Source organism: Cydia strobilella, chromosome 2, assembly GCF_947568885.1.
Source record: "Cydia strobilella chromosome 2, ilCydStro3.1, whole genome shotgun sequence".
NCBI lineage: Eukaryota > Metazoa > Arthropoda > Insecta > Lepidoptera > Tortricidae > Cydia > Cydia strobilella.
This window is the reverse complement of record NC_086042.1, coordinates 12,629,571-12,767,325: the sequence shown is the minus strand read 5'-3', so window position 1 is coordinate 12,767,325 and position 137,755 is coordinate 12,629,571. Positions and strand designations below refer to the sequence as shown.

The 137,755-nt window shown below is 36.0% G+C and overlaps 1 protein-coding gene across 4 annotated transcripts; it reads right to left on the bottom strand.

Annotated features, from left to right (window-relative positions):
* Nucleotides 1-60,169: 60,169 nt before the first annotated feature.
* Nucleotides 60,170-136,283, bottom strand: LOC134752227 (cadherin-89D). 4 transcript variants are annotated; one of them, XM_063687853.1, is made up of 21 exons: nt 136,148-136,283; nt 110,357-110,456; nt 93,718-93,904; nt 79,916-80,024; nt 74,312-74,514; nt 72,402-72,530; nt 70,882-71,074; nt 70,415-70,573; nt 69,826-69,959; nt 69,139-69,742; nt 68,601-68,759; nt 68,340-68,520; nt 68,100-68,263; nt 65,873-68,025; nt 65,568-65,777; nt 63,290-63,459; nt 63,132-63,200; nt 62,806-63,006; nt 61,823-62,140; nt 61,398-61,517; nt 60,170-60,707 (listed from the first exon to the last, which is right to left on the bottom strand). In XM_063687853.1, exons 1-21 carry the CDS (start codon nt 136,203-136,205, stop codon nt 60,206-60,208), a joined length of 6,123 nt encoding a protein of 2,040 aa, XP_063543923.1. In that variant the 5' UTR covers nt 136,206-136,283; the 3' UTR covers nt 60,170-60,205. The 4 variants fall into 4 exon arrangements, with proteins under 4 accessions (XP_063543923.1, XP_063543932.1, XP_063543941.1 ...); XM_063687862.1 differs by having other exon boundaries at nt 61,398-61,478; XM_063687877.1 differs by having other exon boundaries at nt 60,549-60,707; nt 61,398-61,471.
* Between the last annotated feature and the right edge of the window lie 1,472 nt (nt 136,284-137,755).

The window sequence follows — 137,755 nt, the reverse complement described above, 5'->3', positions numbered from 1 at the left end:
AATGTGGCCAGACCTGTTTCATAAAACTAATCCATTGACACTTAACTCACAATCCGCACCGCGACTCACTCCACCTTAGTCGTGATTATTTTTATTAACCGACTTCAAGATTTCAAAGGAGGAGGTTCTCAATTCGGTTGTGTTTTTTTTTTTATTTTTTATTTTTTTTTATGTTTGTTACTCCATAACTCCGTAATTTCTGGACCGATTTTGAAAATTCTTTTTTTGATTGTAAGTATATAGGTATACATACAGATTGGTCCCGTTTTTGTCAAAAAGCAGTTCTGATGATGGGATCCATGAGGAATCGAGGGAACTCCTCAAATGTTAAAGGCATACATATAGTGATTTTAGTATTTTCATCAACAAATCAAGCACCTACATTTAAAAAAGTGACATTTGATGAAGTGGAACTGCTGATGATGATTAGAACGGAACTCTTCAATGACGAATAGTTCACGTTTGGCGATTTGTCCTCTTCGTTATGTTTGTTAAGCAAGTTAGGTTTTCAAGAAACATTTTTGTCAAGCTCGAGTTCTGATGATGGGATCCATGAGGAATCGAGGGAACTCCTCAAATATGAAAGGCATACATATAGTGATTTTTGTATTTTTATAAACAAATCCAGCACGTCCATTTTAAAAAGTGACATTTGATGAAGTGGAACTGCTGATGATGATCAGAACGGAACTCTTCAATGACGCATAGTTCACGTTTGGCGATTTGTCCTCTTCGTTATGTTTGTTAAGCAAGTTAGGTTTTCAAGAAACATTTTTGTCAAGCTCGAGTTCTGATGATGGGATCCATGAGGAATCGAGGGAACTCCTCAAATGTGAAAGGCATACATATAGCGATTTTTGTATTTTTATCAACAAATTCAGCATTTCCATTTCAAAAAGTGACATTTGATGAAGTGGAACTGCTGATGATGATCAGAATGGAACTCTTTAATGACGCATAGTTTACGTTTGGCGATTTGTCCACTTCTTTATGTTTATTAAGCAACATAAGTTTTTAAGACATATTTTTGTCAAGCTCGAGTTCTGATGATGAGACCCACGAGGAACCGAGGGAACTCTTCAAATGTGAAAGGCATACATATAGTGATTTTTGTATTTTCATCAACAAATCCAGCATTTACATTTAAAAAAGTGACATTTAAAGAAGTGGAACTGCTGATGATGATCAGAATGGAACTATTCAATGACACATAGTTCACGTTTGGCGATTTGTTCTCTTCCTTATGGACCCAAACCCAAACTTGGATCCGGACTCGGACCCGGACCCGGGTCTGAACATGGACCCCAACTCGGACCCGGACCCGGACCGAACTCTGACCCAAACCTGGACCCGGACAGCCGGACACGGACCCGGACTCGGATCCTGACCCAGACCCGGACCCGGAAATGCTACTAGAAAAGTGAAATGAAATGAAAATGCTGTCTTTTTCATTTCATTGTCTGGAATCTAAGAATGCTTTCAGCGGCATCCCCCATTGAAGTCGGTTTTTTTTTCTTAAAAATTATTTTACTGACAAGTTGACAACTATTTTTTGTTAGCAACCGCACACATAGAAGCTTCTTGGCGCACACATACGCAAATTATAAGAGGTCCTATCGTTCTAGTAAAGTTAACAAGCCTTGGATAAGATACTTATCGATAAGAGGACTCATTAATTACACGAACTTATACGTCTGCTCATGACAGGATTATAATATATCAAGGTTATGACAAAGTTCGGTATGTGATTTATAACTCAGGCTACTTACGTAAAATCTCTTATTTTGGTCATTGGTAGCCAGTACCTACTTACCTATCCAATGACTGACTTAATTAAACAAGAATGTTACTCACTGTGTGTACATAACACAAAATTCCTCTATGAAAAGAGAAAATACCTTAATAAGTTCTCGTAGCGAACTTATTGATCTCTTGATTCTTTACAAAATTATTAATAACATCATGATGCCCCTTCGTTAATACATATACTCGCCCTTTAGTGTACCCCGACGTCCCCGACGTTGTGGGCGAGCTTGTAGGAAAAAAACCCTCTTTTATATCCCACGTAGTCGTACTTCATACGAAAAAATGGTTTCATTAGAAGAGCGTGCCTGTATGACGAAAAATTTCAAAAACTACATTATTTTCCATAAGACATTATGCAGCTTCAAACGATCAACTATAAGGCTGAAAACTTGCATCTTTATTTAAAGATGCAAGTTTTATGGCACTCTATTTAACTATTTATTAATAAGTAGGTACTTACTAAAGATGCGCCTCGAAAATTTTAATGTTTTAATGTTTACATATTTTAATTAAGGAAAGTAATAAGTTTTACTAAGATAAATTGCTCATTTTCTATCTATTTAACTAGATTTAGTTATAAAATTCAACATGTGTCAACTACCCTATTAAAATATAATAATCAGTTTTTTTCTCTTATTTCAGCCTACCAAATAAAACAAAATATGGACTTGAACTTTTTTCAAGAATAAATAAATACAACGCGATCAAAGTTATATTAAGAATGGGGTGGGGTTTGTACTTTGAAACCACTACTTTTTTTAACTGACAATCTAAAGTAATGCTAAAAATCCAGTAAAAAAATAAAAATAAAAATCGGCTAAGTACTTATTTTACTACATTAGATATTGTCACTAACATAGGTTCAGAATTATAATAATAAGTTACTAAGGCAGCTTTTGGCGAGCTGTTGGGGAGTAACGACCCCACGGACCCGAGTGCTTTCAAATATTAAAACGATATTGCTTATCTTGTAATATGAATTAACGTTTCCAGGAGAAGCCAAAAATTAATTTGCAGATTAGTAAAAGTGCTGAAACTTTTTATATACAAATGTTATTGAAATCGTGTTTCAATAATTATTTTGAATTTGTGAGATCCTTAAGCTAAATGAAGTATTAAAGAGGCTACTGTTTTAGTTTAGAAATAGCATGGCGCTCACGTTTTTTTTTTTTTCAAATATTAGGAGGAGGAGGAGAGAGAGGAGGAGGATTTAATTTAAAGATCTCACAAATACAAAATAATTGCTATATAAAAAGTTACATCACATCACTTTTTTTTATTTGGAATTTTTTTTTTTTTTTTTTTATTACAAAAAGGCAAGCACTTGACCGCAATCTCACCTGATGGTAAGTGCCGATGCAGTCTAGGATGGATCATGCTTACCTAAAAGAAGTCTATTCACTCTTGATTTAAAAAGATTAGTTTTTGGCTTCTGAAAAATCGTCCTTTGGCGGTTACGTTAATGTTAATTCATATTACAAGAGACGATATATTTATTACTAGCTGTGCCCGCGGCTTCGCCTGCGTGGTATGTGGTGTATGTCAGTAAGCGGCTAATGCACCCCTAATTTATCTCCTTCTCCCCTGGAGGCGGAACGTGAAGTAAATTAGACAGATGGATACGCTAGAGGACTGTCATGTGGTCCGGATAAAATATTTTACAATTAGGTACCACTAAATAAAACTATACTCCAAAATCAATATTTTTTTTTGCTTTTATTCAAATTTTTGACGTGATTTAAACGACATAGAGAAGTAGGTGTATATTATCGAACGAAACAGTACCATTTTTGTAGTTTTACGTCCTCGACTGTACCTATCCAAATCATGTCCATGGCAAATATCATCCAAATCGGTCCTCCAGTCAAATCAGTCTAAGCACGACGCCGGCGGCGCGCAGCGTCTGCCCCTACGACTTGTTGATGGTCATGGCGAAGCAGACGCTCACGGGGACCTGTAGGCATTTGAAGCGGAACGGGAAGTTGCTCGGGATGAGGGGGATGCGCGGGATGAACACGGCTTCTCCGGCGCCACACTCCGTCAGGATCTGCGCCTACATATGTATTGCGTACGATGTCTTTGGGATCATGTATTTGGGATGTATTTGGGATTTCTAAAATAATCAAAGGTCTAAATGATAGAAAAAGCCCTGGGTATGACAAAATTCGAGTCATGGACATTAAAAAAAATTGAATTAAAATAACACCAATTCTTACTCACTTGATTAACACCTACCTTGCCACATCGGTATATCCCGACGAACTCAAAACGGGTATAATACGCCCTATTTACAAAAAAGGAGCGCATAGTGATTGTTATAACTATAGACCAATTACTATATTGCCGTCTATCGATAAGATAATTGAGAGATACCTCGGTAACGAAATCAGTAACTTTTTGACTCAAAACAATATAATTAACAGTAAACAATACGGGTTTCAAAAAAATCGAAGTACCTCTCAGCTACTTCGCGACTTCAACAATGAAATCAACGAGCACATGCATGAAAAAAGGCATGTGCTCGTTGTTTTCATTGATTTCAGCAAAGCTTTTGAAATGCTAGATTATGAAACGTTATATTACAAATTAGAGCAGAGCGGTATACAGGGCCCTCTAGTTAACTTGCTGAAAAGCTATCATAAAAATAGACATACACGAGAAAAAATAAACAATACATACAGTGACGAAATAAAAACCGAAAAAGGCACGGCGCAGAGATCCATAATTGGCCCAACGGAATACCTGCTATATGTTAATGATATGTGCAACATAATAACTGAGGGCTCTGTCTATCAGTTCGCGGACGACACATGCATTATCACAGCCGACCGTGACATAGCTGCCGCAGAACGCATAATGCAATCCAACTTTAACACCCTCTGCAAATGGGCGCACGATGTCGGTTTAGTAATTAACGCCCAAAAGACCAAGATAATGCATATTCGTTCAGCTCACAATAAAACTACTCATAATATTACTGTATTTGCACACCAACATAGCTGCCTGCACCAGCATAATATCACAACGTGTAACTGTGAAAAAATTAAAGTGGTCACAGAGCACATGTACCTTGGGTTAATAATCGACCACAGATTCAACTGGAGACCGCACATTAATTATGTGTGCGATAAGTTGAGAGCCATCCTAAGTAAAATGTCAACATTAAGATATAAGTTACCGTACAAAACCCTACGTATGTTGTACTTAGCCCTTGCTGACTGTGATCGGTTACGCTCTGAGTACTTATGGTAAAACCTATAAAACATATATAGAAAAAATATATAACTTACAAATAAGATTATTGAAGACACTTGTACCTAAGCATATCAAAAAGAAGTACGAAACAGACTATTCCCAACTTTTCAAATACTGTAATTTACTCCCAGTTCAAAATATGTGTAAACTAGCCATACTAACAGAAGAATATCACCATGTTACTAAACTAAAAGAACACAAAGTACAAAACTAAGAAGTCTCTCTCTCTCTCTCCTTAGCAATTATTATTCCCATCTGATTGTGGGGTCTGCTTTTCTTGTCTTTTCTCTCCACTTCGCACGATCGGACGTGTCGTCTACTGAAACGTCGCAGGCCCTCATGTCTTTTGCTATGGTATCTGCCCATCTCATCTTCGGTCTTCCTCTTCCTCTGGACCCAGCAATGTTCAGATCCATAGCAACATTCCCGATGTAATCAGGAGGTCTTCTTTTCACGTGTCCAAACCATCTCAGTCGACTCTCTTGTAGCTTATCGGCGATATCACGTACTCCGAGGCTACCGCGAACGTGCTCGTTGCGTATCTTATCAAGCCTCGTTACTCCGCACATCCACCGAAGCATCTTCATTTCGGCGACTTGGATGGACCGGGCATGGCTCTGCGTCATAGCCCATGTTTCACTCCCATAGGTTAGAACCGGTCGTATTATGCTCTTATATACTAGGCCCTTAAGCTTCACGGGCATCCTCCGATCACAGGTAACGCCAGTCACTTCCCGCCATTTCAGCCAGGCAGCGGCGATCCGGTGCTGCAAGTTCATTTCCAATTTTCCTGAGGTGTGCAACATGGTACCCAGATATTTGTATTCGTCACACCGAGTGACTTGCTGTCCATCGATAACGAGGGGGTCTTCAGGCTGGTTTGGTTCATTACACACCATGTATTGGGATTTTGCGATGCTCAGCATCAGGCCCCCCGCCTTCAACTGACGTTTCCAGTCACCGAGAGCTACTTCTAACTCTTCTCGGGATGTTGTGCAGATGGCTACATCGTCTGCGTAAATAAATGTCCTTGGTGCTTTGGTTTGGGCATGTTCAGTGAGTGCATCCATCACCAGGCAGAAGAGGTATGGACTTAGCACAGAACCTTGGTGTACCCCTTCGGTAACTGCTATTGGCTTGGTTTGCCCCACTGTGGTTCGGATGACCGATTTTACGTTTCTGTACATGTCAGCTATTACATCAATGTACCTCTCTGGGATATTTTTCCTCCGAAGACTCCACCAGATTGTCGGACGAGGAACACGATCAAATGCCTTTTCCATGTCTAGAAAAGCAATAAAAAGCGGTGTGTTTTTAGCCCTGAATTCTTGTGCAACCAGGTTTATGGCAAACATAGGGTCGATGGTGGATAGCCCCGGGACGAAGCCATATTGGTTTTTAGATAAGGAGCTCTCTGTTCTTAACCGGGCGTCGATCACTCGTTCATATAGCTTCATCGTGTGGCTCATCAACTTTATTCCACGATAATTGTTGCACTCATATCTACTACCCTTACCCTTGTAGAGGGGAACGATGGTGCTTATCCTCCATGCGTCCGGTATACATGAAGTTTCCCAAGCTTTTAGAAATAGATGGGTAAGGAGATATATTCCCTTCTCCTCTAGGCATTTCCAGGCTTCAATGGGGATTCCATCAGGGCCCGTGGACTTCTTGTTAGACATTTTTCGTAGCGCCGTTTTAACTTCCTGAGGTGATATCGGTGGGACGACCCCGAGATTTCTCTCGACCACTGGAAGGTCAACAATTCTTGTTGTTGTATTGAGAAGTTGGTTATAGTAAGTATACCACGCCGCCAGGATTTCGTCATCCTTGTACAAAAGCGTCCCGTCAGCGCCTTTGACAACCCTTGTCTTTATTGGGTCTTGTGATGCCTTGTTTCGGGTTTTGGCCAGCTTATATATCTCCTTTTGCCCTTCTCTACTTTCAAGAGTAGCGTACAACGATCCTGTTGCGTCTCTTTTTGCAATGGAAACCGTTTTCTTTGCCATCTTTTTTAGCACTTTATAAGTGTCTCTATTTTCCTGGGTTCCGGTGGACTGCCAGATTTTAAAGGCCGCCTTCTTTTCTTGCAGCGCTGTTTGCACTGTAGCACTCCACCACCAAGTCTCTTTAGGTGTTTTCTGTCCCGGTTTCGTGCGGCCCAGGGTTTTATTGGCCGCTTTCATTATTCCCGATGATATCTGTTTCCACATAAAATTCACATCATCTTCCATGTTAATAGTCAACTCTTCTAGTTCCTTCCTAAACTCCTCAGCTTTCTCCCCCTTAAGCAGCCACCATTTAGTAATATCTGGCGCCCTTTCTTGTTTTGGGTTAGACTTTTGGCGAAAGATCATGTCCATAACTACCACACGATGCTGTGAAACGACGCATTCCCCAGGAATCACTTTGCAATTTTTCACTCTCCCTATGTTTACTCTGTTCGTTAAGATGTAGTCTATCTGTGTACTGTGGCGGCCACTTTTATAAGTTATTTGATGTTCTGGCTTCTTTTTGAAGAAACTGTTCACGATAGCCAAGTCGTAGGCCATTGCCGTCGACAATATGGTCTTTCCAGTATCATTCAGATACCCATAGCCATACCCTCCGTGCACTCGTCCGAATGCATTGCATCTCGTTCCTATGTGACCATTTAAGTCTCCTCCAACGACGCATGCTTCACCATTCAGTACCTGCTGGAGTGTGCCTTCAAAAGTGGTCCAGAATGATTCCTTTTCGCTGTCACTACAGCCAACTTGAGGAGCATAAACGGATAGGATGTTGATGGGTTCGCTTTGTATCAGCACTTTTACATGCATTATGCGATCATTTATACGTTTTACTTCTAGTATATTATCGAGGTGTTCTTGACTAACTACTACGGCTACACCATTTCGTCCATCAGTTGAGCCAGTGTACATCATTTTGTAGCCTTCGCCGATGTTTCGCGCTTTAGAGCCACGCCATTTTGTCTCTTGTAGGCACGCAAAATCTATCTTTCTCCTGTGGAATAGCTCTGCTAGTTCCTTCGTTCTTCCAGTTAGTGAGCCAACATTTAACGTTGCGAAGCGAACCTTCAAGTTTTGGTCTGGGACTAACGTCTTTAGCCGAGTCCGTCCTGTACTCGGTAGCCCTCGCACATTTGTCGCAGATGTAGGGCGATGTGTCTGCGCGTCGTTTTGCGGCGACGCCCTATCCACTAAATGCGCTCTTGTAACTTGCCTTTTCATGATTCTTTCCGAAGAGGTGGCTGTAGGTTAGGTTTATTAGTCCGGTGCCGATTGCCATCTGACGCACCAAAACCAACCGATTACGGTTGGAAAACCCGTGGATGCGATGTTTAAATCCATGACGCAGGTGTTTTAAGTCCGCGTTACGTGTTGTCCAGTTATACCGCCAGATACTCGGTCGCCATTGCCTCGTCTGTTATCCAGCAGGGAGCACCGCGATGACTGCTGGAGTCACCGCCGCCGGCTATTCGTACGAACCACCGACGCGGGCAGGTGAGGTTGACATTTGGGTCGGATAAGATCTTGGTTCCGTTCTCCCCTTACTCCCCTACTAAGAACTAAGAAGTCTACAGAACCAAAACAAATATTGTATACCCAAATATAACAACATATATGGCACTAGGCTGTACACATATATATTACCTAAAATATTGAATTATCTGCCAGAAGTTGTTTGTGCTAAATATTTAAATGGTAAACATTTAAAAATAGTCGTTAAAATGCACTTATTAAAAACTAACGACACAAGCTATGTATACTAAGAATCATATTTATGATAAGATGTAGGATATAATATTGTTTTTCTTTATGTTATTCTCGAACTCCCCATCGGCACACAAACCTCTATAAGGTTTTGCCTACGATGGGTCTTGTAATGATCTAAAAAACTGTAATTTGCTTCCTTATTCAATAAATTAAAAAAAAAAAAAAAAAACACAATCGAGACTCGCGCTGGCATGCCGTTTCAGCCGAAAGCGAAGCGACCTGCCTGGTTAGAGCGCCACTGAGTCTCAGCGTGGTCTTTCTCAGACTCCTAAAACCGTGCTACTTGTAGCCTCAATGCGTTGCGAGACTTTCGCGAAAGATTCTATTTTTTCGGGAAGGCATGGTAACGGGTACACTACATAATTCCGATAATTTTTATTCCGAATTTTAGAATGTCGAATTTAAATGTTCGATCCATGAAAATTCCGACTGTCGTAATTACGAATGATGAAAATCACGAAGATTTATATTTCCGAAAACATAAAAAGCCGAATTTAGAAAATTCCGAACTACATAATTCCGAATTAATTATTAACAAGCAGAAACGTCTGCGATCGATGCTATTAAGCTTAGAATAAATTTAAAAGTGGAAAAATTAATGCCTTGGGTGAGACTTGAACTCACGGCCTCTGGATCGATACTCCAGCGCTCTGCCAACTGAGCCACCAAGACCTCATCCATAGTCACCAAATCTTCCCACTATATGGGTCACTTTTCCTGTATTATAATAATATGCCCATATACAAAGTTTCACGTAACGCACTCGAAAAAAAATTTGATCTCCATACAAACTTTCAACCTCTTTTTCACCTCCTTAGGGGATGAATTTTCAAAAACGCTGAAATTAGTTTTCTTGTATTTCAATAATATATATTTTTACGAAGTTTCAAATTGCTACCTTAAAATAAATCTTGAACCCCATACAAACTTTTATCCCCTTATTACCCCCTTAGGGGTGAAATTTCTCAAATTTTTATAGCCTACCTGGCCTGGCCGTGGATTTTTTTGACAGATTAGTAAAGTTTGCATCAAAATCCGTTCAGCCGTTTTCATTTGATGCGCGGTCAAATAAACAGACAAAAATTCTAAAAACTGTTGGAACGTGTTCTGTTATTGATTCTAAGTATCCCCAGCCAATTTTTTTTCGAATATCTTCCATGTACAGACTTTCGATCCTCTTCCGCTTTATTATATGTATAGATAAAATAAATACCCTGGTGGCCTCACGCGCGTATAGTAAAAAAAAACTAACGCAAAGCCTCAGGATTAAATATAGCCAATTTCCACCCAGTAAATTCATTCTATAGAATAGAAACGGGTAAAAGAATTTTTTAAATCGGATGAGCAGTTCCGGAGATCATCTTTTATTCTTTAACCTCTGCCTCTATTACAAACTTGCAAACGATACCTATTTATTATAATTATAAGCATTGAAAGTATCCATGAAAACATCGGAAGATGCCAAAAATTATTCGTGATGTTACTTTGATAACTTGATCAATTTCACCGCGTAGGTATAAAAGTGTTCAAAGACACCCCGACCCATCGATTCCCCGGCTACGTGCGCAGTGCGCATGTAAAGGTTATCATTTTCAGGTATTTTTAGGGTTCCGTACCCAAAGGGTAAAAACGGGACCCTATTACTAAGACTCCGCTGTCCGTCTGTTCGTCTGTCCGTCTGTCTGTCTGTCACCAGGCTGTATCTCATGAACCGTGATAGCTAGACAGTTGAAATTTTCACAGATGATGTATTTCTATTGCCGCTATAACAACAAATACTAAAAAGTACCCTCGGTGCGCGAGTCCGACTCGTACTTGGCCGGTTTTTTTTTACAAACTCATCAATAAACACTGAGGAATGTGTAACACGATTGAGTGTGTGAGTAACACCATAAAATTACATGTATAAATTATTGACACAAGTACAATCAAAGTTTTTCAGCCAATAAAACAATGAATTTTTTTTTTCTCGACGAAATAATAGTATTAGTTACACGCGCACCCGGTCACTATCGGTTAAGCAACTCTCTGTCCTGCCAATAAAGAAAAAACAACTGCTAAGTTGTTATCAAAAGGGACCCGCAAATCAAATTAACCCGGTTTACGGCATGATAGTTTTTTTATGATTATATTATACATTACACATCCCTAGAATGTATTAAATATTTTACTAAAAATCAGCAATTGCACACAATTTAGAGACACGAAAGGCCTTTTAAAAAAATTCCTCTTATGTACATAATAGGTATAACAAAGTACAAAATTTCATACGTTTTTGGAGAGCACACTTTGTTTAGAGCTATTTCGGTTTAGGTCCTAAGTACTTACATATTAATTATTCCGTCTTCAGCATTAACAAAGTTACACACACGTTCACTTTAAAGGTTTTCCTCCTTTTACGAGGTAGTTAGGTACTTTAAAATTTGATAAGGGTTCTGAAATCAATCCGTTTATTTCGTAGGCAGCATGATAGAGTTCGAGAAACGTGCAAATTCCGAGTTCATTGGCATTGTCTGGTAAACAAACGAGCCTACAAACTATACATCTCGATACACAAGTACTTACCTATCCAAGTGGATCTATATGGATCTAGGTACTCTGAAATAAACACTGATGGGATAATTCGTGAATGGCTCTGGACTGAGATTTCAATCGACAGATAAATAATATTATTAAATCGTTAATTATAGATAATATAAATATATATATATATTCATATATTTATTGATAAAGTAAATTACACGTCCAGAGTACATAAAATAAAATTACAAAAGTAAACATCGTTTAAACTTAAAAACAAATCATAGCATACATATATCTTAAAGTGAAAACGAAAATACAATAATATATCACGTCAAGTTATCATATTTAGTCGTATAAGTTATTTATGACGTGTCTAAATTTAAACCTTAACTTGCAAAAGTCCTTTGAACTTATAAGACACTAAAAAATTAAGGCGAGGTACTACTTAAGATTAATTTTAAAATACTGCATGTCAATTATCTAGATGAGTTTGACGTCATTATAATATAGAACAATATTGTAATAAGATGACTTGGTGAATTTCTATTACATGAAAATAATAATGTATGTAGATACCTCAGTATGTATCTAGTTAGAAATGCTGAGGTTTGATATAGGGCCCCCCTTACCCTAGTCGGTACTGTCTCTGTCTGCGAAGCTTGAGTATCTACCTAGGATCTAATCCAGGTAAGGGCATTTATTTCTATGATAGAACAGCAACTCTGGACTATTCCGGGTTATTCCCATTTATTTGTCTACACAAATAAGCAATAAGTACTACGTCCCCATACAGACATTTTTGAGTCGGAATAACAATATGGGAATAACTAATGTGTACTTCCTTTTTGTATTTCAAATCGTTTCCAGCAAAGCCAAAATAGCTTTATTTAAAATAGTTTTTTTTTTTTTTTTTTCTTTATTGACAAGGGTAAAGGCACCATCAGGCGCAAGGATATTATTTTTAATTTTCTGAGTGAGGCTAACATTGTCATTATTGTCAGAAACATATAAAATTTTGAAAGAAAAAGTTTAGAGGTTGCGCCACGAATCTATGCTATTGTTTTTCAAACAGTTGTTTATGGTAGTAGTTAGAGCTTCAGCCACCGCGGGCCTAGCACCACGCCACGCGGTATGCGCTATATTAAAGGCGTTGTCTGTTTGAGCTTGCCGAGAAGAGTATGGAGTGGAATTTCTAGCTGAGGTGGTGATGTTGATGAGCAGTGGGTATCTTAGGGGTTTCGGAGCGGGAGGAACTGGGCACACGCGAACGTGGTGGATCCAAAACTGATGTATATGTAGGCCTTTTGATGTTGTAAAACTCCTTTTACATACGCAGCAGCATTCTATTGTTAATGATTATGGTGGTGTTGGGCTGCTGTTAGGTTACAAGTAATAAAAAAATACTTAAAATACTTACTATAAAACAATAATTACGTTAGCTTAAGGTAAATTCTTAAATAGAAAATAATAATTCAATAATATAAATCATTTTAAAAGTCAAAAACATGACACAAAAGTATTAGACGTTGTCACAGTAGGTATAGTATGAATTATCCCAACAGATTTTATCGTCCAAACCCTACGCCGTTAAACAAAAGCGTTGCTGCGTTGTTAACACGTACAAAGATGATCGTATTAAGTACTTACTTTATGCGGGTATCTTTAATTTGGTTCCGATTGTGGAAACAAATGGATGATATAGGTACTTCTCTAGTTCGAACTATTCCAACGGGGAAACTTTCTTTATATATATATTACATGAAGCAGACATGAAGGCTTCAGCACAAATTGTCGCAAAAGGGCGATATTTTCCGTAATAAGGGATGTGTTTGTTAGGAACTCATAAGATAAAGATAAGATAAAGATAGTTTATTATTCAAGTAGACATATTACAATGCGCTTATGAACGTCAAATAAAGTTACGCCGGCATAGAATCACTTCATTTACCTATCCTCGCTTAGCGCAGCTCTAGTGTACAATTTTCTATTGGTTCTTAACAAACACATCCCTGACTACGCATCCTCGCACATCTCTGGTGGAAACGCAGTCATATTATAAAGAATAAAAATTATTTATAATAGTATTTTACTTTTGGAGATATTTCATTAAATATAATGAAAGGGTGTTTTCATCGATAATCAGCCACTGGTGTACTATAGTATAGCAGCGCTCTTCGCCCGACCACCAATATTGACGATTGTATTTGCCCGAGCCAACGACCGATGGTTAAACAATAAACAAGCTCGGGATGTTTTATTAAAAAAATATGAAGATGATTTTTAGGATTCCGTACCCAGGAGTAATAATTTTTCAAAAATTTCATTTTTGATACTAGCTTTTATCGCTGACTGTACTTTTCTTTCCAGAGGCAAAATATACTTATCGATACAATTCTAACAACCCCAAACACAATTAGTTTGCGTTATTTTATCACAGAGTTCCCATGACCACCACCTCTTTCTCTATCATGTCATTGCAATATTGCATTGTCATCCGATTTACATATGTATGCAAAATTTCAGTTCAATCGAAAATCGGGAAGTGGGTCAAATTTAGCTTCCAATATTTGACCCACTAACAAATTAATATACATACACTACTATACTATTATATTACTAATAGAATTAAACGACTGCCCAAAAAAGATGTTTTTATTTTTATTTTCATTTCATTCAGGGTTCATGTTTGTATGCGAGTTACTTTATTCCACCATAACTTCTGAACGCCTTGACCGATTTATATATATGACGTATGGTTAGAATCCTTACGTCAGCCCGAGTGACATGGGCTATGTGACATCATAATAAAAACAACATGGCGGAATTAATACACGATAATGCGCGACCTTTAAAAAAACGCAAACCTATCGAGTGGGGTATTAAAATAAAGAGCTTTGATATACAATTAAAAATATATATGTTTATAACTTTTTAGTTCACTTTCAACTGCAGTTGTGTTTTTAAATTTGTAATTGTTTTAGTTATAACCCTGAATCGTTACGAATCCACCTAATTGATTGAAGTACCTATACTATACCGCACTCTTTATTATCACCGTTTCAAGTAGTGACATCGATGGCTCGGAAGCCAGGAACTAGGGAAGTAGTGGTCCACGTGACTCCGCATTGGAAAAGAAGACTGTAAGGGTCATACCAAAGATAGATATAACTCCGTAATAGATGGATACAGTCTAAGGAAAAATCACGAAAATTTGATTCTCGATCAGATGTCACCACTAGTTTTGGCCTACTCTCGTATAGAGGGCGTTGACGGTTTCGATTGTTATTTATAATTTTAACGCATATCCGTTAAAGAACATGGGTCAAAATCATATAAAAATTAAAAATGCATATAAAAAAATCATTATTCCATATTTAAATACATTTCAACGTATTTTTATAAATCTTCATTTATAGTTTTAAAGTATGTCGATAGATGGCAGTGAATTTACAGTGGTTACAAAATTTACTATGACAGTACCGCTCTATCTTATTCACGAATTAATAAACTAGTGGATGTGAAATGACTCCTATTTAGTATGAAAACCAGTGTCGCTAAACTCACACATTCATAGCCACGTTAAAATACGTCACACACTTACAAAATTGCTCTGATTCGTAGCAACTTTCCATACCAAAAAGTTATTACCGGTGGACATTTCTCGAACGAATATCAACTGTAGGCTACATGAGTGACGGTTTAAATTATAATGTCAAAGCTATATGACATACGACTCTTTCATTATCTCATTCATCTCACAAAAGCTCGCTCAACGTTCACCTAATACAACTACTCAACACCAGATGGCGTTATTTTATATAATTTTAAAATCACTTACTTAACAGGCGAGAAAAGGGCTAAAAAACCAGTATAAGTAAGGTCTAATTACGCATGGTTTGTTACGGATCTCACGGTCACGTTACACTGGTGTTTTCGAGACCTCTACACGCCTGCGAGTAGCTAACCGTTGGAACTTCTTTCCATTCGACGATATAGGGAGGGGACAGTGTAATCGGAGTGTTTTATCGATATTTGTGTGTTCAGTTAGGTATTGATATTTCATTACCGTATGTTTTAACACATTTAGATGATACTTTATTTATGATTATAATATAGGTAGTGATAATCGTGATTGTATGAAAAATAATATGTAGTACAGTACAACAAATATCTAACTAGAAATTTGTTTCTTATTAATTGACCAACTAGGTTGTTAATGTGAACATTAAATATATCTTAAAGTCAAACAGATAAAATCATAGTTCTTTAAAGGTTTATTAACTCGGTATTGCTGTTATTTTGTGATCACAAATCTGCAATTACTTACATACAGGGACCGGCCCGCTATCCCTTATCGGGGTTTTATAAGGGTATTGCATAAGGCTTAACTCACCATACCCTTTGCCAGACGAAACCCTTTGTTTTGCTTTTAAAAACCCTTATATAAAACTACCACATTTGAGTAATCGGTAGCCCAATACCCTTACAAAACCCTTATCATCCGCTCACCAACACCTTGCATATTGCTTATAAGGGTTAGCCTTATAAAGGGCTTCCATTTTAGTAAATAAGCGTGCTAATTTAAGTCGTCTACCTTGTTCATAAAGCACACATTACTTCGAATCCGAGCGATCGTCGGCGGCGACGGCGGCGTTCTTTGACTAGGCACGTATTTTCTTTCCTTTTCATACACTACCGTAGATATATACTAATCCTGTCTCTTTCACGCAAAGGGAAACCTTTATAAAAAGCGCTTAAAGATAAGGGTAACCCTTATTAAGGGCTAGCCTTATTTTTGGTTAGCTTTTCGGTAAGGGTTAGTCAAAGGTAAGGGTATGAATGGGCTTGCAGTTCAAAAGGGACAGTCTTTCAATGTGTTAGCCGTGTTTAAGTGTCGCCCATTGAAAGGGTTTTATCGCGGAAAGGGTTGTCCGGTCCCTGCTTACATAGGTAAGTATTCGTCTTTAACAATATATTTACTTGTCGTCTAGACGGGACAACCTGATTAAATTGTCAAATTAATTGTATGGTGTGAAAGCATACATGAAACTGGCTCATCGATCCCACTTGATTTGATTGTAAGATTGTGACCTATCAAATCAGGAAGGGGGGCGGCAAAATTCCAATATTTCACGCTAGTTTGCGTGGTACGGAACACTTTTTATTAATTAAGTGAGCCCGAATGTCACTAATAATTACTAAATTAGTAACTAAGTTTTAGGCGTGTGGACGCTAGATGAGATGTATGGCAATTTTATCCCCAGAAATCTTTCTCTAAGAAATGCTCCTAGCAAATGGTGCTATATTTTTGCGGAAACTAATTTTCTTGCCCAGTAGCATTGACCCATTTATTTTTAATATCGGCATCTTGTGGTAACCTACAATAATTAATAATAAAGAAATAGAAAATATAAAACGTTTATTCATGGCACATTGCATGCATTGTACGCATAAGTGCATTAAGTACCTAGTCTAATTATATTAACGATGAAAATATGATGGGTGTAAAAAACAAAAACGTATGTAAAGGAATACGAAGGTTTGAAAGGTTGCCATGAAATGACCCCGACTTAACTTAGTGCTTGATGACCAGAGCTGCCATATTTACTAAGACATTGATTATCCCAAATAATAATTAGAAACGTGTCTAAAATAATAATTTATTACCGAACTACCAAACATCAAACTTGAAATATCGTAACTTTAACTTTATCGATATAAATATCGACATTGCGCAGCATCTGAGTAGCGAAGTTATTTGACATTTAGGATAGCGAATATTCCAGATAAACGTAAAGAATAGTGACAAAGGATTGTGAACTCTAAGTTCTAACTGATAAAATATAGATTTACTTAACGAACATTCGTAAATAATGCAATAGAAACAGATTTTTCGTATTTATCGGATTATATTTAAATAAATAACCACCGGTGATAGGAAATACCTCCACGTGAAAGATTTTTTAAACCGCTGTGATTTCTGCAGCTTAATACTGCACAATACGGCATTTTAAATTTAATTATCAATTTTTGTTAGACGAGCGTACGTACGACGTGAATGTCATTCGAGCATGAAGTTTACACAACAACTGAGCATAGTCTGTGCATAAAGTGAGTCGGTCGCTACTAACTGTCGGATAGACGGGAACGCCCACTTGCCATCTCCATCCTACTCCGTGATCTTATTATATCCTCTTTGGTCATACGTAAGAACCGCACTTTATCCGAACGTGATATCGCAAAAACTAACTGCAAAGTGAAAGAACGTGCATCTATATTACTATTTCTTATTATTATTCAGAGCCCCCTGTGTCCCACTACTGGGCAAAGGCCTCCCCCCTCTTTTTCCACTCGGGTCTGTTTAGTGCTATATCTGGCCAGCCTCTCAAAAAGGAGTCCAAGTTATCCCGCCATCGCCGACGAGGTCTGTCGGATCCCCGGTTAGACTTGTGGGGCTCCCACTCCGTGGTTAAATTAGCCCACAAGTCGTCCGGCATTCGGCAGACATGACCAGCTCAGTCCCATTTCAACTTAGCCGCTTTCTGAGCTACGTCTATTATTTGAGTCTTAGAGCGCAGCGTGGCGTTTCGGACTCGATCCCTTAATTTTACACCTAATATGCTGCACTCCATAGCTCTCTGGCAAACCCCGAGTTTGGACTTCTGAGCTTCCGTTAAAGATCAGGTCTGAGCACCGTAGGTAAGAACTGGAAGTACGCACATGTCCATGAGCCTACGCTTGAGTGACAGAGTTAGGTCTCCCTTCATCAGGTGTTTCATTGACCAATAGCTCTTCCAGGCGCTTTCGGTGCGTCTTTGGACTTCTTTGTCCTGTCGCGCCTGGAAAGAGACTATTAACGTGCATCTAAGCTTCCAAAAGTTTTGAGAACAACGAGCAATAATTAAAATCAAACCCCAAAAGCCCTGTGAGTTTTGTGGACAAACAACTTTCACATAAAATTCTTGACGAGGAAACCTATGTGAAAGCTGATTTTTCTACACTTCCCAGTGCCAGTGCTTTACAATAAGTGATGGTAATACACTTCTTGATTGCAAAATCACGATTGGTATTATGAATGTAGCTCATTGTTTAACTTTGAAGTGTGCAGAAAGTTATACGTTACTGCTCTAGGGAGTTTTACTTTCCAAGTAGGTTTTTTTTTAACTTTTTTTATGATCAACAATTAAAATTTGTATTTAAATGGATCTTTTTGGACAATTTCCTTCCTGATATTTAACCCCATTCCATAGATGAGTTCCTTGCCTAGGTTTTCCTCAGAGATAGCATTATGGGTTTCGTCAAAAAATGAGTGTACAGGTTTTTGAAGGGTCGGCACCGCGCATGACCGCTTGCCATGAGGCGGGCTGTATGTTTGTATGCAATGCAACAGACGTGGTATAAAAAAACTTGGTATTTTCTCAGTGTATTTTTATAATAGCAACAGCTATTACAATAAATAATATAAATAAAATACAATTCAAAACAAAATACAAAATGTCTTTTAGGTTTTATTAGATCCGTCGTTTGTCGTTGTTAAATTTGGTCCTAACTATCTATTACGTAGTTAGTACCTACCTACAAAGAATCGATTTAATAGCAATTAATGAAATAAAACTATGTAAACGAATTATATCGCGTGGTTATACATGCAAAATTGGGTCATACAGCTAGATATATACTATACATTACAACTAAATTAACAATTTAGGTAAAAGTATCGTTATTTATGGAATGGTTATGGGAAGTTATAATTAGGTATCTCTAAAAATAATTAAAATCAAAATTACAAACTATATTAAAAACTAAAATTAAAAACTAAAATTAAAAGTAATACATTACAACTGTTTTAAGTAACAATACTATGCTAAGATATCTACACCATTCAACACTGGTCTCACAGTCCTATGTCGTGCTAGTTCTAGTCCTTTATTAGATGGCCTACTGGATCCCAAGGTGGTGAGAAAAGCCATCTTCCCTATTAACGTTTCATTACTTATTCATTACTTACACACAAAATCATTCATTAATTTTTAATTCATTATATTCGATATAATATTAATCTGTTTACATATTTAGTTTTATTTCACGAGTATAACTGTATAACAAACTGTCGCGGTAACCGAAGACAATATTAATAAAAATAAATAAATTCAAGTGTAAGGGATTCTAAGAAAAAATAATCGCATCGCTATTTGTATACCTATATTTCCTAGTTTTCAACAGGCAAGTCTTTTTAGGCAAGTCAACGCCCTTAAAAAATAAGTTCTGTTTTGAATATAAGCAAAAAGTCAAACATTCGACACGTCTTCATACTGTGTGCATGATGATAACTTCCCACAGTCTCCGGGTCAACGCTCTGCAAGATGAATCCCGAAACTTCCTTAATTTGCTTAGTCAACGTTGGAAAAGTCCTTGTTCGTTAATAAAAAACTAGATTTATTTCCGTCTTGGTTCTTCCGAGTATTATGATAAAAAATTGTTGGGAGGCGTGAGAATGAGTTAATGTACAAATTTTCGTTATGATTGTTGTTGGCTGTTTCAAACACGACTTGTTTGAGTCTCACTTTATTAAGCCCACAAGTCGTTTTGTAACTTAAAGTTCAGGAATTTTGTTCTGAATAGAAGGCGCTATCGCTAGTTATTTATGTAAAATTTGTTAAATAAAAGTGGATACTTTAATTTGGTGTGCTAATGATATCGGTGATGCATCACAAGCTTAATGATCTGGTATACATAATTATATAGTCACGAGTAATTTTGATAGCTGTGGAAAAATAAATAGAATTAAAATATATATATATATATAATACAATTTATTACGTATTAGATATATACAGTGGTACTACGTAAACGAAATTAATAACTAGCTTAAATCTAAAATAGGCCCTTGAGGCATTGTACCAAGGATGCTATATATATATATATATTGTAGGTACAATCGTCAGATATATTAGAGCGGTCAAGGTGCTCACAAATATCTGAACACGCCTCCAAGGCGTTAGAGTGCGCGTTCAGATATTTTTGGGCACCTCGGCCGCTCCGATATATCTGATGGCGACTGTACCTACGAAAGTCGGTATAAAATAACAAAGAGAATGACAAGTAATTTTCATTGTTTTTAATTTGTCACAATGACAGGTGTGAAAGAAGAGATCTCAGAATAATGACTAAAGCATAGAAGTCGGGCAAAAATGCTTCGCAAATATGTATACCCGTACTTTACTTCCTTACGAATTAGATAATGTGCCGAAAAGAGATGCATATATGCTTGTTATTTCTCATTTACGTACGGTGTCATAAGTTTGATAATTTGCTAGGGATGTAACTGTGTCGACTTTTTATATCGATAAATTATGCATAAGTTTATGTGCCGTGTAAAAGAATAATCACGAAATTGGCAAATTGATAATAGTCTGGCTAATGAAAGTTGAACCTGAAAAAACGCGGCTATTTCAAGAAATCTGTAGCAGGCGGCTCGTTGAAATGAAATGAAATGCGTGGAATACAAGGATTGCATAACTTTTATACTTTTTATAATTTTCATATTCTAAAAATCATTAAAAAGTATAAAAATTATGCAATCCTTGGAATCAAAGAGCCGCCTGATATGAGGATTAATGCATGTACCTAATATAGCCTTTATCTCATTTGCAGTCTACCACTCAGAACCGTCTAACTATACCTCTCGTTTTTTATCATTAGAAAGAAGGCGAGCGATCTTAACGTGTCGTTTTATCGAAACACACTTTGAAAATAAGTCACAACAAATATAATATACGATCATTTACATACTTTTGCTTTCATAAGTAAAATATTGCTATATTTATAAAAAAACTTGTCAATAAAAAGACACGTGGAAATGCTTTACCGTTTTTTCTAATGCTAAAAGACTAAGTATAGTTTCTAGTCATGTACAGTCAGCTGCAGAGAAAAGGCACCCCCCCTGCATACAAAGTTCTGTAAATTAGTATGGACGTGGGGTACCTTTTCTCTGCAGCTGACTGTACCAAATAGGAAATGAAAAAAAAAAACGTTTTTTTATTTAATAATAGGGAATATTACGCGAAACTCGGCGTAGGTGGCGCCACTATCACAATCTGAGGGTCTATCGCGAAACAAGAAAATCGAACTTTCGTTATCTAACATCTCTGTCACTCTTGCGTATTCGAGCGATAAAGAGGCAGCTAGATAACGAAATTTCGGATTCGAGTTTTCCGGTAGGTCCCCTGAAAACTTGTCAAAAACCTGTTAAACTGCACTGAAAAAGCTAGTGCTGCACTCTGGTGGCAGAACATTGCAGTAATATCCCCTATTCCTCGTCCTTTGGAAATCTGAAATAAAAAGTTGAGTTTTGTGACCAACAATATTAATAAAAGGAACATTCATCAGTGATCATTAATGTCTTTTTTATTAGGGTTCCGTACCCAAAGGGTAAAAACGGGACCCTATTACTAATACTTCGCTGTCCGTCTGTCTGTCACCAGGCTGTATCTCATGAACCGTGATAGCTAGACAGTTGAAATTTTCACAGATGATGTATTTCTGTTGCCGCTGTAACAACAAATACTAAAAAGTACGGTCCCCTTGGTGCGCGCGTCCGACCCGCACTTGACCGGTTTTTAGTATTAAACTATAGTCTGGCAAACACAATCTGTCAGTAAGTAAGAACAAAGAAAACTATAGGTACAGTCGAAGGCAAAAATATCGATCCAGACAAATGGCTTAAAAATATGTGAACACGATTTTATTGTCTGAGCGTACACATATTTTTGAGACTTTGGGAATGTATATATATTTATGCCCTTGACTGTACTCATCAATTAAAATGAGACAGTCCTGGGCCAAACTATAAGAAAGCTGTAAATGTCGATAGGTTATTGATCTGAGGTCGATACATCACTATGCCAAAAATATAACCTTTCATACTTAGCAGAAAAGTTCGAAAATATATGCAAAGATCTATATAGACTTGAATGCAAGTAATAATTACATAAACAACATATCGATTTCTATGTTTAGGGTCAGGTCCTATAAATAAATTTCTTCAAAATTGAACAAAACTCACCGATTAAAGGTTATCGGTTCGTGCGTATTTTCTTTTCTTCCTGTATGCGATTTACAGCCCTCGATCACACAAGACATTATCACAAAGGGAACTTCAAACCATTACAAATAAAAACTCAGCACGTTTTCCAACAATCTTTCAGGAATAGCAAAAATATAATTAAAATAAACCGAGATGACCGCTGAAATTCCCGAAATATTTCAACTAAAATAATACGACTATGTCAAGTTGTTACAGTTGACACCTACCTGTGAAATAACGAACATATATTTTATTTGGCTGGATTATATTATAGAACCACATAGAACCATTTGACATTTCCCTCAGTTCATCTTATGACAATACTGAAAAAAACGAAAGAACTTGCGGATTGTTGTCTCACTCACTCATAGACAAAAAGTAATAGCGTGTTGTGAATACGATATCTTTTACCAAGCTTTTATTTTTGCCCGGCTTCTTTGCTTTAGTCATTATTCTGAGGAAGAGATCTAAAAACAGTAAAAACCAAAACATTGGATGGATAAAATGTACCTATGGAAATAAGATGATTAAGACAATTTGGCCGACATTCTAGTTAGTGTTATCAATAATAAGTATTTATTTCAAACAAGTTATTAAACTGATTTAGATTTAGATTCATTTATTTCATAATACAGATTACATTATAAATTGCAGGCATGTCAATTTACAAGATAAAATATAATATAAATATATGAAAAAGTATAATTATGAAAAATATTTATTGTTTTGTTGTATAAAGGTTCTTTCATAACTTGGTATAAATATTTTTTTCTAACAATTGAGGCTGAGTCAATTACACGCATAAAAATAATGAATGTAAAATATGTTTTCGGTTTGTTGGAAGCTATTTACCAAATAAATTCAGAAATAAAATTACACAAACAAAACGAATTTACAGGATTAGCTTAAAATAAAGGGAATATTTTATTTAGTCATCAAATCAAATTTGTAATTAATGGCGAGCTTTTAACCAGTTCCTTTGATGACTTTTTTATATAACGTGTTCAGCAGATAATAATTGTATTTTAATTTATTTACATTTATCCACTTTCAGTAGTTGAATATTTATAAACCGAAATATAATATAATCTTTGCACTTTATAATACATTTAATTGCTAATGTTCTTATTTGGTAAATTCTTCGGTTCAAGACCAAAAAATATATATTAAAAACCAGACAAGTGCGAGTCGGACTCGCCCACCGAGGCTTCCGCACTTTCTAGTATTTGTTGTATAAATACATAATTTGCGAAAAATTCAGCTGTCTAGCTATCACGGTCCATGAGATACAGCCTGGTGCCCGGTGGACGGACGGACAGTGGAGTCTTATTAAAAGGGTCCCGTTTTTACCCTTTGGATACGGAACCCTAAAAATTTATTATTTTAAAACAAGAAGTCTTATGGTTTGAACTCAAAGATAGATATAACTCCGTAATAGATGGATACAGTCTAAGGAAAAAACGTGCCTCGAAAATCACGAAAATTTGATTCTCGATCAGAGGGCGCCACTAGTTTTGGCCTACTCTCGTATAGAGGGCGTTGACGGTTTCGTTTGTTATTTATAATTTTAACGCATATCAGTGAAAGAATCAAGATCAAAAGAAAGGTCAAAATCATATAAAAATAATTAATGCAAATAAAAAAATCATTTATCCATATTTAAATACATTTTAACGTATTTTTATAAATCTTCATTTTTAGTTTTAAAGTTGTTCACAAGATGGAGAGGGCTGGTATAAGAGGTACTCCACTAGATTTGCTAAGTGACTATTTACAGGGGCGAACCCAGAGTTAAGATAGGTGACTTTATAAGCCAGGAGGCAGACATAAAATTCGGCGTCCCCCAGGGTTCTGTCCTTGGGCCTACATTATTTCTACTCTATATTAATGACCTGACAAACCTCGGAATACAATGTGGGCACATCTTGTCTTACGCCGATGACACTGCCATAGTATTTGAAGGTCCATTCTGGGAGTCTGTGTTTGAAAGGGCTGAGATAGGAATCAGTAAAGTGGCTTCTTGGCTAAAAACGAACCTTCTAACCCTTAATGTTAATAAAACAAATTACATATGTTTTACTAAATATATCAGCTCACAACCTAATAATAATCTTAACTTAAAAATTCATACTTGTAATAATTTTAATTTACCTTCATGTAACTGTATGGGAATTGATAAAGTAAACTCCACGAAATATCTAGGTGTAATGCTGGATTAGCGCATGTCGTGGTATACTCATACTGAATATGTAAATATGAGAATACGAACAGTTAGGTCTGCGTTGTCCAGAAAGTCTCCAGACTTCCCACATCCGTACACCTATAACAATATTTGTAGGGCTCTAGATATAAAATCATTGTCGGTTCACAATGTCAAAGTTAAAGTGACAAGATGGTTGAATACTTTATCTTATGCTGAGACGGAAAAAACTGACAAAAAAGGCTTAACCTACCCACATAATACAAACCTGCAAACATGCACACACTCCTTTTTGGCACACTCACCACCACCCACACAAACACACGCTCACACCCAAACTTGAATATCATGTTTAGATCTTTTAGTTTAGTTTCTGTATTCTTTAGCTTGTATTGTAGTAATTACTTTTAGTATTAAGATATGTATAATAACATTAATAACGTGGACATAATTGTCAATCGCTCTCGCAGACTTCCAAGATACAGGCTCAGCCTAGTTTGGAGTCTGACGGATATATCGATACACATGTAAACAACTTTTATGATAAAAACTATTTGTATTTGTAGGTATTTCTGCTTTTGTTAAACTAAATACAACTTGTTGCTACGGAGGAGCGGGGCTTCCTGATACAGGTATAATATTCTTAATAGGAAGTCCCAACCTACTACCTTGTAATGTAACATTTTATGAATGTAATAAAATATTTTCATTTTCATTTTCAAGTATGTCGATAGATGGCAGTGAATTTACAGTGGTTACAAAATTTACTATGACAGTACCGCTCTATCTTATTATATCCTCTTTGTTTGAACTCAATTAAAAAATCTGTTAGAATCCATCTAAGCTAATTTGAAGTCATAGAAATTTACAGCCCCAAGCTTTGTCATTGGAAAGCACTGGAAAAACTGTGCAGATTTAGCTTGATTGTACGTTTGACTAGGCTTCCATGCAGTGGGCATTAACACACACTTCCAACTTTTTTCGTTAACCAGCAAGGATTTAATGTTTTGTGTGATATGTGTAAAGCTTGAATAACTTATTAAACTTCCAACATCGCAGAGAGACAGTCTTGTATACAATTCGCCGAATCAGAGGTTAATCAGATGAGAGACTGATAGATATTTGTCAAAATAAATATGATGTAGATCCTGCGTACGTTACCGAACCATCTTTAAAGGTTCTTAGCCTCATGTGTCAAGAACGGGGATTCGATATTAGCTGAATTGATATTGGAAATATTGCAGAGCCTTTCGAATACAAAGTGCTGCCTAGAGGCACGAACGTGATGTTTGGGGCTTCTCGTGCTATATAAATGAGCAAAACTATCATTTTAATGTATTTAAAAATTGTTATACTCTGATAAAACTGAATATACTCGTATAGCCTGACAAAATTCTATTTGGCCTTCGCCATGTACTATTAGTTATTCTGTGGCCATGTTGCGAATTGTCAGTAACACTAATTTTCTCGTTTTTTACTGGCAAGGCGTTGAAAGTCGTCACATGTCATTAAATCAAGTATAGTTATCGATATTATTAACGATTTAAGAGGCCGTAGTCGATTTTGGAGCAAAAATTTTAAATTGATACACTTAGTCGTTGAAATTATACTTGTTTTGTTACGTAATATCTAAATAACAAGTATTGGTTTCTATTAGCACGTTTTCTCATCTTGCCTTTTAATAATGAGGTCGCGAGCGTGCGTCACCGGTAATATGTGAAGAGAAGGGGCAGTTTTGAAAAATTCATCAAAAAATTATGGTGGTAAATTATACAAATTGATGTATAAGAATAGTTTCAGCAAATGTTGTAGATTGTTCAAGTATCCAAATTACGTTGAAATTAAGTCGATTTTTCAGAGAAATTGTAACTTGTTTTGAAGTAATTTCTGGAGAAAATTGAATTCGTTTAACTTTCATTTCCTCGAACTCTAAGTCATATAACAAAAATGTAATCTGATAAAGGCCAAGTACAGAATATGTGTAATACAAATTTACCATTTTTAGCAGTCCAAACTTTACGAAATTTACAAATAAGAGCGACAAAATCAATGCTTTACGCGCGTTTACCTAAACGTCCTTCAGAAAAAAATCATTGCTAATTTAGTGAGTCTGTTTTCAAAAAATTGATCTGATAAAAGGCAAGAGAAGAAGACGTGCTAATAGAAACCAGTACTTGTTATTTCAATTTGGTAACAAAAGGTGTACAATTTCATCGAAGAAATCTATCAATTTTACATTTTTGCGACTAAAATCGACACCGGCCTCTTAACCACAAAAATGTAAAAAAAGTTTCCCAAAGTTGCAATAAAAAATATTTTGAATAACAATAAAATCCTCCGACCGTCGCCACAGGGCGGACACGCTATTATAGATACATCAAAAACTGGCCAAGTGCGAGTCGGACTCGTGCACGAAGGGTTCCGTGCCATTACGCAAAAAACGGCAAAAAAATCACGTTTCTTGTATGGGAGCCCCACTTAAATATTTATTTTATTCTATTTTTAGTACCTATTTATTTGTTGTTATAGCGGAAACAGAAATACATCATCTATGAAAATTTCAACTGTCTAGCTATCACGGTTCATGAGATACAGCCTGGTGACAGACGTACAGACGGACAGACGGACGGACGGACGGACAGACGGATGGACGGACAGCGACGTCTTAGTAACAGGGTCCCGTTTTTACCCTTTGAGTACGGAACCCTACAAAACAAACTCTAAAATGCTACATGCTACTATACCTAGTATAAAATAACACTATAGTGGCATTACTGTTTTCCTTTTGTCACCAAATTAGCGCACGAGTCACCATTACATCACTTTTATAGACCTTAAATGTCATGACGGACACTGCTATAGGTATATTATGTCACTAAATGGCTGAATACCTGCGCCAAATCGTCTTTATACAACCTTCTTCGGTCTTTTATAGCACCATTAGGTGGTATTTGAGATAGGTTTACTCGACTACTATAGAACCACAAATTGTTACTTGGCCTACGTGTCCTACGTGTCTAAATAGTAATTTGAAGTCTACTTATACAGGTGCTAATGCGTCTATCATAACAACTAATGAACAATAGGTATTTGCATTGCCTACCTCATTTGCGAACCGAAAATATTCGGAGAACTGTAATTATTTACTCGTAGGCTGGAATTGGGCTCACCAGAGTAACTCCGTAATAACAAAAAACAGACTATGGCAGACCGTTGTATTCTCGATCTTTTTATATGGGTATAAGATGATTTTCAAGGCCGAACTTAGATACCTATATAATAAAAATTCTAAAGAAATATTGAGACAAGGTTTGGCAATTTAATATCAAACGGGACCTGTCTAAATTTAACGTGGCATACCGTAAATGGAGCCGGCAGGTGGCAGATTTTCCAAATATTTCCTGTTTCCGGTTACTGGCCTCATTTTCGTGTTCTCCGCTAGACAAACAGTTTACTGGCCTTTTATTCGAAAATTTATCTATCATGCATGACTGAAAAATCTTGGTTCACAGAATTAAAGTTGCATACTATCTGCATAGACTAACATTTTTTTATCGCGGTGAATAGGCTGTGATGGCCACTGTCTAGTTTTGGATCCGTCTAAGCTAACTTTGCACCGACTTGAAGAGGTGGAGCAAAGTGAAGGAGTGTCAATTTAAATGTCATGTTTTCATAGAAATTTGACATCAATGATGACATCGCCACACTTTGTCATTGCCAATAGCATGCAGAGTTTGCTGGTGTCGGTTGTATTGAATACATGCTAAGTGCATAACGAGTGCATATTAAGCTAGATAAACACACGGCAATTCAATTTTTCAGGTAGTATGGCTCCATCGATACTGTCGATGATTTCGCCAACGTCAAAGTGGGATCCACGTGGGATCGAATTAATATTTCTTGATTAAATCATATCGGCCATCGGCCATAGCCAGTGTACGGTAAACAATAAAATTATGGGCCTCTAGGGCTCTAGCCAGACACGGTTAGAGGTAGAAATGCAGCTATTTGACAGCTCTCAACTGTCAGATGTTTAATGGGTCCCATAACTAATGTGTCCCACCGTCACATTCGGACCCATTACAGACCAAATAAAAAAAAGCATATCGTACTTATTACATCAGTACATCAGATTTCATTCTTGGTTTTGAATGTGAGAAATACCTGAGATGAAATACTTAACTACGCCGTAGGTGTTTCGTTTGGGAGATTGATGATCGATAAAGATATATTGTGTGCTTATAAATTCCTTTTAAGTATATTTGTCATAAAAAGCGAGTCGTAAGAGGAAGTGATATATACCTAATGTCGATCATAGAATAGTCATTTGTTTTATTACCGAGCTTTCAGGGTTATTTTTCGTGTGAAATGAGGTTAGAAGGTTTAATTGAAAGTAAGGACTTTCAATTAAACCTTATAACCTCATTTCACACGAAAAATAAGGACTTTCAATTAAACCTTATAACCTTATAACCTCATTTCACACGAAAAATAACCCTGAAAGCCCACTAAATGTTACATGTCTTCATTCGTTTTGCATTTGCCTCTTGTAAGATTGCGTTACCACAATTTATCATCTTACAGGTGGGTGACAGCAATATCTGGCTCGAGTCGGAAACGCTTGACAGACGCACGCGTCGACGTAAAGCAGCTGTGCGGGCGACGACCTCCTGTTCATATTATTCATATTGTAGCGCTTGTTCATATTGGGATGCAGAAAAATTATAGAAATTTGATTAGGACGCTTCCTATGGATCGATCAGGGCAGGATATAAGGTCAAATATACATCTTGTACATTTTATCAGCGACAGAGTTCAGAGATTAGCTACTCGTACATTAAAACAATAGATCAATTTTATTCAAAAACCGAAAGTCAGTTAAAAAGACCTGGAGCTAGTTCTGAACGTCGAGCCCAGTGAAGCCCTGTGGATTCAGGCTGCAGTCCCTGTTCGGTACGGACGGTGGTTTGGGGATTAGTCGCGTGGAGGATGTGGGACTAGTGGCGTAGTGGCGGCCTCACAACCCTACCGTACAGCGGGAATGGGACGACGTGTGGAGCAAACAAGTATACAGCTCATTGGTGTCTGGTGCCTCGGGAGCAGATCTGGCGCGATCGCGGAGCCAGAAACAGGGGCGTGGCATTGCATGGACCTCACCTCAACTGGGTACCATGCTAGACAATGGCTCGCTGAGAATAGCTATGACACTCAGATTGGGGGAAAAAGTGAGTGAGCCTTATCGCTGTGGCTGCGGAGCATGGGTGGCGGAGAATGGGCATCGTGGCCTGAGTTGCCGACGATGCGCTGGCGGTTTTCCGAAACACCACTATAAATGAGATTGTGCGGAGGGCCATGGTTTCGGCAAACGTTCCCTGTGTTTTGGAACCGCCGGGTCTCAGTTGAACGGATGGGAAGAGGCCGGACGGCCTTATTTTGTTACGGTTGTTAGTTAAAAAGTTCCCCGACTACATATTGCCTGCTGTTGCTTCAGTATTCCAGAAAATCATTGTTCATGATTTTCTATGATTTTCTCAAATACAGAAGCAACAGACGGTTGTCTGGACTATTTATTTATCATCTTCCTCACGTTGCCCCGGCATTTTTGCCACTGCTCATGGGAGCCTGGGGTCCGCTTGGCAACTAATCCCAAGAATTGGCGGAGGCACTAGTTTTTACGAAAGTGACTGCCATTTGACCTTTCAACCCAGAGGGTAAACTAGGCCTTATATAGGTTTCCTCATGATGGTTTCCTTGACCGAAAAGCGACTGGTGAATATCAAATAATATTTCGAACATAAGTTCCGAAAAACTCATTGGTACGAGCCGGGGTTTGAACCTGCGACCTCCAGATTGCAAGTCGCACGCTCTTACCGCTAGGCCACCAGCGCTCCCATCTGGACTATTTAAGAACGAGAGTTTTTTTTATTTTTGGAACCATTTTCTAATCCTGCTTTTTCACGTTTGTGAAAATTTCACATATTTAATATGCAAATGAAAATGGTAGAAAATAAGGAATTTCGGGTTCAGAGTTACCAGCACTAGTTATAACTAATTGTAGAGGTGATTCTAGGCACATGTTTAGTAATGAGTTATTTATTACTATTTCGTAAATAAAGAGCGTTTTAAGCGATTTTGAAGCAGTTGGTCCCTTATAGATATACTAGCTTTTGCCCACGACTTCGTCTGAGTGGCATTATAAATTATATCCAGCAGTTAGAGTGAGTGAGTGAGCGCCTGGATAAAATCGAATGGCATTAATTTTGAGCAATATTATGCTTACACCAATTAACAGGTCATTTATTTTCTCATTTCCACCCGCCTTTTTACCCTAATGACTTCCGACATAAAAACTATCCTAAGATGTCCTTCCCCGGGACTCAAACTATCTCTATGCCAAATTTAAACTAGATCCGAAGAGGAAAGGGGACGTCCGTTTCTCCATACAAAAGTAGTCCTCATTTTCCTCTCTGAATATTGACATTATGGAATATATTTTACATAATTTGATGAATATTAACCATAGCTAATTAGTAAAACTATAGCATTACCTAAGAAATTAAACACACTTAAATGCGAAGAGCATAGAACATTAAGTCTTATATCACAGGCCTCTAAAATACTTCTGAAAATAATACAAAGCAGAATAAGACCGATAGCTGAAAGCTATTTAGGACCCGACCAATACGGTTTCAGACAACATAAAGGAACTAGGGAAGCCATTCTCGCTCTTAGGTTAATTATTGATAGAAGATTGGATGTAGGGCTTAATACCCACATCGCATTTATAGATTTAGAGAAAGCATTTGACAAGATAGACTGGATAAAGATGATGAACATTATGAAAACAATAGGCATAGATTATAGAGACAGATGAATTATACATGCATTATATAAGGAACAGGAAACTATAGTAGAAATAGGACAGGAAAAAGGAAAGGCGAAAGTAAGACAGGGAGTGCGTCAGGGTTGTCCACTCTCGCCACTAATTTTTAATATACTCATTGAAACCGCCATCAAAAAAATTGTTGAACTAGAAAAGGGGGGTGTAAAACTTAACGGAGAAAGGTTTTATTTCGTTAGGTTTGCAGATGACATAGCAGCCATAGCAGAAAATTCTATAGAACTTGAACAGCTTGTAACGGAAATGGACCACATATTTACAGAATTTGGACTTAAAATCAACATCAATAAAACAAAAACATTAATAACATCCAAGCACAATAACAAAATAGATCCTATAAAAATCAGAAATACAGTCATTGAGCAAGTAAAAAGTTTTAAATACTTAGGAAGCATTATAACATGCAACTCCAGATGCACTTCGGATATCGTCACACGCATAGCCATGGCTAAGAAAGCTTTCAACACCAAAAAACACCTATTTAAAGCAAAGATATCTCGAAACATTAGAAAGCGATTCATCAAGACCTACGTCTGGAGTATAGCGTTATATGGTAGCGAGACGTGGACATTAACCCAGCGTGATAGAGACAGACTAAGCGCTTTTGAAATGTGGACATGGAGAAGAATGGAAGGTATAAGCTGGAAGGAGAGGAAAACGAATGCAGAAGTGTTGGACTTGGTAGGTGAGAAGCGATCTCTGCTGAGAATGATTGAAAACAGAAGGGGAAACATGTTGGGGCACCTGATACGTCACGATACTTACATAAAGTCTATAATAGAAGGAAGAATAGAAAAAAGCAGAGGCAGAGGAAGACCGAGACGTGCGTTTTTGGACCAAGCCAAAGAGAAAATCAACGTAGTGACGTATCAGGAGCTCAAAACAGCGGCAGAAGGAAGAACGGAGTGGCGGTTACTCCACCGACAAGAGCCAGGCTCTTAAGAGTTATGATGATGATGATAACCATAGCTATGCCACGTTTGACTTTTTTCGATTTTTTTGATAACTGTAAAAACTAGGCACAAAAACAGTTTTCATACTTAAATGCTCCAGACTTTCATAATAATTAAACATTCGAAAAAAATCAGACGTAGGGGCATAGCTGCTGTGGTTGATAATTATACAACAAATTGTGTCAAAATATTTCCAATAATGTTATTATCCACAGAGGAAGATGAGGACTACGTTTCTATGAAAAGGCGATTTCGTCTTAAGCGTGAAGAACAGACAGACAGAAAGACAGGTAGACAGACACACTTTCGCATTTATAATATAATGGATAGTAATAATATAGTAAAGTAAAATAGTATATATATAGTAAATATAGTAATACAGTATATATAGTATATACTATTATAATGAAGGCGGAAAATTGTGCAGAATGGAGAGCCTTGGTGCAGAAAATAACGACCTCATATATGGTCGCAACTCGCGACCCTCAGCCATGAGGAACCGATGAAGAAGAAGAAGTATATAGTACCTATCCATACTTATATGTATATATATATATATATATATATATATCATTCCGTGTTATCTTCTAATCTGAACAGACGAGTCTCACCGGGATTTAGTGGTAGTGATAAAATGGTATCTCCATGGTTAGGCAACAACCGAGTGGAGACGAAATATAGCCTCGCCCATTAAATCTGACTAAAGGATATCAGTTATATTGTTAGTTTTATTCCCTTCAGTAAATTTACATAGTTTGTCAACCGAATTTCATGTAAATAGGATGTCTTTATCTTGACTTGTACTCTTCTGTGTATATTATGGCCTATTAGGATAGATGCTATTTTCCATTTATAAATTACTAGCTGTTGGCCGCGACTTCGTACGCGTGGATTTGTATGTTGGTGGTTATATATTCTACATGAGCTTAATATAGAACATTATGCAGCAAAAGATATCAGTAGGGACGGTTAATCATTTATTTTGTTAATAATTATACAACGCATGAATTTGTCTTTCACAAACTACGAAGTTTCAAGACCCTAACTGAAAAAAATTGTTCCCGACATAATCCCTCTCGACCCTCTTAGAAGATTTACAAGTCCACTATTAAAAAAAAAATCGCTCCCGAAACTATTAATACAAACTTATCAAAAACGGTGTAAGTAATTAATTTTCGTCTATTTTAATATAATGCCCTTTTTACCAAGTTTCAAGTTCCTAGCTTAAAAGAAAATTTGTACTACATATAAACTTACATCCCCTTTAGGGGTTGAATTTTTAAGAACGTTGAAATATTTTTTTTGGAATCTTATACAATGCCTTTCTAAGAAGTTTCAAATAGATTCATTTTCCACCCCTTTTTAACCCTTTTAGGGGATAAATATTTTAAAACGCTTAAATTACTTTTCTTGTATTCTAATAATATGCCTTTATACAAAGATTCAAGTCCCGCACTCAAAAAAATATTTGATCTCCATACAAACTGTCAACCCCATTTTTACCACCTTGGGGGATGAATTTTCAATAATGCTGAAATGAGTTTTTTTTTCTCTTTTAATTATATATCTTTCAATGAAGTTTCAAGTACCTAGCTTAAAATAAAATTAGGACCACGACAAACTTTCAACCCCCTTTTAACCACTTTAGGGGATGAATTTTTAAAAACGTTGAAATCACTTTTCTTGTATTCTAATAACATGCCTTTATGCAAAGATTCAAGCCGCGCACTTAAAAAAATATTTGACTTCTATACAAACTTTCTACCCCTTTTTCACCACCTTAAGGGATGAATTTTCAAAAACTCTGAAATTACTTTTCTAGTATTTTAATAATATGCCTTTATACAAAGTTTCAAGTCAACCCCTTTTTCACCACCTTGGGGGATGAATTTTTAAAAACGCTGAAATAAGTTTTCTTGTTTTTTATCATAATTAATGAACATTTATATTATAAAATTTGAACCTCAAGACAAACTTTCATCCCCTTTTTAACCCCCTTAGGGGTTGAATTTCCAAAAACGTCAATATAACTTTTTTTTGTAATCGGATATTATGCCTTTCTAGGAAGTTTCAAAGTATTTGTAATGGATTCAAACTTTCAACCCTTTTTTAACCCATTTAGGGGATGATTTTTTTAAAACCGCTGAAATCACTTTTCTTGTATTTTAATAATATGCCTTCATACGAAATTTCAAGTCCCGCACTAAAAAAAAAAATATGATCTCCATACAAACTTTCAACCCCTTTTTCACCACCTTAGGGGATGAATTTTGAAAAACCCCTTCTTAGTGTATACTAACGTCATAAAAGCTACCTATTGTGAAAAATTCAGCTCTCTAGGTCCAACGGTTTGGGCTGGGTGTTGATTTAAGTGAGTCGGTCAGTCAGTCAGTCTGTCAGGACTTTTATGTTTATATATATAGACTAGCTGTTGCCCGCGACTTCGTACGCGTGGATTTGTATGTTGGTGGTTATATATTCTACATGAGCATAATATAGAACATTATGCAGCAAAAGATATCAGTAGGGACGGTTAATCATTTGTTAATAATTATACAACGCATGAAATTTGTCTTTCACAAACTACGAAGTTTCAAGACCCTAACTGAAAAAAATTGTTCCCGACATAATCCCTCTCGACCCTCTTAGAAGATTTACAAGTCCACTATTAAAAAAAAAATCGCTCCCGAAACTATTAATACAAACTTATCAAAAACGGTGTAAGTAATTAATTTTCGTCTATTCTAATATAATGCCCTTTTTACCAAGTTTCAAGTTCCTAGCTTAAAAGAAAATTTGTACCACATATAAACTTACATCACCTCTTTAACCCCTTTAGGGGTTGAATTTTTAAGAACGTTGAAATAACTTTTTTGGAATCTTATACAATGCCTTTCTAAGAAGTTTCAAAGCATTTGTAATAGATTCACTTTGAACCCCTTTTTAACCCTTTTAGGGGATGAATATTTAAAAACGCTTAAATTACTTTTCTTGTAATTTAATAATATATGCCTTTATACAAAGATTCAATTCCCGCACTCAAAAAACATACAAACTTTCAACCCCATTTTTACCACCTTGGGGGATGAATTTTCAATAATGCTGAAATAAGTTTTTTTCTCTTTTAATTATATATATTTCTATGAAGTTTCAAGTACCTAGCTTAAAATAAAATTAGGACCACGACAAAATTTCAACCCCTTTTTAACCACTTTAGGGGATGAATTTTTAAACACGCTGAAATCACTTTTCTTGCATTCTAATAACATGACTTTATGCAAAGATGTATGTCGCGCACTTAAAAAAATGTTTGACCTCCATACAAACTTTCTACCCCTTTTTCACCACCTTAAGGGATGAATTTTCAAAAACTCTGAAATTACTTTTCTAGTATTTTAATAATATGCCTTTATACAAAGTTTCAAGTCCCGCACTCAAAAAAATTTATAATCTCCATACAAACTTTCAACCCCTTTTTCAGCACCTTAGGGGATGAATTTTGAAAAACCCCTTCTTAGTGGATACTAACGTCATAAAAGCTATCTATTGTGAAAAATTTAGCTCTCTAGGTCCAACGGTTTGGGCTGGGCGTTGATTTAAGTGAGTCAGTCAGTCAGTCAGTCAGTCAGTTAGCCAGGACTTTTACGTTTATATACCTATATATATAGAAGAAGATGAGTGTTTTTTACCTGAAACAAAAATGTTCAATGTATTTGTCTGTGTCAGTATTTATTGTCAAGCTACATAATTAGGCATACATTAGTTCATCTACACACATTTCATAAACCATCTATGATTCATTAAAAATCCGTAAATAATGGCCAACTTTAAGATAAATTGTTTTGTTTCAACAAATTTTCTTTGAAAATGTTGTATGGCTTCATTATTATATCAAAATCGATTTGGTAATGACATACAAATTTCGAACATCTCTGAACAAAAAAATCAATTTGATTTGACTCGTTTTATTCGAAATGAAATGTCAATTGCATAGGTAGGTACAATTTTGACAAATCTCGCATGTTATTAGTTGGTATCAAAGATAGATATAACTCCGTAATAGATGGATACAGTGTAAGGAAAAAACGTGCCGCGAAAATCACGAAAATTTGATTCTCGATCAGATGACGACCTTTGGCCTACTCTCGTATAGAGGGCGTTGACGGTTTCGTTTGTTATTTAACAATTTTAACGCATATCAGTGACGCATATGGGTCAAAATCATACAAAAATAATTAATGCAAATAAAAAATCATTTATCCATATTTAAATACATTTTATCGTATTTTTAAAATTTTCTTTTTTAGTTTTAAAGTGTGTCGATAGATGGCAGTGAATTTGCTATGATAGTACCGCTCTATATTACCTATATATCCTCTTTGGTTGGTATCGAACGATACGGACGACGGATGCGTGACATGCGTGATAAAAGTTTTCATTTACCACCAATTGACTTACAGTTTAACTTTTAATTAGTTTTAGGCATAAAATTAATTTATTTTGTTGCTTTTAAATTAACATACAGCAAATGTTTCGTGTAAATTGAGCGATAAAGATATTTTGGAGACGCCACCTCATTATTCGCGAGTTTCGCCAGAGAGCAACATAACATAGAGAGCAAAAAATATATCATAGAAAGTTGTCGAAAAAACATTGTCGCTTGTCGATAAGGTTGATTTCTACAACATTCTTACTAATATAAGTTGTTAATGATTACAAAAATATATTTTGAAGGATGGTAAGGCGATATTTTGAAAATAGATTGACATTGCAGCACTCTTTCTTCTTATACGGCAGCGCAAACTTTGAGGTCATTAAAGTCGACCGAAAGAGGTTTGCAATATCCCCATTTCATATCAGAGGACGATGAACGATGATTATGATTACCCATTTTATCTCCTAGTAAGTATTATTTATTTAGTAGACGAACTGCCGGTAGGCCTCCAACAAGATGGAGCGACGACCTGGTGAAGGTCGCGGGAATTCGGTGGTTGCGAGCGGCACAAGATCGGTCGGAGTGGCGAGCCTTGGGGGAGGCCTATGTCCAGCAGTGGACGTCTATCGGCTGACATGATGATGATGATGATGAAGTATTATTTATTATTTAATTATTATATAGGCCAATTCGAACGTACACTGACATCAGAATGATATTAGAACTAATCATGTTATTTAGTTAATGCGCGTTTCGCCCGCGCTGGGTAGGAACATGGAACAAATTGTGACGTTTTCAACAAAAAGGTACCACATTGTCGCTTGTTGATAAGGTTGATTTCTAATTGAAGGTATATGGAAATAGCGCCTTGCTGACAAGCGACAATAAGTACCCTTTTGGTTGAAAATGGCACAAATAGTGTATGTAACATTACATAATTAGGCATTAAAACACTCGTGTGGTCCTTTTAAGAAACTCACTCCGCTCATTTCTTAAACCCACGCTCGTATTTTAATGCCTTTCATTATGTACGAGTAGCAGTTTCATAGAATAAACTACTATTTTGTAATTACTTCATTATAAAGGTTGATTTAATTGAATAGAGAAAAAGAGGTACTTACACATTGACTTTGGATAATGACCGACTCAATATTCTATATACATAGTTTATCATAGGTTACAAATCCAAGTCGTAACCGACAAAAAGAAATAAAACGAAAGCTCGAATAATATTTGTCTTTGTTGTAATAAAATGTGTTGTTGTCTTACGTCGGTTCTGTGCTTGCGTACCTACTAAATCTACCACTTTTTTGGCTTACAAACCCGTTGGCTGTAAATGTATAAAAGTTTTTTAAACATATTTTTTCTCTGAAAGTATGTTATGAATTTTCGTACCCACTTAACCTTTTTTAAACACTCTCTAAGAAAAAATTGGAGGGCAATTTAGTTTTTTTTTTTTTTTTTCAAATTACTTTCGCCAAATTTCACTTGGCAACCAACTTTTCGCCAAAGTTTCATTTGGCAAACCACTCGTTGGCATAACCATACTTCGCAACCATTTCATTTCCCAACCCCATACTTGCGAAATGAAAATGACGTACTAGCAGTCAAAGCGATTCAGTTGCGGACCAGAGACAAATATCGGTCTTTCATTCACTTGTAATAAGCGCTTGAGATTCGGCTCTGAACAGTTGTCATGGTAGCAAATTGAGACGATTAGTTTAGGTTCTAAACCGAACTGCTCTGCGTTTGGATCGTTTTCAAAAAGATTATGGTTAAGGCCCCTGGGGCCGCAGGACAGTTCAATTTCGAATCTGCAGGATACCCAACCTCTCACTAACTTACATGAAAATTGTCGTTAAGCTCATACCAATGCTCTCAATGGACACGATAAAAATCTCCGCTGAAATTACGAAGTAAATAAAAACTCTTTTCAGTAGTTCATTTCTCATTCAGATACAGAGTTCACTAACCCGGCCATTTAACTACTCTGATAAGCATCTTATCACATTACATAGAAAGTATTTTACCCCAAGAGTCATAAAATGTCATAAACCTGAAATTAAAATAGGACCAAACATGGCGGTTCCTTGTGGCCATTTGATTACGATTACAAAGAATGGCAGTTGGCTTTAATAACACTTTTTTGCAAATATGCATCAAAACAAATTTATCGTAACGTTTGTAGCAATAGACGTTGCTAATAGGCTGTGAAGCTGTTCATGTTGCTGGCGCTTGTGCTAATCCTTTGTATATTGTTGAGTAAAACTGCACGTGCTAGGTACTACATGCAATGGAACATTAATTATTTGAATAAATTCAGAGATAAACAATCTAGGAAAAAAAGCTCGATGTCCTATAAAAAGGACATCAGTCTAATGTCGGTGTTTATTCGGTTTCCTAACCTTCTTCTGATACCCTTTATGATGCCAAGAAAATCTCACACCTATAATACAATGCTATGACAATGTAATCATACGTCGAATTCTTGGGTCGGAACCATGGGAACCTAAAAAAAGGCCTCTGGGATTCTTCACATATTTGTTTAGGTATCCCATCTTTGACAAAAAAAATCTGGGCGACCAGCATCGGCAGGAGGATATATGTATTTGAAAAATAAGATAGGTACTAAAATGTGGCATAATGTTTCACGTGTCCTCCTGTAGTCAGTACGTATATATTAATGTTGTACACAAGCATGTTACGATCCCATTTCAAAGCATTAAGTGAAAGCTTATACGCGCCAGCTGATTTTTAGCCGAAACACCTGACAAAGCCCTTTTATAATAATCTAGACAATAGAGAGGGCTTATATCCTTAGCAAGAAGACTTTACAAAACAAAGCTATGTAAGTATTAATTTTTTTACTCGCACGGCGCTGGCGCGTTCAAAAGGAATTATTCATACTATTATATATACATATAATTCCACCATATACTTAGACTTACCCCCTTATTCATAAACGCACAGACCTAAAATTTATGCTTACGCATAAAGACAGCTGAAGTGTGGTAAACGGACGCCATCACGTATATGAACATCCCATGAGTGCGAAAGAGTCAGACTACAAATGAGAAAACGTAACCATTTTTGAGTGACAGGCGGCCCAACACGACCGGGAGCGCATTGCCGTATTTTTTAATCTTCAAAATAAAAAGAAATCAGGAAGAAAACGTGTAATTAAGTAATGTAGTGAAGATGGTGTCGTGTAGTGTGCCGGATTGTGGTATCACAGTGCGAAATAACCCAGGCAAACATTCATTTCACAGGTAATTATGATATTCCGAGCGAAGTTTTCTTAACGATATTTTGTCAAATTAACAGCATAAAAAGTGTAAAAAGCCGGTTTATACAATTAATTATAAGTTTTTCTTCAGTTGTGTGCTAATATTTTATCATATTAGTCAATAATTTGGAATATTTTGTGTAAAAACTTAAACTGTTACTATACGCTAGGGCTTGACAAAATGTTCATATGACTGTATCGATAACTTGTCGGTATAATAGGTACAATATATATTTAACTATTTCTTCACATCATTAAGATATTAGCCTTTATAACCGAGTTAAAATAATAACGATTGTTATAATACCTTTTTTGAAGGTGCACATATTTAGCGGTAAATTTAAACTTCACTTTCCAACACAGGTACTTACTTACAGTTTAGCCACTTTTCCACGACTTTGCCGCCAACACAAGGAAACGCAAGACAGCGTATACTTGCACACAGCGTATACATACCCAATTCAACTTGTCAGTAGAAAAAGGCGCGAAATCAGGGGTGCGAAACTCCTAGCTTCGGGAAAACTCGGTTCTGTTCGGCTCAGCATTGCTCCGAGCAATTATTAGGGTTGACACAACTTGACGTCCCTTTGCGTGCACGGTCGTGCACACAGTGGTCACAGATAAGATAGTGATCAGAATTTTGACAACCCTAAATAGCCGAAAGGGATAGTGCCATATATTAGAAAGGGGACATCGTGATTCGACCCTGAACCGCTGTCAAACTTCGGTTTTGTAGGAAGTTTCCTTTCTGTACGGTAGTACTATTATTTATTCTGTGGCGAAATTAATATTTTCTGCGGTAAGTCAACTCTTTGCGCCTACTGTTAGCATATGTTTGTGTTAACGACGTTGCACCACACACACGCATACGACGAGAAACCTGCTTTAAAGCTGTAACGGTGCGGTGCGGTAGTATATTACGGCTATTATCAACGCTTGCTTGCTTTTTTTTTCATTAGACTTTACTTATCTTATACGGAGTTACATAATATATATCTTTTCACATAACCAATTCGAAATAGTAGATTGTCACAAGGGAGCAAAATGACATATTTACGGCGAGGGCGTAAATTTAATCCTGAACGAAGCGAAGGATTCTATAATAGAATCCCAAGAGTAACGAGGGATTCTAAAGTAGAATCTTGAGCATAGAGAGGGATTCAAGTGTGTTACGTCCAAGATGGAAATAATTTTGCTACGATGTGACACATACTGCTTTTCACATCACCTATGAGGTAATTATGATTTTAAAAAATATTATTTAAGCTTAAAAAAATAATGTACAAAAAATTTAAAAATAGTGTCCTAGAACAGAAAAGTGTTACTTTGATCCCTGCTAGGAAGCAGGGAAGAAAAGTGCCAATTTGATCCCTCCTAGCAGGGAAGAAAAATCCCTTTTTCGAATTGATGATGTGAAAAAGGGGTTTTCATCAAAGTAACACTTTTCTGTTCTAGGACACTATTTGAAAAAAAAATTGCACATTATTATTTTAGCTTAAATAATATTTTTAAACGTCATAATTATCTCATAAGTGATGTGAAAAGCAGTATGTGTCACATGGTAGCAAAATTATTTCCATCTTGGGAGTAACACACTTGAATCCCTCACTACGCTCAGGATTCTACTTTAGAATCCCTCGTTACTCTCGGGATTATATAATATAATTCTTCGCTTCGTTTAGGATTCAATTCATTTATTTTATTTTAATATAAAATAAACATTGAAAGAGTAGTCGATAAAGCAGTCAAACACCGATAGATTATTAATATGTTGTAACGTGACATCACTAGTTTTGATCTCACATAGACAATTTACGCACACACTTGCATTTCATTTTTGGTCGCACTTTTAAAGCCTTACAGTTGTTCTTTGTCATCCTAGTTCTGTGCATAAACGTCTACTAAGGTTGACAAGCCGCTAATAATCGTTTGTCCCTTTCCATAATACCAATACGTCGAAAAGGGACCAACGATTATTAGCGGCTTGTCAACTTTAGTAGACGTTTATGAATTGATATTGGTATTGATATTTCTATGTTCACCGCCCATTCAACCCGTTTATGCGTTGGTGTCATCCGGAAATCGTTTAGGAGTTAATATTGATAAATTATATACTTATTTCATTGCAATGACATCATACTTACATGGATTTGGCCGGGAAATCTCATACAGAATACCTTTTTTATTTGTACTAATGGTATTCCGAAAAATACTAGAAAAATATGTGACTATGACTATATACTGTGTGCTGTATGTACAAATATAGTGTGTCAAGCAAATCTTGTCAGTAGAAAAATGCGGCAAATTTGAAAAATCGCGGGTTAGCAAAACAGTGTGTTCGAATAATTCCAAAATCGCGTGTCATCTGTGTCTTATCTGTGGAATGTGGATCGCCATCTTGTTTGTTTATATTCTGAATCGTCTCTATTTTATAAGAGAATTTCTGTTGTCACCATTACATACCAATATATTAAATAAGATTGTGCAAATGTGCATGAACTTAAGGTGCCTACAATGTATAATCGTGCTCATTGATGGTAAACATTTCTAAAATTTGAGGTTATGATAATTACTGGAAGAACTTGGGAAGAACTGAACTTTTAAGGTTATGTGCTGTTTTTTTTGTTTTAGGGTTAAAAGGCATAAATAAAATTAAAAAGTATGCCTAAATCTATCCAATAAGACCACAAATGGAGTTCTTAAAACCGTCCATATGTCTAATATTTTCAGCGACTGATTCGACTTTTTACAAAGGTAAACTTTTTAAGCAGTATTAAGAACCTTGAATATATCGCCGTTCATTCGCAACATCAATCTGATCCTTACATGTTTTGTTGCAGGATTAAAACTCGCCCAATATAAGGCGTTCGTAGTATTTTCTCTTTAGACAACTTACCTACGGTGGTTTATGTACGTGTACAACGCAACCAAGGCGAAAAATAAACTTATTATTTGAATTTTAACAAAAATATTGAGAGCAATGGATTAGATTGTTCTTGTAATATTGGTAACTTAATAATATTCTTTCAATGAATGACCTGAATTATAATGTAAGCTAAAGTTAGGTATATCTTGTTTAACTTTAAAATAAATAAACACCAAAATAACAATTGTTTGTTTTTATTTTTAATATGTATAATATACAACCATATAAAAAAATTACACAGGTATGTGACATTCTTCAGGAAAAGTACAATTATTTACATTAACAAGTGGCATATTTTTTATCTTCGAGCTCCTTCCGTTTCTGAACTGGCGTCCAAAACAGTCCCCTATCGCAGTGCTGATATTCTGTTTAATTGCTCCCTATATATGTTTTCTAAGTTTACTAAAACAAAATCATATCGAAATGTAAATAGTCCATATATTTGATATTTAATAAGTCCTGTAATCGTGAGAGGAATAGTTACAGTGATACCCTACCAGTGACTGCTCAGTGGTTTATACAAATACAAAATTCTTTATTTAATAAATTAGTTTTACAAAATGATCTAAGGGGATGGAACCGCCCAGTAAGCTGAAATATTAAAATCCAGTAGGATACGTACCTGCGGAAGCAATGATTTGTTTCACATTTTTTTCCCAACATAATCCGTTTCTAAATATTTTTTGATCTTGTCAAACTTGTTAATCACCTATTGATTAACAATATTAGCAGCGTTTTACCTGAAATAAAACGCATATTAAAATACTTACCTCACTGGAAGCTTTATAATTGAGAGAGCATATCTGTTTCCGTCGAATTATCACTAGTCTAGTGCATTATTTGACTCATGTTTCCGGCAACAGTGGCGACACCTGGCGGACCGCGCCATTTTTACACCAGGTAAAAGATGTCCGGTGAACTGTTTGTCATTGGCTCAATTTCACCAGGCAGAAATTAAATGAAAGCTTCCAGTGAGGTAAGTATTTTAATATGCGTTTTATTTCAGGTAAAACGCTGCTATTAAATTACTTGACCGTCACTGGAAGCTTTATAATTGAGACCTGTTTGTTATCGCCTGGTATCGCCCCTTATTAGATTAATTCTAATGTATTATAGCGCCAATGTGATTGATTAGTATCTGAATTTATGATGACTGAAATATATGATACTGAAATATCGATTTCAATTATTTTATTCTTCGAACAGATAATTTTACACTTAGTAGTTCAAATGTAATGATTTATAGTTATTCCTTATTATAATTTATTTATGTACTTATTTTAATTGTACAATCTTGCCTGAACGATCAGGTACAATGATTGCAACCAGGCACAGTGCCTAAGAAATCAAATTTACTTTACTATTACTATATTATATAAATCAATGAGCGTAATACCTATACAGGATTAAACAATTGTGTGACATTTGTAGAAGAAATACTTGTTCTTGCTACCTGTCTCCTGTAAAATCGCTGGAAATGTGTTAGCTGATTGCCAAATTCCACGAGCCATAATGTCATCAAGGGAATGATTTTCCCACCAACTTTTTGAAGCTGCAGCTGATCTAATACTACCTTGGGCAGCTGCTATGTTCGATCCGTATGAATGATCGTCCGTGAGGCTGGCTGCGGCCGATTCTTGACACTTGTCGTGAACAAATTAAATGATTTATTTAGCAGCATTACGTCTGTCATTTACAAGTGATATGGTTCTTTCTATCCAAAAAAGGGAGATTTAGCATACTATTACTCGTATTTGCTAATAGTTTCTAACCTGACTGCCTGTAATTACTAGTCTATTTTTGAGCCAAACTGTAGCCAAAAAATGATACATTTATCTGATCTTATACAGTTGTCATGGTCAATCGTAAGCAAGGTTAAATTATGTATGCGCCTACCAGAGCAAAGAAGTAGTAAAGTGGCAGTATGACGCATTATTTGAAAAGCATTGTTAAAGAATTATCAGTTAATCAACATCCCAAAATGGGGGTTTAGTCGTTTTAGGACACGTTAAGGAAATCGACTTAAGAATATGTTTTATCAGAACATGTGAACTCAAACAACTTGATGTTTCAGTGTTACACAATGTAGAAACGACTGACTTGTGTAATAGTATGGTATTATACTGATAATTTATTTATTTGATGTAAATCCGATAAAAATTGTGCTAATTTATATATATATATTTGTACATGCTAAAGAAATCCAACGTTGCTCAAGCTTTTTTGTAAGTTCTTAAAGTCATTTTTCTGCAAGAATTTTTAAGCAATGATAATTGATCTGTCCATCACTAGCGCCTCAGAGTATATTTATACAGAGTATACTTCCAAACCTCGAGAATCATTTCCTCGACTTAGGGAGGTGGTAACCCTGTCGACGTGTCGATGAAATTGAGATTCTTCCGCAGGTGTCTCAGAGTAAGCGGCCTTGCTAGCGCTCGGGCTTTGAGATCTGCCCACCAGAACATTTTTTCCCTAGCAAGGCATCATTACCAGAAATAACCCGGTCAATTGGTTCAAGTGAGCGAGGACTATGGGCATCAGAAAAGGTGGTGGGAATACCCACGCGAGTGGATAGTTCCACGGAATACTGAATGCGTGGTACATCGCTTGAGGGTCTTTCAGGTCTCGGGATACATAATATTGTGTACCATGTGGGCTGTTGCCGAGGCGAATAGATCCACCACCGGTATTTCCCACTTCGCAAAAACTGTATCCACGCAAGCCGGTAGTAAGTGCCAGTCCGGTGGTAGGTGACGATGCGATAATTGATCGGCTTGACAATTGTACTTCCCCGGTAGATAATATATTTTAAAGTGTATTTGATTTTGATCTAGAAGATCTAAAGTCCGATGGGTTATGTTTACCAGGGCTAATGATTTCGATCCCCCTTCTTTCATTAGACGGGTTACGGCCGTCCTGTTGTTGTGTTGTAGGTGAGCGTAACCTTGAAGAACATGAAGGATCGCTAACATTTCTTTCTGATTGCAATGAAGGTTCCGAAGCTCCCGAAAGAGCTAGGTCGTTCAACTGCGACCCGGACATCGGTTTTAGAAAATTGGTGGGGAGGGTGATGTAGAGTTGTTGACGCCTGGCAACTTTATACCCACCAATTTAATCGCTCGACACACTTTGCGGTATTAGGAACGATGTGTTCGATGGGTCTGGCAGGGTGAAATTTACTTACCATCGAGACTTATGAGGGTTCGAATAAAGATTTTGACATGATCTAGTAGTATGGCATTTTGATGGGCAATCAGAAAATCGTCTAGGTAAACTACAATTCTGACATTCCATTGTTGCCGCAAGGTCTGAGCTACCCAATTTGTCAGTATTGACAACGTTTTTGTCAAATTTGTCAGTATAGAAAATACACTTGGCGTACGTGCGTGAAACGTGAGACTTGTACGTGAAAGTATATTATGATTATTATGGCATATACCTGCACACCCCGTCATTTGGTTGAGGAAGTCGGGTATCCGATGCATGTTTATGTGGTGAAACGGTTCGACCAGTATGTCACATTTCCTGATTTCATTAAGAGTTCAGTCTCAGGCTGCCTGTCCACAGGAACGGAGCGAGGTGGCGGAGCGATGAGCGAGGAAAAATCTCCGCTCTGAAATTTTAATGAAATTCTATTGCGGGATTTTTTCCCCGTTTACCGCTCCGCTCCAGTGGACAGGCAACCTAACTTTTAGAACCATACTCTAGCGGCGTGTTGACGCTGCAACTGGTCTCTAGTTAACTATATATTGACGATCGGTCTGCAGTGGGTAGTGACCCTGTCTATGAAGCCGATGGTCCCGGGTTCGAATCCCGGCAAGGGTATTTATTTGTATGATGAACACAGATATTTGTTCCTGAGAATCCTGAATCATGGGTGTTTTCTATGTATATAAGTATGTATATTTCTATATATCGTCGCCTAGTACTTATAGTACAAGCTTTGCTTTGATTGGTGCTAGGTCAATCTGTGTAATATTGTCCCGAAATATTTATTTATTTATATAATTCACCACTAACCTCTGACAGGATTGACTCGTTATCAAGGAAAGCAATTTTTGAGGCAACGTTTGTTTCTAAAACAATTATTATCTTGGCAAAGAGAGTTGACATTGCCAGCTGCAATATGCTTGCGAAGCTCACCCATTTACTGATCACTATCCATTTCTTAAAATAGCAATGCAAATAAATAAATATTAATTCTAGTGCACAATTGAAGAAATTTTCTTTTGACACAGGAGTGTGATGAAAGGGGCCTGATTTTAAATTGGGATACACCAGAAGTGGTTTTGCAAGGAATGGTATGCGATACCCTCGTATTAACTTTAATGCAATAGCAAATGAGACAATGGGAGCATCAGAAATACTGGTGCTCCCATTTTCTTCCACTGTATGAGGAAGTGCGCTACCGGCCTACTTGAAACGGTTCCGAGTCATGGTTTCTGCCGTTTCTGGTTGCCTTTGTAACCTCTACTGGAATTTCCTCATCCTCTAGTACTTACCTCCACGACCGGGCCGCGAGCCTCGATTTTGAAACTACGCTCTTCCACTTGTGTGGTAAGCAAGGTGGTTTTTTGAAGGTTGACCCAAGGGTAATTTGGTTGTTGACAATTTTGGCAATGACATACACCCCGCGAGGGTGCGTCGGTACAGGTTTGCATATGCGTATTTTGCGAGGAAAAGTACCCTGAGCTCGCATTGCACTGAATTCCACGCGATGGAATTGTAGGTTTTTGTATGCCTTGCCCCCGCGAGGGGCGGCTGTTAGGCTGATTTGCCTTGGTAATATCACCCCGCGAGGGTGCGTCGGTACAGGTTTGCATATGCGTATTTTGCGAGAAAAAGTACCCTGAGCTCGCATTGCACTGAATTCCACGCGATGGAATTGTCGGTTTTTGTATGCCTTGCCCCCGCGAGGGGCGGCTGTTAGGCTGACTTGCCTTGGTAATATCATTATGTTTAAGAGGCCAAACATGTTTCAAACTCCTGCCTTTTCAAGAGGTGATGTAAAAGAATCAGCATCAAAAATGTTAGTTGTGGAAGGGGGGATTTTGTTTACTAATGCCTTGACAAGTGGCTCTTTAATTTGGCTTGTAATGGCCTCTCTGCGTATTTCAATAGCTTCGGCGCGGTAACCACAAACTAATTGCAGAAGATCAGAGGAAATCTTTTGTAAATCGAGCTCATCAACTAGTATTTATTCATAAGAAAAATTTCATACTTTTAGCCCACGATAAAAGACTACGAAATCTATCTTGAATCGCCTGTTTGTTTCCAGGTCTATTAAACCTGGAGTATGATTGTAAAATTTTTATATATCAGAGTATCTACCCTCAGACCATGCTGCGCTTCCCAAGCGTTGAACGTCAAGAAGCATTTTTAGATAAAATACTGGTCTTAGGGATCGAAGGTTCCTTTAATTTCGTTTCAATATCAAGGTGAACGGCAAACTTAAATTTGCGTCTTGACTCTCAGCGTTCGTCAAAAATGCAAGCGATTGTATAATTTCTCACAAAAAGTATAATCGGATAGAAAGATCTGCAAATAAAACACCATAGTAAACTGGTTAATTATTTGGCACAATAATTTAAAATGTAGGTAGTGGTCCGAACAGAAAAACTGTTAAAAATATATGACCACATATTCATTTTACTAATATTAGAAATCAAGGTACTTACGTGACGTGATCACTTTTTATACTTAAATTCACTTTAATTAATGTAACGTATTGATTTAAAGAATCACACGTAACAATTTCATTTCATTTTTTTAAATTTAAATTGTAATGGCCGCAGGGTCAGTGAGCCTGACTCGCTGCGGACTTGTTGCTTCGACGGGAAACTGAATGCCAATGACAAACAGTTCACCGGACATCTTTTACCTGGTGTAAAAATGGCGCGGTCCGCCAGGTGTCGCCACTGTTGCCGGAAACAAGAGTCAAATAAAGCACTAGACTGGTGATAATTCGACGGAAACAGATATGCTCTCTCAATTATAAAGCTTCCAGTGACGGTCAAGTAATTTAATATCATCGTTTCGTTACTCCATAATAATAACCATTTCAAAATGTTTCAATAAAGTATAAACCGCGTCCGCGATCGGCAATTTGAGTTGACGTACGAAGAGCGCACTCAGCGAGAAAAAATAGTTATTTGTTATACAAGGGTGCAAAGTTGTATTTTACCCGCGAGTGTGGAACTGAAACATGAGCGTAGCGAGTGTTTCAATACACGAGAAGTAAAATACATTTGCACCCGTGTGTAACACAAAACTTTTCCCCTCACTATAGCGAGGAAAGTGCAATATCCACAGGCGTTGGATCATCTTCATCACTGGAATCACTTTTTTTTTTACGATAATATGATATTATAACAGATAACTCTGAAAGTTGTGTATTTTTACGTGTCGGAATCGGTGAGAAATTTTTTGTTGACAATGTTGAAATTGCATCGACTCAACTTGTGCGTTCAAAATTACATTCAACATCATTAAAAAAACAAATGTTTCTTATGGAATTTAATGTTTATGACTTAAAATCATTAAATAAAGCTAAATTTGGTATTTTTTATTAAATTCTCAAACCATTTATTTAATGATAATTAATATGGAACGATCCATTATTATGAGCGTTTAACGTTTTGTTATCTGTCAAAAGCTACTTAAACACGCTCCATCCAAGGTCAAATTACTTTCCCCACTAGTGGATAAAATGCGTTTTTCCCCGCTTGTTTTAAAGGATAAAAGACGGCTTTCCGAGCTAGTGAGGGGAAAAAACCATTTTTTGGTTCGATGTACATTGCTGCTTTTCTTAGCGCAATACTGCATGAATACTGCTCTTTGAGTGTTGCACTACTTTAGTTTGCTTTACATTGCTACTGACAAGATTTGCTTGACCCACTATATATGCCCATGATGTTCTTATAAAATAATGTACACTTAATACAGCTCAATATTTAAATAAAATACATATCTTCTTTAGCAAACCCCAAGAGAAATATGTACAGATATACAAGTAAATTGTATTTTTAAGAAGTAAATTTATTGCAACTAAGCAATTTAAGTTAACAGGCAGGAAACTGGAACTGCCATGAAACTAATAACACAAAAAAGGGTAATTGACAATTTTTTTTTAATGGTATCAGTCGATCAGGTTTATTTTGAGGATCAAATGTCTGTATGGGACTCATTGTCTTAAAGTAATACAAAAGTCACAAATGATGGTCAAAGTCTGGCATCGCCACTTTATTGAGCAAACGCTCTAACACAAATGGCAACACATCGAGACGTCACAGTCTCACTGCTTAGATGCCTTTCCGATGTATAGAAAACAAGGAAATTGCGATTTTGTCGGTGAATTGTTGCGTTTATGGTTTATGTAATTATGTATATTGCTGCCATACAATATTTTTTTAAATAATATCATATAATATGTAAGAAATCGAATGGTACCGTAATTTTTTTCCTTATTGAAAGTTTAAAAAAAGTTTTTTTTTTAAACTTTGAGGTCTTTTCTTTTTTTATTATTTCCATATATTTTTTAAGTTTCCAATTTATTGTGATAAATTGCTCATTTTCGATCTACTTAACTAGATTTAGTTATAAAATTCAATATGTGTCAACAACTACCCTATTGTTACATGTTTTACTTGATTTCTTGAATGTAGGAAACATCTCTGTTTTCACGTGGAAAGATGAGATTTCAGTTTTAAGTTCTGTCATTATTATTATTTATATTTAGACTATTAGATCTCTCTAGCTAGCTATATGTGTCAGATCTTTTTACGATGTGTCTAAGATCTGGAGGTCACTCTTCTTTACATATTTATTTAGTTACGTGTGTGTATACTTATTATTTTAATCCACCTAAACTAAAGGATGGGAAATGACACTAACTGAATCCTATAAGGGAAAGGCAAAGCTAGCCAGTGGCTTATTATCCCTAGTGATACGATTTTAAAGCGTGCCTGTCCAGGCACGCTTAAAAACCGTATAATAATCTCTATTCAGACCCGGCTTCAGTCCCCGATGTCACCTCCGTCAAAAGTGTATTGACCTCGTGAATGGGGCACAGTGACCACGTTGCGAGCAGGACTAGTCCCGTAGACTGAACAAGCACCGGGATAAGCTGGGACACGATTAATGGCTCTTCTTAATGACTCAAATTTAAAATAAACACGCTAATTTTGTCTTAAAGTCTGCAGATACGTTTAGTTACAACCTAGATGTTAAATTCTATGGAAAGATTTAAAAATTCTCACTAAAAATAAATCCATTTACAGTAGTTTTTATATTGAATTGTTACACGTTTTAATCAAAAGTAAATGCCGTTACAAAATTAACACGGAAACTAGATTATACTTACAAGGGCAGAATCTGACTAGAACTTTACTGCATTAAAGTTGGCTCGATAGAGAAAAATCTCGAAAACATTTTTAATTTCCATTTATTTTCGGTTCACCTATATATATCGCTACCTTGCATACCATAGCAGAATATTCGACAACTCAATATCAATCCAACACCACTATAAAATAATTTTAGCTTCAAACAATTTAAATTATAATTAAGGTAAGGTGGAGTATGACTTTCACCGGGCTAAAACTATCACTTGTATGGAATCCTCGTACTCTTTGTCTTGCCCCGAGCAAAATAAACTATGTTCGTCTTACCCCACCTTATCTTACATTGAAACCTCGACAAAACCATTCATTATAATACCTATCTCAGTTAATTTTGTCAATAAATTACTTAAAGACAATTCTTCAAAGTTTCTTCTTATTAGAACAATTAAATAAGGATCATATTTAATAAGAGGAGCTTAATGAGACGACAGAAGTTCAGACTTGTGGATTTAGAGAAGCTTTTCGCTTCGTTTTTTATAGTTTAGCAGGTACTAAAATTATTTAATGATATATAAGGGCCGTACCTAGTCAACATTGATTACCATACCAATCATTGCCTGGCTTGAACAATAGTGATACTTTACCAAACAACTCCGAACCTCAAAAGAGTAAAAATGAACCCTTTATTAGAGTTTGTCTGTCCGTCCGTCTGAACTAGACAAAAAGGCAAACACATAGTCATTTAACCTGACAAAGCATATATATCTTTGTCTATTCATATATATCTTCTATATTGATCCCGGAATTCATTCTTTAAAGGGGTGAAACGGAGGTTGCAAGTTAGTATGGGCGAACGGAGGGGAAAAACGGTGGCTTTAACGGCTTTTATGCGAATTAAATTTCTAAAAAAGGAGGCTACTTTATTATATATATCCTACGGAGTTCCTTCACCGCAACTGCCTTATGTGTGTTTAAAGTTCTTCGTTAGGGGTTTGTTTACATAATTGTTAGTAGTGTGGTGTACCTACAATTTGGCGTTTCCGCAAAACGGTCGGCAAATATTGCCTGCCCCGCTTTTCGTTATATATTGCGACGATTCCTTACACTGCCACAATAACTTCGCTCATCGGTCCATTTACTAACCTTAGTTACAGCTTAGCTCGGAAAAAAACGTTTTGTTAGCAGAAGTAACCGATTTTTAAAGACCAATAGGTTAGGTTAGAATATAATATTGTCTTCGGTTGCCGCGATAGTTACTCATGAAATAAAACTATGAAAACTTTTCTTCAATCACCCGTTGACCATGAACGCTGTAAAGGGATCGAAACGTCGGGATGTATAATAAATTTAATATACGCGATATAATCAGTTTTCATACTTTTATTTCAGTTAATAATGGTGACCCAATCATAAAAATCATAATAAATTATTCGTTACTGATTTCTAACCTTTTGATAAATAGGATTTAAAATCGGAAAATTAATCGTGAAATTGTAATTGTTCCTAGGAACAATTATAATTCCAAAGTAACTGTTTTCGTAAAATTTCTGAAAAAACAGAAGTGAAATCGCCCTCATGCTGAGTAGGTACTTACCTAAGTTACCGGAGTCCGCAAACTGTCGACGAGTTGCAGCATTCGTTGCCTATAGCTCTACCTTTTATTAAAGATACTTGTATGTATGTATAAACTCTTTATTGTACAAAACACAGAACACAAATATGGCACAGAAATAGGTAGTACAAAGGCGAACTTATACCATTAAGGGATTTCTTCCTGTTAACCTTTGAGTAGATGAGAATTGATGAAGAACGGTAGACAAAGCACTGCGTACAATAGACTAGAGGAAAGTCAATAAATTTATAAAAGAGGTCGAAAATAAATAAAATAAGATAAAAATTAGAAGTAACAGTATAACAAATATATATATATATATAATACCTGCGTTATATATAATAAATATATATCTATAGTTACAAACAGTTAATTCTGGTCCGATAGCCATAGTTTCTTTAACTGCCCCTTAAGCGATGCAACGGACCGCGATTTCCTTAAGGAGGGAGACAACTCATTCCAAAGCTGAACCGCTCGTACCGCAAAAGATTTACCATACGCACTAGATTTGTGATGAGGTGTTTCCAGTGCAAGATTTGCACTCGATCGAAGGCGATGGCCACTACCATCTGCCATAAATTTGAATTTTTGTGAGAGATAGACAGGAGAAGAAGGAATAAAAAGAACATTAAAAAGAAGCGAAAAATTTATGCAGATCCCTGCGACGGCGGATGGGAAGCCATTTAAGTTGAGTACGAAATAGGGAAACATGATCGTATTTCCTTAGACCGAATACAAATCTTATGCACATATTCTACAGACGTTCAAGCTTGTCAAGCAGTTCCTGTCTTAGATCGAGAAACGCAATATCAGCGTAATCGAGAAGTGGAAGTAGAAGAGACTGAGCCAACATCATTTTCGTCGGAAGCGGGAGGAAATTCTGCAGGCGCCTCAGGGAATGGAGAAGCAAAAATCTTTCGGCTGATTTCAAAGACATGAGGATCCCATGAGAGCATCTGAGATACTTCTTTTAGTATCCGTTCATTTGCTGTTGAAGCAAATATTATGTTTGTTTCTTTTTGATAAATTTCTTCCTCTTGTTCCTAAAATTCCACTAAAACACAAAATCCAACATGTTTTTGCATTTTCAATTATTTTTAAATCGACAAAAACTTTTTAAAAGAAGATATTTATCAATACGAGCTTGTCTTATACTAACTTCATACAATTTGTCTAAGTAACGTTACGTAAAGAGTAAATATAGCAGTTCTGAACTTGCTGCCTGCATTTCTGTTGTCCACATTGTTATTGCCATATTGACTCGAATGAGCTATGTGATGTGCTTCTTTATTGTCTTCAGACGATAAAGTACTTTTACAGGACTTAACAAAAAAAAAATTTATATGTCGGCTTACTTCAAAAATATGTTCAATATTTTTTTCTGTATTCATTAATGATTTATGGTCTACATCATATGATGCTTAATGTTACCACAAAAATCCACCATAAATAAATTAGAATTTAATAAGATAAGATCATATTTATTCAATAAAACTTATGCTAGTTTGATTTTTACAATGGTTATTATGCAATATATACTTGAGTAATAGGACATTCATATATTTTTAAATTCACTTTAAATTAAGTACTTAACGAAAATTCAATTTGGGTTTTACTTTTGCACTAATGGCTACGACGTCTTGTTATGATATTTTATCAATCAGTATCTATAGGTACATTACTTATATTATAATAATAGATAATAGTATATTTTATTGTTTTTTCCCATTTAAAAACACAAACATGTTAGCTTAAGCTTAGCATTTTATAATAGTATATTTTATTGTTTTTAATTTTATTTATTATTTATTATTCTTTATATTATGAATTATATATAGCTTATGGATAAAGTTTTAAAAATTAAATTAAAAAAATATATCAAAAATAAATATAATACTAATAATTATAATTATTGTAAGTGTAGGAGTTTTCCTATATCCTTTTAGTGCTTCAGAATGTGTGATCAGAGAAACGCTGATTTGCAATTTCTTATCAGAGAATTCGAGCTGACGATTTGCGTAAATCATCGCAGACAACGCAGATCGCAGTACAGTACAGCGGGCGCCGACCCCGAGGCGTATTCAGATTTAAACAGCGCAATATCAATCTCGTTTAGGGCATGAATACCGGATTCCGGAATCCCGAAATTCCGGAATATTGGACCGATTTATACGATATTTTAATAACGAAATTGAAATGGACCAATTTCGGAATTCCAGTAGGTAGGTCTGGTAGGTATAGGAAATATTTAGTTTCGTTTTATAAATAAACTAATGAAATTACAACTAAAATAACGATGTTTGCGAATATTTACATAAAAAGAACTGTTCTATACGTCTTCTATATTCAGTCTGAACCGCATTATTTATCTTCCTTTATTAAAGCTGTTTTTACAGAAATAGTATAAATTATGTTAATACATATGTTATGTGTTACAAAACATTAAAATTGGACCATTTTCATTGAGTATGTAACTAATCTTATCTTAAAAAGAGCTTATTAAATGATCGTTTTCAATTCCGGAATTCCGGTATTCAAAAGCAATATCGTATTTCAATACCGGTATCGAGAATCATCCTATATTGGATGCCCTAAACTCGTTCGTTAATACGAATGAAATGCACTGAGATAAATGTCATGTTGTCATCATATTTCTTAAATCTGATTATGCCTGCCCGTTGACAAATACCAGCATATACATAATAATATCTGTCTATTATGATTACGCATAGGATTACGATAGGTTTGCGATGTTTTTACGGTTCCGTGCATTAGAATGGTAAAAATAACGCCTTTAGAAGGAATAATGAAATAAGTACTATAACGTAGAGAAAGGCGCCAATTATCAGTGCCAAATGAATTTTTATTTAGGGTTTCGATTATCTACAACAAATCTACAAATTGTACTTACTTAAACACATCTAAATGAACTACCCTTTAGCCTGTTGTAGTTTCGATTGCTTGCAGGGTCTCTCAGTAGGGATTCATAATATTGCTGCCTAAGCAATTACCTAATGATTTGATAATCATCAGATTTTAGTTTCCATTTTCTTAAAAAGCCAAATGGTATATACAAGCAGCACAATGCGATAATATAAGTGTATTATCAAAGTCACAGCTGCTTAATTAGCTGCGTGTTGTATGTTTGTCATAAACATTACAGTGAGTAGATCATTTTATTGCATTATGTTTTTTGAGAGTTAGATTTGGGTGGTTTCAAAATTTTTCTAAGTTCCTTTACTTCCCAACTTCCCATATCTTAAAAAATACCCCTACACACACGAAAGGAAATAATAAATCCTTTAGTTCTGTGTTTTTCACTTTCTTAGTACTTCACATTCTGAGTTTGTTACATTCTGAGAACGCCACTTTCGGAGGACGTCACTTTCTGAGTTCGTCACTTTCTGAGTACGACAGTTTTTTTGCATTGTAACATTTAAGCGTATACCTGCACCCTGCACGAGCCATTAAATACCAGTAATCATATGAGCTGTAGCTGTACTGCATACGGCCGCTTTTATATATGACATACAGGTTGTTTTTAACCGACTTCAAGATTTCAAAGGAGGAGGTTCTCAATTCGGTTGTATGTTTTTTTTTTGTTTTTTTTTTATGATTGTTACTCCATAACTCCGTCATTTCTGGACCGATTTTGAAAATTCTTTTTTTGATTGTAATTATACATATACAGATTAGTCCCGTTTTTGTCAAAAAGCAGTTCTGATGATGGGATCTATGAGGAATCGAAGGAACTCTTCAAACGTTAAAGGCATAAACATTTTTTTATGTGATATTTAGCAAACGAGCAGACGAGCCGCCATATAGTGATTTTAGTATTTTCATCAACAAATCAAGCACTTTCATTTTAAAAAGTGACATTTGATGAAGTGGAACTGCTGATGATGATCAGAACGGAACTCTTCAATGATGCATAGTTCACGTTTGGCGATTTGTCCTCTTCGTTATGTTTGTTAAGCAAGTTAGGTTTCAAGAAACATTTTTGTCAAGCTCGAGTTCTGATGATGGGATGAGGAATCGAGGGAACTCCTCAATTGTGAAAGGCATACATATAGTGATTTTTGTATTTTTATCAACAAATCCAGCATTTCCATTTTAAAAAGTGACATTTGATGAAATGGAACTGCTGATGATGATCAGAATGGAACTCTTCAATGACGCATAGTTTACGTTTGGCGATTTGTCCTCTTATTTATGTTTGTTAAGCAACTTAAGTTTTTAAGACATATTTTTGTCAAGCTCGAGTTCTGATGATGAGACCCACGAGGAACCAAGGGAACTCCTCAAATGTGAAAAACATACATATAGTGATTTTTGTATTTTCATCAACAAATCCACCATTTACATTAAAAAAGTGACATTTGATGAAGTGGAACTGCTGATGATGATCAGAATTGAACTCTTCAATGACACATAGTTCACGTTTGGCGATTTGTTCTCTTCCTTATGGACCCAGACCCAAACTTGGACCCGGACTCGGACCCGGACCCGGGTCTGGACATGGACCCCAACTCGGATCCGGACCCGGACCGAACTCTGACCCAAACTTGGACCCGGACAGCCGGACACGGACCCGGACTCGTATCCGGACCCAGACCCGGACCCGGAAATGCTACTAGAAAAGTGGGTTAGGCGGGTGGGTGGGTTTTGAACTGCACTTCTCACAGAACAGAACTGCTATCAGAATAGTAGGTTAGGTTAGAGCTGTGACCCTTACAGAAACGAAATGCTATCAGAAAAGTAGGTTAGGTTAGGTTAGAACTGCGACCTTTACAAAAACGAAATGCTACTAGAAAAGTGGGTGGTTTTACCTCCTTTTCTACATAATTAGGCAAACATGCTGTTTTTTTCATTTCATTGTCTGGAATCTAAGAGTGCACCATCAACAATAAGTGAACTTTCAGCGGCATCCCCCATTGAAGTCGGTTTTTTTTTCTTAAAAATTATTTTAGTGGCCATTGAAGGGTAATACGAATCTATAGACGAATTTTAATAAAATGAATAAAACAAGGATAATAATTTAAAAATATTTATACCTTAAAACTTATATAATATTTACAGTATTAAACATTTTTACATAGAAATAATATTAACAAAAATTTTACATTACAGGTGGTTCAGGATAGTAGGTATGGTTACAAGTCTTCATTCACACCAAATGGCACTTATTAAATAACAGAAATACATAAACTTTCAACAAAGGTTTTAAAATAATACCTAATAGCATCATTCAATGAACCCTTAAGTATTGTGTATTTGTATTTTGTGTAGCGCTTTTTTATTTATATAAAAATTGCCGTTACCTATTGAAATGTATACATACAATTCAAAATGCTGCGTTTCGATTATTTTCCAGTTAAATCAATTTGGTTAGGTAAATTGTAAACTAATGCTTTAGATACGTTTAAAGGAGTTCTGGGTTGTACTAAGGTTACATTCGGATTCAGACTGCACCAGAGTAACCTCCAAGCCGGATGTAACCTATACCGTTAACACTTTGTCGGACAGTTTCTTATTTTGCGCCTTCCATAGTTATTTAGGTCTGTGCTATGTATATACCTATAAACTCTTAGAAGTTATTCTCATGTATATGATCTATCGAATTGGCAAGAATTAAAATAATAGAAGATAAAAATCCTTGCAAAACAATAGATTTGACATTGCTTCAACAATGTAAATTATTGCGTATTCGTAGCAAGCAAAGCTCACGGTTACACATCTGTCTTCAAAGACACGAATAACCTGTAGTTATATAGTACTTTGGCAACAGTAAAAAGTTTCACATTATCGGGTGTTCCAGAAAGTATAAGCACAAGGTACAAATGATATAAAACAATATTTTTCTTAAGTTTTACAATGACTTATTTGTCAGTATTAAATTTCTACTTATTGTGCAACAAATTCAGGAACCATACTTTTAACATCGTCAACCGTAAGCCAGAGATCGCTCCTTGGATTGAACCCTCAACATACGCTTCAGCACAGATTTATTTCTGATGACTTTGGAGGCTTGCAACCAGTTTTTTTGAAGGTCTCGATAGAATCTGCAAGCTTATATTTTTTCGAGATATGCATTAGTAAGAGCCCAAAAAGTGTCGATTGGCATGGCTTTCAGGCAGTTCGGCGGATTCATTTACGCACATATTCAACTCCGCTGTTTCTATGCCAAGATAACGTGCTCGTGGAGTAGTGTATAATGATTTATTTGCCAAAGGCCAAAATAATACAGAACTATCATGCTCACGGACTATGGGCAACAAGCGGTGATTTGAGCACTCCGAGATGAAGGCCGTTCATTGTTTTTGTGGTGACAAATGGCTTGGACAACTTCCCGCACTCACAGGTGGCCTGCCAAATTCTTGTTTTATGCTTGACTTGACTTTTGGCATTAACGACATCCGTACAGTGTTAAATTGGTCACCTGGAAACTATGTAGGTTTTTCGGCCATAATAATGCACGAAGATTATCGGCACAATATGCTATTAGTTATAAAATTTTCTCGCTCATGGTTTCACGCATGCGGCCGATTTAGGACTCCATTTTGGGTTCTTCTGCTTTTTAAAGGTCTTTAAACGAATTCTTACCTTTGTACATTAGACATTGATAGCCGATTTTCGTAATTTTATGGCCGCATCTCTAACAGAAGAGTATTTTTTCAGCGGAACACTTCAGCAATCTTACGGTCCAATTTTAGATCCACAGACCTCCTTATCCGACCACTTCTTGGTGCATCGAAAAAGGTGAATATACTTTCAAATAGCCTTACGCTTACGTGCGGCTCCGATGTTAACTACTGCAGAATTCGCCAACTCTATGAGCGTGATGTTAGGAATCGTTCACCATTTGTGCACAATATATTTTTTGAAGTTTCTGAAGAAATGCCCCACAATTATATTTGGATTTTGCACACAAGCTTTCGACGAATGTAAATAATTATAGGTAAATAGTAATTGACGATTTCATATACCTTTTTTATCTAGTTAGTATTAGGAATCCAAAAAGCATGCAAAGTTGTGCTTATACTTTCTGGAACACCCGATATCATATCACAAGTTCAATTTCAGCATCAACAGTCTATAACTTCACTATAAAGGCCTAGCAAACATTAATCTTTCACTGCCCTGCCTTCTAATTAACTCCGCCGCAGCTGGCGTTGCCACAAAAACTGCAGCTTGACCCCCCAATTCCATAAACTTCCCCCTTTTACCCTTACTCGGTCTTCTGTCAATTCTCGTATCGAACAGATCATCATCACTTTGATCATAATCTATCATTGGTTCATTTAAAGCTTCCTTTCTTTTGAAACTTTTATTCATAAAATATGACTGAGGGAGATTAGATACGTTGGGCGATGATATTTGCCTCGTTATTCTGCTATTTGCAGACATTCTCTCAAACGGTGGATAGTGTCTTTGCATGTTTTCTGAAAACGACTGTCGTCCATAATTTGTTTTTCGTTGTTGGAAGGGCTGGTGGCCAAAAGATGCCCGGCGAGGAAACCTTTGATCAGATTCTGGCCGCAAGTCCCGATGGTAAGGTTTTCGCTCTTGGTTATGGTTGGATTTTAAGGAGTCTTCGTAACTGCACCTGAAAATCCATAATTGATTTACTTAATTAACTTTTTTTGATAGTTTTAAATATAAACGTTTGCACATACATAATATAATACAGTGCTGCCTGTACTTAATTAAAACATCTCCAAATAACTAAAAACGCCATCAAAATCAATGTACTAATAGGAATATCGATGAACCAAAATAACGTCCTTATCAAAATCTATGAATTTCTTGTATTCAAATGTTGATTTCGGCATTTATTAATTCCAGCACCATTATTTCTAGGTTGGAATGGTTTTGCATTATTTTTTATTTATTCTTTATTAATAGTTTTCAGGTAATAGGTACGTGTAAATTAGCCAGTTATTAATTAGCCAGGAATGTAATGAACCTTGTACGAAATGAACCGATTTTAGTAAAATTAAGAACTGAATTTATTAAATTTTACATGAAAGGATTTATATATTATTGGATAAATTCATTCTAAAACTTAATATCCTATTAGTATGAATTTTATTATTTTTGAATCTTCATATGCCTAACCCAAAAAAACAGACCAAAACCCCCAAATAAACCAGAAGAAATCCACAAGATTTATAAGCAGATAGACAGACACCCAGCCTAATATAAATTTGTACATCACCATAAAAAACTTAATGTGTGTTGCGTCTCTCTTTGCGATCGTTTCCTAAAGGAATGATAAGAAACGTTACATACATACCCACTGCTTTCCTCCGATGTGTGCACACTGGATTGGCCACATGGACATCGTACAGCTTCGGCGATTCCAGAGTCCTGTCCACTAGAATTCACTGACGTTATCGAGTTGTCATGACCTTTCCTAGGTGAATGATGTGTGTGTTAAATATGTTAATTATGGAATGGAATATGGTAAGTAATGATTATTATAGAGTACCTATAATGTATTGCCAATGTATAACGCTTAGACCAAACTAAACAAGAAATTGTAGGCATCTCAATAAACGTAAGTGCTAAGAAATCATTTTGTTTTCGTTTTAAGTTTGATCATGTTGGTTACGATTGCACAATGTTTATGTTAAGTATAATTGTGAATTTTGAAAAATAGGTTAATAAGTCCATTTTAAAACAATAAGCACATTATATTAGCAGATTCAATACTCTTACCTTTTTTGGAGCGGTCGTTGGTTGTACTTGATACAGAGTTTCTCGTGTTTTTGATTAAAATCCGAAGTATGTTCGCCAAATTGATTTTTTATACATTTTTGGTGGGCTTTTCCAAATTCTTGTACAGTGTTTCCGTGGGGGCATATCTTTTTAGTAACGTTTTGATTGATAACGTCTATATACGAGTCTGCCTCGCTGATTGATTGGTGAAGTTCCTGACACTGGTTTCCTCCAGATGGAAAGAGACCTCCGTATTTAGTTAAGTGCTCAGTGGAGTAAGCGTTAAGACGTTGCTGGGAATATGGTTTGTGACGATTTCTGTTAGGGCAAAAGATAGAAGAAGAGTCAGTCAAAAGAAGAATATGGTTATCAATAAAAGATTTAAAAAGTTACGTGCAATAAGGAATGAAAAACAAAAGACGTGCACGTACAGTAAATAGTACCTAACGAAGATTATGCAGTTCAAAATTAACAGACAGTTTTTTAATCGGTTGATTTATTCTTAAAACAGTAGGTTTTTAAAAGGTAAGTAAAATAAATTACAAGTACAATCAACAAATATTAAAAACTACTAAATTTATCACAATAATTATAATAATATATAACAACCATGCACTAGGAATAGTTAAGCTACAAACATATCTTATACAAAGTAATGTGTCACATGCTTTCGTTTGTGATGATGACGATGTCTGAAAAGGTAAGGTAAAAAATGAAAGTTCGCTTACCTCTTGGTGTAGATAGAATAAGTCAGGAAGGCTTGAGTAACGTTACAATGTTGTATGCAAAAGTCATAAAATAAATTTTCATCAGAATTGATTTTTCCAAACAAAGTGTATCGTTAAAGTACTAAGTAAGTATTTTCAAAATCAATTTAAGCTAAATGGCGTTATGGCAAGAATTTAATAGTCCATTTCTCGGACGACTAGTTTTGATCATAAAATTTAGCTAAGAATGGTAAAACACGATAATCGACATATTACCTTCTGCTTCTTAAACATTTTATAGCAATCGTTGTCGTAAGGGTTGCCGCAAAAACAATGCAACCTAGTGCTACTGCGCTTATTTCCATAGTTCCAAGGAGCCTGGCGCCTCTTGGCTGTGCCATGGAGGCATCTCCCACTTCGAGTATTTTAAAACCAGCAAGGTTATGCCGAAACTCTGGACCTCTTTTTAATAATGACCTGAAAAAAAATATTGTCATCACAAACATACAAAGAAAGACAGTTTAAAATGTTACGTTAGCAGTTATAAATTATGAATTATAAATAATATTAAATTAATTTAGTGTTGAAAAAAAAAAACTTACTTTTGGAGGATATCCATATCAATAATTGTATTTGACATTGGGTCAATAGCATAAATGAACATATCAGTGCTGGAAAAAAATCACAATATATTAGGTAAGTTTCTTAAGAACAGTTTCGATATCTTCATTAATAAAACAATTCTGCAAACATAACTCACGCATATCCATCCATAGCGACTCGATTATTAGTTTCCAGACGCCTGATTCTTACGTCATAACCAGTCATAGTTGTCAGAGTCCTAGTTATATTTTCTATTTCTTTTTCAACTTCCATTGGCTTAGCACCGAGCACAAGCAGCAGTTGTTTATTGTCATCAAGCACATACACCTGAAATCGATTTGATAGATGGGTTGTAAAATATGACCAGCAGTGTTGAGCTTAGTCTACCTTATCATTTGGTGTGCAAATTTTTCAGCTTTATTACCAAAAAACATAGTAAGTACATAATAACGAACTTTACGAACAAAATAAATAAATAAATACAAATACAAACGAATTTATTTCATTACTTTTTACAGCTGTTTATTGGTGTAAGTAATGAAAAAGGTGCGGGTACAGCTTGCTGGATTTAAACCCGCCCTTGGTCAGCTAATTGGAAAGGTATTATGATTATATTAGAAACTATGCAATTAACATAAACAAATGAACATTAGTAGGTAACAATTGTAACAATATTTTTCTACGGGGTACTTAATATAGGAACAGAATAGCATAATTATGTTTCGTGTAGTTAGTATTTACCTAAAAAGTTAACTTTATGAACGCATCCCTCATGGGGCTGGTCACGTGTATATTCTCGAACTCCTTTTTATAAAATAAACTAAACATTAAAATTAAAACTAAACTACCTATAACTAATCTAAAGTAAACCTAGATAAAAAATGCTCGCCAGGTTTTCGCCTTTTTGGATAGCCAGGCTTATCCTCTGGCCGAGCTAGCTACCAGCCCTCCGGTCACCATAGGTGTCAATAAGGCGAAATTTCCTTGAAAAAGGTTTTTGCGCTAGGCGCCCACGGTCCCAGAGCTTCTACGCCAAACGGCGCAAATATTTAGCCCTCGCCGAGGACAGCATATTTGCGCCGCTAGTTCTGTTCTGCGGTTGTAGCCGCAGCTCCCGCCTTGACGGAAGTCGCCTGTAGGTGGGACGGAGCGAGCGTGTCAACGCAGGTGGCGTCCCACACAAGCTTCCTCCCCTGCCTCCACGGAATGAGTATCATTTCGTCGGGCCGCTTGCCGTCGCCGGCACGCTAACGGAAGCAAGCGCCCTCCGGATAACATCATTCAGGGAGGCGTGGCGAGGCGAGAGATGCGGCCCGCGCTTCTCTGGCAGGACAATCCGTAGTGGCCCAGTTCGTCAACATTGGAGCCACAGCAGCAGCGGTGGGGCTCATTGGTTTTGACCCCCAGTCGCAGACTTGTAGCGAGTGCGAGGGTCATTCTCTCTAGGAGGGTGCCTGGTGCCTATATAGGTATGTTGGGGATGGCAATGCATGAAGCCAGAGCCCCGATTCTGGCTACGATACGGCTAGGAGACGAGCGCACTTTTAAAGTGGCTCTGCAGAAGGGCTCATCCCAAAGTGTTTGTGAATGAACGAAGGCTGGGATTGGATTTTCCGGGCAAGCTTGCGTCCAAGCATTTTTGGCCTCGTTCTGTAATTTGATGCAGATATTTGCGGCGGAAGGCCAAAAAAATTTACTGGCGAGATTTTGTGTGCTGTGGAACGAGGACAAAAAAGCTGGGAGGGCGACGCTGACAACTTGCCGGATGCCCAGGCCGCCATGACGAATTGGCAAAGGCAAAGAGGCCTGGGTCCAGGCGCGGTTCTCCAGGTTGATATTGAGGATTGGTGAAAGTGTGACTTTAAGGACGTAGTCTAGGGGTTCAATGAGATGAGGGTATTTCCAAACGGCGCTGCATCTAAATATGTATGTGAATTTGGGCACAAAAAGACAAAATTTAATGATTACTAATGCCATGTGTGCACTGATTTTTAGAAGGCAGCCCGAATAAGCTCTGCTAGTATTTAGATGTTCGCTAATGACAGGTTCTATGGATTCCGGGAATATTGGAGCACCAAGGAGTCTGAGGGAGGTTTTGTCTATAATTTTGATATTAGGAGCTAAAGTGTTGAAATTTAAAATAATGCTTTGCAGGTCGGTAGTGGGGAGAGGTTTCTTTATAAAAAAATCGAATTTTAATAACAAAACTTCCGTGAGACACAGATATATTAAATATATTAATAACGGGTCACTCACGTATTTCAACGCAAGCTCCTGCTCCTGCTCCTCGGTACGGAGTGAAACATGTCGAGTATTTTTCGACTTAAAATACGTGAGTGACCCGTTATAAAGTTTAACTCTAAGGCCTATTGTACTGAAGTCGGTTGGGCTATTCAAATCACGGCTTTTACAATTTAACGTTGTATTATACTTACAAAAACATTAGCGATGGCAGATTTTCCATCATCGGCACCTTTCTTATCAGTGGCTTTAACATCAAATCCAAAGACCCGCCCTGCATCTCGTGCAAATGCGGCCACCGCACGTACGCGACCTGTTTCTGGATCAATAGCAAACCGCTGCGATTGCTCATTAAGTATCTGGTAGCGAATGTCAGCATTAGCCCCAAGATCAGCATCTGTTGCCTAGATAAATTAAGTTAAAACAATAATTTAAATGTACCTTCATTTATAGAGTTTATAAATTATGCCACAACGGAAAATCACACAAATATTTTTACCTGTAACTGTATAACTTGATAACCAAATGCTGCTGTTGTAGGTATCGCAGTCACCATTGGTCGGCCTCCATTTATAAACTTCGGCGCATTGTCATTTACATCTTTAATTCTTAAAATTACTTTAACATCGAATTTACTCATCCCTTCCAATACGTCATCTGATACGGGATATATCATATGAGGGAGCTCCCTGCTTATCTTTTGTCTTTCAGCTCTGATTATAATCTCATAAACGTCTCTTACTTCACGATCCGGACTTTTGACTAAATATAAAGTGCCATTTCTTGGATCTATTACAAAAGTTCTTTTAACATCAGAATCATTCTCATTAAGAATAAAGTATTTCATTTTAAAATTCTCGTAATACTCTGTTAGATTGAGAGTAATCAGTTCTACTGGAGTTCTAGTATTTTCTTCTATTTCTAGTTCATAGTAACGTGAAATAAACACTGGTTTATCAGATACTTCTACATCATCGGGGACATCTGTTACAGTGAGCATTAAAATTGCGGTTGAGCTTAAACTAGGCGAGCCTAAATCAGATGCAGTTATTGTGATATTATGGACTGATTGACTTTCATAATCGAGCCTGCCAGTTGTAGTAATAATTCCTTCCTTTGAATCTATAGCAAAAAGACTCAATATATTTTTTCTTTGAGGTAGGCTGTATAAGATTAAACCGTTCCCATTTCCAATGAAATCTGAGTCGTTTGCGTATACTCTGGCAACTGTAGATCCTATCGGAGCGTTTTCTTCTAATGTCGCTTTGTATATAGGTATCATCATTACGGATTCAAAGTTATGATTTGTCAATTCCCCGGCTTCTGGGTGTTTCCACTCTAGCAAATCATTGTATGCAAAAAACTTTGGTGCATTATCATTTACATCTAATACTTGAACTTCAACACTTACAGTTGATGACAGTTTTTTTTCTGGGCCATTATCTCTTGCTACCACGGTTAATATATATTTATCTTCTCGTTCCCTGTCAAGTTCTCCATTAACACTAAAAACACCGCTAAGGGGAGCAATTTCAAAGGGCAAGTCTTTACTCGAAGGTTCTATATAATATGTTAAATTTGCATTTTGACCGAAGTCTGCATCTGTTGCATCAATTTTTCCTAATATTCTCCTTGTGTATTGCGCTTCTTCAACATTGAAATTGTACCATGATTTTTTAAACATTGGAAAATGATCATTAACATCTTTAATGAAAAACCGTATTGCAATATGATCGCTTAAACCCCCACCATCGATAGCCGATATGTTTAACCTGAATTCAGATTCTGGTGGTAGTGCTCTTGCAACTATAATATGGCCATGTCTTTCATTAATCACAAAGTATCGTTTTACGTTCATTGTATTAGACGATATGGCATAGGGAGGCATAAAAATTTCCGAAATAAACTCATATCTTAATTGTCCATTAACTCCACTATCCATATCTATGGCATTCACTTTCAGGATTGTGGAACCGATGGCAACGTTTTCTGGAATAGAGAACATGGGACCAACTGCATTAATAAATGCAAACTTATTCCTTGGTTTAGCCTCAACGTTAATAATTATGCCGCTGAGTTCATTCTTTTTTTCACGATATATTTTAATATTTGTTTTTTCATCGACTTCAAGCAGGTCAATGTTCTCCCCTATAGGTATTGTAATGTGATTGTATTTTGGTTCACAATCATTTTCATCTATAATTGTTATAGTTAATTTAGCTTCAGAGCTTAAACTTCCTTTATCCCTTGCTACTATTTTTAGAAAATACACACTTTTTTCTTCTCTATCTAGTTTGCTTCCAACAAACGACACAACGCTAGTATTTTCATTGACATCAAACAATTCATGCCCATCTCCAAACAGTGTATACATAAACTGAGCATTCAATCCGGCATCGGCGTCACTTGCTTTAATTTTGTCGGTCATTTTCACTTCTGTGCCCTTTTTAGCGTTTTCCGTTATAAATCCTTCATAAAGAAGAGAATCAAATATTGGCGGGTTGTCGTTTTCATCAGTTACGTGTATAGTGACTTGATAAATGCCAGCCCCAGATATCATACCTTTATTAAATTCTGCAATTACAGTCATTCTATATACCTCTCTTTTTTCTCTATCGAGAGGTTTTTGGGCATATATCGTCCCATCTTGACCTGAAAAAGAAACTCATATGTGAAATATTGCAGCCACAGGATATACCTGCAGTTTTTTCTGGAACATATCCTACCTATAGCGATATCATCTGTAATGTCTTGGTGGTTAGCTATAATGAAATGAATATTGCCTGTTACGTTGACAGGTAAATTGCTCATATTTACAGGAAATATTTGTCCAATTGTAGCTCCAGCAACATTTTCTTTGACATGAAACACAAGCGGAGAATTAGCGCCCCTGAAAAAAAAGAATTGTTTTTATTGTGTTTAAAAATGGCACATTTAAAATGAGCCTATAAGTGAATTCCTATTACTTTAGTAATACTCCTCTTTCGTCGTGCACATCAACAACGTGAACTGTTGCATTTGTGGTAATCGTTACGTTAGCACTTTCTTGTGTTGCTACGGCTTCGAAATCATACATTGGTCGATTAAACCTTGAGAGTTCTTCAATTACTGTTATTACTCCTGAACTTTCTTCTACTGCAAAAGGTACTGAAAACAAACGAAATAATTTGAAACTCAACGTCTTGTAAAGTATTAACTTTAATTATTTTCTTAGATAAAATACACACCTCCATCTTCATATCCATGAAGCAAGTCATAAGAAACATCACTCTTTTCCATCGCTTCATTTATGCGTATTTGTCCTACACTAGTGCCAATGCCAACATTAGAACCAACCCAAAATTCATATGGAGCTCCTATAAATCCTGGTTTGTCGTGTTTTGTTCCTGTAAACCACAATAACTATAAATAAGGCTGCGGGTAAGTGTAGCATGCGGATAAGTGTGGCTGAGCTTCATATTGAGGCCTGTTTACATTAGTGCGTAGTGAAACTTCATACAGTTTATACATTTGTTACTTGCGTTTAGTGGAAATTGGAAATTGGACACCCGCAAAAAAAACACTAATCAATGTGTAAACAGGCGCCAACACCACTTACCAGCACCACTTATCCGTATTGACCTTATCTATTAAAAAAACTGCATAATTTAATAAAATTAAGTGTACATCTATAAGCATAACGATATGAAAATAATATGTACAGTACTACTGTAACGGACTTCTAATATCAAGTAAATTTAATAATATTTGTGTCGGAAAACGTACCCTTACTTGACTTTATGACGTCGATTGTAACAACAGCTAATGAATATCTTCTTTCACTGGGGTTAGCTGGCTGATCCGAAGCTTCAATAAATAAAGCGTGCCTGCCTTCAGTGACCGGAGTTTCGGCTAAACTAATTACACCTGTTTTCGCATCTACTTGAAATGGTGATGTTATTGTTAAATTACTGGTTCTCTGGAGGTCAAAAAAAATCATTCCATTTCGTCCCAAATCCGGATCAACTGCTTTTACTTTTCCAATATATGTCCCAACTTTAGAATGAGACTTTATCACAAATTCGTATAAATTGCTAGGCACAAAAACAGGATTATTATCGTTCGCATCTAACAAAGTGACTTCGACCGTAACATATGACATTAACTGATGCAGGTCTTCAAAATATTCCACATTCTCATTTTTTGTACCAATTTTATCAGGGAATATATATGTTGTTTTATCTCTATAAACTGGTCGAGGTGTTGTTGGGGTTCGTCTATATTTTGATAATCTTTGTTTGTCTAAAAATGTTCCCACTACACTTGGGTTCTTTTCTTTAGCGTATACCTTCATTTGTAATGATGAATGTCTTTCTCTATCTAGAACAGTCTGAAAAACAAAACATTGTTACTTACGTGTTTTTTTAATAATTATAGACTTACCCTCTATTAGAAAAAATGTAGGAAGAGTACCTGATTTCGAACAGTCAGCCACCCAGTTCTGGGGTCGATAACAAACGCCCCTTCAGGATCGCTAAGTTGGTATGTAAATTCTCCGTTATCTCCCTGATCTCTATCTGTTGCCATTACTTGAAGTACACTGAACCCTGTCAATAATTAAAACTTGAGTCTAGTGAAAAGAATATTAAAAATAAGTTATTACACATTTACAAAGAGAATAAAGTAACTAAAACAACTTTGAACTATTAAATCGGTGGTTTTCTATAAGTCCGAGACATATAAACAAAAGTTTCTGATGGTGCGTTATACCGGCCATAACCAGTCATAACGTGGTTTTGGGCCATACCAAAGTTGTCAACATTAACAGAAAAGACAAATTAGAACCGAAGGGCTGACGTATAAGTACTTGCTGTTTAAAACCAACTATACTTGATTTCGGCAATTGACAGAATAACGCTAGGTTAGTCACGCCAGTGACAGACTAGGTACCACCGTTTTCTATTTACTACTGTTCCAAAGAAGACGTTATTTCGTGCGACTTGCGACTTGACATACTGGTATGCTACCCGCACATATACCTACGGAAAGAACACTTTTTTACCGTTAGGAAGATTTTCCACGATGCTTATATTATAGAAGTCGACTTCGAACTCCGGTAGGTTATCGTTCAAGTCAAGTACTTCTACTTCAACTCTCGCTTGGGCAGTTTTGAGTGGATTATCTACCTGGGCAGCTTGGATTTGCATCACGAACGTATTTCCTTAAACAAACACAGTAAATAATAATAATATAATATAGTTACTATTCTATCAACCGACTTCTAGCAACAATCCTCCTTAATAAAATGATTTTGGATACAACAACTCTAAACTTTGACTGATGCAGTATAAAATAGTGTAGGGTAGATTAGGGTCAGTTGTACTGCTCGCGGCGTAGCATTTTACAGAGTAAAATTACTGTGATCATGAGCTATTTGTGAAGCCTTCCCAATGCCGTATCTGTGTTGTTCTAATATCTGTGCTCAAAGCTTATTGTTTTTTTTTTCTTACACTAAGAGTATTTGAGCACCTGATAATCCAGTTTCAGCATCCAAATCAATTTCTTTGTCAAGGAATAGTGTTCCGTTGATGATGTTTAGTGAAAACAGCTTTCTTTCGTTCCCGGAGACTAAATCGTACCGAACCGGTGCCTTGACGCTGAGATCTTGATCAAACGCTCGAATCGGATCGTCGAAGATCAGTTCCCTGTGTATGCGTTTATCCTGAGAAATAAGAAAAATACATCTAAGGAACATAAAAATTAGACCCTAATGCATCGCCAAAATTCTGCAAATTACTTAATTATATCGACGAAGGAAAACACAAACTTATAAAAAATATGGATCAAATCTTACAAATGTAAATTAACTTCACAGTTTTGCTTAAAGTGCTTGCTTGGAATTGTGAATTGAATGTCCTATAATTTGAGGTCTCGAGCCGGGTTATAAAAGGGGATTAGATTAAGCTCCCCCAATATGTACCCTCCCAGTATGAATTAGATGTGAATTCTGAATACGAATTGGCTATTAGGAAAATTTCCCAGTCAAATTATGATAATTTTGGAGGACCTTTTTGTGATTTTTGTTAGTGTTGTGTAAAAACGGGACCCTATTACTAAGACTCCGCTGTCCGTCTGTCCGTCTGTCACCAGGCTGTATCTCATGAACCGTGATAGCTAGACAGTTGAAATTTTCACAGATGATGTATTTCTGTTGCCGCTATAACAACAAATACTGAAAAGTACGGAACCCTCGGTGCGCGAGTCCGACTCGCACTTGGCCGGTTTTTTATTGTCAATATTAAGTTATTCGCGTTAATGCTAGATTGAATCGAAGAATGTGATAAGTACTTGTCGATATACTTTTTTTTCAAGTTTAGATCGGTTTATCTTGATAAATATTAACCAGCCTATTATACCTACGAAGCACTAACATATGTTTCTCATTGATGCTTACTGTATTAGATAGTTTGGTCTACTGCCAGTCCAATAGCTGCTAATAAAATGTCTATACCTATCGTGTCGAATATTGATCCCTATAACAGTTCCTTTAAGTATCTTTTGAAAAAAAGAAAGTAAGAAAGAAAATAAATTTTGGTTGAGCTTAATTTAAAAAGTAATTGAAGAAATACGATTTTACCATAATATTTTTATCAGAGTTAGACCAAGCTAAGTTGACAGCAATTTCGATAGCCCAGCCCAGACTGTGCAAGTGTTATTTTAAACGTCAAACTTGTATGAAATTATGACGTTTAAATATTATTGCACAGTCTGGGCTATCAGAATCGCTGCCAGTGCCAGCATAGCTTGGTCTAACACTACTTAAATATGTTACATTAGAATTTCTAAATTAATTAATGTGCTAAACTTCCCAAAGATGTGCCAGTTACTAAATAAATAAAAAACTGTTGTAGGGATCATCATTCGATGCGAGAGGTATAAATTATGTATAATATTAATATTTAAATGTCCGTCTCCAAATAATCAAAAAAATTAAATTGAAAAAGTTTTATTTAAATTTTCAGTCCCATTATTCAATTAGTATAACTTACAAAGAAAGGATAAAACTCTGGTATTTGAGTTTTATAGACATCTTGAGTGAATTTAGGCGGCAAGTCATCGTTATCTTGGACGGTAACGTGAACTGTCGCATTTGTGCTTCGGGCTGGAGAACCGCGGTCCTGGAAAATTAATCCAATGTGTTATCTTATTTGCATTTGACGTAATGACTTCATTAACTCTACGACGCACAACCAGGTAAGTAAAAGCGTTGTAGAAAAATATGATGTAAGTAACAACATCTCAAAAAAGTGTGGTTCAATCCAAAAATGTAAAATATATTTCAGTTATTAGGTATATCCTTAAACTCGCGTAATGTCCGGTAAACTGTATGAAATGTATTAGTTATTTTATCTCAAAAACAATAAAAACTTTTTACAAAAAAAAAAAAAAAAATCGACTTCAAATAGGATAAAGTAAAATATTATCCTTTTTTAAGTAAGCGTTACCAAGCGAACGTTGAAGTCGGTGCCAAGCCAAATTTTGAAGCATCGTGGAAGCATCCCATGATTTTGGTGCGATTTGATAAGGATGCATTACGTTGGATTGACTTACAAGACGGCAATGAACATACTTTATGTGGATAGGTCATCACGGTCAAACCTTCTTAGCGCAGTCCGTACTATTTTTGTCGGTACATTACAAGTGTAGTGAGATGCGAGCGGCATAGGATCGGTCGGAGTGGCGAGCCTTGAGGGAGGCCTATGTCCAGCAGTGGACGTCTATCGGCTGACATGATGATGATGATGAGAACAATCCAATGCGTTTATTTGAATTATTTGCCGTCGTATTTTTTAAAGAGCTATTTTTAATAATTTTCGAACTGTGCATAGCACGCAAGTGTGGAATTGGGACTGAGCTATTTCCAATCCCTGATCCACAGAACTTCGTTTCAAAATATAAAATCACCATACATGTGCCTTTAAAAATTGAGGAGTTCCCTCAATTCCTCATGGATCCCATGATCAGAACAGCAAGAAATTAATGTGGGAACACTTTGGACGTAGTTCCTTTCTAACAAAAAAGAATTATTCAAATCGGACCACGGGTCTCGAAGTAATCGGTCAACATACATAAAAAAACAGCCACAACCGAATACAGAACCTCCTCCTATAAAATTAAAGTCGGTTAAAAAAAAACACATCAGTTCGCTAGTGACAAAGTTGTTTTTGGCTTATAACAAAATACAACCTATAATTATACGCAGGTCCGTATACAGGTTAATATTCCTAAAAATTTAAAGTGCAGCCACCTGCGTCAAATGTGGCAGGCATAGTTTTAAACGTTACGAGTTTTTGATTTTACAATTTAAAAGAAATAAATTAAAAAGTAAGTAAAGCTTAAATATAAAGTGCTCTTGAATTAGTGAGCGTTTGGCGAGACTCCAATGCAAATAGCTCCGAAGTCCAGCCTTGCGTTATTTAAGTTATTTTCAAACGGTTTTCAATGAACCTTTTTTTTATAATAAAATTATATTTTGAGTTGTCTCTTTCTTGGCTTTAAAATATAAATGAGAGTATACTAAAGGACAATACTAATGGGTCTGTTGGTAGGTATCGGTAAGTATTAAAGTGGGTGTGTTTGAGTATAAGTATTAAATAAATATGAAATATTCACATAATAATATAATAATATTAATTACAGAACAATTAGCACAGGAGGTCCGAATCCGAGGAGTTGTAGTACCTATCCCTATAAGCAGGTAATACAATTTTGTATCAGTTAAGAATAATGACACTTGTTTGTTGGATACCAATTAATATTTGATATCAGTCTCAATCCTAAATGTCTCACGATAGTTGACATTTAAATAATTAATGGCAGCCTTAGATTGGCAAGGTCGTTAGCAGAATATTTAGTAAGCAGCGATTTTATATTTAATGGTGTTAATGTGTTTACTAACCGATGCAGTGATTACTATGTAGAATTCCTTATCATCGGCATCATAATCCAGAGGCCTCCGTAACACGAGGGCCGGTTTATGGGAGCTCTCGAGGCCGAAGTGGCCGGCCTCGTCGCCGGCGCTGATCGTGTACTGCACGTCGGAGTTGGGAGTGTTCGGCTTGTCGCGGTCGAACGCGTGGATGCCTTTGAAGATTGTGAGGCCTGTGAAAGAATAAAAAAAAATACAGAAGAAACTGCCAAAAAAATATGCAATAAAGGATGGGACGTAAAATTAACCCGAATTATAGCGACCGTTGCGGTTTATAATGGAGAGCGCTGCTCTAGTAGAAGCAGATTCATTCAAGTTTTTCAACACCCAAATAATATCTCTTCGGATAAACTTGATTGAAATCGAATACTTATTACAATATAGTTCTTGTAGCAAACAATATTTAAGAGGCGGCTGAAGCTAAATTGTAGTTTTTATTTTGAACTGTTACACGTATTTACAAAAGCAAATGCAAAATCACGAAATCATGTCTAATTATCAATTAATTTCATTAGCTGGTCTGATAGTGCACGCCGTTGTATGGGAACCTTGCACTTGCGCAACTATGCGCTGAAACTTGGCACTGTTAATTCTTAGCTGGTTTTGAGTAGATTCAGACCGGGAGCCATCGAGAGCCACGGCACATTTAGTGGGGGGGGGGAGGGGGGAGGAGTTCGACGCTGCCGCGCTTCAATTGAAGCAACATTTCTCTAAAAGCAGTTGCATTTCTGCAAATTTTACCTCAGCTTGAGGAACTGTTAAGTATTTGTGCTGCCATGATATCGCCACCGCCTTAGGTAAAAATGGTATTTTTGGTGATAGTAAATAAATTAGTTAGTATAGATTAGTAAGTAAAAACGGGTGTTTTATACATTTTTTTTTAATTTTTTTACGGGGCCACAGAGAGCCAGAGTCTTTCACGCATTCACAGGATGTGGCACGGTATCTTAAATCATAAATCATAAATGTTTATTGCAAACCATGGTACATATGTTGTTACAGGTGATAAAGTTTCACATGGACCCTGACAGGGTATAGCACATATATTCTTAAAAATAGTTTTTAAAGCTAGTTCTTAAAACTAATACAATGGCGTAGAGAACAATTTTGCCTTTATACATGCTGGTCTTCCAGGAACTCTGCAACAGAGTAGTAGGCTTTCTGAATTAAAAGCGCTTTTAATTTTGTTGTAAAAATGTTGTTAGTTGTGGTATTTCTTATATTTATTGGTATTTGGTTGTATATTATTATTGAGCTGTAATATGGGCCCTTTTTGTAAATGTTTAGTATCGGTTCTGGCGGGATGAGTTTATCGTTCCGACGTACGCTATTATAGAATTTAAACAAATGAAGGTTGTTTCTGACAAAAGTGGCTATTTCCAAGATATATAAAGAGGGTAAAGTTAGAATTTTGAAGTTTATAAAGTATTGTTTGCAGCTTACAAGTTGCGGTATATTTGCAAGTATGCGGATACATTTTTTCTGTTTTAAAAAAATGTCATATGCCTCGGTGCTATTTCCCCATAGCATGACACCGTAGCGTAACCAAGCTTGAGCGTGTGCGTGATATGCAGAGAGAGCGCATTCCGTATGAGTGTTGGCCTTTAATATACTTAATGCAAAGAGGAAAGAGGATAGTTTAGCTTTGACTTTGGCTGCGTGTTTTTTCCAGTCGAGGTGTGAGTCGATTGTCAATCCGAGTAGGGTGGCGTCGGTCGTTTCTTTGATTTTGAGTTCCTCTAGAAGTGATTTTAAGTCGATAGAATTTTTTTGGTGTGGCCGAAATTGTATTATGTGTGTTTTATTTGTATTTAGTACTAGGTTATGGTCTTGTAGCCATTCAGAAAATCTACTAAATGTTTCTTTAATGATGGTGAAATTGCTTGAGTTATTGGGATGGCTAAACAGCAGCGAGATGTCATCAGCGAATAGTACACACTTTTGGCTGGTAATTTTAGGGAGGTCATTAATGTACACTAAAAATAGCACAAATCCCATGACGCTTCCCTGTGGTATGGAGCTGTTCACTGTCACCATTTTTGATTGCGACGTTTGCAGAAGTTGCCCGGAGTCTTCCTGAAGGTGTTTAATTTCTACACACTGTTTTCTATCTTTCAGGTAGGATTTAATCCAATTGTAAGCGTTTCCGCGAATACCAATTGCATACAGCTTCAAAATATTTATCAGTACGGTTTTTACTCACTATTATTTTTAGTCGCTTTTGGCGACATGTTTCGGATTCTTTGGGAATCCATCCTCAGGCACGAGTGTCCGCGGCGGTTGTTCGTCGTGCCTGAGGATGGATTCCCAAAGAATCCGAAACATGTCGCCAAAAGCGACTAAAAATAATAGTGAGTAAAAACCGTACTGATAAATATTTTGAAATATGTCTCACGATAGTTTAAGTGCGATTAATGCATACAGCTTATTTAATAAGATTGGATGCGAGACTCTGTCGTAAGCTTTTGACATGTCCAACATTAAGCCGATAGCGTAATTTCTATTTTTGAGACAGTCTAGTATATTTTGGATATAGTTGTAAACAGCTAAGGTGGTAGAGTGTTTCTTACGGAAGCCGAACTGATTCTTGTCTAGAAGTTGGAATTTCTCTAAGAAGGTGTAAATACGGCCGGCCATGCATTTTTCATATATTTTGGAGAAAGTGGGTAGGAGGGCTATTGGTCTGTAGTCAGAGAGGTTATTTTGTTTCCCCCCTTTTTTAAGAATTGGTTTGACAATTGCAATTTTCAGCTTGTCCGGGAAACAACATTTATCAAAAGACTGGTTTATAAGTATCGTAATAGGTGGTGCCAGTTCGTCACTGCAAGCTTTAATTAGGATGCTGGGGATTTCATCGATTCCGCTCGTGTATTTATTTGGAAAGTTCTTCATGATTTTCTTTACCTCAAGTTCTGTGACAGGTTGGAGATATATAGAGTTTATAGAAGGGGCGGGACTCGGGCGGCCCCGTGGCTCACGTTCGCCTGATGGCTGTCCGACTGAGGTAAAGTGATTGTTGAAAGTGTCTGCCACCATTTGCGGGCTCTTAACTGTGGTATCTTGATATTTTAGCTCTATGTTTTTGAATTGTTTATTTGTGTTTTTCCCCGTTATGTACTTGATGATTTGCCACATGGTTTTGGTTTTGTTAGTGGATTTTTTCATTTCCTTTATGTAATTAAGTCGCTTTGATTGTTTTATAGTTTTATGCAGTATTTTAGAATATTTCTTGTAGTGGTTTTTCAATATTTTGTCTTTTGTATGGTTTACTAATATTTTAACAGTCTTTTATGATGACACGATTTTTTTATACCAGTGGTAAGCCATGGTTTGTTATGAGTTTTTCTTACTATTGACCGCTTGAGCGGCATACATTTATTAAGTAATTTAGACAAGATATAATGGAAAATATTGTAGTTAGCGTTAACGTCGTTGTATTTCGTCAGCTCTTGATTCCAGTCAATCTCAAGTAAAGCTGTTTTAAAGCTAGTTATGGTATTATTGTTAAACGTCCTTCTCAGGGTGTAAATATTGTTTATCGTATTAATGTTTAGCTCAAAGTTATATATTAGGCATTTATGGTCAGAGAGTCCCTGGTCTTCGACAGTAACATCAAAATTCTTGTTATTAGAGAATATGAAATCAATACAATACAGGTTGCGGTGTTATGCGTTACCCTGGTCGGTACATCTATTATTTGATGGAGGTTGTGCTCAAGCATAGTATTAATAAGCCTTACGTAATTTGCCGTGTTTTGAAATTTATTAATATTAAAGTCGCCTGCAATAATAATATGCTTGTCACTCTTAGGTCTCAATTTATCTAACAATATTTCCAATGTGGCAAAAAATGTGTCTATATCTCTATCTGGTCTATATACGGTTATTAATATAATGTTAGGCTTAATTTCTATTCCACAACATTCTATAACACACTCTGTTGACAAACTTGTACAATCAGGCAGATCTTTGTATTGGAAACCTTCTTTTAATAGAATAGCAGTGCTTCGTTCATTGTTAAACGAAAGAGAAGTGCTTTGTAGCTTGGGAAGCCTTTTCTGACCTGTTATGTAGGTTTCGAGTCAGCAATCGAGGGGCACGTTAAGGAGGCAATGGCTTCCATTGAAAAATACGTCGTAACATTATGTGATAGCTTAGATTTTCTGTTTTTGAAACAATTATAATAGGATCTCAAAGCTTAAATCAGAATATTGTATGTCATAATTATTATTTCAGATCAGCATCGTGTACTTCAGTAAATGAGTGCCCTAAATATCTATTTACCAAGAAAGACCGGCAGATATTTAGAACACATCCCACCTACCAAAGTTGCTTTATATCAGCATTTTTAAGAGCCATATATCAAGGGGTGCATGTTTGGGGTCAGTTAGCACAAGCTCAAAATACCCTGTCCGTCTACTTGGGGTTGCCGGAAGGTCAACAACAACTGGGAGCCTACATGGACGGACTTGTCTGTTGCTGCAGAAGCATGTCTAGAAATTGTCAGGTGCAAATGCAAAAAACAGTGCCGCGGCTGGTGCAGTTGCTAAAACAGGCAGCTTAAATGTTCAGAACTCTGGCTGTGCAGTGGATCTTGTAACATATAAAATAAATGTACATTGCGTTGTTTTATTTAAAATGCTAAGAGGCCTAAAAGAATAAAATATATTTTACCTTTCGTGTGTTTAAAACAGTACCTACTTCACGGACGATCATGCATTGAGATCACACTGACCCACGCTTAATATTATTTTTTTATCTCCTATGTATCAACAGATTTACATAATAAACTATATAGTTTTTAAAACGAAATAAGTGTAGCGTTACGACTATATCTTTTGTTTTGAGATTTCTGACATACTTAAAAAAATTGTTACTTAATTATAAAATAAAATAAAAATACGTTTTTTAGTATTTTCTACTTTATCCATTTTTTTTGTTAGAAAGTTCATTGTTTTTGTTATAAAAATAGACTCCTAATCCTTAATTTATCCGAAAATGATATATAACATGCCCTATATGTATAGTTTTAGACAAATGTTGCTTCAATTGAAGCGCGGCAGCGTCGAACTTCCTACCCTCCCCCCACTAAACGTGCGGTGGCACCCGGTCTGAATCTACTCAAAACCAGCTAATCATAATCATTAATGTAGCTTCAGACAACAATGGTCCACAATGGTACAAATTAAACATTACAATTAAAATTGGTTATAAAAAAATTTAAATTACATAAATTAAAAATAATAATTACACACTAACTTATATATGTACAAGTAATCATTTACTTGCTGGAGCCCGTACATGAACACTTACACAGTGACTCATATACGGGCAATCCAGCCGGTCTACGATCATGGCCAGGACGCTGGCAGGAGCTAAGAATCAACTGCACCAAGTTTCAGCGCATAGTCACAAAATGCAAGGTGTCGTGCACTATCAAAAATAGCCAGCTATTGTAAAGTTTCGCGCGGTGCGCCATATATTTTGTTCCCTTCTAATTTCCTATCTTTACTTACGCCCCTTAATCGTATCATATGTTGTCATAAATTTTGGGATATTGGTCATAAAGTATTACCAATAGGTGTTAGTTCATCAACAGTAACATGGTATGGCGTGTCTAGGAACTTTGGTGAATTGTCGTTGATATCTTCGATGTACACCGTCACCGACAAGTATGCGGATATCTGCAAATGAAAATTAGTTAACTTTAGTACAAAAAAAGATATGATAAAGATACAACATATATTATACGTTACTTTCTGACACCGTGAATACTAAAATGAAAGACGAACCATATATTATCATGGCATGCTGTAAGCGCGGCCAAAATACGCCTAAAGGTCTTATGAAAACATCTATAACATCTCTATGTCTATAACATGGGAAACACTAGGAAGAAACAGATTAGATTAGCTACAAACAGAACTCCCAATTCCGCTTCCTACTCGAAACGTATTGAAACATGTCGAATTAATTTCGAATATATTGAGTTTAAAAAAACCGGCCAAGTGCGAGTCGGACTCGTGCACGAAGGGTTCCGTACCATTACGCAAAAAACGGCAAAAAAATACGTTTGATGTTTGGGAGCCCCACTTAAATATTAATTTTATTCTGTTTTTAGTATTTGTTATTATAGCGGCAACAGAAATACATCATCTGTGAAAATTTCAACTGTCTAGCTATCATGGTGACAGACGGACAGACAGATAGACAGACAGACTGACACACAGACAGACCGACAGATAGACGGACAGGCAGACAGACGGACATCGGAGCCTTAGTAATAGGGTCCCGTTTTTACCCTTTGGGTACGGAACACTAAAAATAACCTTATTTTATATCCTAGGTAGAAACCTAGGATATAAATTTTATATCACAGCGAATAGCTGAGACTTTTAATAGATTTTTCAACAGTCAACAATCCCATTCCATGTCCAGTGTTCAGGACTACAAATTAATGACTGATAAGGTATGTAATAGTATGTTTGTAGTGCCTGTTGATGCGCATGAAATAAGGAAAATAGTACGATCCTTAAAAAATAAAAAAAGTTCGGGATATGATGGTATACCCATGCAACTAATTAAATCTTGTATTGACTACATAGTATATCCTCTTGTGTATATTATTAATCTTATGCTAAGTACAGGTATATTTCCAAATTCCCTAAAAGTAGCACTTATAAAACCAATACATAAAAAAGGTGCTATGGATAACATAAATAATTATAGACCTATAGCCCTGTTGTCTAGCTTCTCTAAAATTTTTGAAAAAGTAATTTATACGAGACTAGATAATTATTTGAGTTCTAAAAAAATTTTGAATCCAAACCAATATGGTTTTCAAAAACAGAAATCTACTTCTCTGGCAATTTTTAAAATGTTTAAGGGCATATGGGATAGAGTCAATGATAAGCAACCTTGTATATCTTTGCTGTTAGACATGTCTAAAGCTTTTGACTGCGTAGTACATGATATACTTTTGAAGCAATTAGACAACATTGGAGTGCGAGGTCATGTACTTAAATTATTTGAATCCTATTTAAAAAACAGACAACAAGCTGCAATGGTCATCAATTATTGCAAAGAACTCAAAACTATAGTTAGTACTCTTTCGGCTTTTGAAACTACTAATTTAGGAGTACCTCAGGGTAGTGTGCTGGGGCCTCTTTTATTCTTAGTTTATGTTAACGAGTTTCCTAAAATTGTTGACGAGTTGTGCGTGTTGTTCGCGGATGATGCCACTATACTATTTTCAGGGGATATACACAACATACCTCATATGGAACAAAATATTAACTCAACCCTTAAAAAAGTAATAGATTGGCTTCACTCACTAAATCTTAAAGTCAACTTAGATAAAACTAAATATATCCAGTTTAGGAATTATAAAACAACTCCCATACTATTAAATATTACAGAAGGGGGAACGACAATAGAAGAAGTTAGTAATATACGTTTCCTGGGTGTTACTATTGATACTTTCCTTAACTGGAAAGAGCATATTGCACGAATTAATAATTTAATTTCTAGCCAATGTTATGCTTTGTCAATTTTATCGGGCACTTGCTCTGAAGTCATAGTTAGAAACTCTTACTATGGCAATGTTTTGCCCCTGCTGACCTACGGAATTATTTTTTGGGGAAATTCTGTAGATGTGCAAAGTACTTTTCTTTTACAAAAGAGATGCGTACGTACTATATACCGTATGAATACCGAGGAATCACTTCGGAATGTATTTAAAGACAAACGGATACTCACTCTTACAGGTATTTATGTACTTGAACTCTGTCTTTTCGTTAAGAATAATTTTGAATATTTCGCTAATAAGTCTTCATTAAGAGACAATCTAAGAGAAAAGTACAAGTATAACTTAATATGTCCAAAGGCAAATAACACGTTGTTCTGCAAAAGCGCCTTCTATACTTCCATACGTGTATTTAATGCCCTACCTAACTATATTAAAATTTTAAATGATAAGAAATTTAAGTATCAGTTAAAAAGGTTTCTTACAGACAATGTATATTATAGTTTAAAGGAATTTTTCGAAGCGATGGAAACGGCAAGTGATATGTATTAGATGCTAAGACCAGTTGTTACATGTATATAGTTGTTAATTATTTTTAAGGCTATAAATTGTACGCTCGAAACGAGCAACTGTTGATACCATTTGATATAATGAACATCTTTATGAACCTACACAGTTTACAATAAATGAATTACTTACTTACTTACTTACTTACTATCCTAGGTAGAAACCTAGGATATAAAATAAAGTTCAGCGCAAGCTACAAGTCTACCGGCTTCGTATAAACAGCTGTTCAGGAGCATAAAAATGATCCACAGCAAAATGGGTTAAGGTCGGGAGCAGTATCACAGAGGGATAAAGAAAATCAGTACGAAAAAAAAAACCTCAATTTGTCAATTTCGTAAAGTTTGGACGGCTAAAAATGCTAATTTTGTATTACACATATCCTGTACTCTACCTTTAACAGACTACATTTTAATTATTATGACTTTGAAGTAGTGTAAATGAAGACGAAATCAATTTTCTCTAGAAATCACTTTAAAACAAGTGACAGTTTCTCTGAAAATCGGCTTAATTTCAACGACATTTTGATACTTAAACAATCTATGTAACATTTGCTGAAATTGTTCTTATACATCAATTTGTATAATTGACCACCATAATTTTTTCATGAATTTTCAAAAGCTGCCCCTTCTCTTCATATATTACCGGTGACGCACGCTCGCGACCTCGTTATTAAAAGGCAAGATGAGAATTCGTGCCAATAGAAACCAATAGTTGTTATTTAGATATTACGTAACAAAACGTGTATAATTTCAACGACTAAATGCATCAATTTTACATTTTTGCTCCAAAATCGTTACCGGACTCTTAAAAAGTGAATACAAAATGTATAATTCTTCAATACCTATTAATTTGAATGTAATCTTGAACTTAAAGTAATGAAAGAATGGAGGGATATTAAATCAAATTTTTAAATCTGTAGGTTCTCAAAAATGACGTCCCGAACTTCTTGTGTTCATTATTATTATTACGTTGTTTTTCCTCTGTGAATCTATACTAAAAAATGTAGTAGACATAAAACTAAGGCGGCTCGTCTGCTCGTTTGCTGACTATCACATAAAAAAAAGACAGTTTCATAACTTAAAAAAAGCGTATATAAAATGTTGTTGCTTAAAAAGAAATTGATTTAAGAAAATAATTGGGCTTTAGTATTCTCCGTAGAAATTTCTACTACCTACTACGAGTAGAAATAGAAATCAAATAAACTTAACTTGATAAGTAATTACTTGTTAAGTTAGGTTTATTTAGCATTACTACGATACACCATTGATTGGTGGTGTACGGTGTTTATTTATCATCTAATCTAATTTGTGACGTATAATTTTCATATTCATAATTTCCTTTTTTCATAATTCACAACCATTTCAGACTACTATTCCTTTTGGTGTACTGTAGATTAACTTCACTGGTAGAAACTTTTTGCCGCGCCGTTTAACTCACAAAACGTTTTATTTATAATATTTTCCGGCACTTTCAGTTCTATTTCTACGTCTTTAGGGTTTACATTTATCTGCACCCTGAACGCCACTTTTAGCAAAAAAGCCCAACGGTTGGATTAACAGAACTTATCTTTTCATTACTAGTCGTTTTCATTATGACAGATATAGCCGTAGGTAAGAAAGCTGGTGTACTTTGTCCCAGTTTCTGAAGAAGATTTTAATTATCCTTTTGGCCTTCGTTGTTAATATGTAGCTCCATTTCCAACAAAAGTGATTGATAGAAAAGATCCATCCTTGATGCTGTTTACCTTTGTTACAAAGTATTTTGTTTTATTGCTTTAACTAAAAAGTTACTTATGGTATAGAACATCTAGGACGTATAGGTACATAATAGGTGTAAATATTTAAATACGAAATTTTAATAACTTGCATATTTGCAGTTTCTTTGTTCAAAACAAAATTAAATACTTAACAAAATTACTAAGTACCTAATAGTATTTATCGACATGTGAAAGAATGAAAATGAACGAATATTATTTAGGTTTTTTGTTCTTGGTGCTAATTACATTACCTTTGACCTTACCTGACATTTACCTGGAATTGACACAAGAATTTGGACAAGCCTTTAACTTTGTTATCCTATAGTTATATTCGTAAAAACAACTTTATTAACAAAATAAACAATTCTTTTATTAACTACAGTCTTGTGTTTACGCGTTGATGAAAAAAAGCTTGGCAAAAAAAGAAAAAATCTTATAAATGATCACGAGCACCTGTGTACGATTTTGTTCTAACATCACTATAAGTATTATGTTATGTTTATGTGTCATTCTTTAGAAAAAGTTCTTGGCGGTGGAAGCTTATATACGTACCTACGTCGACGCGTTGTGGTTACGTCGTCGCAAAGCATTTCATTTGTTTGGATACATCGTAAAAAATTACGTTAATGCCGACTAAGTGGAGCTCTGTTTTCATTGGTATCAGCAAAGAGAATTGATTCAGAGATGTACTTAGAAGTCTAAGATAAAAACGTATCCCTTAGTTTGACATCCAAAACAGATGGCGCTGTACTGCGCCATCTCGTTTACCTGTCAAATTTGAAGCACGAAATTGTCTTAGGTATGTGTCCTTGGTATTAGTTTATACACGTTGCTATAGTCTGTTTTTTATTCCGTAGACTAAAATGACATTTCATGTGTTGGTAGTTTGTTACGTCTTATAAATAGCGATGTGCTACAACCGGTACTAACCGAAAATAAACTATTGGGAGGTACTTATATTTGTTGATGATGAGAGAAAACGCACTGAATACATCCGAGGGCCTACCGCGAACCATGTTCGACGTGTTGCCTCTTTGTCGCACTTGTAAATTCATACGTAAGTGTGACAGGGTGGCAACACGTCGAAAGTGGTTCGCGGTAGATCCTCCGATCACTATACGAGTAAAGTATCGAATGTCGAATAAACCAAAAATACCAAAATGGCGTTGCGCCAGGTCGGTAATACGTCAATGTCATTTTTTTAATGTTTGAGTAGATTAGCAGTGAGTAGACTTTATTTATTGTTTATTTCCTATCATGTTGCGAAAAGATTTAATTAATTGGTTATTTTGAATCTAAAATTAATTTAATATTTATCGATTATTCACAAACTGAAACCAAAGATCAGCACTGTTTGTTTTAAGCTGGTCACATTATTTCTACGTTTGGCACATGGAGACTGTATAAAGGAGCCAAATCTCTATGTATGAAAAGTGTCCATCAAAAAACAGTAATTAGGCGGCGCCACCATACACCGAAATACTACCAAAAACAACCTACGTAATTTGGTCGGGTTATTTGTTGCCTTATATGGTTCATGTTATACTCATGTCCCAGAGCCTAACTAGCGCCACCGGAGAGATTAGGAACTATTATTTAAAGCTTAACGCGGTCACTTTTACAACAATTCTGCCATAAGAGATTGCCAAACTATGGATGGTATAGAAAGGATCTATACCATCCATAGTTTGGCATTTGTAGTTGTCATTTTAGTCTACGGAATGAAAAAAACAGGCTATACGTTACCAGTCATTTATTGTGACTTATGAAATGATCGTACGTAGACTCTAGAAAATACTACCGTTTCCTAGTCCATCATCCTCATAGTCACTATCGGGATCAATTCAAACAACAAACTAAAACATACTCCATGTCGGCTCAAACAGTATCATTTACATTAATATTGATTCCATTACAAGGCTAAAAGCATACAATATTTTCAAAGAGCGAGAAAAGCCATCTAAGTCAATTTAACTTAGCACGACGTAGGCGTAGCTAAGTCAGAAAACAGTGTTTTATACTTGAGAGCTGCTAGCTGTACATGTATTTATGTATGTACATTAATAAGGCTTTCCTAATGTCATAGGCGATCTAAGTCTACGCCAAAAGGTATTCTATTAATATATTATGGAGGCTTTCACAATACTTGACAGGACAATGTACTAGATAAGGATTTCGTATACAGTGTGTAAATTCAATACGGGCGAACATTTAAACGGTGGTTAGCATAGGACCTAAGAAGTATATTGAAATATTTTTTTTTAGAAATACAATGAAAATATTAACCATACAAAATATTCGGCCTGCAATGTAAAGCAACACACAAGTTACGAGATACGAGCTATTTTTATTTACATATATAAAACGTAATTAAATGTTGCATATAGCGTTATTGTAGCACGGGCATCAAACGGCATCGGGTATTTAACTTAACCAAACAATTAAAAACTGTGACATATCAATGTCATTTAAGAACATCGATCGTCCGAGATAGTATACTTAAGTTTAGTATAGATAAAATTTTCTCTACTGAGCTCGTTCTCTTACCTGTACTAACAATAGCAGTCTGTTAAACAAAAGCCATTATTTATTTTGTGCGAGCGCGTGGCCTTTGTGCCTGAGGCTCACACACAATGGCCACGCGCTCAGGCACAATGGTCACGCGCGCACTCAAAAGAAATAGTGGCTTTTGTTTAACAGAATGCCATTGTTAGTACAGGTAAGTGAACGAGCTCAGTAGAGAAAATTTTATCTATACTTAGTAGCAAATGTATGAACTCATATTAAACATTAATCAAATACTAAAGTAAACAGGCCCTAAGGCAAGTGTACACGCTGGTATAGGGCCTTATTTATTGATTATCTCCAAATGGATTTATTAGAATATCGGTGTCTTTGAGAAAGTGAACTTAACGGAAATTAAAAAAAAAACACGGTGTAGGTATAAAACATTTCGGACTTGAATCAAGACATACTTTACGGTTGGCAAATATCTTTTTCATATCTCATGCTCTGAAAGTGGGTCGTTGTTGTTCTTAAAAGTGCGCCGAAAATGAAACGTTTTCTGCTCTAGTGCAGAAAAGTGCTGTACTCGTCTGCGTCCCCATCCCACGAGCAACTGGGTGGAAACGAAATTGAAAAATAATGTCTATTTCCCCGCCTGGAACGGTAATTGTTCTAATTTTACTAATCCCGTATTGAATCTTTTTTTTTATTAAAAATTATGTACTTTGTTAAAATAAATTATTCTTGATTTCTTTGATGAATTGTATTTACTCGATTTCATACGGCGGGAACCAAAAGAAATACACAAAAAAAAATTTTTTGCAGGTTGTTAAAATATGTGTTTTCGTAAATATTGCAATCTAAATGTTTTTCGCTAAGGGTTATTTATCTTTACATATTTATTGCAAAATTGCCTTGACTTGTTTAATTTCCTCGCATTCGATATGAAAAGCAGAAGCTAGTCTTTAACTCGGGTGAAAGGTACCATTTTCTTCTCGGACTATTGGCGCTCAGAGGCTAGAGCGCCGAACTACCACGACAGGAATGGGTGCCTTTCAACCCTTGGTTACCAATCCACTATGTTTCTTTACTTTCATTTTTATTTTATCTTAGAATTTCGAAGTTGCCCAGAATGTGAACTCTAATGTAAATAACAATACATCAGAACGATCCAAGTGCAAATTATGCAAATAATGTCGGTAAAGGCGAGTTCACACAGTTCATCGCCTCCACTCAAGTTTTGGCGAGATCTTTACACTGCCACAGGTTTACGAGACTATATCGCTCACGACGTTTACGTTCTTCTATTTATACACATTTTTGGTTTCACAGGCCGGAAAAATATAACTACTACTATCAATGTACAGGGTTATATTTAGTTTCACCGTTACCAGTGTCTGGATAATCGACCCATTTTTCCGTTTATGGAACTGAAATTGTGCATATAAATGTAAGTATAAATAGTGACAGTATTTAATTATAATATACTCTTAGAGAATCCGATGTTGGAACTAAAATGTATTTGAAACTTTGTAATAATAAGCTACTGAAATTTGGGCTCGTTATAATATTTTAAAAGCAAATTAAAAAAAATATAAGAACTTAGTTCAATGTTACAAAAGTGGACGGTTAGGTTTCTGAAGACATTATATAAAACATTTTAACAACCTACGCACGACAAATATGATCTTAAAAGTAGGTATAGGATTCATGTAGATTTAGTAGGTATTTTATTACTACCAACCCCGTCTGCAGCAAATTCTCGTCAATCATCCCACATTAGAGCCCACATCACTTTACCACTCAGACCCGAACATTAAATTAAAATTAGGCTGATTTGGGAATAAACTCTAGGTAGTAAGTCTAAATTGTAATAGGAAATTTTGGAATACCGTTATTTTGCGATAGCTACAAACGAATTTAAATTGTGTACAAATTGGATTAGTCTTCATTACCCTTACGCGTTACGATATGTAAGAGCAGCCTAAGTAGCGCAAATTGTAAATTGAAAGCTTCCAAACATTCAGACATTGAAAAATAATATACCTAACTAATAAAATTTGAATATAACGTAGTATCCGATTGCAGGAACACGATAATCAGAATATTTATATAATTGAATGTCGAATCAAATCGAATCGAAAATATTTAAGTCTTGAGACATAACTACTAACATTAAGACGATTCTCGCTGATTTGGCCTTGAGCGTCTCAGCGTCTCTGTACCCGCACCCCGCTCACTGCGATCGTACGTGAATTTCGTCTCGGTGCGGCGACTGCGGCGGAACGAAGTTCAAAGAATAACCTACAGCCCAGAGGCACGCGGCATTTGGCGCTATATCTCGTATTTGTGTATCTTTTGCAGATATTTTGTTGTTTGAGTATGAGTAAATCATGCGTGTAGTGGAGGTCGTAAATTATAATAAAAATATATTCCCTTATGCATTATACTTTACAAGCCTCAATTAGTTAATTTGTGTTTTATCTGTTTCTTACAAATAAATACCTAAGTCAAATCGACGAATTAAGATTTATAGCTAAAGCTTGGTATGTACTAAATTGAGGCGTACAGTGCGTTTATTTTATACAGTATTTTTTATCCGTATTATAAATATAAATAATTCCATTAATAGTTAACTTATAAAATTAAAGTACCTACTAGCTTCCTAAACTACTACAAATGTGTTATTTTTCGAAGTTTTTTCTCAATCATTACGTGGGAATATCATCATTATTAGGGTTCCGTACATCAAAAGGAAAAAACGGAACTCTTATAGGATCACTCGTGCGTCTGTCTGTCTGTCCGTCTGTTACAGCCTATTTTCTCGGTAACGACTGAACCAATTAAGTTGAAATTTGGTGTATATATGTAAGTTTGTGACCCAAAGACGAACATGTAACGTAAACAAATTAATTTTAAACACGGGGGCCACTTTTGGGGGGTAAAATAGAAAATAAAAAAATAAAAAGTTTTTCAAACTATATCGTGTTACATATCAAATGAAAGAGCTCATTGTGAGAATTTCAAATGTATATTTTTTATAATTTTAAGATAAACAGTCAATTCAATTCAATTCAATTCAATATATTCTTTATTCAAATAGGCCTAGCAACAAGCACTTTTAAATTGTTTAGAAGTTATTCACGAAAATAGGCAAAAAATTAGCATTCCTCCCCTTTATCTCCGAAACTACTGGGTATAAAATTTTGAAAAAAAATACACAAAATAGATCTTTACCTATAGATCACAGTAAAACTTATTAGAAATGAGCAGTCAAGCGTGAGTCGGACTTAATTATTTAGTTTTTGATCCAACCCCTACGGGTTTATTAAAGACATTTCACGCACATTTCACATAAAAAATAAATTGTTTAATTTGAGTAATGTACGGAACCCTTGGAACGCGACTCCGACTCGCACTTGGCCGGTTTTTATTACAAGCGCGCCACACCCAAATCAGCGCTTTGCAGTCATTTATTTTTTTAGTGGTTAACGGCTATGTATGATGAACCCCTGTGGACGTCAGCTGCCGCTCCGTTGATGGGTTGAGGAATGGCAGCCACCGAAACACGCAAAAAAAATTGTTATCGCCTCCCGCTTGATACTGTGTCAGATGATAGTTTAGATGCTATTTTGAATTAAAAAAATGGTCAGCCGGTTGTATCTCGGCTGACCGTCAGCTGGTCACATGAACGTGTAAAAAAATATTTTCAGTCATCGCATCCCATTTCATACTTTGTCAGATGGTAGTTTAGATGATATTGTTAATAAAACAAATCGTCGGCCGGTTGTATCGCGGTGGAAAGACCGTCAGCTATTAAAACATTATTGTTAGTTTAAAAATAATTTTAATTGATTTAGCCGTTTAGTAAAAATAACCAAAGTTAGCCGCAAAATGGCCTGTTTTATTATTTTTATTACGGTAAAACTATAAATATCAGGAAATAAGTTTAATTTTATAATTGTTGAACAATAAATGAAGATTCATATATATTTTTTTCATAATTTTTTGTTTACCCATAGACATAATACACCAAGTTGACCCAATGAAATAATTACTGAAATCCAGAAGGAGATACAAATAATAATAAAATAATAAAACGTTTAATAACAGGCAAGGATCACCCATGAAAAATTTACAGACATAACTACAATTACACTATTAAACACTAATTACTTTTTAACTAAACCTACAATAAACTTAATAGTAAGTTTTTCCGTAAATAAAAATACGATAGGCCGTTTTGCTAGTTCTTAATTGATTAAAATTATTTTTAAACTACAAAAACAATGTTTTAACAGGTACTATTCATACATACAACGTAATAGGTAATAGGTAGCTTATGTTAAATCAATTATTTATTGTTTCGAGATGGACTGGAACATTATTCAAAACGTAAACTTGAATGACATTATAATATGTCGGTTAGAAAACATTTATTTATTTATTTCAAATGAAGTTTTCTCAAACATACGTATATTATAGTATAATATATACGGATATTATCATTACATTCATTGTAATAGACCGCAAAATACCGTGTTGCGCTCGCTAATGCGCGTCGCAATCAAATCAACGCTCTGCAGTTATTTATTCTTTGGCCACAATAACTCCGATATTATAGCACTTTGCTTGTGCATAAGCGAACATAGTGCAAGGAAGGCACGGAGCGACGAGCGACACAGCCTCCTCGTCTCAAAGCTGGCACACGACTGCCGGCCACGCTATTTTCAGGCTGCATACGCATGAAATGTGGAAAAACGTTCGATTTCTTAAGAAAATATTTTTTGATTAAGAAAAGCTATGTTGCATTTGTAGAACCTGTTAAAACATTTTTGTTAGTTTAAAAATAATTTTAATCGATTAAGCCGTTTAGAAGTTATAAGCAAAGTTAGCCGCAAAACGGCCTGTCGTGTTATTTTTTTTTCGGTGAAACTACAAATTTCAGGAAAAAAGTTAAATGTTGCGATTGTTGTCCATAGAGTGAAGATGCATATATATTTTTTTCATAATTTTTGGTTGACTCATTTAGAAGTTATAAGCTCTAAAAAGTAACAGTTTTTAGCCAAAAACTGCGCGAAGCGCCTTAAAATAATTATTACGGTTTAGACTCACGTGTTTTAGTCACTCGCGCGACATGTTTCGGAGAGCCCAGGTCTCCTTTTTCAAGCACTAACAGTGCGAGCTTAGTTCACGACGGCCGTGCTTCCTCTGATTAAGATAAATTTGAAACCTTACCTTATTAAGACCAGGCTTAGATCAAAATATTTTAGCATATCAGAGGTAGAGACACTATCAGTGCTAATTTTAGTGGCATTATAAGTAATCTTAAGTAGTGACACATCCAGCGAAAATTAGTTATGCCGTTAACAAATTCAAGGTGAACATTTAAATAGAAGATGAGATAAAATTTTATACTAACTGTTGCCTGCGATTTTGTTTAGGTACTTGATAATTTATATGTTGTTTTAAATTCTGCTGGAACATTGTTCTTACTTAAATGCCTTTTACAAATTAACAATAAGTTAAAACTACAATCCTATGACTAAACAAAACGCATTATATTCAAAATATTCGCCATTAGTTTTGACACACAAATAAAATGCAAACGTTTGTTAAAATCACCAACAATATGCCCAGAAAAAAAATTGTCGACGTATTTTTGGGCCAGTATATGTTTTTCCAAACTAATCTTGTCTTCTGTTACCGTGATAGTTACTCATAAAAAAAACTATGAAATCAGATTATATCGCGTATATTGAATTTATCGGACGAGCGAGCGAAGCGAAGTGAAGTTCTTACATTCAGCTTGGAACACACAGCTGGCTAAGTGGCACGTCCCGTCATTTCGATGTTTTTAAGCTGAACTATCAGAGGATAGTTTGATGGACAATAACTTAAGTAAATTTGTTCTAACTTAAATAAAATTGGGTAAACGTGTAGTGCAGGGCATTATATTTTAGTCATTAAATTATGAGCATACAGGCTCGATCAAGGGGTTATGGAGCTAGAAGAGCCTAGAAGGCAAAAAGCTATTTGTGACGGGTCTTGCTATTCTGGTCATCTTTTTTGCAAGAAAGTATGGTCGAGTTTAGTATCAAATGAAAATGCTCGGTGTACACATTTATAATATTTGTAACTTACGATTTTAAAATAATTAGAAAGATAAAAACAAAATAAAATAAACATAATATAGGTATTTGACACTTGACAAGAAAGATAACGGCTTACCACAGATACAGTTTATTTTAATCTCTATGGTGACTTAAATCTATCAATTAAGGGCTTCACAGACCTTGCAATAAATCGCACGCGGTTTTCGATTCATTGCCGACTATACGTAGGTGCATTCAATTGATCTATCTTTTTGGTGAACCGCGAATTCTCAGTTCGGGGCGAACTACTAGTAACATCCCAACGTTCGTGGTCAACGGGTGACTGAGGAATAACTACAATGTGCAAAACTACCTACATACAAAAATAATGAACCATAATAAACTATAAACTTTAAGGCTGGCTAAACATGCGAAATCGGTTCATAAGGCTAGTTATACAGTACGACTATTTATAAGTACCTAAAAATATACGCGATAAAGCTACGCCCGCTCTAACCCTACACCTCTGACCCGAGAAGATTTAATTCCCTCCTAAATTGTATGAGGGTATCCCAATAAGGAAAGAAATTCGGCGGGACACATCTTTTCAAAACATATTATACTCAGAATGTCCCTCAACATCATCCAACACAAAGGTCTCACAGTTTATTATGTCTCGCTTGTTCCTTTATCAGACCTTGAATTCCTATCCTTTGGAGCCAGTCTTTTGGGTTATAGACTAGTACTCGACTCGTCTCCCGCGTCGTAGTCGCAGCCGAGTGAGCCGAGCCGTAACATCGCCATTGGCCTTCGTTTGGTCCAAACTGTTAGGCCACCGTTAGACCGTATTATACTATCAGACCACCTTGTCTTCTGGAGGGATCTTTGGAGCCAGACTGTAGTTATAGAAACTAGATAAAAGTACTTACTAAGTCGTCTCCCGCGTCGTAGTCGCATCCCAGCCGGAACTTGACGACGTTCTGCGGCGAGTCGCTGTCGACCAACGCGTCGACCGGCTGCGCGAGCACGACCGCCACGTGCGTCTGGTTCACGTCACGGTAAGTGAAAAATGCGGCATCCTCCTCCCGGTCTACGGGCTGCAGGCTGAGGTTATTTCTGAAAGGATAAGACAGGTTGTTATCTGATGTGAACAAGACATTGTTATAAGTAGTCTGTTTGCCCCTGCAACTAATACCACTATACACATATGTAGAATTACCACATGCGCATGCATGCGCCCGAGGGACAGAACTTACCCAATGCGACGGAGTTAATAACGCTGACAACATATCAAAAACAACGTATCGTATTTAGTAGGATTCATTGTTGCCCACCAAGCTTTGGCGGGGCTTTCCGTTTTGACATGGCACTTAGGAGCTCAGTAGTAATGAAAAGTGAGACTATGACCAGGACAAATAATACCAGCGTTTTTTCCGCTATTCCTACTGAAAGTTCCATAAGACCATCTCGTTCGGTCCACTGCTCCCACTTCCCGAGCCCCGAGCCCCGAGCCCCGAGCCCCGAGCCTATTGTCGCATTTATTTGTTAATTATAATTCTTATTTAGTAGGATTCATTGTTGCCCACCAAGCTTTGGCGGGGCTTTCCGTTTTGACATGGCACTTAGGAGCTCAGTAGTAATGAAAAGTGAGACTATGACCAGGACAAATAATACCAGCGCTTTTTCCGCTATTCCTACTGAAAGTTCCATAAGACCATCTCGTTCGGTCCACTGCTCCCACTTCCCGAGCCCCGAGCCCCGAGCCCCGAGCCCAGAGACTATTGTCGCATTTATTTGTTAATTATAATTCTAAATGTCATATATATATATATATATATATATATATATATATATATATATATATATATATATATATATATATATATATATATGTATATATATATATATATATATATATATATATATATGTATATATATATAGTTAGTTCCTACTAGTTTATGTACTTGCATAATACTGCTGTAATTTAAGCTTATTGTACCTATTACTATTTTTTTACTGCGACAATAAATGACTTTATTTTTTTATTTTTTTTGTCATCTCCATAGTAAACATCCCTAAAATGAACGTGGCCATAAAGAAACGAAAACCTTAAATTATGTAAAATATGTAATTAAAATAACATCACTTTTTAAATATTGGCAACATTTTAACATAAATAAAAACCATGGGGCCGTCTGAAGTTTGACGTACACGTCGCCATACTGTCATAGAAAGAATGTCAATCTCTACATATGAAAAGTGTCCATCAAAAAACAGTAAATAGGCGGCGCCACCATACACTGAAGTACCTAGACCATACACCTAGTATTTTATATAGATGTGCACCCGTGCGACCATACGCAATGCGCAATTAAAACCACGTTTTAACATTCCTGACAACATACCAGAAACAACCTACGTAATTTGGTCGGGTTATTTGCTGCCCCTCCCCCACTTCATCTCTACATTATTATACCTCTATGGTTCATGTCATAGTCTCCTATATATTACAATACTCTTTGGTCTCAGAGCCTACGTAGCGCCACCGGAGAGATTAGGAACTATTATTTACAGCTGAAAGCTAGTCACTTTTGAAACAAATCTGACATCCTTTCTATACCATCCACAATACTGTCCATGACTGGAGAAAAATATACATATAAGTGTTGTTAATTATACTCTGGCAAATCAGCTTTGTCAGTAGAAAAGGGCGTCTAATATGAAAAAAGTAGACGGGAAGAATAATTATCAAGTTCTCACACAGATTTAGAATTTCTCGCCTTTTTCTACTGACAAAGTTGGGTAAAAATGTTCATTAAACCAATTGCAGTACAGTCGAGTTCATAGATATCTTTCTTCACCTTGATCTATGCATTACGATAGGTAAAAAAAAACTGGCCAAGTGCGAGGCGGACTCGCGCACGAAGAGTTCCGTACCATTACGCAAAAAAAACCGGCCAAGTGCGAGTCGGACTCGCGCACTAAGGGTTGCGTACCATTACGCAAAAAACGGCAAAAAAACACGTTTGTTGTATGGGAGCCCCACTTAAATATTTATTTTATTCTGTTTTTAGTACTTGTTGTTATAGCGGCAACAGAAATACATCATCTGTGAAAATTTCAACTGTCTAGCTATCACGGTTCAAGAGATACAGCCTGCTGACAGACGGAGAAACAGACAGAAAGACGGACGGACAGCGGTCTTAGTAATAGGGTCCCGTTTTTACCCTTTGTGTACGGAACCCTAAAAAACTAATAAATACTTATGAACCCCACTGTACCTTTCCAATAGGTATACGAAAAGGACATTCAAATTTTAACGCGAAAGCGGTTGAAAATTTACAGGTATGTATTAGTGAAATATCAAAAATACTCCAAATTTTCTTATACGTAGGCAGGTATAATTGTGACATTTTCAACCAAAAGGGTACTTATTGTCGCTTGTCAGTAAGGCGCTATTTCCATATAGCTTCAATTAGAAATCAACCTTATCAACAAGCGACAATTTAGTACCTTTTGGTTAAAAACGTCACAATTTGTTCCATGTTCCTGTTTGTGTGGGTAACTCCGTACTCACCTACCCAGCGCGGGCGAAACGCGCATTAACTAAATAACATGATTAGTTCTAATATCATTCTGTCAGTGTACATTCGAATTGGCCTATATAATAATTTAAGAATAAATAATACTTACTAGGAGATAAAATGGGTAATCATCGTTCATCGTCCTCTGATATGAAATTGGGATATTGCAAACCTCTTTCGGTCGACTTTAATGACCTCAAAGTTTGCGCTGCCGTATAAGAAGAAAGAGTGCTGCAATGTCAATCTATTTTCAAAATATCGCCTTACCATCCTTCAGAATATATTTTTGTAATCATTAACTACTTATATTAGTAAGATTCTCGTATTGCTGTGAAAAACTAGTAGTTAAGTGAAACACATTTGTGCATCTATTTGTGTTATCAGCAGTGCTCCCGAGTGCCTCCAGAAAATAAGTAAGTAGGTAGAGAGTTAAATGCTTTAGCGATAGACGTAGGCTAACTATATTAGGTATGTACGTATTTGTGAGTTATGCGATTCCTCGCGGAGAAAAGTAGAACTAGAAAACTCCATATCTCTGTGACTCTGTGATAGTTGGTAGCTAAAGCTAACTTCGCCTAAAATAAAAAAAAGTTCAAAATTTATGCTGTAGGTATCTACAGTGTACTATTTACAGTGTATTATTTACAAGCCAACGTTTTAAAAAAAATACCTATATTCTTATCAATAACATATAGGTAACTGTTGATTGTAATAAGGTTGATTTTGGATCTTGCTGTTTTTCGAAATAATACAAATGAGTGTTGCTTGTTCTACGATTTATTGAAGACTGAAGTGTGTTTAGGAAAGTACTTATTAAATACAATATGCATGTGTGCGTGGGCCGTGCACACATATAAGATTTTTAAACAGCTTTAGTTCTGGTTTTTCTCCTGAATCCAGTTCCCACATGTTTTTTACCAGAAGGTCTAAGTCGAGTTTGTGATGCATGACAATAATATTTTTTGAAGAATTGCCTTCAGCGTCTCCGAACACAATCCATCCAAGGCTTGTATTTTGTGTACATGGTGAGCCTGGAGGACCTTTGATTAAGCCGTTCAGTAAAATTTGTGCATAGACCTTAACGCCTAGAAGCATGTCTACTCGACCTGGTTGATGGTAGTTCGGGTCTGCCAGATCGAGTCCATTAAGGTGCTGCCAAGCGTGGTGAGTCTTGGTAAGTGTTTGTGATGGAAGTTCAGAGGTTACTCGAGTAGGTAAGACAAATGCATTGATGTTTAGGTTGAAATCAGTGTCAAATCTTGACTGAAGCTCACACTGTACCATACTGTTGATTGAAGTCTTCATTGATTGCAGTCCTGTGGCTGAACCCCGGACCGGGGTCTTGTGTAGTTTCATCAATTGCACGGCTCTCTCTGAAATGAAGTTCGCTTCTGAACCTTGATCAATCAAAGCCCGCAGTGTTAGCACTTGCCCCTTCTCACCCTTTCCTAGGACAAGCGCTGTAGCTAATAAAGCATCTGACTTTTTAGTAATGAAGTGCGTTGCTACAGTGATATCATCTTCTACTTCTTCTTTTGGTACGTCATAATCATTATTTTCTTCCATCTGACTAAGATGTGCCTTTATATTTTCGTTTTTTGTGTGGTGTAGTAGAGAATGATGACGTTTGTGACAAATTTGACAGGATGTTGGTAAACGACACTTGAACACGGAGTGGCCGCTGAGTAGGCAGTTATAACATAAATTGTTTGTTTTCACGTAGTCAGTTCTTTCAGTTACGTCCATACTTGCAAAGTCCTTACAGTGACTCAGCGTGTGATTATCATTACACTTGATGCATGTTCTACTTGAAGTCGCTGGTGGTGTTGTATTCAAGCTACTTTGTTCATTAGAAGGAGCTGGCGAAGTTAAATGAAATGTTTTCTGCGTAGCCGGTCGAGAAACTGAAGGAGCGGCCGAAGTAGTCTGGTGAATAAATTCCAAAGTCCGGAATTTGGTTTCAAGAAAAGTCCTCAATTCAGACCACTTCGGTAAGTCATCCGGTGTACTCTTAAAGGAATATTCTTCCCAGTCCTTGTGAGTCTCTGTATCAAGTTTCAACACAATCAAATGAACTATCATAGGATCCCAGGATTCAACGGATACCTTAAGGTTGCTTAGACTGTTCAAACACTCCGTAGTTGTGTCTAAAAGTGATTTGATTTGGTTAGAAGTTTGCGAGTATATCTTTTTCTGCGAAAATAATCTTTTCATAATAGCATTGACAATTATTCTTTTGTTTCCGTAACGATTCTTTAAAGTCTTCCAAGCTTCTTCGTAATTAGCGTCTGTTACTTGTATGTTCTTAAGTAAAGCTTGTGCTTCGCCACTGACACTGTTTTTCAAGAAATGCAACTTCACGACGTCGGTTAACGAGCTGTTGTTGTGTATAAGTGACTCAAATATGTCTTGAAACGTTGGCCAATCTTCATAGCTGCCACTGAAAACTGGTGGCTGTACGCGAGGTAACTTCACTTTATCTCCTGTTATAGAACTGTCACTGGCAGTACTATTGCATTTACCACTCGAAAACGATGATAACATGTCCTTTATATCGCCACTTAAGCAGAAGTACAAATCTTCATAAACGTAGTAATCTTCATTAACCAAATAAGGTATATCAATTCGTTTTTCCGTCGGCGTACACTTAAGAAGGTCTTGATGCGCACTTTGAAATATACTCCAGTAATGTTCTATGCTTTTTAATCGCGACTCAAGATACCCCTTTGTTAGTCGTGCTTTAGGACATTTCTTGATATTTGTTTGAGTTTTTTGTAATATAGTTGCTGTATCTTGTATCAAACTTATTAATTGATCCATATTTGACACTTTGTTTCACTAAATTTCACGTAAATATCCTTATATAAACGACGACAAAGTTCAATTTTAACGTTTATTAATTGCACTCAAATGTTACGTGTATATTCACTTTTATAATTTGCTATTTAATTGCAAAGTAACTGCAAAGATCATATAGTATTGCAAAGTAAATGCAAAGATCACAAAATGTTCACTATGAAAAAACAGTCCGCCGGCCGCCTTATCGCTCTGGAATGCAGTCCTTTTGTTCTCGGTCGCCGGCGAACTCCACAATTCTTCGTTGCTATCCGGTTCGGTATGGACCATATGTTGATTGTAATAAGGTTGATTTTGGATCTTGCTGTTTTTCGAAATAATACAAATGAGTGTTGCTTGTTCTACGATTTATTGAAGACTGAAGTGTGTTTAGGAAAGTACTTATTAAATACAATATGCATGTGTGCGTGGGCCGTGCACACATATAAGATTTTTAAACAGCTTTAACAGTAACATTAGCCACTATAATTCTCCTTACTCGGGTGAAAATAATCCTTTTGGAAAAAACAATAAAACGGTATCAACCGTTGTAAGGGTAACCAGGCCATAACATGCAAAAAAAACATTTATTGCTGTATACTACATTGTTCGTGGTTTGTTGAAAATTTTATCTACAGCGACATCTAACAGATTGCGTGTAGACTAATATTATTAGAAGAAAGCGAGCGCCAACCGCGGTCGCATACATTCTGTTCTGGTGGCTTAGCGCTTCAAGAAATCGCTACTAGATGGCGCTCAACATAACTTTTAATGCTTGTCATTTTATTAGATGTTGCTAATGAAATTTTATTCGAATTTAACACTGTTACAAAAAATATATATTAGTAACGTTTTAAGCGTAGGCGACGTTTAACGTTAATAATTACTTAAGTTTAGGTTCTAAGTCAAGTTTAGTATATATGTAGTACATAAGTATTATAGTTTATAAATATTACTAGTTTACGCCAATATTGGCGTTAGTATTAGAATCTATATTTAGAACATTTTTCTCGCATCGCACTGCACCCACCTTAACTAATTTCTGTTTGGACCAGTGGTTGACTGGTAGAGAATGCCTCAAGGCATTAAGTCCGCCTTTTGTACTTGTTCTTGTGCAATAAAGTTTAAAATAAATAAATAAATAAGTGAAGTTATTTTCAACTTAATCAAAGATCTAGACGTAGATTTCATCTAAATCGGTTCAGCGGTTATTAGAATAGAATAGAATAAAATAGTTTATTTGTGCAAAAAAGGGTATAAATTGTTGTTACATAATATTGTTTCCAGTCCTTGATTTACCATAATACATGGCGTACAAATATTCTTAAATTACTAACTAATATTAAACCTCCATTAAAATAAAATGTCACATTGAAAAATAATAAAAGTACAATTAATAATAATAAATAATAAAATCATAAATTGTCAATATAATTTAAGATTACAATTTGTCTAATATGAAATATTGATTCCTCATACAATTCTACACCATCCTTTTCACTTTTAACGGATTTTTTTTTTGGGATAAAAACTATTCTATGCTCTTCCCTGGGACGCAAACTATTTCTATACCAAATTTAAACTAAATTGGTTCAGCGGTTTAAGGGTGAAGAGGAATTTAAAAAGTTTTTTTTTCTTCATTCTTTTTAGTTTCTACTTAGGAATGGTGTCACTTTCATATCATAAATTAATTCGGCATCCCTGATTTATACGAAAACGATACCAAACTTGGCCTAGTAGATTAACTGATGTAGATATAAAAAAAGGTGAGAGACCAAATTTACATCAAAAATCTTGGTGGATCCACTTCTTAAATCCATTCTTGGGTACTAAGGACCAATCCTGCCAACGGAAATCTCTTGTTCACGCAACGCCGTATTTTAACGCCGTGTGAATCTAGTCTAAGAGACCACTCTGTAACCTACGCGACCAATGGCTTTTCCCATCAGCCGGAAGCTCTATGCGGATGTGTTACTTTACGTAATGACAGTAGAACATCTGATATTCTAGTTCACTAGATACCTACTTACTATTTAATTACTTAATACTTACGGGAAGGTAGTGCTCACACATCTGACAAACATTTTTTTGTATTAACACTGATGACAAACGGTTACCTAGCCGCAGGTCGCAACCATACAATACAAAATTTGTACTCTCTATGTTTTCTCTGTATTATATTTATGTTAGCGATAAAAACTAATACCAGACAGACATATATACCTATCATATGCTACTCAAATGTCCATACCAAGTTCCATGTTATTTCAGCATAGGTATCAATAATCAAAAAATGAGTGTAAGTTCGTTTGTATGGGAGCGGCTTTTAGGCGGTGGATTCTTGGATTTCGTTGTCTTTCATACATAATATATTATGAGATAATCAATCCACAATTCCCTAAAATGGTAGGTAAACAGCAACAATGATGTTTATAAAATTAAGAGTCCCCGGCAAGCTCGGACGAATTTCACCTTCCCATACAAACGGAGTTTCGTTCTTATTTTAAAACTACGTATTGGATTGTAATGAAACTTTACACATACAATGACATTAGGTATATCTTGGTCTCTAATTAGTTTACTCGTATATAGCTTCAATTTAGAAAACAAACGAAATAGAGCAAAAAAAGTTTTTTATGAAAAACTTAAATACGCTGTATTTTTTTAACTATGGTATCTGAAGCTACATAAACTAATTACAGACTTAGATATACCTTATCCTGTTGTAAGTACAAAGTTTCAGGGCAAACTAGCTAGTCGTTTTGAAATGAGAGCGGAACTACGTTTGTATAAAGAACCGAGCTTTCCGGACAACCCTTTCGTAGCAACTCTGTCTGTGGTAGTGGTAATAAATTCACAAAAAATATATATCTCATTAAAATATGTTCTATAATTTTTACAAATTTATTCTCAAAAACATCAACAATATTTACGGTTATTTTTAGTAAATATGTGGGTATTTTTGCACTTTGTAGTTTTTTTCTCAGTCACCCGTTGACCACGAACGCTGTATAACGCTGTATAACGGGTTCGAAACGTCGGGATGTATTATAAATTCAATATACGCGATATAATCTGTTTTCATAGTTTTATTTTATGAGTAACTATCGCGGTAACCGAGACAATATTATGGTTATTCTAAAATTAACTCCGGTAATAGGTACATAAAACAATACAGGTACTCTAATCATATTTAGTTCTTCTCTTAGCACTTACAATAAATGCTAAATGCTTGTGGTATTTATCAATTAAAATTCGAAAATGATGAAGTGAGAACTGATATCTAGGGTAATTCTGTGCATTAATATTAATTGATATTTTTATACGTAACAACTAGCCCGGAATTTTGGGTGCGGCTTCAACTCTTAGGGAGAGAACACCCCTGTTTATTGATGGTATCGATAAATCGAGATTTTTATATTTGTGTCTATTAAATAATACCTCAAACTTTCTGATGATACGTACTATTTTCAACGGTCAATGATGAAAAAAGTTCGAAATATCGGAATGTTTAATTCGTTTCATTTGCTTTATTTTTAAAAGAGTATAATTACGAAAACCTTTATATTTTATAACGAGTTGATAAGCTAAGTATGTATTTGCTCGCAAGTGTTATTTTATTTCGATAAATTTACCGCAACGTTAGAATAATAAAGTGATAATATCGATATATCCGTAAAAAGCGGTGCTCTCTCCCTTAAATATGTCATAGTCGTACGCAAAATTATGTTATAGAATATTACATGAATTACGCTTTGTTAAAACTGCCTACGAATATATACCTAATTTACGTTTACATCGGCCGTAATTATGCATGACACGGTAACATAAATATGTAACTGTAATATTATATGACTGCAACTTTTTTCGACATAAACTTTATTATGCATCGTTATGCATAATTAAATGATTTATGTGTCCATCACTACGTAATAATAGCTCTTTTAATAGTGTTACGTAATATTGGATTAGAGAGATAGGTATTTGATCTAGGTTATGCATACAGATAGATGAATTTGAGATTTTAAATAAAAATAGATTTCAGTTTTTTATATTGCGTCATGATTTGATGATACACAAACGCATGTAATAAATACCGTTGAAAGTAGTTTTTTAACCTCTCCTCCAGAATTTGTTCAGGTCTTTGTTATTTTCGACCTTTTTTCATCTTTAGAGATACTGGATGTAAATGGTAAACTTTTTCTGCTAAAGGAGGTCAATCGTCGCATTTCGTACAGTACAGACTAATTAAAATTTAACGAGAAACGTATTATATTGATGACAAAATGAACGATAATTATGGTCGGACGCATTTATTAGTTTTAGTTTGCCCGTGACTCCACTTGCATGAGATTCGGTCTTTGTCATTTCCCTCTGATCGCAACATCCGTCGTAGATCCAACTAGGGAACAAATCAAATTATTTTATTTTATGAAATATTTTCTGATTTTTTCGGTGGACTTGGTCACCTTTTCTTTAGTGTGTGTTATCTATTTCAGTTTATAATTCGTCGCGGATGTCAAAAATAAATTAGTCTATTTGATCACACTATGCTCAATTTTACGTCGATCGCGTGTGGCTAAAACGTGTTTAAGGTTCGGAGGACCTACCGCAAAAATCAAATATCATAATTTCGTTCTCTGCCTTTCTATCGCTCTTGCAATTGGAGTGAGAGGGGCAGATAACGAAAGTTCGATTTTCGCCTTAGGCCCTCAATACTTGGTTAAAAACGCACACATTGGGATACATAATTCACTTTTGTGGGAAGCTTTGCTGGCCAAGTAACTAGAAACACAGTCATGTGCAGTCAACAAAACTATTCATACAAACTTCTATGCAGGGGGGGGGGTTACCTCATCTCTGCAGCTGACTGTACTACTGAGTATCTAATATACCTAAGGTAAGTAATAAATGACGGGAGAAAGTGCTTAAAGTACCTATTATGAAGCTATTAGTGATATATTTCCTGGTAGTAATGAAACCATAGACTATCTCCCAACAGACACGACATTATTAAGCATTTACAGAGACTCGCAGACCTCGCAATAACCACATAATTATATTTAATAGACGTAAAATATTAAATAGTTATTAGCAATATTTGCATCTTGTATCCTACACCATTATTAAGTTCTCGGCGGTCGTAGACTACCTACTATCTACACTAATATTTGTATTAGATATGGCTGTAATAGCAATGGTTCTTATCATAATGAGGAGGTATAATTTCAAGTGTAGCTGCTTTTTCTGGTTCCTTACAGGGATTAGGGTGACAAACGTAAAATCCGTGCTCTCCGTCCCTGTCGCGCTGTCACTGTCAGCTACCTATCACAAATCATGATGTTATACGCTTAGCCCTATTTTTCATTGTCATTAGTCAATTGACATGTTCACAGGGTTAATTACCGCTATACCAATAACGAATAAACATACACAGGGCTGACATTTTTGACAGAATTTCTTGGGCAATAACAAGAAATAGACGGAAATACTACAACACTCGTTAAAAACATACATAGTTGTATAAAGTATCAGTTATGATATGCTGCAATCCAGGTTGTTGACAAATAACCCGACAACGTAACAAGTTGATATAAGGAAGCTACATGGAGTGGGAAATGCATAATATTAGATGTTTTATGATGGATTGTCGTTGTATGAAGCCTATAGAGGTATAGATGCACACCGCGTCGGTAGATAAGTGCGATGAGTTATCATTATTACCTATAGTTCGTTTTTAGCATCAGAAAGAAGGTAAGCGATCTTGACGTGTCTTTAGATAACTAATGCGAAAAAAACGAACTATAATAGTTTGTCAAAGGACTGTCTCATAATTTCAAACATAGACAGAGAGAATCGTACTCTCTTTGTATTACATTAGTACTAGCACCCAAAAGGATGAGTATAGCTTTTAGGGTTCCGTACCCAAAGGGTGAAAACGGGACCCTATTACTAAAACTACGTTGTCTGTCTGTCTGTCCGTCTATCACCAGGCTGTATCTCATGAACTGTGACAGCTAGACATCTGACAGTTGCAGTGATTATTTGCCGTTTTTTGCGTTATGATACGGAACCCGTCGTGCGCAAGTCGGACGCGAAGATTGCTCGACATAAATATATATGTTTAGCTCCATAATGAGGAGCTTCAAGGGGAGACTGACGCAGCCATCACGGACGTTTTGTTATTAAAAACGCAAATATCGAGAGCAAAATATTTCTTATTCTATTTATTTAGCTTCGTTTACTTTAAGGTGCATCGAACTCTATGTAGTCTTATTTAGGTTTGTTGATAATTTTAACAAAACAATGTCGAGTAGGCACTATAGGCACGCACTATTAACTAAAATGACGTCTCTATTAATTTAATGTAGACTAGTTAGTTAAGCAAGAAACTTACGCTTACGCTTGTTGAGTCTCTTTAACCGCAAATTACTAAACATCAGTCAGTACCAACTAGTGAAGCTCAATACGATTTAAAATGTAATACTGCCATTATGTTGAAAAGTTCTTACTAAATGTTGGGCTCGGCTCAGTAGATAGATTCATCATTTTACGACCAACGTTTAGTTTAAGTTAACTAAAGTAGTTTAGTGTAAGCTACCTACTTGTTAAACTAGTTAGTAAGAGTGCATATACTAGAGTGTAGTTACCTTTCTAATATGTATTTAAATTTGTTTACTATTTCAAGTTTTTTTTACATCCGAACACGCCCAGTCGGCTAATATCACGCAAGTCTACCCAGAACGTTAAATCTAGGGGAGAGCGGGGACAAACGTAACACTTTGTACTTTGACCTTAGTTTCTGGTTAACCGTTATTATTTTGATGAAATTAATGTAGTCATGTATATATGTAACTTTTTTTTTATACTACGTCGGTGGCAAACAAGCATACGGCCCGCCTGATGTTAAGCAGTCTCCGTAGCCTATGTATGCATGCAACTCCAGAGGAGTTACTTGCGCGTTGTCGACCCTAACACTCCTCTCCCTCGTTGAGCTCTCTGGCAACCTCACTCACCGGCACGGCAGGAACACAACACTATTAGTAGGGTCTAGTGTTATTTGGATGCGGTTTTCTGTAAGGTGGAGGTACTTCCCCAGTTGGGCTCTGCTCTAGATCTGGAATGACATCCGCTGTCCTGTGCCCTACCACACAAAGCGAGATGTCATTCGCAGTGCCCATACCTCTCTTTTGGACATAGTTTAAGGACATACCCGGGTCCGGACGTAGTTTATGGACATACCCGGGTCCGATGCGATATGTAACTTCAGTTCATGTTCTGTACAATTGTACATTAAAATCGTGATTAACCTTATAATTGTGTATTTTGTATAGGTATATTAGTGACTTTTAAAAAAAATCGTCTTTTGTTATTTATGACCAGGCATCGTAAACTGCGAGCGAAATCCATTGAAGTACTAGGGTTGTAACTGGTTGTCATACGTCATTTCAATGGATTTCGCTCGCAGTTTACGATGCCTGTTTATGACCCCGTTGGCGTAACACGTTGTGGCTCAAAAGTAACAAGACAAAGAGGTTTGTAATTAATGAATATAATGTGACTTATGAAATCAAAAAAAGTACTAATTATGTAAATAATTATTAATAACACAATATTTGCATTTTAACTACTTAAACTTTTGCATTTTAAGAAAAAATCAATATTAATTACTCGTTAGAAATTATCTTTTTTTCAAGTGACAAGATCAATTATTGTGTTATAAACATGTTTTCTAATCAGATAATTCAGGGTCAGACTTCGTTTTCCTCAAAATTTTTAGATCAGTACGGGTTCACTCACTATTATTTTTAGTCGCTTTTGGCGACATGTTTCGGATTCCTCACAAATATGGCATACATCATTTAAATCATCATTGACGCATTAAGCATGTGACGCCATCCATATTAGATTCAATACATTGTATGGGACGTAAATACCCATACGGCTTTGTTACTTTTGTACCCGACCGCATTTTTCTGTAAACATGAAGGATATCTTTTAAACTAAACGTGCTGGAGAAAAACCAATTAAAACATTTTGCAATCAATCTAATCAATATGCAAGTATTCAGATAAATGTATGTATTTGAATACAACGTAAACATTAAATAACTAAAAGTCACTTGTCCCCGCTCTCCCCTACCATAAAAACAGTGCTGCCAAACTAGGGGCCGCATCATAACGCACTTTTTCATGGCCCACTTGACGAGTATCAGTTGTTCACATTGCAGCCACTCAGCCACTAACCCCATTCAGACTTAACCCTAACGTAACATACTGGTTTAATACCGATATCGTACATGATATTACGAGAACACTTTCGCAGTATAGATTCTACTTACATGTATAAATTCTATGCTATGCTAGCTTAAAGTCAAGGTAAAATAATTGGCAGTTTGATTTCAGGGTTCCGTACCCAAAGGGTAAAAAACGGTAAAAAGCAGTCAGCAGACTGTATCTCATGAACCGTGATAGCTAGACAGTTGAAATTTTCACAGATGATTTATTTCTGTTGCCGCTATAACAACAAATACTAAAAAGTACGGAACCCTCGGTGGGCGAGTCCGACTCGCACTTGTCCATTTTTTAACTATATAGTTATTAATTAAAGATATATATACGGGCAGTCTACCTCTCGACGCTTCTGCGCTAAGCCTACTGTACTACAATAAGAAAAAAAAATGACAGCTCGTTAAAAAATGTCAATGCTAAAAAATTTAAATATAGTATTGGTTCATACATCTCTCCTGTTCTTGACTTGTCCGTTGAATCAAAATGTGTTCGTAACCGAAAAACTTTTCTATTATTCACGACTTGTAAAATAATTAAATTTCATACTTTAACAATGCCACAAAACACGAATTCCAATGTGGCCATTGTTCTCAAAGATGCAGCAAGCGACCAACTCCCATTGTAATTCAAAACACGTACCTACCAATACGAATCCAAATCCATGTCAATTAAGAAGAAAAATGGCTCATGTTGTCCCAATGCTAAATACAAAGGATGAGAACTCGTATTGCTAGAGTAATAAAGTAAAGATTAGACTAGTTACAGCCTGGTATGGAGATGGTAATCCGAATATCTCGATCCTTTCTCACGACAAAGGACTCGCGAAACAGATTCAAAGCAAACTAAACCTTAAATGAAGATGGTAAATTTTGTAATGCACTGGCATTTACATAGAATTAGGTCAGTTTTGCAAGCGGTCATGCAGATTTGTGACGGATTTGTTGTCCAGTCTAACTTAGTCCTAATGGGTTTTGGATTGCTATACATTGTTTTGGCTTGACCAATATCTATACATCTTAAAATAAAGTACTTGACCGAAATATTTCTTAATCGTAAGGTACTTCAGAAAATACCACCACCATAACACCATAACAGAGAGTTGCCTCGTTGCTCTGCAGAGTGCGGGCTAGCTCCAACCCTATCCTGAGTCCTGACTACTGTAGCGGGCTGATACGACTCACCGATAATGCGGCATTTTGAGTGGGTCATAACCGCTACTAGGTGATGATATAGTTATTGTTATTGCTGTCTGTTTTTGTTTGTCACTTTCTGTTTTTGTTCCACTAACACTTTACATAAATATTTTTTAATTTAATCGTATTAAATTGCATAATGCTTCGCTTAATGACATAATCCGTCGGTCTCTTGCCACCATCAATGTACCCGCTCTTCTTGAGCCGACTGGCATTATTTATTATTTATTTTAAACTTTATTGCACAAGAACAAGTACAAAAGGCGGACTTAATGCCTTGAGGCATTCTCTACCAGTCAACCACTGGGCCAAACAGAAATTGTTAAGGTGGCTGCAGTGTGATGCGAAAAAAAAAAATTCTAAATATAAATTCTAATACTAACGCCAATATACAAACTAGTAATATTTATATACTATAATACCTTTATAAACTACATAAATAAACAATATAAATACATATACAAATTTATCATATAATATACATAAATATATATTTGCATGTGCGGGGAAGGGGGGAGGGGGTCCCACTAGACAGTATCTAGCAGGTGCTTGTAGAGCATTCGTTTGAAAGTCAGCTTGTTTGGGGCTTGTCTAATCGTTAGAGGGAGCGAATTCCAAAGACGGATTGCTTGAACAGCAAAAGAAGACGTAAGAAAACCGGTATGGTGAGGGAGAACAGAGAGTTTAAGAGAACGGGCATTATCAGAGATGATGGCAAGAGGCCCGATGGGATGTCCTTGGTTCCTTGGAGTTTAGGACGGATGTTGGTGTGGGATGCTACCTGCGTAGACACACTGGCACCGTCCCACCTCCAACGGACTAATGTAAAAGCGGGCGGAGCGGCGGAAAGCGCCGAAATTTTAAAACGTAATAAATATAAGAGCCTCGGTAGAGAGTATCATTTCGTTCCATTTGGAGTTGAAACTCTAGGTCCATGGGGTCCCAGCGCGCATAAGTTGTTTGCAGAAATCGCGAAGCGTCTGGTTGACGTAATTGGTGACCGAAGAGCTGGCGGCTTTCTCGCACAACGTATCAGCATTGCGATACAGCGGGGAAATGCCGCCAGCATCCTTGGTACAATGCCTCAAGGGCCTATTTTAGATTTAAGCTAGTTATTAATTTCGTTTACGTAGTACCACTGTATATATCTTGTATGTAAATAAATGCTTCATTTATCGTATTAAAAGCATAAACACAACAAAATTAATTCTAAACATACGATAAAAAGTAACCTAAAATTAAAACTACCTACAAAACTAAAACTAATACCTAAAAAAGAAAAAAAACATAATATGGGTGACCTAGCCTAATATGTATATATTAGGCTAGATCACCCAGGTCCGAGCCCTGTGGAAGGGTTCCCATAAGGCTGACTGCGTTCCCCCTTTGGATGGCTATGCCGATCTGTTGGGCGAGGAATGAGCCAGCCGTACGGTCCCCGGTGACCTCGCAGATTTTTCTAGCCAGCTGTCGAACACTTAGTTTTTAATCTTAATTGTTACTAACCATTATGGGCCATTGTCGTCTTGTAAATAAATAAATAAAATTATAACAGTAAAGTCTAGATTATATACCCTAGTACATATACAATATCGTTAACTTATAACAATGGTGTAGGAGAGACATTCAGGAGAAGAGACCACATATAATTAGCCATAACTCACCTTGGATGAACTTCCACTTTTAGAACTTCATCTCCCACTTGTAGATTTTCCGGTATTCTGACAAATTTCAGATACTCGCCAACGGGGTAGAAATTGCAACCTGAAACAAAGTTATCTTATAATTGGATAAATATCTCAGTGTGACATTAAATGTGAATGAAGAAGTATAGAATAATCCTCTTTCTATTGTAAACACATTCTAATATATCAATAGAGATTCTCCCATACCTACAATAACCGAATGCCCTGATATGTCTAGCGACGTTAGAATAGGCCATTGAAAGCGTTGTGTGAAAATATTTCGCAAGTATTTGGACCCGTTCGAATTGTGTTAGGATGGGAATAGCCCCATTGTCTTGTTGATACTATTGTCACTTAGCCACTGATTTACTTATTTGGCCTTGTAGTTATTCCGATCTTCTTATACGGGCAATTCCTATTGGGAGTCACGATCAAATTTTGTACTACTACAAAGTACAAGATCATATTTAAGTTAAATTCGAACTCTATGTCAGGTGTAACGGGTGTACCTATGTATTTTATTACGTTACGTTTTTAACTTACACAAATAAAAGTATACAATTTTGATCGATATCTTCCAAACCGCAGTGAGTCCGAGGATTGGGTCATAATCCTATACTAATGATGTTCTCGAATTGCACATACGTATGAAATATTAATATCATTCGTGTTATTCGTTGAAGAAAAGCATCGTGAAGAAACCGGAATAATTCAAATAGTTTGCCCCTTGGGTAGGAAGGTCAAAATCCTAATTTGCTTTCATGAAAATTATTGCCTCAGACAATATTTGGGATAAGCCCTCCTGGATAAAGGATGCTTCCGGAGATGGTGCTAAGATGAGGGGAAGACGTTGAATATTTTAATGATTATTTGTTTTGTTATTTTAGATATGTGATTTAATGTTATAGTTTGTGATCAGTTACTCTTCAGTGTCCAAACTGAGCGATCTCTAAACAAATACCTATTGCACCAGTTCATGCAGTTCATTAAATTTACATAGGTTCGCAGACCCATATCCAACGGTGAGATTTTAGAACCTTTCAGAACTAGAGCTCAAGTTTGTGCAAGTTAACGGACCGTCAACAGAGAATCCGCGACAAATCTGGTGACGACACCGGTTATGGCGAATTTCCCATCGGCATCGGGTTTCCCAACCCATAAACCTAATGGCTTTATTACCAATTCAGCTTTGGAATGTGCAATCATTGTTTGCATTAGCAGTTTGTATTTTCGCTATTTGACAGCGAGCTATTGCAAGTGAAGTGACTCGTTTTCTTACGAAGATTTATTTTTCAATTTATTTATTTTTTCTTGAAAGTTAAAGGTATGGCAGTATTAAACTATCCTAATTAGCCCTAAGAAAATCACAGGCGTCCACCGTAAATACCTTTAAAGTCACCCTGGCTCCACTTCCTTCAATAAAAACATCTAGGCCAAGCAATATTATAAGAAGGTATAGAGGGAAATGCTAGGAACACGATTTTTAACTTCGTAGCTTTGTTTGGACTAGTTAGGAGATGAACATATCAAAAGTCCCCGACCCCGAGTTATTTGTTTAAAGTTTATATGTTTTTACTTCGGAATGGTGTCAATGTCGATACCATAAATGAATTCAGCACCCCCGATTTATACGAAAACGTTACCAAACCCGGCCTAGCAGCTTTACTGATGTAGATAATCAAGATAAAAATAAGCCCTAAATAAACCTTCATATCTCAAAAACTATACAATAAGATATCGAAAAACTTGACTGAATAAAACTTGTAACAAATTAAATCTCTTTTCATTTTGTATAAGTGGCTAAGTCGCTCAGACGCATAGTTTCCGAGATATAATCGAAAACCCAAAATATGGAACCTTCAAACCCCTCTCTCCCCCCCAGTACCAGGGTTACGACCGGGGACTTTTGATATGTTCACCTCCTAGCTAGTCCAAACAAAGCCACGAAGTCAAAAATTGTGTTCCAAGCATTTCCCTCTATACCTTTTTTTTGGCATTTATTTCCTGGCCTAATCTAGCAATATTCCAATTATGCTATATCTTGGTGTATGCCATGATGCTGTGACACAAATATATATTATGTGAAATGGAAATTAAAATAGAGCTACTTCCCGCCCTAGGCCTGCATTTTGTATGAAATTTCATTAAATACCTCTCGTTTGGCTACGCCCGAAACGTGATACTTCCCAGCCTAATTATGTAGAACATAATATCAATACATATTTCATTGCATGTTTGAGAAAATATGATTACAAACTTCAAACTTGTTTGAAAATTAAAAGTTTCTCTTCGTAGAATGTTTTTGATTTTTATTCTAGATAAATCCGGAAAATGACGCAACCCATGCCATAATCGATTTGACACCAATTTAACTAGCAGTTTTGTTGCAGGATTATTAACAATTTAGACAGCGGATTAGCTACTTTCATTTTCGATTTCTTTCAGTTGATAGAAAAGGCATGAAATGCGTACCCTAGAATAAATGTGGCAATTACTTTATACAACGTACATACGACTATCACATAGAAAGTACTTTTCATCGGTAGAATTTAAAACAGGTATACATTTTGTATTAATTACAGTTTCCGAAGAAAGAAAGTAAATGAACAAAGAAAAGCGAAACTTATTTTAATTATAATTAATGACTGCAGTTAATCTCACTGTTTATTTAAATGATATAATGATTACAGATGATATGGATTGTGGTAAGAATGACTTTGATAATTTCCCACGATCGTTTTAAATTGTACTGGTAGCGACAAATTACGTCACGTTAACTGGAAAGGCATCTAACGTCGAGCTTGGAGCAAAAGGTACACAATATCGCATTAGTTAACGTGCAAATCGATGTGCTATCGAGTTTAGTGGTTCCTTCAAGTTAACAGTTAAAAAAAGTAGTGGATTTAAACGATACATTCTCAGTAGTAGTACGCGTATTTTGGTTGTAATAACAGGTTTTGAATTATATGTGGATTTATTATGGATAACCAAAAACGTCACTTGCAACTGGCATAACATACATTATGTAAGTTACATATAACATATCCAGATCAAATTTATGACATGTTATTATAATTAGAATATTTAACATATGCATCTAGGTTATTACAACTTTTGCAATCTAACAAGAAAAAATCTTGAAAAACCAAATTTTCTCTTGAAAATTACTGCTCCTTTGAGCAGAGAGCTTCAAGAATTTCGGTCACGGTTGAAGTTTAGTCAGATGGTAATGTCCTATTGTCAATTTAATTACAAAATTGGAAAAGGAGACTTAAAGGGGTCGGTCACACTAACGCAGATTCGTGCGCCGCTCCGAAGTGCAAACGGGACATCGCTATACATGTGCATGAGCAATGAGTCGCTCACATACCGGAGCCGCAGTGTAAAAAGTATACAGTGGACTGACGACTGACGTGTACCGAGCTACTAACAATGGCGAATGTATGCAGCTCGGGTGCGCGCGGTACACCCCTCGCCCCTCGCGCAATGACTGTATTGTTTTATAGATTGTGCCGGAGTATTGCACGGACCCACGTCAATGTGACCGAACCGATAGTGTAATTTATTTCTTCCCTGCATCTGTATCTGTATGCAGGGAAGAAATAAATTGTAATCTATCGGCTTGTACGCTGCTGTCTGCATTCTAAGTTTCCCGTCAAAATATCTATGTTATTTAATAAGTTTTTGGCAAAAAATTCATTTTTGGTACAAGCTTTTATCGCTGACTTTTCTTTCCACAGGCAACTAATACTTATCGAGACAATTCTAAAAACCCCAAACAAAATTTAGGTTGCGTTGTTTTATTACAGAGTTCCTATTACTACCTCTTGTCTCCATCATCAGATCAGCTCGATGGTACCATAATATTGCATTGTCACCCGACTTACATATGTATGCAAATTTTCAGCTTCATCGGAAACCGGGAAGTGGATCAAATTTAACTTGCAAGATACAAACATAGTTACATATTACATACTCGTACATACTTACGTAGGTACATTGCAAGTTAATAAAAAGCTTGAAAAATATAGGTATCGTTATTGTGATAAACTTAACACAGAATAATAATTTATCCCGTAACTGTTAGTGACAAGTATTTCAAGCAAAGTTATATTTTTCTCTTTTCCGGTTTAAAAAATTACTGATCTCTCCTGACTCAATTAATGATTAATAAGTTGCTGTGTTTTAGATTGCTATAAGTTATACTTGAATGGAACCCTAACGCCAATCATGCTATCACACTGATCGCGATGGAGCAGACAGAGAGGTTCTCATAACTCCCATAATACCGGTGGCCTGTAGATGGATCAAAGATAAAATACCGCAACTTTTACTCAGAGTAACACAGCGAGTTCACTTGTCATTTCATTGAGAAAACATTTCAATTTGACAGCACCGCGACTTCACAAAAGGCTTTTTATGTGTGACACTTTTTTTTAAAGTAGGTAACGATAATGATGGAATATTCGTTGGATATTATAGTTTGTTTTGCATGCAAGCTACGAGTGTTTATGACTATGAATTAAAAACAAATACATTTTTGTAAAAGAAAACTAAACACAATGAAATAACTTGTTAGGTATTTTCATTATTTATCTTTTTTTACCAAGACAAATAAAATAAGTCATCATTTCTGTTTGTTCTGAGCCTTCGGTACGATATGTCGCTTATAGAGGTATTTGCAAGTTTTATAAAGGACAATGCTATTTTAAGCTGTGTGTGTACATCCGTGAATAATCACAATTACTCAAGCTCGAAAACATTATCAGGAATCTGATCTTCTGTTCGAAAATCTTCGTGTAAAGTCGACATAAAAAATATAATACAGGTAGGTAATAAAGAATTTATAAATAATGTACAAAGAAGAGCTCCGTAATATCTGAACAGATTTGACGGTCAAAGATATTAAATAGTAAAACCAAGTTACACGAGAGTCCTTTAATGATGCGCGTTACGACAGTAACTGTAAACCCATAAATAACTTAATAAATATAATCAATGATCGGTACTCATGGTAGAAATGGAAGCAAGTCATGATAAGAATCGCGGCACTCAACGATCCCGCACCTCGCAGCTCAATAGCGCTTATCAAAGTGTAGTCTACATTCTAAGCACGCTTTATTATAGTCTAGAAACAGGCCATAACGGTTTGAAGGGCTTTCTACAAATTAAATTGTAAGAGAGAAATAGCAAAAAACGCATATTATAAAATATGTTTGAGCACAATAATCAGCACGCATTTAGGTATAATTAAATATTCGTTATAGGCAGCATATAGGTAGGTAAGGTAGGTATGTCAGTATCGAAATTTCATCTTAGACAAGTATTCACCGGTTGATTGCCGTTTGATTTATATTTGGTAGTTTTGTCGACCTAATCAACAAAAATGGCGTTTCATTTAGTACTACACATTTGGTATATGTATGTTTAAAAATATCGCAGTGACAAAATATAATTTTAAATGTAGCATCCACTATACGTAAAGTAGTCGTTCGAGTACTATTAGTTACTATCCCAGTGCATATCATCTTTAAACTTACTTCAATGTCAATAGATATGAAATCAAGGTGTCATCAATTGGGTTCTTATCATGTTTAGTTATGAGAAGTTTACGTTATATATAATTATTACACCTCTATATAATATATGCAATAAAAAATTTAATGTCACAATTTTTGCTGACCTACCGAACTTGAATCAGTTATAATTTAGAAAATAGAAAGTGATTAGTGAATTTCATTCTTATAATTACACCATTGGTATATTGTGGGAAGTAAAAGTTAAATTGGCGTGACTATACATTCTCACGTTTTACATATTAGTAAAATTTAGAATGTTACCTTCGTATTGTATTGGAATTTAAATAAGATGAATGCAAGTGATAGCAGGGCTGAAATAAAAAGTAGGTTTTGATTGTAATATATTACAAGTGAAACTAGACACAAGTCTTATTTTATTTTAGTTGTAATAATGCAACACACAAAACAACATTATTACATTTGGTTGATGATTGGATAATAATCGACTCTCTGCATTGGAAATCAAACCACTGCTTTTGGCAGAATGAGATAATCTTTACTTAGTTTGTTTTTTTCTGCTAAACATTGTAAGTTAAATTCATTGCAATGAAAGTGTGGATGGAAAGCAACGTGCGCGACTAACTAAGTTTAAGTTTAGCTAGTGACGCCATCGACATAATCTTTATCATTAATTCACGATTGCTAATTCACTTCATTTTCTAATCTAGCGAGCGTTTGAATGTAAGAACGCTAAACTTTCAATACAGATAACGCTAAAGTATATTTTTCTGATTTTCGATACGTATACATATCTGATATTTTAAGAAATTGTTTATCAATATTATCAAGATATGAGCTTATTGATATTAGAACCAGTCGGAGCTTCCATTTAATAGTATTTTATAGTTCACGCGCTAGTTATTTTTAAATAGACAAAACCTCATTACGGTTCACCACCTACCTGTTGACAAATATAAAAACGGAGCTTTTGGAGCTATTCTCGTAACGTAGTAGGTGCATATTTACCTTTCGCTGGTTTTTATTAGTTGTCAGTTACGGTTTCACAAGTAGGTGTTATTTAAATTCATGATTAGATTCATAGTATCTACTTATTATATTAGTATAATTTGATGCTGCTCCTCCCTGTCCCCCCTAAAGACTAAAATTTGTAAGAAACTAAATGTATGCCCTTCTTCCTCCCCTTGGCCATCAGCCTTATCAACTGCCCCTACCTAGCCCATCAGCTGCCGACGCTCTTGATAAGGTTTAGGGGCGTTTTCTTTATTGATAGTCTAGGCTTATTGTCATCAGCCAAAGTATAGACAAGTATAGTGTTAAAGAATGTTAGGCCCGCCCGTGTATGCCTAGGCGAAACTAGCTGTGATAAACATACATCGCCCATCGACAATTGAACTCCAAGTAAGATCTACAGTCATCTCCCGCATTCCCTTAAACTTGCTTTCTATAATGTTTACATAATGTGATTTCTCCAAGGTCGACTGCGCGGACCGGTCGCAGGCGCATGACCTACGGCGGTTTCAATTTCTACGGCTCGAATAGAAAACTGATAGCTTTGATTGGGATCTTAAGAGTCCCCAGCAAGCTCGGTTCTCCATACAAACGTAGTTACGCTCTTATTTTAAAACGACTAGCCTTTATATCCATAGTCCTGTAAATTAGTTTGTATAGCTTCAGATACTATAGTTAAAAAAATACAGTCTTTGGTGTAGAAAAAAAACTTCGTCGTAAAACACTAATATTTATCTAGCTATTTTGGTAATATTAGTAGCACTATCGTAGAGCAAAAAATAACAATAATACACTTTTTAGGACACTTTTGTTATCACAGGCTGTTAAGGTCTTACTCCTAAGCCTGCTCAGATAATAATTGTTTTTTCAATGAGGTGCCCGGAGTTTTATTAGATCATCAACCCTCCAAGCCTGACCGCTTTCACCTGCTCGTCAGGTGGGCTGACCGGTAGTGACGTGACAATTATTTATTCATTTTAATTAAAGTTAAATTGGTAAGTTCAAACGCATTACTTTTTATAAAATGAGAACAAGTAAATAAAATGCGATGTTTTATTACTCTATTTTTGGAAAACCGCTAACATATATATCGTTGTCTAAGTCTCACATCACAAGTTTTATTAAGCTTACCGTGGGACTTCGTCAATTTGTGTAATAATGTTCTATAATATTTATTTATCATTTTTTTTAACGAAGCAATACAAAACAATGCGACATCAACATTTCCCTTTGAAATTACTGGTTCACACAATCAATCATTTTATTGCACGTAATTTATAATTACAAGCATATTGAACAAATTTATTTTACTTGATCTATACTAAGGGTCGTTCATTCCGCTAATGTTTGTGTAACTGAAGAATCCTAACAATGCAAGACCTCCAAACTTTAAAACGTAAGTGCTCTTAATGTAACGACGTGCTCTACTTCGTTCGCTTTTGGTCTTTGATGGTCTATTACGACGAAATTAAAGGACGACCGGTAATTGATAAGGTATATTAAATCTTCTATGCTGTGGCGTGTCTAAACGGATTCACAATGTTACATACCAGAGTTAACACGCCATAGTTTATTGTAACTGCCGATATAAAACCTTAAAAAAATGTTTCTTTAATTGCACGGCACATTACATTTAATGTCACGAATGCTTTAAAAGTAGGTGGGTTTTTATTTGTACATACTAAATAACAAAATCTTTAAGTATAGGTCAAAAGTTATTTGCGAATATATATCACAAATTCAATAAACGCGACGAATTCTTATGTTGTAAAGAAAAAGTGGTTTCAAGTTCAGTAACACTTGTTTTTACGAGTAAGTAAGGCACTGACTTCATTTCACTTTTATTACCTAATTGACAGCAAAATGTGTATTAATATGTAAATAATATAAAACTGTATATGTACCTTTGTAAATTTGACGTGTAAAATGTGTATTTTATCAATAAACCATTGAATTTAATTTAATTGAATTGATAATAAAAAGCAAAAGAAACGGATTGAAAAGAAACGTGAGTTACGAAATTCTAAGAACACGTTTAGTTGTAATTGGATAACATCTTAACATATTAAAATGTTACATTTCTATGAAAACCGAAAGTAGACAAACTAGTCGGTCGGAATAGATGTGTTTATTATAATTGTAGAGATTACGCGTATGTTTCTTGACCAGTATTGAACTTCTATCGACGGTTATTGCACTAACGGAAATTAAACATTAAGATGACGAGTACCGGTTTACCGATATATTATGAAAACTAATATAAATATTGTACAACGACTGTAGAAACCGTAAATATAAACCAGGAAGTTGGAATTGTGGGCTATGATTATATTTTGTGGGGCATAAAATAATCAGTTCCTGTTACTCTACCTATATAAAAATAAGGTCAAAAAGGTTCAGGAAAACGGGCGTTTATTCTTTGGACATTATGAAAGTTAACGAAGGGTGCTGCAAGAAAATAAGGCTTTAAAGTCCATTAATTTTATGATGTCCACGAGAAAAAAGTTTTTAACAGGAAGTACACAAAGTTTATAAATGATTCCTGTTCATAGTTGGTTTTTGCCAGCCGTGATGAATGGAACGCGGAACCCACAGAAGTTTACGGTTTTTGCCACGAGTCACAATAATTCCCACGACAGATGTGAAGACGCGCCAGTTTATTGCTATGGGTGAGGAAATAATCATGACAATAAGTGTTACAAAGTAGGTAAAAATAACAACACAACCTACTACATCACAAATTTTATTTTATTATTTTCTTAACACGATTAAGTTCCTCATTTTTTTGGATGAAAAGCTCTTTAAAACTAATTACCAAAGTTCATTTTGAAGAGAATCTTATAGTATTTGTGTGGGCAACTGAGCAAACAATACTAGGACTGATGATCTTGTTAAATTGTATGCGAAGTGTGTATGAGGAAATCGCGGAGAAAGGGTTGCAAAGCAAAAAAATGGAATTAGATACGTAAGTACGTTACGTGCATCCAATGACATTTCCTGAGTTTAATCGCTTACTGAATGTAATATTTATAACTTTCAGTCTATTAAATTTGCAAATATACAATGCTGCAGGAATTTGCCACTCGCGTAGGATGCTGTGAGGTGATTGATGCTAGGTCATCGAGTAATGTAATATGTATTTTTTATTAGTATGTGCACTGTAATGTAATTGATATTTTAAGATCTAACTATGTTGTTGTGTTTAGTGTTAGTTTCATGACATGACACATGGGGTTAAGACATATTTATAAATACGATAAAAAGTAAGCTAATTTTATACATGCATAATATTTAATAATAATACAAAAAATGCTAAAGACGTGCTTACTGACTGGTGACTATCATTATTATACGACATCATCCAAAGCATGACGACATGTAGTGAACGCACGCACATTAACTCGAGGCACGTGGTCAGTACTGTCAGTATCAAAGTAGCATAGCTGCAGTTCCGACTTGTTGAGGCCAATGGCCCGATCTAGCGGTATGGGGATACTGCAGGTCCGTGAATATCGATGGATAATTTGTTCATTTGATTTGAGTTTGTACTATTAATAGCTTCGTTTTCTTAAGATAAATAAATAGCTAGGTTAAAACGATTGAGGCGTTAACGACGCTTAAAATCGTGAAGACGTGAGTCATATTAAATTTAAATTTATTATACTTCGTATCTAAATCCAAGACAAAAAATATAATTTACAAAGCAGCAGTGCATGGAATCATGCCATCCGTGTCACACATTCGCATATCTCTCCAACCTCGTTATTAGAATCAGATGCGTCTTTGTAGTTGCACAAGCACAAACCAAAATTCGGTTAAATTAGGTACTAGTAGGTACGTAACTACGTACATATTGTATCAGTCTGGTTTGGTGATCAAGATGAACATAAGAATCCGGATGCGTTTTCCGCAAACGGAATCTTATTCATATATTACATGGATGTAAGTAAAGGGAGGTAGATATGGCACCAGGCGCTCCATCGTGAGCCATCAAATATAGGTTCCGGAACCTACATATTATATTGAGTAAGTCATACGGCTGACGCCAATGTGTCAAGATTGTGAAAATCATCTACTAAATATTGCCTGCATTTTAGTTTTGTCAACTATGAACGTCACGCGTCTATTATTAATAAAAGGTCATTGATATATTATCATTTTTAACTTTGTTTTCGAATATATCTATTTTTCACCAACTTATAATATAAGTAATCGAATTTAAACTATCGTGAGACATACTAACTTAGCTAACTTATAACTTATAGGTATATCTAAACTATCCTATCTAAACTTGTTTGTAGGTATATATTACCGGACGTATACTTTCTGAGCAGACAAGTTAAATACATTAAGTAACGCTCAGAGTTAAATGAAGTATTCTAAGTTCTTATATAAATCAGGGCCTTCAGATCAAATTTCCGGCCGATGTGCAACATTGCAATGCAAGACACTCATTACAAATTTAAAGAGTAATGTAAATTTTTCGTATTGAGACGACTTTAGAAATTGACTAGGTACTTATTTTTATTGATTAGTTAAGCAGTTGATGAAAATTGATATTGTTATGACAATAAAGTAACAAGTTAATTTTACTGAATTAGATAAACATATGATCATAATTCATATCTCATCAGCGCGGCCAATAGGGTAGGTGCTTTTGTATGTATTTTTTTCTAAGTGATAAAAAGTTGACCCACACTTACTTAAAGGTTCAAAATTCGGAAAAAAATGTTTTGTAAGTCTTTTGCCTACCTGCGCGACTGAAATTTCGAAAATTTCAGAATTTCACTAATATCTGAGATAACATTTTTATAAGAATTCTTCCACAAAAAAGTATGTATAAAATGCAACGTACATGTTATAAAAAGTGTATTTATTCAAAAACACATAGTATACATGTGTGTGAAATTACCATACAATACGGTCAAAAAGCGTCAAACGGTCAAACGGTCATATTGGCTCACAGTATTATTATTTAAGATTGCTATTTAAATTGTTATTATTTTAGATGTTAAGCGATTTTCAAAAAATTTAAACGCAATGCGCGGGTAGAAGATGTCGTCAAAAAAATAAAAAAGTGTGTGGGTGTAATCTTTACGCGCGATTGAAGTAAAACTTCTTTGACGATGACGTATATCACTATGTTGGCACTTTGAGGTGTGTCCTATTGTGCGTGTGTCTGAGCGTTACTTCCGTCAGAGTTACCCTCTAGTCGCGCCTTAAGAAGTTTTACTTCAAAAATTATTCTGGTGTTTGTTTTTATCAGGATCACCAATCCTGCACTATTAAAAATCGTTAATAAATATTTATATTTTTCGACCCACCCTAGCGGCCAAGGTGCTCAACAAAAACAGAACATGCGCGGTCAGATATTTGTGAACTACAGACAGATGACTACGGGCTTCACCAGTATATACCTACCTCACGGGTATTTATAGTCCCCTAACACCTCACACGTGCCCCGTGCGATTATCACAGCTGCTATTGGTATAGGTAAGTATTACCTATATATAATAATACTATCAAGCTTTGAGACGCTCCATTGCAAGGCGCCGCCGCCCCGTGTGTTCTGGGCCTCGAAAACGGAAATGCATGGTGCGCTTTATTGCACAGTCGCAGCGTTCGTTGCTGCTCGGACACAGAGATTATGTGGCTACCGACCTTTATGAGCTTTCCCTACTTCCTCTTTTTCCCTCAGAGTTACACTGATTACCGTTGGTGTTAGTTTGAGTGCTTAAACATCAACTTCGTGTTTTGATATGTATATCGATGAAATAATTAATGTTACTACCGGGTCTAACGCAATTACATTTCATTATTTTGACCTTTTACGCAATAGTAACATTAATTATGTGTACAAAACTCGAGTTTTTAAAGTGTTATATGTATATCAATGGTTGAATTTAATAGGTATTATTAATTTAATTTGGCTAACGAAAAATTTCTGCTTATTTTGTTTTTTTTTTTCCGCATAAAAAAAATGTGGTTGTCTGTAAAGTCGGTTTACGGACGATAATTTTGCGTGATAACGTCATAAGAAAAAATTGATGAAAAATTCTATACTTTTAGTTACCATGGAGATCTGTCCACAACGTTTCCATGGACATAACGTGACACTTTTAGGGTTCCGTACCCAAAGGGTAAAAACGGGACCCTATTACTAAGACTCCGCTGTCCGTCTGTCCGTCCGTCTGTCCGTCTGTCCGTCTGTCCGTCTGTCCGTCTGTCTGTCACCAGGCTGTATCTCATGAGCCGTGATAGCTAGACAGTTGAAATTTTCACAGATGATGTATTTCTGTTGCCGCTATAACAACAAATACTAAAAATAGAATAATATAAATATTTAAATGGGGCTCCCATACAACAAACGTGATTTTTTTGCTGTTTTTTCCGTAATGGTACGGAACCCGTCGTGCGCGAGTCCGACTCGCACTTGGCCGGTTTTTTCGTGCAAGGAACTGGTGTTCATCAATTTATAAGACGTTTTCACGTCAAAAATGCAAGAGACTTTTTAAATCTGTGAACATGAGAGACATTTTACGTGGAAGTTCTGCAACATCTTTTGCAAGGTGACAAAAAGTATGCAATTCGAGGCGAAGTAATAGTAGTCAACTAACTTTAAATATTTTCGGTAAAATGGCATAAATGAAGGCAAAGTTTTCTTCATACTTGTTTATTAAATGTTATTTAACTATCAGTTTTTTTACTGGCCGAGTTAGCTAATTTGCGCTAATAGGTGCAGGTTAGGCCCTTCACTGAAGCATTGCAAAAGCGGATAAAATTTAGATCACAATTTTAATACTGGTTTGTGAATGAAGAGAAAATTGCATGTTTATCGTGTATTTACTTACTTATTTTGATTAATCGTGTACAGGTTAATATAACATTGCCGCATATTAATACATGCTAATATGTGGCAATATTAATGTTATACGAATATTGTTCGATATTGGTTACTCGACGTTTATTTCTAACTAGCTTCTGCCCGCAACTTCGTCAGCGTGGGGTGATGATGATTGATAAAAAAAAACCCTATGTTCTTCCCGGGGTCTCAAACTATCTTCATATAGTTTGAGTTCAGTGGTTTCAGTGTGAAGAGTTAACATACAGACAGATAAAGTTACTATCGCATTCATAGACCGCGAACCAGGAATAGATTTCCATGACCAATCGCCTCCCGGGCGATAACTCGTATAGCGGTTAACGGCTATGTATGATGAACCCTCGTGGACGTCAGCTGCCGCTCCGTTGGTGGGTTGAAGAATGGTAGCCATCGAAACACGTAAAAAATTTAGTCATCGCCTCCCGTTTAATACTTTGTCTGATGATAGTTTAGATGCTATTGTGAATAAAAAGAATCGTCTGCCGGTTGTATCGCGGTGGAAAGACCGTCAGCTGGTCGCATAAACTACGTGCCGTACCTCATTATGATAGTGGTATCAAAAACATGAAACTTTGCATGTAACGTTCCATAACGCGTTTCAATAGACGCCTGCGTTTCCACGCATACTTTGCGGACATAAAATGGTAAGGTGCGTATTTTATACATCTTCATGCTACCAGCTGACGGTCTTTCCACCGCGATACAACCGGTTGACGGTTTTTTTTTGTTCATAATAGCTTCTAAACTATCACCTTACAAAGTATCAATCGTATAGATAATGAAATGATTGGACAAATCCTATTATCATCCATTGATACTTATAAGTAGTAGTAGTGGTACTTGGTATATTATTTTATGCAATAGTTCCTCATAGATATTCATTAATCTTCCTCGCGTTATCCCGGCATTTTGCCACGGCTCATGGGAGCCTGGGGTTCGCTTGGCAACTAAACTCCGGACATTATTTCTTTGATAACTATATAAAGTTATGATTTCGTCCTAGCGCTTTCTCTGATTTCGTTTGATATGTATTAAAATTAATCTCCAAAATTACGTCTCTTTGTAATTCATGGTTATTAATAACCCTTTATAAATGAACTGGCCTTGACTGCTTAGCTGAAGGCTCACGAGAACTCAAAACTCCCATGGATTTCTCTAAGCCAAGCAAATTAATTAGCCGAGAAAACTAAAGGCGATGTCATCGCCGACATTACGGCATACAAAACTAGGCTAAACGACATCATCACTAAACGCGATCTAACAAATATATACCTTATTGGCAAGAATTTAAACGCTATATCAACTGCAAAATATAATGCTTATTTGCAAAGTTATAAGAACATCAAGTCAATCGAATGTCAACTTTATGTTGAAGTGTTTAAGACAGTGATAAACGCGATTCGACGATACGAATTGGAGTTTAACGCGGTCGTGGGATGCCTTACTTGCGTTGAACAATACTCAAGAAATGCTTTTAAACGCTGTTTCCGATTTCTTTTACGTTTATTTGTTTGTCTTAATGTTTACAACTGAATTTCCTGATTTTCATAAAGCACTCGAATTGTTATTTACGCTGTGTTTGTGTTATACAGGATAGGTCACTATCTCTATTAACATTATCGTCAACTCATTTTGTATGATCATATTATAACAATGGTTCGATAAATGTATGTTTTAAGAAGGGGCGTAAAGCCAGGATGTTATAAAGGAATAAAAGCCAACGCGCCACACGAATCTTGCGGCAGTTGCGACGGAAGATTTGGCGATCGCGCGGGTTTTAAGGTTTTACCTTAATAACTCTGAAAGTATACTTACTCTGTTAAAAAATTTGCTTGTCATATTCCTCAGCAACAATACTAGCTATTTTACACTAAAATTATACTGTATGGTATGAAAGGTATAATGATGTAAAACTGAAAATACATGAATATTAGACATGTTTTTGTGATATTTTTCTTTTGAGCCAACTTTAACCTTTTATCTACACACATATCATAAACCCTCTATGATATATGCTTTCAAAAGTCGTAAATAATGGCCATCATTAAGATAAACTGCGTTGTTACAGCAATATTTTTATCTGTGAAAATGTTATTATTGCTAAATAATAACATCGATCTCGATAATATTATTTCATTCAAATTTCGGACATCTTTGAAAAACAAAGAAATTCTAATATCAGTCGAGATGACGTTTTATTCGAAATGAAATATCAATTGCATACAATTTTGACAAATCTCGCTTGTTAGTTGGCATCGAACGATATGGCAATCGACCCCCACTCTAGTTTGTCTCTGAATTTAAAAAAAAACTACGGATGCGTGACATGCGTGAAAATAGTTTTCTTTGCCGCTATTTGACGTTCAGTTTATCTTTTAATTCGTTTGTAAGTAAAAAATAATTTATTTTGTTGTTTTTAAAGTAACTAGCAAAAGTTTCGTGTAAAATGTGCGATAAAGATATTTCGGAGACACCACCTCATATCTGCGAATTCCGCCAGAGAGCAACTATGCCCCAATGTCGGCTGCAATATGAGGTTAGTGAATATATCATAGAAAGTTTATAAAATGAGTGTAGATAAAGCAGTGTATGTAACTGTACATAATTAGGCATTAAAACACTCGTGTGATTCTATTATGAAACTCACTTCGTTCGTTTCATAAACCCACACTCGAGTTTTAATGCCTTTCATTATGTAGCAGTCACATAAACTACTATTAAGGTTTTGGTTAGATTCTGCCCTTGCAAATATTGTGCGTGCGGATTTTTTCGTCATATGCCCTTGATTAAGACGTGTAATCAATATAAAAACTACAATTTCGCCTACGGCTCATAAAAAACATCTCGGGACTCGTAAATAATAACACACTTTCCACACTTGCATTGAAATGTACTATTAATAGTGTGAGTATTTTATGTTTCCTCTTATTTATTTTGTTTTCTACAACCAAACATCAAGTTGTCTAGATTTAATATCTTAATTATTATAGCCTTCGTTACAAATGCCTATCGATCGATTACGATGATTAAAAGTCAAAACACAACACACATTGTTCTCGTGTAAGGTAATCCAACGTACTTAGAGCCACATTCTTATCGAAACGCACCAAAATCATGGTATGCTTCAAAATTTGGCTTGGCACCGACTTCAAACATATCAGTTCATAACGAATACACTTTAAAAAGGATTAATTTTATCATTTTTGAAGTCGGTTTTCTTTTTGTTTTGTAAAAAGTTTTTATTTTTCCATTTTTAGTTTTAAGGCATTGTTAAAAGCTTATGAGTGACGCGTTACGCATGAATGAAAAACATAATCATGCTTAACACTAAATTCAAAATCATAATATTCCTGTCACAACACTAAATCCATCCACCGCCCCGACACTGACCCAATCCCTATACCCCCCGATCACTCAACCTCACAGCACATCAACCCCTGATCACTGAACCCCTCGACCCTGAACCCTGAACCACCAACCCTTCAACCACCATTCCCCGACCCCTCAACCCCAGGCCCCTTATCTCTTAATCCCCGATCCCCCAACTTTCAACCCTCTACCGCTAAACCAGGGACCGGACAACCCTTTCCGCGATAAAACCCTTTCAATGGGCGACACTTAAACACGGCTAACACATTGAAAGACTTTCCCTTTTGAACTGCAAGCCCATTCATACCCTTACCTTTGACTAACCCTTACCGAAAAGCTAACCAAAAATAAGGCTAGCTCTTAATAAGGGTTACCCTTATCTTTTAGCGCTTTTTATAAAGGTTTCCCTTTGCGTGAAAGAGACAGGATTAGTATATATCTACGGTAGTGTATGAAAAGGAAAGAAAATACGTGCCTAGTCAAAGAACGCCGCCGTCGCCGCCGACGATCGCTCGGATTCGAAGTAATGTGTGCTTTATGAACAAGGTAAAAAATATGCTTAAATTAGCACGCTTATATGCTAAAAGGGAAGCCCTTTATAAGGCTAACCCTTATAAGCAATATGCAAGGTGTTGGTGAGCGGATGATAAGGGTTTTGTAAGGGTATTTGGGCTACCGATTACTCAAATGTGGTAGCTTTATATAAGGGTTTTTAAAACCAAAACAAAGGGTTTCGTCTGGCAAAGGGTATGGTGAGTTAAGCCTTATGCAATACCCTTATAAAACCCCGATAAGGGATAGCGGGCCGGTCCCTGCGCTAAACTCCATCCTAACCCCTGATCCCTCAACTCCCAACCTCTCAGTCCTCGACCCATCAACTCACCGCCCCCTCAACCCCCTAACCTCTCAAACCCCAAACCTCAGATCCCCCAAACATCACCCTTTACCTTCACCTCTCACACCTACCCTTCACCTCTCAGTCTCTTTCTGTAGTCATTTCAAACACTACCTACATCAAAAATCATAATACGACCAAATTATAAGAGGGAAGTTAGGAAGTTTGACACTGACATATTTGATAGCGTGTGCGTAACTTACTTTCTATGCATCTCGCTCGTACTAGCATCCTATTAGTGCGAGCGAAATGTATAGAAAGTAAGTTACGAAGACGTTAGCGAATATGTAGTGTCAAACTCGTGGTAAGGCTACAGTTGCAAGAAAACACCGATATCACCATACTCGTGCCTTTAAAAATTGAGGATTTCCCTTAATTCCTTATGGATTCTATCATCAGATCAGAACCAATAATATTATAGGAACACCTTTGAGGTAACTTCATTCAATCAAAAAAAGTATTATTACTCAAATCGGACCACGGGTCTCGAAGTAATCGGTGAACATACATAAAAAAAACGGCTACAACCGAATACAGAACCTCCTCCTTCTATAAAATTGAAGTCGGTTAAAAAGTACTCGTACTACTTAAAAGACTGTGTAGAGCTTAAAGGCTTAAAAAACATATAAAGGAGAAAGTACACATACTAAATTGGGAGTGACCTTGTTGTGCATTACTTTCAATTTCGAGCTATCATTTCTGAGACAGTACGTTTCATTTCCTAAAATGTGAACGTAAGAGACAAATGTCGATAGTAAAAAAGTGTAGGTCATATTGGTAAAGTATATATTCATACTTATATGTAGGAGTACTTTTTTTCCAAACAAGGATGCTAAAATAAGCACGACAAGGTTTTACTTGCTACACATTAGTCAAGTTCTCCAATTGCAAACTTCGATTTGTCTGCCATTCACATGTTTTTGCAGCCCTGAGGCGTATTCTGATTGTAATAACAGGGTATAGATTTGATCTGGATTGTTATCCCTGGTGTCAAAAGTGACATTTCTTCAAGCAGAAATGTATCTGTTACATCATTAGCAACGCAATTAACCACTAGCATGGAAATAATAGGCTTTGACGTGATTATTAATAGGTATAACAGATTACGCAGTCCTACATCATTCCTACAAAAAATAAACAACATCTCATACGCTAAAATCTGTAAAGCAAATGGCTGCAATACATCACAACAAAATCATTACTAGAAGTCAATGCAGAGGTGCACTTCAAAATCGGGTAAAACAATATCTGCACTTCAAAAATACATAAAAACAATAACAGATCTTGAAGCCGTATCAGAGTCGATCTCGTGTACGTACCGTCTTTTGAGTTGAGAATAATAAGAAAAATAAAAGTGACAGTAAAAACATTGACTTTTGTAAAATTTCTCCCTACTGACACTGGTAAGTATAACATTCATGCCAATACGTAAAGGTGTGTTCTCGAGTTGAGAGTGGAGACTCGTGTGATTTTAAGATAAGGGTGAAACGGTTACCGTGTAACGGGACACGACAATTAAATTTTGTATAATGTCGTGCTGAGAACTTGTAATTCGTGAACACTAGCGTTGTCACATGCATTGCGAATTATTGCTTAATTTTAAGACAGTAGTAGTTTGCGTGCAAAAAAGTTTTGTTTAGTTTTTATGCAAATCCAAAAATGCATTTGTGTGAAAACACACCTTTACGTATTGGTATGAATGTTATACCAAAGTATCGGTAGGGAGAATTTTTGTTATTCCTTATACAGGGTGGAAAAAATTAATGGGCCCTAGAGGGAAAGTGCCTTAAAACCTTAAGTTAGCTCATTTTACTTGAAGGAAACATTCTTTCATTTTTAAAAAGAAACAAAACTGCATTATCTCCGCTTGTCTGAAAATATTCTTGAGTACTAAATATTCGATTTTATGGATATTTTGTACGACCGACGAGTGTATTAAGACCTAATGTTTCTTGGAGAAATGTAATCATTAACATTAACTGTATCGACTAGTAGAATAAAATAGCGAGTGTTTATTTTTTGGAATTATTAGTCGGTTCGATTCCCGGGCGAGCAAGCGAATTAAAAAAAAAATCTTTGAATGCAGTTTCAGAAAATGTTTCCTTTCAAATAAGCTAACTGAAGGTTTTAAGGCACTTTCCCTCCAGGGTCTATTAATTTTTTCCACACTATTCCGCCAAATTTGTAATTTTATCGTAATATTAAGTTATATATTCCAATATAAATAATTCTTTACGCCATGCGGCGTTACACCGGTGAATAGAAGATATCACTGAAATTTGGTATTTTCCAAATAGCAAGAACATTTTCAACATCCTACATGCTTGCTTTCGATAAACTTAAAATTACCTCGAAGTTTCGTGCATTTAATAATAGATAACTAATTTAGTACGTTGTCTCTTGAACAGAGGTCACGAAGCGGCAGACCTCTAGGAACATCGGAAAGATGGTTAATAGAATTTGCGCCCGCCTCCGCATGCCCGTCATATTTATCGTGAAAAATTGGGGTGCATATGTAAAGTGCTAAAGTGAAACGAACTTTATAAAAACAAACATAGTATATAGATTTGTACAAAGGTTAGGATAGCTAAAGTAACCGAAAATTTGCGTTTTTCATTTCTAGACCAAGTCGAAAATCATACAATTTCCTTCGTACAAAAAGTTGCATTTTGTAATAGACGACGAGCAAAGTAAAACCACTATACATCCTGCAGGGCCGTTCTCTCGACTATTAATGCGCTCAAATCAAGAGTGTATTAAAAGAAAAGGATACAACAGCCAAAAAACTTTAAAAACTCCAGCAGGTGTTGGGCCGGTGCAGGCAAATATGAAAAACAGCTCCGTAAAAAGCTGCCATTGAATACGCTAGGAAAAAGCTGCCTATCACTCCTATAGAAAATATAATTTAAAAATAACTGATATTTAAATTGAAAGTAGCTTTATATTCTAAGTAATCCTAAAATCCAAAAATCCTTATCAATTGAATCAGTTTTTTTCATTTGAATTTTACAGTTTTTTTTCGGTAGACCCCTTAATGGGAACGAATGCAGGCAACTTCACAAGTGGCGCATGATGTATTATGTATTACATGTCTAGCGATAAGCTGATTGAAATCTTCATGCTCTGAATAATATCAAATCGTGTCGTCTGTAACTGGGCACGCAACGAGTGTGTTCCTCTTTTAACTCACAAGGAAAAGTACCCAACTGTCCGGCTCCGATTCGATTTATTTTGATGTATCTATGTTAGAGAGTAGTCTGAAATAACAGACACGTATTATTTTTTAGTAGCCCAATCTCAACCTATTGGGAGAAATTTTCTTCAGAAGTACTGAAAAGAGACTAAACCGATAAGTGTTATTGTTATTCTCTAATAGTTTCTTATTCGCGATAATCGCGATCCTCTGCTTGTTTTTTTTTTAATGTTATAATTTCTCTAATTAATATTTCGTAACACATATATGCTTATTTCGACGATAAAGTCTAAACTAATCGACCAATTAATGGCAAACTAGGTAAGTGTAAATTCTACTAACGAGTATTTGAATTGTAAAGTGACATTAGTTTATTATTGTCTTGCAATATTGTTGCGTGTACTCGTATATAATTTTATGTATATATTATACATGAATAATTTTATTAACATCCAGCCTACATTTTCCCGCGAGTTAATGATAGTAACTTAGCGCTCAAACTGATGCCAAGAGGCTCATAGAGGTACAAACATTTTGGTTAATATGACATATTATCATACTTATCAGAATGTTGTTAGAATGGTTACAAGATGAATAGGCTTGCATTTGACTCCGGTTTAGATCTGCGTACAGTAAGAGATAAACGCCAGATGATTATATCTAATATAATTTGCGATACTTACTCGTATTGGACATATAAAATCACCATCGGCTTATAGCGTCATATATAACGGATAGCGGTCGAGTTCCTATTAACTTGAATAAATTGAGAATTATGATACTTACACTAAACTTGCGCCGGTATCAGTCGTCTAGAAATACTCGCTATCTCTCATAGTTTCTGACTTCTCCATTGATGACCCATTTGGATTGTTCAGCATGTATATTAGTATTGCTGGAAAGCCTTATTTGGCGTAGCAACTGTAGGTAACCATAAAAAGGGTGTGTAATGTTTAATATAAATATATATATAATAACATACATTTGTTATAACGCCATTTGATATATTATTATATGTTATAATGTAATTTTTATTATACGTTTCCTTTGTTATATTGTGATTTCATTTAAACTATCATTGATATAATGCCTATTGTAATATATTTTTTAAATAGTTTATGGACATGTTTTATAATGACATTTGTTATATTATATTTTCATATAACGTAATACTTTTCACAATAAAGAGTATTATTATTATTATTATTTGTATCTCATATAAACTCACGGGTATATACATCCCGGTCATTTGATAGGCGTGCGTGGGGATACAGATCCAACACGTAGAGTCCCTTTGGAGAAGTTTGCTGTTATGTAATACACCTGCTAGAACCCATTCACGGGTACAAATAGATACCCGTAAATCGGTTCCAACAGGCGTAGGGGCTATTATAAACACAGTGGAAAAGAGTGCCGGTTATGGTGTTGAAGTTTGGCTGTTCAAAAGATTGGGCTATTGCTGAGAGGTCCGGACACCTGCCATAACAATGTCTGGACACGTTATCGAGGCAGGCGGTGACTCGCCGCTGACTAGATGGGCCCCTGAAACTGCCGTCGTGATGACGACCAGGAGCAACACCGGTGTGAGCGGCTCAGGGGTGTCGAGAGGTGTGCGCCGCTTTCTACCCAGTGGCTGTTAGCAGCCACTGTGCCAACTCGCGTCTTATGCATCTTTCACTTCCACCCCTGGAGCATATAGCTCTAGCGACTCCTCTCTGGACAGCCAATGAAGGCAAGCCAGAGCTGAGAGTCCTGCACTCCGACCGACAAAGACACGCCGGAGACGGAGACCCTGACCGACTCTCGGGAGCACTCGGGTCCGTGGGGTCGTTACTCCCCAACAGCTCGCCACAAGCTGCCCTGCGGGCTTATAATTATTATTATTACTTTATATAATTTAATCAATTATAAATACTTAAATTGTATAATCATCTTGCATGCTGCATTTTTTTAAATAAAATTTTGAATTTCTAGTTTTGTGTAGTTATGTGCTATCCCACTTATTTTCTTAACTATTCTAGGGAGGTCTCAGTTCTAACCTAACCTAACCAAATTATTCACGGATTTCGATTCTGTGGGTGCCGGAGTTCCAACCTAACCTAAACCACTTTTTTTCCTAGGTATTTCATTCTACGGGGGGTCAAAGTTCTAACCTAACCTAACCCTCCTTTTGCTAGGTAGTTATTCATTTGTGTGGACTCGCAGGTTCAACCTAACCTAACCAACTTATATCATACAACTATTATCATCATCATCATCATCATCATTAACTTAAGAGTTATTCTCTTGTCGGTGGAGTATCTTCCAGCTTTCCCTATCCCGCGCCAGGTCTTTGACTTTTTGATACGACACGACCCCTACTTTTTCTTTCACTTGATCTAAAAAGCTGCGTCTGGGTTTTCCTCTACCCCGCTTCCTTCCTATCCGCCCCTCCAGGATAGTTTTAAAGAAGTAGTCGTGTCGTATTAAGTGTCCAATCATTTTCCCGCGTCTATTTGCAATAGTGTTCAGAATAGCTCTTCTTTCACTCACTCTTCTTAGCACCTCCTCATTCGTTATCCTGTCTCTCCAACTAATCTCCAACTATTATGCAACACAAATAATTATGTGATATCACTTGGTATAACAAATAATATGCTTTAGAGTATGTAATAATTATGGCAATATATATTAGACGAAGTGTAAATATGCATTATATCAATAATTACATTATGTGTACCGTTAATTAGGTATTACGGTAGTATGCCATTTATTACGTTATTCAAAGTAAGTAAGTAATACCAAACTATAATATATGAAACGTAATTATAACAACTGTAATACACCCCCATAAAAAGTGCAAAGGAGTTTTTTTGTGACCTATATCAAAAGTCTCGTTTGCAGCAGCTATGCAAGTATTGTATGTAGTTTTGTAACTTGTGCTTCGTTTATTGAACGAAAAAAGTAAGATAACTAATCAAGTTTTCTCAAATAGACAGTAAAGAGATGTTATGATAGGCCTCTCATACCCATATAAGTATTCCCTTTTAAGTTTACTTGCGTAGGTTACCTTTCCATAAAGATTTTGAAAATACACGCACGTTTTACATATCATTCACTATATTAACTTAGATAGTATAGGTAAAGGCTCGTCAGATCTAGGACAATATTACCATACATGGATTTCAAAAGTATATCGCATATCGTGCAACAATTGTTCACATAAAAATACAGTGATGCTTTTCTAGAAACAATGAAGAAGAAATAAGAATCAAAAATCATTCAATGTTTGTGTAACTAAATACGAATGCGGTCTGAAACAAATAACAATAAACTGTAAAAGTAAGGGTTACACAAGTGTTCCAAGAGATGTATTAGTGACACACTCCCAACTTTCATGTAATAAATCAACATATTATATTATTATGTTAAATATGTATGTATGTATGTGTTTATGTATGTTAAATATGTATTGTCTACTCTTTAAGTCAATTACTTGAGTAAGATGTCACTCCTACCTACTTACACAGCGGCAGCGGCCACGAAGCTGCGAAGCTTAGCGCAGCGCATACGTCTTGTGAGTAGCTTATCTTAATACAGAATCCGACAGGGTCGGTCTTTTATTTTAAATGACATTATCTCAGTTTTAAGTAGAGTATAATGTAAACAATTTAGCGAACGCTGCAGTGGTGGTGAAAGCGCGGGAAAGCGAGCGACCTTCTGCCCCGGCGTGTCAATAACTTGATCGTAATAACTTCATTAGCTTTATCCCTGAAATTTTTTGTGCATAAGTGCACGAATATTCGTACCCGACTACACTAAAAGCTAAAAATCAGTATGTTGTATGAGGTTAATAAATGTTGTCGGGTATGTAGAAACTTTTATAAACGAGGTGTCGATCGATTAATTTTTGCGGCTTGAGTGACATAAGATTTTATTAATCTTAATAAATGAATTTATTATTTATTTATTATTTATTATAAACGAGGAAATTCTACGTGAACTAAAAATCGTCTATTTAGAGTTTGTGTGGACATCAATTTCATATTAGGGATCGTTGACTAATAAATGCGCTATCTGTAAAATATCTGTAGGGTTTATGATTGTAATAAACAAAAGAGTTAAAATTGTAGGTGTCCGTAAAATAAAAAAAAGATAGGTAACAGAAAACGTGGCGTTGAAAGTGGCCGTTCGGCGTACCTTCTTACATGCAATTTTACAACATTATTACTTACGTAAAAAGCTAGACGTGATAAATCGCATACGTAGTTAACATTTATTAAATATTAAAAGCCAGTAGTGTAATAATACATTGATGTTTAAAAGCACTGCGTCTATGAAATAAGGTTCAGAATAGTTCATAATAAACAGGTATATTGAGACGTGACTTTAGATGTCCGGTGAAATGTACCGGGTAATTTGACATCATTTGCGCAACATGCGACATAAGAGGTTTATTTGACTACCGTGAGTACGTCTTAGTATATCACTTATTTTCATCTTTGTAAATGTCACGTAGGATTATAAACTTTATTGCCGTTTTAAAAGTTGTAGACCGTACATAACAGTACCTATTCATTTAGGTCAACTTGCAATGGATAATTATACGTCCTCTAATGTTTATAAATCTTTATTTATAAACACTAGAGGAAGTACTTTTACCTACTTATGAAAACACAGCTAAGTAAATTTTACGAGAAGTGTTTATGTAAGTTTTGGTGTTACTAATACCAAATGTCGGATATTTCATCATCAATTTGAGAATTCGGAAGTTATCAAATTGACAATATTAATAATGGCATTGTATAACTAAGGATCACAATATATGTAACTTAATGCATAGTTATATAACTATGCGTTAAGTTAACCAAACGCTTAGAATTATAAGCATATAGGTACTCACAGTTAGTCCTCTGCAGCAGGGCCGCTGCACATATCACCAGCAGCGCCCGCGCCCACATCGTGTCTGACTCGTTATACAGACTCACTCACACACAATTTAGCCATAGCTTTGGTCTACTCATTGCTTTTCCGAGTTCTGTAACAAATAAAATAAATAACCGAATCATTAATTTACTCGTTAAGTTAAATTTTGAAAAAAAAAAACCTACCAAGTACGATTTGGACTCGCGTTCTGAGGTTTCCGTGCCGTAGGTATTATATAATTATAAATAAACATGTTGACAACAAACCGGGTATATCATTTTATTTAGACCTAAAACCGTAAATATCCTTTCTATTTTATGGTAATCGTATCCTTTAATTTATCCTTATTCTACATATAACACAAAGGCCCGAAGCCTTTCACACAGGCTAGGCAGGCAACAGCGGACCATTGTGGTATATAGTCGTGAGCATTTATCCTACATTATTATTACACTTGCGAGTATTTCCTGGCGCAGTAATGGCAATAATCGATCGTTCCCATAGTCTCAACAAAGCCCGAGGGAGCGCGCGGGTAACGGGCTCGATCCCCGTTACTCGACGGTTCATTGGGCGAATTAATTATACTTGCAGAGCTTTTTCTGTCTTTTAGAGCATCTTCGTTACTGAATATACGCGAATTGAACATGTAGAAAAAAGTTGCTTGTGGCTTATGGTACTCCAGAGTACCATAAGCGGTAGTACTATTAGTTATTCTGTGCCATAAGCTAACTCAAAAAAAATTCTTTTATTAAGAAATTAATACTCGCGATTTAATTACTAGTATATTTTATAAAATATACGAGTAAAATTTTTCGGTAATTACATGCTTTTATAGCTATCCAATTTTACCTAGACAGTCCGGTCTTTGTAAAGGGTGGATATTGTATAATCAATCAATATAAGTAATAAGTACATTCTTTCAGCTAAATATCCACATGAAACTAGTCTATGGCACCAAAATTTCCACGGAGCATAATTTAAACAAGAATAGTAGATTGTTAACCAAGGGATGAAAGGCACTCATTTCTGCCGAGGTATTTTGGCGCTCGAACGCAGTGTCCGAGTCTGAAATGATGCCTTCCACCCAAGTTAAACACTATACTTTTCATTTCGAATACGAGGAAAGTTAAATGCATGTGTTTTTTTTAAACATGATTAAGTATACATTTTTATAGCATTTATTGAGGGTACTTTCAATTAACAATTTAGGCAAAAGTATCGTTATTTATTGAATGGAAAGTCAAATATCAGAAAGAAAATTGTATAATAAATCCATTTAAGGCGGTTCCCTGAGCCAGAAGGCGAAAAATCTAGTTATTATGGATCATGTTTTTCTAAGAGGCGTTGATATTCGTAGACGTGGAAAAAATATATGTAGTTCTTGACTATATTATCTTTCCCAAAGTAACCTCTAACTTGGACTTTTAATCCTACTTTACTCGGTTATTTATTATGTGATACTATAAACAAAATAAGAAGAAAAAACAATCTTAACTTAAATAGTAATTTCATAGTTTTCGAATTTCGATATAGTAAGGTAACGTTTTTAAAAAATAAATAAAAATCGACAAAATTCGCTCAATAT

Excerpts from the sequence above, each read along its gene's own strand:
- LOC134752227 (XM_063687853.1), bottom strand. The coding sequence starts at position 136,205 with ATGTGGGCGCGGGCGCTGCTGGTGATATGTGCAGCGGCCCTGCTGCAG. Across the intron at positions 68,521-68,600 it reads TCATGGATATGAAGATGGAG|TACCTTTTGCAGTAGAAGAA; the intron begins GTGTGTATTTTA and ends GTTTGTTTTCAG. Across the intron at positions 63,460-65,567 it reads CTGCCATCGCTAATGTTTTT|GTGTATGTGCTTGATGACAA; the intron begins GTAAGTATAATA and ends AATCGATTTCAG.